Raw genomic sequence first — 116,733 nt, 5'->3', positions numbered from 1 at the left:
GGGTTTGGTTTGAGGGCTGGCTGATTGTGGTTGGTCTGATACCACTGTGCGATGGTATTCTATGTGGGTCGGTGGCGGTGTTGGTTACAACTGTTGGCCACCAGTTGTGACCAAGACCGCCACCGACCCACAGGAGAATACCATCGCACAGTGGTATCAGACCAACCACAATCAGCCAGCCCTCAAACCAAACCCTTCGACCTAGAAGAACTTGAAACTGCAATGGGAAAGTTGAAACCCGGAAAAGCAGCAGGGATTGATGACCTACTGGCAGAAATGTTACAGCACCTGGGACCCAACGCAAAGACCTGGCTTGTGGGGATGCTGAACACATGCATAGCACAGAAAACCATCCCTTCTGTCTGGGAAAAGGCCAACGTTGTTGCAATCCCTAAACCTGGCATAGACCCATTATCCACAAAGAGCTACCGACCCATTTCCCTCTGCATCACCTACAAGGCTATATGAGAAGCTGCTACTCCAACGCCTTGTTGCCACTCATAGATACCAAGCTGACTAAAGACCAAGCTGGTTTCCGTCCCAGCCGCTCCTGTGCTGGACAGAGCTCAACCTCACCCAACACATTGAGGATGGGTTTGAGGGGAAACAAATGACTGGAGCAGCATTCAGAGATCTCTCTGCTGCCTACGACACTGTCCAACACCGCACAATGGTCAGGAAAAGCCTCCTCAACAACAGGCGCTTCTATGTTCAGTTAAATGACCAGAGGAGTAAATGGAAAGCCGAAAAGAACGGCCTCCCACAAGGTAGCGCGCTCGCCCCCCTCCTTTTCAATATCTAAACAAACGACCAGCCACTTGAAACCCAACCCATCAAAAACCCAACTATGCAGCTTCCACCTGAGGAACCGAGACGCAAAAAAAGAACTGAGCATCACAAACTCTCAAACCATACCCACCCCATGTAACTTGGAGTTACACTGGACAGTTTAACGTCATGCCCAGGACGAAAAGTTATAGAGAACACCAACATGACAAACCCTACACTTAAACCCTCTATATTTAATAAAAAACAATTCTGGACAGGAATCCTGTATTGCAGGGGTGCCCAAAGGGTACATCGTGATCTACCAGTAATCACAAAGGCTGTGCAGGTAGACCATATGGCATGCCCCTGTACATAATCTATCACTTGAATTAAGGTGACTTGACACCAGCTCAAATGTTGCACACAAACATCAGTAGCAAAAGTACAAAGTTATTGTGACAGTAATAATTGCTATAGTGTGTGTTCAGTAACAGGAATATTCCTGTCTCTCCAGCTCTTTAATAAATAGAAAAGGGTTTAATCAGGAGTTGTAGTAGCCACAGGATAATCAAAGCGGTGGATATTGCTCTTGTCTTCATGTATGTAAATTGTCTTGTTGTTTGTGTTATGTCAAATGCGTGTATACGTGTTCTGCATATACTTGGCTGCTGTGTTGCAAGATAATGGGAGTTACTGATACTATGGGACTGAATGGGAGTGAAAGGGAGGTACTGTTACTATGGGACTGATACTATGGGAGTGCATGGGAGTGGATGGGAGTGAATGGGAGGTATTGTTACTATGGGACTGATACTATGGGAGTGAATGGGACTGAATGGGATGTACTGTTACTATGTGACTGAATGGGAGTGAATAAAAGTGAATGGGAGTGAATGGGACTGAGTGGGAGTGAATGGGAGGTACTGTGACTATGGGACTGTGTTTAACAAAAAGCTGGAGAGACCGGGAGACCTCTGTTACTGAACAAACACTATAGCAATGATTACTGTCACAATATAGAGCTATTTAACACTGTTACTGAACACACACTATAGCAATGATTACTGTCACAATATCTATTTAACACTGTTACTGAACACACACTATAGCAATGATTTCTGTCACACTATAGAGCTATTTAACACTGTTACTGAACACACACTCTATAGCAATGATTACTGTCACAATACAGAGCAATTTAATTTAGGTAACCAAATTGACCCTAGCCTCGATACCCAGGCTTTCATTTCGTCTGCGCGAAAGATGAAAGCCTGGAAAAAGCCGTGGGCTGAACCAGTCTAAAAGTGGGAGTCAACCCTTCCGCGTAGGCGTCGCTCTAAATGATGTGACGTAGCGCTGCACTAGGGGGGAGAGGAGGGGCCGGGGGTGACGGACAGATCGATGAGATCCAATCAGGGTGCGCGCTTTTCTGAGACGCGACCCTCCCATCTAGGCCAGAAATGTCTCTGCTTAGGTCAGGCTAAATTGACCCCAATAGTAGATCTTTACACTCTCAATAGTTCAATTGTTGTTAAGCATCTGCTTAATTTCCAAAAAACTACACAATTAGAGAATGTAGAAGATTGCTACTTTTGATCCTTTAATTATATAATGCTGATTGTAGCATAGTGGTTAGTGACTGAGCTTTGTTAACATGAGTGCCCGGGATCGTTTCCCACCAATTTCAAAGAATGTTTGTTGCTTCGCGCCAATTTTCACAGAATGTGTGTCCTTTACCTACCAAACAATACTCTTCTCACCTCTAGTCGATTATTTATTCAGCGTTTGAACCACGGACCAACATTTGACGCCATCTAGTCTCTCAGACCCATTTGAGCCACTGACCACCATTGTGAGAGTCTATTAATGTGAAATGGTGGTCCGTGGCTCAAACATGTTATCACTTTTTAAGTTACTTGTTGTGTTTAGAATCTGTGACCAGTGCCAGCAGAATATGCCTCAACTCGATTTTTACAGATTACAGTAAATTATTAAAGTACAGAATGTAAGCTTTCATATGATGTATCATTCAATGAAATTGGACAATAATTGAAGGAGATATGACCATCTAAAACTTGTTGAAACAGAAACCCCAAAGCAGAGAATAAGCCATGCAAAGAATCCTGAAATTTTAGCACCACTTGAATGGGTGTGACAATAGATACTTGTCCACAACCCTAATTTCTTGCATAATCACTCCCCCACCCACTAACCACTCCCCCACTAGGTTAAAGTAAAAGTAAGTTAAAGTAAAGAAATATAGGACTGAAGTTGTTTAGTGTATATTTTGTAATAATACAATCTAAAAAGTAACTAGTAGGCTAACAGAGTTTTCAATGGATATAGGCTATGTCGTTTTAGACCAATGCTTTAACATGTGTGCAATGAAACAAAGGGCAGAAGAATGAGATCTAACACCTTAGGTGCCCCAATAAACCCTTTTGAAAGTACAACAATTCAATTTAACTTATACACTACCTGGTTGTAAATAGCTGCAGTACAGAATTTTATGCAGGTCTACTTTAAGCAATCAAAGTCAGACAATTGACCCAGTATTTTGCTATTTAAAAAAAACAGATACAGCAAACAGCAAGTCATAATGATCATTAGTCAATTGATACCGTTTCGTAGAGACGGCCTACACAAACGTTCTATATACCAAATGAAAGCCTGCATTTCATAGTTTACATAGTATATAACCTTTTTTTAAATGAGCAAGAAATGAGCGACACAGACGGCTAGCTAACTAGGCTAGCTAGCTTCTAGCCTGTTGTTTGTTGGTGAAAGACTCCAAGCTGGGAAGTGTATTTCAGCGAGTAGCAGCGAGGGTTATACTTTACAGAAAATAAACAAAACCACGTATAGCTACTCGCTGAAATACACTTCCCAGCTTGGAGTCTTTCACCAACAAACAACAGGCTAGAAGCTAGCTAGCCTAGTTAGCTAGCCGTCTGTGTCGTGTGTTAAAGAGCAAAGAGCCAAGATCATACGTCTTATAGGCCTACGTTCTTTTAATCATAACTCGCTCATTTCTAATGTGAGTCTATAAATGTAACATGGTGGTCCGTGGCTCAAATACTTAATGAATAATGGACCTCGACTAGATGGAAAAACAATTGTGTTTGTTTTGGTAAGAAGGAAAAACACTCGGTCATCGACGGGCCGTTGTTTATAAACCTTCAACACTAACCATTCGGCTACTGAAACACTGTTTTACGGTTTCGTACAAACATCATATATAAACATCATAACAAGTAACTTCAAGTGATAGACGTTTGAACACAAAAACAACAACAGCGTTAAGTATTAAATAACATTTAATCACTTACTTGCTCCGAAGACGGACCCGGAAGATGGTGACGTGGCACTTCCAAACAAACACTGACCAAGCCGACCTCCACGCGTCTCTTCCGTATTTGAGGACGGCGGCACTTCCTTCCGGTGTGAGGCCACGCCCGCGAGATTTAACAGTGAATTTATTGTAGTAATATTGTAGTTCTTCTACGTTACATCCGGGTCCCTTGGTCCCACCCGCTTCTCATAAAAATGTAAATGCAAAATAGCTACATATGAACGCGTGAATCTTTTACAATAACGTTATTTGTCAGAAAGGAAGCCATTGGGGGTTAAAATGGGTCTTAATGCTTCCAACTCATATAACTGTCAGTCTGTCACCAACAACACTTTTAATGATATTACATGAAGCAGACAGCCCTGTGATGAAACCTTTAGCATTACACTGTGGTTAATACGTTTTTATTCACAATGGAATGTTATTGTACTCTTAATATATCATGGTGTAGCACAGCACAGTAGATTCATATTTCAATCGATCTGGGATGTTAAAATTGTGCAAAACTCTGTTAAATGAATGGCCTCTTCTGCTACATTAAAAATTACTAAACATTAAACGTTACTTATACCTGTTATTGAGACTCCTATAGAGCATGTTGACATGGATAGCTTGGTTAGTAGTATCTCTGTTAGTTAATGCAGTTTGATTGATTAAATTAATAGCCTATTTTATTAGACAAAAATGTAGAACAGTAGTGTCATAGAGTGGAAAATGCCATTTGGTTTAATGTCACAGAATGCAGTGCCACGTAGAGCAGCATGATAAATGGTTAACTTTATAGTGTGTTCAAAAATGGCAGATCTTCTATTGTCCAGCATAGGACCGTTGCACAGTGAAGTATAAACAAGGCTTTAGGATTTATAAGTCGTTTTTAGAATATAATAGAATATTCACTCCAGTGAATAGCATTTATCCATTTAGATAACTTTTTGATGTTATTTAATTACTTATTTTTACACAGAAACATAATGTGTGTCTTTACAATAACTGTAATGTAATAATAATACTAATAATGTAATGTAATAATTATTAATTAAATAACCTTATTTTATTCTGAAGGCAACCGGATGTCTTAAATTAGCTAGCTCTCAGACAGGAAGTTCTAAATTAGCTCAAAAGACGGAGCCGCAGCCTGGACATTTTGGAATTCACTTCCTCTACTGGAAAAGGGACATTAGGTGCAGATGCACTGTTACACCAGCAGGTGGCTTAGGAGTATACAGTAGTTAAATATAAGCATATTAATGTTGTGTAGAGAAAGTAAATGTTACTCTGTTACACCCAGTAGCTGGACACTACAGTCAGTCTCTCACTCACTCACTCACTCACTCACTCACTCACACACACACACACACACACACACACACACACACACACACACACACACACACACACACACACACACACACACACACACCTGGAGGTGTATCATGTTATAACTAGTGGTGACTGGTGATACTTCTTGTGCATGTCAAATTCAATACGTGGGCCTGTACAGATGGATGTCATCCGTTACAATATAGCAGTCCAGTTCAAGACAGTTGACTTTAGCCCAGTGTTGCATTTCCATGCTTTCAGTCCTACTCTACCCAGCTACTGTGAAATAGCAACACTGAAACACTGAAAACTAGTTAAAGTCTGGTATTCAACATGATGTACTTGAGTAAAAGTAGGCCTACAATAGTATTGGCATCAAAATATACTCAAAGACAAAGTACCAAACGTAAAAGTACTCAAATCCACATGTGATCAATCCCACATCGAAACTGGCCTCTGTAAAATCTGAATCCCCCCCCACCCCACTTTCCCTCACTGTATATTGTATCTTTTCCCTTTTTTGCTTCCCATATGATGAATTTAGCTACATAGAAATGTCTATTTGTATGTCTCTAAATGTTTGTATGTCTTTAAATGTTTTGATGAATTGAACAATGTGGACCCTGTTGTAAACAAGTGTAATGCTTAATTGGGTCGTCCACTCACAGTTGACAGTCTTTGTATTGAGTTTGTGCTTAAAATGTACTGTAAATTCTACAAACTGTTAATAAATATTTCAATCAATCAATCAAACACTGATGAGATTTCGGGGTCAGGCCCTTTTCACAAAGACCGGAAGTATTCAGTTGAATCTAACATTTATTCATATTTTGACAACGCTGATAATTTGGTTGGGTTGGATTTGTCAAGAAACAATGCCAATGTCCTGATTAGAGTAGCGTTAGCGTCAGGACCAGTTGACCGAAGTGACTCAATTCTATGTTGATCTTTTGGCTTTTGAGGATGTGTAATGCTAGGATTCCCACTCATTCATGTAGGCTACTCTTTATGTAATTTCATGAAGTCTTATGGGGTTATGTACTTATCAAGCAAATACAGTACTGATCTTAGTGATGGATTGAGATGTGTGCATTTAATCAAATAACCAACACATTTAGATAAAAAAAGCACATTTATTAAAAATAGCATTTATCATTTGCAGATATATGCTACGAGTTACGACTGAGAACGTTTGGGGATCTCAAATACATTTACCAGTTCACCTGCTTCTGCCTGTTATTGAGCATACATTCTCTCACATACAGTATATCCATATTGTGTAACTGTGTTGGAATAATGGTTATGTTGTTTGGACAGTTGGAGAAGCTGGTAATTTAGTTTTAGCTTCACTCACCTTACATGTTCAGTTGCTTTGAAAACAGCTTTATACAAGGAGAAATCACATCAACCAACCATCATTCCAAATCCATCTCAAAAAGTTTTTGTGGCAATTAAAAATATTCTGAATATGATTTGGCAACAATGAGAAGTAGTTATGGTTTATGGGTGCAAAACAGGGGGTGGGCCATAATTTAACAAAACATGACAAACAAAATGCTTCTCCTTGTTTATTCACTGCTTTCCAAGGCAAGGAAGGAAAAGAGGAACCGTTAGTTCATGAAATTAAATCCAAGATTTGAGATGGAATGATAGCAATTCTTTGGTTCTCAGTGATACAAAAGCCAGGAATCTTCAAGAGCACAACTTTCATTGAACTTCTATTTAAAAAAGTAAATAGTCGGCAAACATAGTTTCAAACTTGTGCTGGACTTAAATCTGTGGGGGTTTTTATTAACCAACTTTGCTCCTAGAAAGGTTGGTTTGCTTCAGCCTAGTTAACACAGGAAGCCAAATGTTGCATGACAACTGCAGACAAATTCATAAAACAAATTAATCTGAACTATGGGCCACGGGCTGCTAAGAGTGGAATGACAATGTAGCTAAGAATTTGTAATTTAAAGAATCATAAAATGACCATTGAATGTAAAGCGCAACAAAAAACAGGGAACTCAAATCAAATCATGGTGAAGAACAATGTATTCAAAAATAATCAAGGCAACAAAGACTCAGACAAATACAAAAAAATGACAAGATTAACATAAATGAGGCAGTGCAAAACTTCACACCAATAAAATATCACGTTAAAAAGCAAACAAAAATAGATCCTGAGGAAAATAATTCAAAGATACAAATGCACTATAAAATATCTCCAGATTAGCCCCACTCTCGGATTTAAATTATACATAACAAAATTGAAGATCCCACATTTCTGACAGTTAATTTATTTGACGTCCTGACAGTCAGTATGTCTGGCTGCCCATTAGATAATTTATCTTATAGATCTGTGTACCAACCATCCAAATCCCAGCCGAAAGGCCACAATGTCTTCAAACAAGAAAACAAATTAAAAGCCCTACTATTAAACAAAACTGATGAAAACCGCTGTCACACACAGAGTGTAACCTTGTACCTTATATACACACGCAACTGTGTAGTATTTAGACAGAATTGTGGTGACTGTGGTGCTGAATTTAAACGTCTTATTTAATAAACCATTGAACTTTTATGTTTTTGCATCTTTCTATAGAACAAAGGTGCATACATCTATTTTTAAATATGCGTATTTTCTTTACAAATTAGCAAACCCCAAAACAGTCATTGATTGACAAGCAAATCTCATCTTCTACCAATTATTTCTTGCCCATCAGCAATAAACATGGAAAGGGAGAATCCAGCGAGTGAGGAGGGATATGCAACAACTGAATGACAACAGTAAGACAAGCAGAGCGGGCTGGGTGATATTTAAGACAAGTCAGTAAATTAGGCATTTGAAAATTGTCCATGGTAGCTTAGCAGTAAAAGGGAGGTAATTTGAGACAATGGAATAATTCGCAAGACACCCCTACTGAATCAAGGAACAAAGTTGCTTTTCAGTAAATAAATACCTGAAGCAACAGGATATAAACGTTGAGGGGCAGAGGATATGTGGCCATGGGAAAGAAAGAAGGCATTAATGTAGCAGGGAAAAGGTGCACAGGATAAGCTTCTTTCTCAAGTTCACACAGCCCGTTTCAAGACCTCCACTACAAGCACTGCCTAGCAAAAAGCAGGGTGGGGAATTGACACTAGCAATCTGCCAGAATCTGTACAGTTTGACTGTGGCTGCCAAGTCCTTTCACCCCCTGTGCCAGCTTGACAGGTATACCAGCCCTGCATTGAGGTTTGAATACATAATATATTAAAAAAGAATCACATTTGGCTGGCTACATAGTTAAAGTCTAGTGCTGGCTAGACAAGGGAAATGTTCCTACCCTGCCAAGGACCTTGGAACTCTTGGCTTTAACCCATCTCTGAAATCAATGGAGCACAAGCATATCCCATTAAACTTCACATTGACAAAATGTAAAAATATATAAATCGGGAAATTCAATCAAATACACTGATGAAAGCCTGTGGCTCTGCATTTTGTTTTCTCGTCATTCTCTACATGTGCAATCCATGTCCTCCTAAGGTGGAAATTCAACATCGTTTTCTTCAAATTACACTTTTGTAGCTCGACATCATTCCACAGATTAAAATCCAACGGTATAGGGACACTGGTCTGAATGTCAAATCAGGCAAATAATATAAATTATGGTGTTACTTATCCTTTACACAAATACGTAGATGTTTGCCCCATTTCATTGCTGACCAATTGAGACATCTGTGTTTGAGGTCAATAGATCAGGCTGCTAAGAGATCTTCTATAAAATACAGTCTTTGGTGAAATGAAACAAAGGCAGGCATGCGTAATTATAAAATGAGTGGGAAAACAGAGAACACATGGCTTAGGACCGTTCTGTAAGGACCCAAACTCATTTGAGTGTTGGCAACATACTCCAAACTTAGCTCTGGTCCATACAGTATGGAACTGTTCCCTACCTACACTCGCATAAATGCAGACCAGCCTCTCGTCTATAGCGTAAATATAAAAATCATTTTACCTACTCACCAATACAAAGGCGGTTTGTGTAATTAGAAAACCTACTTTCCTTGGTGGACGCACTCTGAGCCTCCCACCACATGTATAAAATGCACTTTTTGGGCAGAAAGGTTTTGTTTTTCTTCGTAAGGAAAATCTTGTCTATGAGATTTTTCTCTTGGCAATATTGGTAGAGGGTGCAGTGGAGTAACTAAAAGTATTTATTTTCCGGTGGAAAAACAATCCCTTTCTGGCCAAAAAGTGCATTTTATACATGTGGTGGGAGGCTAAGACGAGAGGCTATTCTGCATTTCACGCGAGGGCTAGAAGCAAAGAGCGGCAGAGCCACTGCAGCAAAGGGCATTAGGGCTATGGACCAGAGCTACTTCAGACTCTACAGTGTTAAGTAAAGAGGCCATGGTTAAAAATGGGCACCGTTCCCTAAAACAAAACATGGGTAAGCTCTAAAAAATGTCAACACTTTTGCTAAGCAATTCCCAATAACTTAATGTCTGTCCTATGCAACAAGTGCTGTCAAATTGTGATTGAATTTAGGAACACAGCTGAATACACTGGTTACTCCAGGGGTGTCAGACTCATTTAGTTACTCCCATTGAAATATTTGTTGCATTTACAAACTGTGCATACACAACATATTTGTGAAACCCAACTTGCATTTGTATGAATGCAAATATTAATCTGAAACTAGACAGCGGAAAACAAGTAAGCCTTGCCAGTATAAGGCCATTGCAAAAAAGATTTAAAAAAATATATAATTGCAAATCAATCATGACATGTGCTTCTTGCACATAAAACCAGATTATACGTAGTTGTGGGCCAGTGTCACTCACCAAAAGTAGCCGATCTAGAGGAGACCAGGTGAAATTCAGTTTTTAGCAGGAACTCCTTTTGAGAACTTTGGGGGAGGGGCGGCAGTTAGGGGTTAAATTACCTTCCGTTTCCCATCCACTCAGCTACGGCCACATACAAGTTCACTATGTGTCACCCTGCAATGCGTTGCAAGCTTGTAGATTGGCTATTTTTGGCATGCGACGCTGCAAGCTAGGGCTGCACAATATATCCAAAATAAAGAGATCAACATGCACAATATACAAATTTAAAGTACAGCTTGAACTGCGATAAATGGTATATTTATGTGTCATGTATTCACAGTTCACACGCATATCAATTCATTTTGCCAATCATTCCGAGCCCTATAAAGCCTTATGTCTGTGTGTATGCAAGTGGGAGTGGATGAATTAAAGCGCATGGGGGGACGGAAGTGTAGCGCATGTCAATGGGAGCATCATGATGACTGAATGGAGAGATAGGAGATATGAGCACGGAATAAATGTGGACATTTGTGGCTAAAAACAGCAGCTAGTCTGTTATTTTGGAATACGTTTAGATACAAAGGAGATAGAACAGAGTCAAGTCAAGTAGATTACAGATCTGTGGTCTAGCTGAGGGACAGAATAGAAATCTTGAAAGAACAAGAAAGTGGCCACACGTACACACACACACACAACAGGAAACCACCGTTTTGGCCGTTAAGAAGGCTTAACGGCCAAAACGTTGGTTTCCTGTAGTCTGCGTCCTAAATAAGTATTGGCACATGAATATCAGTGTGCGGCCACTTTCTTGTTCCTTCAAGATTTCTATTCAGTTTACTCTGCCGTGGACCGGCAGCACTACAAGGGCTTTGGTGTGCGCAAGCATCCCCGGGCACACTAGCTGAGGGACAGCCCATGATGCATTTCCCAATTTGTACTTGTTGTACCGCTTGCAATTTGGTAATAAAGTATTCAATGAAGACTTCTAAATGAAAACCTGCTTTGTAGAGACTGCATATTTCCCAGAATCACACACCAATGAAAATATAGCTCTTCGATTATGTGAGGTGTTGGCCAGCTGGGACTTGCATGAACAGCAGCAAATGTGTATCACCTAAGACAGCCACCTACTCTACAAGTAGCCATCAGTGTTTTGGCCACAAGCTGCATCTTTCTATCAGGAAGTGTTTAAATGACTGGGGGAATAAAGTGATCTGTGATCCGAGTGTCACTGAAACATTAGTTGCTACTATTGTAGTTTTGTAACTTGAATAGGCTTAATTCATAGTATGCCCATTTTGTCACCTAATCTTAGTTCATTAAACTGTGATGTGTATATCATGTTGCTTTATAACCTATTTTAAGGACACGTTAGACTACTATATAGTGGGTAGGTAATGCTGTAATTATTGTAGTTAGAAAACAAATTGTCTTTTGCTGTTATTGTATTTCTACATAGGTTTTAACCCATTTAGGACTGAGGCCAATTTTTGCTATATACTGTAGATAGCAACAAGAACACTTTGTCTCATCTTTTCCCCAAGATGGACATATTGCTTGAGTTGCTGGCCTTTACAAAATGAAGATGGCACAGAGGGTAGCAGTGAGATACTGTATTGACACCAAGTTGGTGGTATATATTCATTGTCAATTAGGGCTGTAGCAATGTGCAAATTGTATTGCATGTTGTTGGAATGGAAAAAAATCATTTATTTTTCTCTCTCTTCTTTTCAGTGTGCATAGGCTATTAATTGTATGGGGTCTATGTTAGCAGCGAACCTAAAACAGAAAGACATTAAAACTATAATCCAATATTTGTTTACTTATCGCAAGTAAAATCATCATTGCAATATTCAACAACGATATTGCATTATTTGCATATCGCACCTTTACCCAATATCGTGCAGCCCTACCGCACAACAAAGTATATCAAGCCCTTAACTTGCAGACTACGCTGGGGTGGAGAAATGCAAAGTTGATGAGTTAAATTTCCATCACGTAGTTTGTCTCATGCTTTCTATTCAATCTTTTTTAACTTAATTTCTAATTCCACCTCTAAAATGGCGCATTCCCATGGAAATACATCCAATTTCAAGGGAACTGTTTTTTTTGTGCACAAACAATACCAAAGGTGTTAAAAACAGAGTACGATTTCTAGCTGAGGCCAGTTCAAAAGCGTTTTGAAATTGTAAAAACGGGCCCCAACACATTTCACTACTGAGCTACTGCGATGTGGTTACAAACATGTAAGAGTGGTGTCTGCACTGAATATCTTGTCTCAAATCTCTGTGACAGGAAATGAATGACGTGTCATTCAATTGGGACAGCCAAGATGGATTGTGAAACACATTCACACAGAGGCACATGGCACACACTCCCGTTTTCATACCATAACCTTTCAAAAATCAACAACATGAAGACTCCTATCTTGCAGTTGGTTCTGATTTCCCGAAGAAAATAGTCTCTTTTGTCTGCTTATCACATTGATCCCGTCCATGCCTCAAGCTCTGTCCTGCCTGTATGCTTTTAACTGTGCTGCTGCTGCTTTCACACGATCCCCACCCCCCTCCCCCCTTCACCCTCACCCCATCGCTCCGTCTCTTACGCTTGATCTCCCGTCAGTCTCTTGTCCATCTTGTACCCCAGCTGTCTCCTCCCTAATTGGAGTTCTCACAGCCGACAAAGGCAGAAGAGCGTGGGGATGAACACCCCGAATGCCACCAGGATGGGGAACATTAGGCTGCTGTTGTCAGCAGCGTATGGGTTTGGTGTTCGGGGTCCTGACTGGACCCTGTACTTGGGAGCTGTCGAGGCACTCTTCTTCACACCGTCCTCTCCGGCTTCAGTGTCCTCCTCTTCCTCCTCCTCTTCTTCACGCTTCTCCAGGCCAGGGTGAGGCTGGAGTTTTGGTACATCTAGGAAGCACCCCCCCCCCCCAGAAAAAAAAGAAGAAGAAAAACAGAAGGACTGGATTAAAACTAAAACATGGATGTTTGATTATTTATGTGTAATGTGGAGATGTAGAAAGGTAATATCAAAGGCTTATATGACACAAATACGGTACTCATATTACTGCACATATTTTCTTTATAGGCAAGGCGGTTTAACCTGTGGAGGCTTTTTAAAACAATTTGCAGTTTAAAGGAGAATTCCATGCTAGAATGCTTTCTTACCTTTCTTTGTAGTCGTTACGTCCCCACCAAAGAGGTCCAGGTGTTTTTTTGTGCAAAAGCTCCTTATTGGCTATTTCCCCTACCATAAGTGCTCAATGAATTGCATTGAATGGGGCTATGGGGTGTTGTGCTAATTTGCTTATTTCCATCAAAATAAGTAGTAAACTGTGCCGCTATTATTATGAAGAGAGGATATATACAAAAAATATATAATTTTGAGCAATGGAAATAAGTGAATTAGCACAACACCCCATAGCCCCATTCAATGCAATTCATTTAAGGCTTATGGTAGGGGAAATAGCCAATAAGGAGCTTTTGCACAAAATAACACCTGGACCTCTTTGGTGGGGACGTAACAACTACAAATAAAGGGAAGAAATCCTTTTAGAATGGAATTCTCCTTTAACCACATGAACCCTCACCCCTATTCCATAAGGCCAACATTCAGAAAACATTCATCAAAAATAGAATATCTACAGTACATGCAATGCAAGCTTGTCGATCTGCTATTTTCGCTATTCGACATACAACAAAAATAATAGGGTGAATAAAGTCTCATGATGCTCACCCTCTAATGTCCCCTTCATTACATAGAGGGCGCAGACCTTGGGGTTGTCGTAATAACCCTGAAAACAATCGCAATAATGTTATCATTACACAGCAGAGGATGCGTCATAAGTTCCACCACTGAAACTAACTCATTTTCTTCAAGTTATTATAGACAATAAACAACTCTAAACGCTAAAGGAGAGAATATACTGTAATCAGTGATGCTTCACTGACAGGGAATTCAAATAAAGCTCTACTCTACTCTACTCTACCCACAGATCGAACTATCCAAAGATATATCAAAATGTGAATTTCGTGGGCACTCGGGGGTGGCTCAGTGGTAACGTGTGTCCGATTTGCGTAATGTTTGGACAAAAGTTGTAGGAGTGGGCAAATGCAGGGCAAAGGTTTTTCCTTGGCAAAGTTTTACACAGATCGGTACAGTTAATACAGGGCTGCCAAGTCTCACCATTTGTGAGTGAGAGTCACGCAATTTAACCTTTTACCAAGAACCACACCACACTTGGCATTTCACATGCTTATTTTCCACTCTCACGAGTACTACATTGTAATATATTTTAGGCACACGGTGAGCCTGCCCTATTCTGCCTCTGATTTACTGGCAAGTTAACCAACCCAACGAAAGGAACAAGCCGCACCACGTATACAAACCAATCAGAAGTAACTTAGGGTGGGCTATAGCGTCTCAACGCATCACAGAGGAGCACTGCAGTACGAGCAGAGCAGACACGCGAACCGTGAATTACTTTCTCATGCACCATTGAACAATCCACTTCAAGTTCAGTATTTGAGCGACAAAGGGAATTAAATAATTGTATCTGAATAGCCCCCCACCCGTTAAGTTAGTGAAGCAGAAATGCACGTTCGGTTCATCAATGATCATTATTGATCATTAGGCTGCTGCTATATCACAGTCATGTCACCGACAGGACAGGAGTATCAACAGCAGATCATAAGATTAAATAATGTTCTGTACATCCAAAATGATAGCTTCCGTGTGTACCCTGGACTTTTCTCTGTCCAATCAAATTTTTATGACCTTAATTTGACCAATGTCGAATTATTTAGGGACCAACAGTCACCAAATCCTCCACCTGCGAGGTAAGCTCTCCGTCGGCCCACAGCGTGCAGTTAAAAGGGGGAGGGGCCGCTAGATAGTGAATGTGTGTGTGCGTGCGTGCGTATTTGCATGAGAGAGACAGACAGTGTAGTGTGTGGGTATGGGGAAATCATATAATGGTTTTAAATAAGAAAGAAAATGTAAAAAATAAGGCTTTTCCCCAATTCCAGTCTTAAATAAATGTAGCATATTCCATAAATAATAATTTAACATATTCCCCATTTCCACTGAGATTATAAGGTGAATGAATGTGTGGCAACAGACCCATCTTGTTTTTCTGTCAGTGACATTGTCCTGCATCAGATCATTTGTCCCTATCCAAATCATGTTCTCCAGTAGCCTCTTCAGTTTGTTTTTTTGACAGACAGAGAATGTTCCACTGAGGTGGGTGATTAATTTGTGATGTAGTCTGTCTTATCACATCAGACTAAGTTTTTTAAAGTCTGACTTTTATGTAAAGCAATATGGATATTGAATAGGAGACATAGGCATACATATTATGGAGAAGGTGCACCATATGACCAATAAAGGTTTCAATCAATCAATCCATATGAACAATAGGAGACTGACCATGTCTTATTCACCTGATGAAACTCTTTCACTCATTTTGTTAAATGCCATTATTCAAAAGGTGGGTTAGCATTCAGCATCATATAGCTATCATTTTCTTTTGCAGTTTAAGCACTATATATATATATATATACTGTGTGTATATATATATATATATATATATATATATATATATATATATATATATATATATATATGATTTGTTCAACGGAGCACTCCTGCAAACTTGGAAACCAATCTTAGCCAATCAGCATGGAATATGAAAAGTCTGAAAGTCCCGTTTTGTTTAATGTTAATATAGAGATACTATGTATCAATTTACATGACGTTTGGACAAAATTTGTATGAGTAGCCTACTGTTTAAAAAAAAAGGTTTTTGGCCCAGGCCGGCCTAGTGGTCCAGGCACATGCTGTGCTGGTACCGGCTGGTAATCCGTGTCGCGGGTTCGAGTCCCAATCCAAACGACCTTTGCTGCGTGTCTTATCAGCCAGACATCAGGAATTATGACATAAAAATAAATTATCGGCCCGATAACATTAACAGATTAACACTTATTTTGCCGGGGACTTTTTAATAATAAAGGCGCCAGCAGATGAGGCAGATTTTACTCTGAAAAGCCCCGCCGCCTTCCATTACCCTGCAAAACCGGGAGGCATAATCTTCCGTTCTTACCTCACGCTTCCACATTTAGGCAAGGCAAGGCAATTTTATTTATATAGCACCTTTCATACTCAAGGCAATTCAAAGTGTTTACAGAATAAAAACAAACACAGAGTGCAACAGTGCACTTTAAAATGAATACAGATTATAATAGATACAATTACATTACATTACAACAGATACTCCCACCTTTAATAGAAACAGTTAATTGGGATATGCAATGTTAAATAAATACGTTTTTTAATTTGACTTAAAAACGGCTATGGTTGGGGATTTTTGCGAACGCACTCAGCACTAACTATGAGACCCTGCAGATCATGTCTGTGTGCGTGTGTGTGTCTGTGTGTGTGTGTGTGTCTGTCTGTCCCGCTGTGACACCACCCGCCCACCACCAGAGGGCGCAGCTGTAGCACACACACACACACACACCAGAGGGCACAGCTGTAGCACACACACACACACACCAGAGGGCACAGCTGTAACACACACACACACCAGAGGGCACAGCTGTAACACACACACACACACCAGAGGGCACAGCTGTAACACACACACACACACACACACACACACACACACACACACACACACACACACACACACACACACACACACACACACACACACAGCGTTCGCTTCCCGTGTTTGCGCGTCTTACTTGTCTAATGTAACCTGGAATGCTATTCCAGGTTTGTGGTGCATAATGGTGGAATGCCGCTTCACCATGCTTTGTTCCAGCTATCGGGTGAACTATCAGTAGGCCAGCCTCAGATGACCTAAGGGTTCTGGAGGGCTCATATGGCTTCAGCATGTCTGAGATGTAGCTGGGCCCAAAGCCACAAACAGATTTATAGACAAGTAATAACATTTTAAAATCAATTCTCTGGGACACTGGTAGCCAATGTAAGGATTTTAGGATTGGTGTAATATGGTCATATTTTCTAGTTTTTGTCAGGACTCTAGCAGCAGCATTCTGAAATAGTTGGAGTTGACAAAGAGCTTTGTTTGAAAGTCCTGTGAGCAGACCATTGCAGTAATCCAGTCTACTGGAAACAAAAGCATGTATAAGTGTTTCTAGGTCTTGCTTGGACATAATTTAAAGTCTCTCTAGAAGCATTTGTATTCCAAATGAGATGCTTGCTGAAGTCAGAAATGAAGACAGAACATTGCTGCTTCGCTTGTCTATACGACAAAAAACAAGTGCAGACAAAATCACCCGACCTGACGAGTACGTCAAAGTCCAATGATTGGAATGATAAATGCGGAGAATTGCAGCGATTCCAGCGTACGTATGTATGTAAATCACATTGATAAATGAGGGCCATAGTCTCGGACATGCCTTTTGGAGACTAATATCCAATCAGCTTTATAGTGAAGGAATTCGATAAAACCATGCAGTGTAAAATGAAATGTTGTATAAATAATTTCCTAGCCATTTCAAACAATGTTAAAGAAGTCTCCTTTATCAAGGAGAGAAGCTAATCCGCCCCATTGCCCCAGCAATGTGGCTACAAACAAACAACACCCGTCATGTGTTGTTTGTAATTGTTCCCACTTCCCGGTGTGTACACTAACTGCACTAGCAGCGCTGAGACACTGACAAACGTTTATTTTTATTTTTTATAATAATTAATTATTAAAATGAACGGGGCCTCCCGTAAAAATATATATATTTTTAATAATTATTAAAATGATGACGTCATGAATGGGGCCTCCCGATCCTTAAGGCCGCCCCCGAGTACATCACCACTCTGTTCAGATGGGTCTGATTTCAGTATATGCACAGCTAACCTGATTAGAAGTGGGCACATGTAAACACCTGATCGGATTGAACTTGCCCCATGTAAACACTTGATTCAAAACCTTCAATCAGGTTTATTTTAATCAGATTGGAAGAAAGGTGTAAATGTAAACGCAGCTACTGAGCCTAGGTGCCCAGACCACTACACCAGCTGTCCGGGCAGAATTGGACGATATCAAATCAAACAATACTTTTCCGGCTACAATTTACGATTATTTGTAGCCTCTTCTCCTTTATTTAAGTTTCTTAGATTCATATCATTTTGGGTTGTCACTTTTGTTTGTGAAACATTGCCAGGGAGGTGTTGGGATTGGTTTTCTGTGTTACCCTATCAATGTAGAAGCGAAACCTACACCACCCATGGTTATTCCTACAAGCCTTATGCAAATGAGTCACTATTTGCTAATTTTGAGCAAATAGCTGAAAACGTGTTATTGCTATTCTCTGGTGCCAAGGATTGGTATGTAAAGGCTAACACTGCCCATGTCCATCTAAAACCGTCCATTGTCCATTTAGAAGACTGAAATTGCACATCACTATCTAGTTCCAAATGAGATTTGTAAATAGTATTGTTTTCAACGCACACCTTATTGACTGACAGTTACACAATAGATGGCATCGGATGCCAGGAATGCCATCGTAATGACGATACAACTCTAAAAGACAAACAATAGCCAAAACAACAGGCAGCTCTGATTGTTTCGGTCCACTAGTCCTTGGGTTAACCTCTGGATATTCACATCCCCATTTAAAAATGGCACCCTGAAGAGTAAATACTTGAAACAACTCACCTTGACAAACTCTATGGTGAGCTTTCCATTGAAGGTGGACACCTCTCCCTGCACGCTCAGCTTGCCACGGCGAATGGAGAAGGGGACTATCTCATCATGAGCAGTGCTATGACCCACCCGCTCAAAGATATCCAGGTCTTTCACCACCACATGGCCATTAAGACGCACATCAAACACCTGACAACGTAAGACAGCATTAAGACTCAATCATGTCAGTCGAGTGTTATCCTTAAATACCTTAAATGGGTGTTACAGTGCAATACAATGTCAAGTAGATAAGAAATGAGCATTAAATAAAACAAAGACTGAATATACAAAACAGAATAATATATACACACTTTATGCTCCATTTTGAAAAGCTGGCCAAGTCAGATGGAATATCTTTAACCCATTAGAAGTGGGAAAGCATTTTCAAAGTTATTTTATACTTTGGCTATTCAAAAAATAGCAGATATACAAAATACACATGTGTCACTTTGTGCCACACTATGAGCTTGTAGATCTGCCATTTTGAAAAGAATCTTGAAAATTTGTGCAAATCAGTTTTTGTATATATATATAAATAAAATGTGTTTTACTCAAATCTTTACTTTTGGGGGTCCCTGGAACAAATTATTTTGAGATGGGGGTCCATGGTCAAATAAATACATATAATTTTGACATGAAAATGTTTGAGCACCACTGCAGCAACATTAGGATTTAGAAGACATTTGTTGAATGGAAGAGGTAGAACAAAGTTGGGGCTTGCATCTAACCTTTGAATGCTCAAAATATCAATTAGCGATACGACATTTTCACCTAGAGGTCTTTATCAAGTACGGAAAGGTAACAAACCTTTTGCTGAGACTGAGCAAAGTAGACCTCTGCATACTTCATGACCAGTATATACTCTCCTTCTTCACGAATGGGCACTTCATATCCAAAAGTGTCCTCATTGTAGCGCTCGGTTTGGTAGAGGATCTGGTCCTCTGGACTAGAGCGCAGTATAGGAAGGCGCACACCATAATCAGATGCTAGAACAAGAGGACAGTGTCAAGATCAACGTGCATTACTGCATTACAAACTCATCTATTAAAAGAGGTTACACAAAGACTAGGGCTGGGTATTGCCAACATCCTCACGATCGATACTCATCACGACACAGAGGCCATGACACAATTTGTATCACGTTTATTTCGAATAATGACCAGGTGTCCTACTAAATAGTGTACAAGACCACCGATTGGTGGTGTTTTGACACATACATTGTCCAAAATTGTAGGTGTGCAAAAGCCTTGCTTTTTATAACAAAAAAATAATGTTTTATGGATAAATGCAAAATATTTAATCATAGATATCGAAACTGATGCTGATGTTTGTTTTTAAAGCCGCATGACAGAGTCGACATGACTCATGACATCATGTATTTGCAAATACTTTCTTCTGCTGCACTACAGGCACTGGCAGGGTAAATGGGAGGAGCTCCAACTATACGTGCTCATCCATTATTGGGTAGTGTTTACTCGCGGAAGGAAGTCAAAACCTCGCTCTCGACTCGAGTGTCTAAGCTCTACATGCATACATTTCTATGATTAGGTTTTCGCTTCTTTAACACGACAACATCACCAGTCACATCAGCACCTTGCAAAGTGCAAACAAAACCGCAAAGTGGGGCCGCCGTACCACCCACGTTAACAACAAGTGCCGCTGGCGGCGTGTCATGACACCACTCACCTTTCCCCAGCTTTCCTTCCAGCGGATCTTTTCTGAAATGAATACCGTGCGTGTCCGTGTGAGCTTCCCCTCCAGCATTCACGGCCCAGATAACTCGTTCTGCGAGACTGGAGCCCCCCGCCGCGCCGTCAGCCCCCCAACACTGTCCTGCCAGCAGCAGCGACACCAGCACCGCTGCGACCAGCCAGCCGAGGAGCTGTGCGCCCGTGACCCGCTGCATTGCCATCCACACACAGCCCTGGTCCTCTCCACTGTGTGAAACAGAAAGCATCCGTTCTTAATATCCTAAAGTGTTCATATCAACCCGGATAAGGACCGAATGGGACCAAACGTCCATTTGGTTGTATACACTACACTCTTAGCGTTTTACAACTACACAAAATCACTGAAGATTTAAAAGAATCTACTGTGTGTACACTACTGGCGTTTCGGGTCATCATTTGTTGCACGCATGACTGCAAGTACTGCACAATCTGGAGTGCTAGTTGAACTATTGGGGGGTTAAAAACGAACCCTTACAAGCAGCCCCCTCCCACCACTACATACATCTAAAAAGGTTAGCAAGCTTGTCTAAATGATGACTGGATGCAACATACCAGTAGCTACCTAGCTAACGTTTTAACATGACATGCTGCTGGTGACCCTCCTCAACCACATAACTAGAAGTTGGACCGGTGAACACGTTAACATGCTTGGCATTTGCACATTCAGCACTACCGTTTCTGCACACTTACAGCAAGTTGCAGGTAGAAAGCAGCCTTGTTAAGTTAGCTAGCAAGCTACCTGCTAGCTAAATGATACCTGTCTGACCAGAAATACTTGGTCAATGAATGCACCCGGCTAAAACAAGCACGCACAATTAATGTCACATTCTCTTACCTTATTTTGCGCAATTTGCTTCAACCTATCTTCTTTGCTGTGTGCAACGTTTTCTTCCCTGTTCTATAGCCTAACTAACAGCTACCTACACTCTACAATCTACGCTAACGTTAAACTATACAATCTCCTTGACTCCTGTGTAGTAGCCTCCTCTCTGCTCTGATAGACTGACGTTGACTTTCATTCAATGAGTGGCTCAAGCTAAATGTTGGCTAGCTGCAGCGGCTAGCTCCTACACGTCCCATAGTCCGGAGAGACGGTCGGTTGGGTCGCGCTATGATTGGATAGTTGGTTGCCCGGTAGTTCTCACTCTGCCAGCTCGCCAGGCAAAATATAATAATAATAATAATAATAATAATAATAATAATAATAATAATAATAATAATAGTAATAGTAATAATAATAATTATTATTATTATTATTATTATTATTATTATAACAATAACAATAGTACTACTACTAATAATAATATAATTGAGTAATTTGGCTTTGGTAATGTTTAATTTCAAACCATAGAACTAATTAATTTAGATCTTCAGAATAGGCCTATATTTTCATTCACCTGATTACAGTTGATATTGTATGCAACCTTTGCTGCATGTCTAGCTCTCCCTCTTTCCAGTTTGTAACTATCAATAACGCTCCCGGGATATCCAACAGCATACCTGTCACTGTAGTTGCTGTCAAATTTTGGACTAATAACAAAACTATATGAATCTGGTTGACGACGTATTCATTGGTGACCTGTTCGTATTTCTGGCCGGCTGACAACCAACTAGCCAATCATAGCGTGACCGTCCATCCGGGCTATGGGATCTAGACCGATCTTTAGTTTGCAAGGGAAAGGTACAACCTAACTTGATGTTACCGGCTACCGAGTGACAGAAGGTCTACCCAATCACAGCCCTGTCTGTCACTGCTGTGTTTATTGCATTTGCAAATGCAAAGTGATTGATTGATTGATTGATTGATTGATTGATTGATTGATTGATTGATTGATTGATTGATTGATTGATTGAAAATTGTAATTACAGTATGCAGATTGGGATACGAAAGAGACAACTCAATACAAAAACTGTTACTGTGGACGACACCATGATAAAGCATTACACTTGTTTACAACAGGGTCCACCATTTTCAATTAATCAGAACATTTAGAGACGTAGGCTACAAATATACACTTATATAAAGACAGGAAATCATCATAGTAAAAAAAAGGGAAAGACAAGTACAGTATGGGGAAAAATGGGGTTCGGGGGGGGGGGAAACTCAGACTTGATTTAAGGGGACCAGTTTCGAATTGCAGCCGTCCGTAGCGTAGGTGCCCACATTTTAGGGCGTTCCACATTTTAGTGGCATAGGAGCTAAATTAATTCAATCTCTTGTTTGAGCCGAATCTGGGTTGCACGTGCATGGTTTGTTGAACTCCCCCTGGTGTTGTTTGAGTGGATTTAGTTGACATTCTCTGTCATCAACCCTAAGCCATTCCAGCCTATCAAAATGGGCAGGGGTGAGGTGGGTTCGGGGAGTGAGGCTGCCTGAGTTTGTTTTGGGAAGTCTGGAACCTTGTTTAAAGGTCCTTTGAGGTGCTGTGGTATCAAGAGATGCATGCCTAGTCGAGGAAACCTTGTAACCTTTGCCTCCAGGATGGAACCTAGGTAGGTAATTTCATCTTTTCATGTGATAATATCGTCACCCACTTTAACTGAGAAGCCGTCTGCCTTTCTGAGATTACTAGCCTATTTGATTCAAAGAGAATGGATTCAGTTCAGAGCTGAGGGCCTTTTCAACCTGCAACCTGCCTGTCTAGATCAGTTAAAAACAAACAAATAAAAACAAAATAAAAAGACAACAATGAAATTTTGTTTGTTTTATGCTTTATCATGGTTTGTCCACAAAGTATTAGTTATTGTATTGACTTGTGCTTTCGTTTGAAATGTACCCATTCTACATACTGTGAAATAAAACATCAATCAATCAATCACGCACGCACGCACAGAGACAGACAGACACAGACACAGACAATAATTTTACTTGTAGGCCACTTTGAACAACTTCCACCGTGTTCCACTATAGAGCCATGTATGGTGGTAGTTTTTTTTTCTTCTTTTTTTCAAGATACTGGCAAACAGTTTGTCTCTCCAAAGTGAAAAGGCTCCCTTTAACTTTTACACTCAATCGACTTTTCAGGAATGACTCTTTTCAGCCATTAGATAAGATAAAGCAGGTGGACGTTTGGTCGAGTGCATTATGGAGAACAGAAGACTCTTCTGAGAACTTAAGAGTGAGACAAGCAAGCAATTCATACTATTTTTGTTTTATTAATTCCCACCAAACTCACCCCCTCCTGTAACATTATCATCAAAACATATTACAGTCAGTCCAGTAAATGAATAGGGTGCAATGGCAAGCAAAGAAATATAAACCCCTTTCTCCCCTCACCAGTTTGGTACGTTCTAAATCTAGGTCCAATCACAGGAGTCCAACACAGCGCGCACGCAATGCACTCTGGGTCTGGACAGAATGAATGAATGAAGATTGTTGCCATGGTAACAGAAACATAATACGTAACGTGAGTCCCTGAGGGTGAGGAAGAGAGTTGAATCAGTAGACAGTCTAGTTCCTTTGTTAAGTATTGGGTTTATTATGTCACAATACCCTGTCTGCCTGTCGTCCATAAAAGCTGCATATATAGCCATTTATTGCTGATAAAAGGTTTTACTATTATTTGTCTTTTCTTAAACCCGTAGACTTAGTATTATTACTACTACTACTACTAATACCAGTAAGACGCCCTGAGGGCCAGTACAGAATTCTGTACTGGCCACATATGGAGCATGTCTTGAGTGTACAGGGTTTGATGAGGTCAGATCAACATATGGAATGTCAGAACAGGTCAGCTCCATATATGGAGATATAAGGGTTTGAGGTCAGATGTAGAGTTGCTGGCCGGCTCCATATATGCAGATCTAGGTGATGATCCAGTCTTCTCCATGTATGGTTATCCAGGGTTATATGAGGTCAGTGTGTTTGACCTAAAAGTGCACAAGATCTAAGGCTCACCATGATGTCCACCATATGGGGGCCATATATGGTGATATGGCCATATATTGACATTCCCATATATGGGGAAGGGCCCCTGGTGATGTCGTCTACGACGCATATATTCCCATATATGGAGATCCCTGATGATGTCACATGTCACAAGGCATGACCATATATGGAGACAGGAAATGCACGTTTTCATAGTAAATGCGACCACTACTAGGCTGCTACTAGAACTATCTTATTCTGCATGTATCTGTATGAGTGATGCAAGCAGTACCTATATAAACTGTGTCTGACTCTGTATGCAATCATCATAGTTTAATTTAACTGACGTGTGATTGTGAACATCTGTTGCATGTTTCCCCCAGAACACTAGTTAATAATGAACCAACAGGTGGTTATTATGATCACAGGTGTCTTTTTAAGCTTGAGCCATGGGAGAAAAGAATATTGACATTTCTTGAACTTCTTTTTTATTACTATGCTCACACTGAAAACTAGAGTGACCAAACACTGCTTATGCCTTGCATTACGTTCACATGTAGTCTTATGGTTATAGAAAGTCTAAAGAGTATAGAAAAGGGACAATGGGCTTACAACAATACCAATGAATAGGACAGTAAGTTTGACAAAATATTTAACTAGATTTCTTATGGTATTCTTGCCTTAACCTGTTTACAACTGGGGGCACAAAAGTTCTGGAAAGATGCTGGAATTTACAGTAGACCATTGGTTCCTTGGGAGGGTTCCTGGGCCAGCCAAATTTGTTACATCCAAATCACTTTAACCACTTACACCCTATATACTGTGCATTTTGTGCAATTGCTGATCTACAAACTCACAATGCATCATGTTGTGAGCTTGTAGATTGGCTATTTTAAATTCTACTACCCATACAATGCCATGGAAAGATGCCACGTTTGACTCTTCAGGATAAGGCCTGTGCAGTGTGCAATAGGGCTGGTTTTCCATTACGCAGAGTGGCAGCATTATTTGGTGTCAGCCCTTACCATTTCCAAACCTAGGACGAAGTTTGTGAGACTGGTGAAGTCAAAGACAGAGCGCAAAGTGGTCGTTGCAGGAAGACAACACCCCAAGAAGACTGGTTCCTCACCCTTGCTTCACTGAGAAAACGAGAGCGGTGGGTTAAGCTTCTAGTATTACATATTGTGTGTGTGTGTGTGTCTGTGTGTCTAATGACAGAATAGCTGCAGTTATTTCAAATTCTGTGTTTTGTGTTTGTTTGTTTTTAACTGATCTATCCTGTGGACTTTGCAATACACAGGGCTGTGATTCGGTAGGTATTCTGTCACTCGGTAGCCGGTAACATCAATCATGTTAGGTATGGTTACAAGCAAGCATTGAGGCAAGGCATTGAATACAGCTGTGAGCTGTACATGCAAAGGTTATTATCCAAGGGACCTTAAGCAAAGCTGTGTGTGCAGGTGTATAAACCTTTGTATTTTTATTTTTAGAATAAACACAAAGATTAGTTTTTCTGGTATTTATTGTGCATGTTTTTTGTGTTTTCAACATTTTCAGATGGAAAGAGAAGAAAATGCGTCTCCTGTGTAAACATGTTTTGTTTTTCTACAGTTAACTTGACAAGAAGTTCCTGTTCATTTCATAAAACACATAATATGCAAATGTGCATAATGTATTCTAGAATTATTTGTCTTTGGCATGCATAAAAATACACAGATTTGGGAAACTGTGTGAACACTATGTTGACACATACAGAACAGGTACAACTTCGTACACATCCACTCTAAGACATAATTCACATGACGCAAACATTAGCACTTTGCTAGTTTGACTGTAAACAAATGCTGTCAATCTCACAATCAAGTGTGTGTGTAAAACGCTTTAATTATTGGTAGCTTTGGAAGAGATTCCCATGCTTGTAAACATTGATGGAACTGTCATGTATCCTAGGAAAATCACACCTGTGTGAACTGAGCGGTGCAACTATACGTACTGTACTGTAGTACACATACTACTAAATGGGTGTACTACTACTGTACTAGTGGGCAATGGGTGTGTGTGCCGCCCAACAGTGCCACCCCAGGTCACAGAGCACTACTGCAGCTGTCCGTGCTGAAATGGACATACCGGTACCTGTACACGGGGACAGACACAGACAGACATAGCTGCGTGTTGGAGCGGTTAGGCACCACTCAAAAAGAGGAATAACACATGAGAACAATGTTTTAGAGTGGAGTTTACATCCAGGGAGCTCATTTCATAGCCCAGGCCAGATTGTGTTGCTTTCTTCTGTGGGACAAGACAAGCACAGGGACAATTCATTGAGGTTCACATAGTCACAATATACTGTAGATCAACACTAGGGAGCACCAACATAACACAAAGGACATTCCGATAAAAGGTGACACTTTTGAACATGAACAGTGAACTAGGTTGGCACAAGTTTGCACATACAAAGTGGGAAAAGACTCAATACACTCAACACAGCACTCGTCTTTTACATATTATCTATAAACCTTGGTCTCCAATTCATATACACTTTAAGTGGAGAACATTCTACTAGACACAATAATTCCATGTAGTCGTCAGACAAAAAAATAACATCTGTACATACAGTAACTTATATAATTTATGAGAATTAAAGTGCGAAACCTATGACATCGACAATCACCTGTTAGGCTACAGCAAATCCTTTGCCTCAGTTTGGAGGCGTTTTCAGGAAGAACACTTTTTAAACAGAAAGTGTGAGGTCATCCCTTTCTCCAGAGAGGTCAAGGAATTTCAATTCCAGTATCATTCAGGTTGGGATAGCTCAGAGCTCCCAGCACCCCCTGTAAGGTTCATTATACTCCATCGCAAGAATAATAAAATAACTGTTCTACAAGTAGATCAGCTCTTTTTGGCAAGCAACACCATTGTACTAGAGTATAAATTAGGAGGCATTCAACTGACAAGTATACAGAGCTGCTCACAGGATGACATTCAGTGCTAATAATGTTCGGAACGGTTTCTTTGTCCTAGCGAGACATCATTCGTACGAACTCTGTGAAAAGAAATGATGATGGCAAAAGTTTACTTGTACTTCTTGTCCAACATAGGATATGCATGTATACATGAAAATAACACAGCCCAGCAAGCCAAATTACGTTATGATGACGTTCTCTGGTGACTCTGGTGACGTTCAGGACTAGGCCAGATCACAGCCCATATGGGGATGATCATTACGTCATTTCTAGGACGTCTTCACCATGTGAAATTATATAGCTTATTCTGGGTCAGATCTGACTAGTTATCTGACTCTCTCTGATTCATCCAGGGATGTCGCGTCGGTCTAGTGGGCAGAATTTATGTTGGTTGAAATCAGGTGATATTCTGGGCCAGATCTGACTAGTCTTGGTTTGACTTGATCTGGCCCCAATCGAGACGTCACTAATTCGTCCAGGTCCTAATCGTGCTTGCTGGGAGTGTAACTACACGTTATACCAGCATACAGCATAAACATTACACATATAACTGCAGTATAATGAGGCTATATATGCATAAAAGGTTAACTTGCCTTCAAAATCAACAAGCCCATCTCCATTCAAGTCCACGTCCCTCAGGATATCTTCAATATCCTTATGACCAACCTGTGCGCTCACAAACACACACACACACACACACACACACACACACACACACACACACACACACACACGCAGTTCAATTTCAGTTTACTCATAGTGAAACTCAAAGAGTTTCTGCACACTTTACAAGACGATAAAAACATAGTTGTATGTGCATGCATGTACACATACATACACACCCATGCACATAGACATGCCCACATACAGAATATCAACACATGCACATACCTGTAGACAGTGCACATGCACGCACGGGTCGCATGCACACACACACACACATACACACACAAGGGGTGTCACACTCGCCAAATCCAGGATTAATTTAGACTTTTCATTTTAAGATCACAATTCAATTACATTTTTGATTTCAACTTTTTAAATCACAGTGTTGAATAAAAGAGGACAATTCCAATCCTGGTGTCTTATACCAGGCGAGGAAACTGTTGAGTCTTATTAGCCTGCCCTAATAAGTCTCTAAAGACAGCTGGTCCAGAACGCTGCTGTGCTTGTACTGATTGGAACTAGACATTAACCTCTCAAATAGAAAATATAATTTAAATTTAAATTACATTTTTCTTCTGACTGCAGTGTCAGACACCCCTACATACAGTAAGAGAAATGATCTAATGTGCTCATACCTGTTGCCCTAACAGCTTTCTCATAGCCTCTCTGAGCTCAGATGTGCTTATTGCTCCATCCCCATTAGTGTCAAACTGAGACAAGGCCAGATGTCAAAGAAAAAGGAAACAGAGAACAAAATGAGAAAAGGATGAAAAGGTAAAAATGAATAGTGTTGAATAAATACAATACAATTATAGATTCTCACCTCTCTGAAGGCCTCTTTTAATTCTTTTATACCAATCATGTCTGCAGTTTCTGCCAGGAGTTTTGGGCCCATTAAATCAACAAAATCCTCAAAGTCGACTTGCCCTCCCACTTCGGAAAAAAAGAGAAATGTAATACAATTTGAATATAATTCAGAATATAACAGTATTGCAAACACAGTAAAACCCTGAGTATTAAAGGTGCTGAAGGTTTCGTTAAAATAAGTGTTAAATAGCTTACGCATACACTATTACCCTGAGAATCATTGGTAATGTCTGTTCAAGAATAGCCTGGGATCAATACTATTTTCGGGTTTCTGATCTGGTAGGAGTGTAAATAACATTAAGCCAGTAAGGCTATCCAATGTTGAAGCTGCCACTACTTACTGGCGAAAAGAGGAACTGCAGCACTTTGGACGGACGTTCACGTCATGTATGATGTTTGAGGTCCGGGCTTTGAGGTCCGGTTTAACTTCATTGAGTTATAATTGTACTTCCGGCAGTCTTCCGGGTGCTTCAAAACGCCACTGAGCAACTTCCATCGAAATGAATAGCGGGGGGGGGGGGGGGGCATGGCTAACGCTCCGGTTCGGTCGCTATCCTTTTATTACTCTATGGCCGGAACCCACAACCAGAATAACAGGGGTCTCTCCAGTTCTAACAGAAGGGCTAACAATATCATCAAATCAAGAGAGAGAACTTCCGGAGGATACAGGATAAACAAGTGAAATTGGAAGTGACCAAAAAAAAAGAGCAGAAAAATGTGTAACACAAGCTGACACATGATCTTTGTGGGCTTCTCTCCCCTGATTGGATAACATGTGTAACCCACTAAAGAGCAGGAGAGAAGGGGAGACCTGTGTTACTATACAGTAGTATACACTACTACAGCAGCAATGATTACTACCAATATATTGACCTTTTGTTTTAAACAAAAAAAAACACTTTATTTCAGCAATATTTGGAGTTACATCATGGCAAGGTGATGACACAATCCAATCGCTTTAATTTTAACTCTGAGAGTGCACACTGTAGACCCATGAGGATTCCATTTCAGACATAAATGATGACATTTAGGAGTTTGCAGTGACTCTGTTTGTGTCTCTCTCAATTTCTGAATTTGTAAAACAACTCTACTCTCTACTCTTCATTTGACCACCGCACTCTGACTTTATCAAATAAATAACGGTAATGGGTCGCACACACAAAGACTGCATTTCAATAATTTATTCTTGCATTTTGAACAGGAGACAACGTTTCGGCTATCCAGCCTTCATCAGTGATGAAGGCTGGATACATTACCGTTAATATTTTTAAAAGAACATCTAAAATGTAATAAACAGAACGTTAAAAGAAGAAAGAAAAGAGTTTGCAGTGTAATGTACGTCCAATGTTTATATGTAATATAGTGTAAAAAACAAAACAACTTACAGTTCATGTTGATCTGCTGGCTCATTTCTATGAGCTCCATTTCGGTGGGCATGTATCCCATAGTTCTCATACAGTTTCCTAGGTCTTTACAGCTAATGAAACCATCTTTGTCTTTGTCAAACTCCTTGAATGCATCCCTCAGCTCTGATTGAGAGATTCAAAATATTTGTTTTCAGATACTATTTTGCACATGCACATTAACACCAAAAGCACACATGCAGATCAATGCGCGCACGCACGCACGCACGCACGCACGCACGCACGCACGCACGCACGCACGCACGCACGCACGCACGCACACACACACACACACACACACACACACACACACACACACACACACACACACACACACACACAGAGTAGACTACGTAAAGTGAGCAATATCTAAAACACATAAAAACACAGCTGACCTGATTTGACTGATCTGATTTCAAGATATCTTGAGAGGAAGAGAAAGTCAAAACAACTCACCATCCATTTCCTCTGGCCTCAGCTCTCTGTCCTATAGGGAAACAAGATTTGGCATCAGAACAACATAGATATCCTTTCAATAAAACGTTTTCAATCATCCAAGTAATTACAGTAACACCATCAGAACAAAAACAATATTTTAACGCCATCATAACAAGCCCAGTTAATTGTACTAATAAAGTATCCTGCGAGCTCAAGAAGCCTTCCTTTTAGTTAAATAACCCCCACATTATTAACACCACACTCCTCAGTTTGCAAAGGTAACCTAAATTCAAACATACCGGTGACAAGTCTGTGACCATTTTGACTCCTAAGCCAGAATCAGCAAATTGCTCCATATCAACTCTCTATCTACTTGGTGAATCTCAAGTGAAAATGACACCTAATTGTACAGGATGGCATAACTGAAAAGTGCCACTCTCACACTCTTGATGAAATAAGCGAAACCCCTCAATCCTACGATAATGATCAAGTGTGGCTGGGAAACGCATCCTCACACTGAAGAATGTTGCCGTTTTATTTTTTTCACCTCATGCTCACAATGACTGCAACCTTTAAAGGGCACAGAGAGGGAGAGACATATCCCAGAGCCCTCAGGGGTTAACAGCGGGAGCAGTGAGAAGTGTAAACACAGCACTCAGTCTTGACGTGCAAGCCCAAGAACTGCCTGATCACTGAACCACTGACATAGAAAACACAGGAGGCACATGGACTGATGGACGAGACACACGTCACAACATCTTTAGCAGCTCTATCAATCCTTCAGCCTGTGGTGGCTAAAACATTTGCACCTGTCAAGACAAAATACAATGTTCTGACGTGCAGTATTTTTATAGATAGTCTGACAACTCAATTACATGCACAGTTTGCACACTGTTGTAACAGGTAACATTGTACAAAAACAAACATTCTAATGCAACAGCAAACATATTGACAGATTACATCTTTCTATTCATCCTTTGCATTGTGCAGCACTTTAAAAAAATGCAACACATTGTTAATTGTTAGTTATCCTTTGAAGCATCGTGAACTTTGCATTGCAGTATTGTACATTGTTTTCACGGTGTGGCTTTGCAGAGGCTAGCTGTCTGTAGTTGTGGTAATCAAGTCTGGCAGTGTGCCGTGGGTTCGACTCCCGATCCCGACGGCCGTTACTGCATGTCACCCCCCATCTCTCTCCCCATTTCCTGTCAGCCTGTCAGTCTGTCCCTCCAAAAATATAAAATGAAGGTGAAAGCCACAAAAAAAACATAAAAAAGAAAAGAAATCACACCTGTGTGAAGTGAGGGGCGCTCTTATCATCGTACATCATCTCATTCCGGCCAATCACAATTTGTGTCATGTCATCATGACGTAAAATAGACAATATGACGTAAAATTGGTTTGAATCTGCGGCCTGACAGCGTGTCGCAGGTTTGAGTCCTGATCCCGACGGCCTTTGCTCATTCCCAATCTCTCCACTATATCCTTTCAATAAAGAAAAGAAAAGCCCAAAAGAATATTTAAAAAAATAGACTATTAGTGACAAACTTTTTATATATTTTTAAAATATTTTAACACAAATACGGTACGGGGGTGTCATATTAACTTGGGGGGTCCTTGACATGAATACATTTTTTTTGAGAACAACTGGTTTAAACAACATAGAAAAAAAGAAAAGGCTCACAACTACCAATATTCTCAAGCGACTTTACAGAAAAACAAGCCCAAAGTTGCTTATAATAAGCAGATCCTGACCCTGACCAACCTTTAGGAATCTTTAGTCAAGACATCACCCTACGAACAAAATTGATATTTTTGTATGGCAGAGATGTTAATACAATATAACAACTTCATCTGCAGTGGTTGGAGGTGGTCTCTGCAGTCTTCCATTGAGAAATGTAGACCCTAGCGATTGCTAGCTCATAAGCAGGTAGCTTAGGTCAGAATCCCACACAAGTCTCTTTAAATATTTATTATTTTATATTATAAAATATAAAATTTGCATTTGTGCGTGTCCACACTTACGTACAGGCTGCCTGCCCTTGGCCAAGGCTTTACTCAGGTAGATGCAGGTTGACCCCAGTATGTTGCTCATGAATGTGTAGCTTTGTGTCATGGACACTAGAGAGTCCCTCTGGCCCCTCTCCTCACAGGAAAGCACCCCTCTGTACCTTTGCTCAACATCCTGGAGCATCTTTCCAGAGAGGTGCCGGTAAGGGGGCAGAGACAGTGTTAGAGACCCATAGTAGCTTCGGGATAGAAAGGACATAAACAAAGCTGGTGAGGGAATGTGTGAAGGAGTCGATCCTTGTCAGTGAATGCATTCTTCATTCTTCAGTGCTCCCTGTAAGAGTGCTCCGGATTCTATGAAAAATAATTATGTGAGTGAGAGACAGACGGTGTGAAACAGAAATACAAGGTGAGAAAGACGATCCGTCCACATGTGGCCAACTTTCCACTCATTCATCATAAACAGTTTACTTGCCACACTGTGTAGACTGGCACCCAACGCCTATACACTGTCACAGGGACAGTAAACACACATACTGTAGAGGCAAACGGGACGAACAACTACTGTAATGCACAAAAGAGCAGGATATACACACTGGGCTGAACACAAGAAAGAAAACCTTCTGCCCCTGCAGAAAACATTATGAGATATTTCCTTCTGTATCACGTTGAACACCAACCACATCTCTGCCAAAATCTGATAGTTGCTGTGAAGGTTTGACAGTTATTTACTTAGAATGACGCAGTGCAATGCTGGCTTACAGAATTTATATTCGGAAATATCTTCATATCAACAAGTATGAGTGACCGATGTTACAGAAAGCGAGTTACCTTAATAAATCCTACCACCAAAAATTAAAACTAAAAACTGACTTTTGTCTTAACTGCTTTCTGTGAGGCCATGTCTCACAAGTCATGCCATGTTTGGACATAATACAAATCAAACACAAAAAAGTTGAAGATCTCTCTCTCTCTATACTAGATCTCTCAGTAGGGAAATGTAATGGTCCACATGCAACTAATATATAACACTACTACACAACACTGCAAATAAACATGCTTTAAAGAGGTGCAAAATGAAACATTTCCATGCACGCAATGCTGGCATAATGCCATTTAAGTCCATCATGTTCAACAAAGTAGGCTAATTAGTTCAACTCAGAACACCACACAAACTCAATCCATTTAGTACACACAGCAGTGTTAGCAAAGGAAGACATGGTGACATTGTCAATATACAGACAACACCCTTACCTTTCTAACGGGATATGCTAAGCAGTTTCCCATAGCAAAGGAAAATACTGTCTCTACAAAGACCATGAGGATCTTTCTCCTGTAAAGGCTATGGTTTGATAGATAAAAGAGCAGACTCTAGTTTCACAGAGACCCATGTGGGGAAAAAGCTGCTCATCCGTTCATATGGCTGGTTTAAGAAGAAGTGCACTGCATGGTAAAACAATCTGGTATGAATGAAACTAACAATGGGAAGAGTAATACAAACTGAAAGAGAGAGAGAGAGGTTAGGGAGGAGAGTGAAGGGAAGGAGGGGGAAGATAGAGAGTGATAGAAAAATACTTGGGGTATAAATGAGTGGATGGAGGGAGGGAAGTAGTCACGCACGCACGCACGTGCACACACACACACACACACACACACACACACACACACACACACACACACACACACACACACACACACACACACACACACACACACACACACACACACACACACACACACACACACACACACACACACTTCTCGTACATGCTTCGATTGTTTAGTTAATGTACTTGAGAATTCTGGGAAATAGCTATGTTTATTACTGGATAACAGATATTATATGATATCATAGATGGAATGATATCACTTTGAGAACACACAGGCAGAGACAGTGAATAAAAGCAAGAACTTATTTAGAAATGGTCAGAAAATGTTCATATATATATATACAGTATATAGGCATTATTACATTATTAGTTGCTACATAGCCCTTTATTGATCCGGAAATTCAGTCGCAACGGCAATTACAGCTGTCATAAAAACACAAGCACTGACAATAAAGAACACAGTAGATAAGAAAATGGGGGGGGGGAGCTACAGAGATTTAAAAAAAAAGAGGGCCAAAAATAGAAAGTCATATCATGAGCAAGATTCACATTGGTCATTCATTAGTTTTTGGACCGAGCAGAACAGCTGGTAGTGGAGTGACCGTTGGCATCATTGTACAGCTTCATATGAAGGACTGACTGAGTCCATTGGTCCTCTGTGGTGTGGGGGTGAATCATTTTGCGTACGCCACAGAACTGGCACTTCCATCCTCCACCACCTCCACATCAACTCCAGTCCTCCACTCTCACCCCCCATTTAGATGGTACGCAAACTGCATGATGGTCATGGTAGTCCCTCACCCGCGGTTTCAGGACCAGTCGCTCCAAGGTCTTCAGGGCATGCGATGTCTGAGCAACCGTCCTGTACTTATTAAGGAACTTCTGAACTGGGACAGTGCACGAGGTTTTACAGGTTACAGAGACCATCCGTAGCCATGGGGAGGCTGAGGTTGAAAAGGTCCCGGAGCGGGATGCTAACTGGTCAGTTCACACCTTTAGAACCAGTGGGAGTTGATGTTCTCCGGAGCTACAGACTCACACCTCACTTGGTTGGTCTTGAGGATCAGGGGTGGAGGGCCTGCCGCTGCAACAAATGGACGGTTGCCCTCATCGTCGCTGTAAGGGTCAGCCAAAGTTGCTGCTACTGTTGTGCCAGGTGCCCTCTCCCTGAGCGGCCGCTGCCTGGAGCCACCATCCAGAGCTGCCTACAGCAACTCATATGTTTGACTACTTCAAAACACTCAAGGCCTCACATCTTTTAAATACTAGGTGTTATTTAAATACCAGGTTTTGATCTGTTATAGTTTCGACCCGTTATAGTTACAGCACATACCTTTTTCTGACATTACTCAACCTTACTTACTCTAACCTTGCACTTTGTGAGTCGTTCTGGTCTTCTGGATAAGAATGTCTGCTAAAAAGGTGGTATAACAACACAGATTGTGTTGTTATACCACCTTTATAGAGACCAAAATCCAGGTATAGGAGAAAAGTAGTTTAAAAGATAAGCAAGAAAGGGGACACTTTGAAGCATCAGCATATGCATATTGTAAGCTATACTATACTATAAATCTGTGTCTGACTATATTACATTTGCTTCACAGGTGCATCACAGCAGGTGCATTATACTGTTCTAAGTACTAATGCTTGTGAAAATATCAGACAAGCCCTATAAAAAACAAAAAATGAAATTAACTTATTGTCTCCACCAGGCCGAAGGCATGGGGGGAGAGTATGTTTTGCACTCCGTCCGTCCGTCCGTCCGTCCGTCCGTCCGTCCGTGTGTGTGTCCGTCCGTCCGTGTGTCCGTGAGCAACTAATCTCGGCCACCATTAACCCGGTCCATGCCAAATTTTGCACACACACTCCCTGGATGCCAACGATGAACCTCTGCCCCAAACTTTCAGAACGGCCTGTTATAGCGCCACCAGGAGGCCGCTTTGTGCAAAACAAGTTTTTGCACAGTACACCTACAGATTTTGTCCAAACATCACGCAAATTGGTACACAGTCTCTCTAGAGCCATTCAACGAAACGGGTCTTTCAGATTTCTCAGACTCCATCCTGATTGGTTAAGATTGGCTTCCAAAGTTCACAGGAGTGCTCCGTTTCAAACAAAATGCTGCAAATCATGAACACATCGCGTGATTTCCGTGAAATTCTGCACCCACATTCCCACTAGGCCGAGGACGAAATGCCACATGAACAATTTCAATTCAGCCTCAAGGTGGCGCTATAACTGGCCGAAAAGTGATTTTACCTCTAACTGCACGGATCTGTGGATAACTTTGTATGCCAACTCCCTAGAGGCCAAGGAAAAACATTTGCCTGGAATCTGGAATCTGCTCTTTATAGCGCCACCAGGAGGCCGACATATGTAAAACACATTTTCTATTATTACTCCTTCAGATTTTATCCAAATTTCACGCAAATCGGTACACATGATCTCCATAGTCATGTGATCAAGACAGGTTTGTTTGATTTATCATATTCCATCCTGATTGGCCACGATTGGCTCCTACAGTTTTCAGGAGTAGCCCGCTTTGTACAAATCGCCACAACTCATCAACGCAGCGTCCGATTGCGATGAAACTGTGCACGCATATTCCCACTAGGCTGAGGAAGAAATCCTGGTGGAGACCTGTGCCCAGAAGGGCACTTTTTCTAGTTTAACCTGTAAGGTTCATTCTTATTTACAGCAAGCTCCAGCCCAGTGTATTCCTCACCTGCACTTTCCCTCGCAAGGGAATTCAGCAGGACTGTGACACAGAAAGGAAAAGAAGCATTCCTTATGCAAGACAGACTTCAGAAATCTAATACAGAAATCGAATTTTGCTTTCTGTTATCTTTAAGTAGTTAGTTTATTTAGTTTTAGTTAATTAGTTAGTTTATTTATCTCAGTCATTTACAGTACAGTACATTTCAGAATGAGGGTTTCAGAATTACAGTTTGACTGAAAAGGTTTGGGCTGAAGCCGAAGCTTATTATGCCCACCTTTTTAATGATTCAAATAATAGAAGGGAAAAAAAGGAACAGAAAAAAACAAAAACAGGAACAATAGCAATGGGAAGAACTGATTCTCTGTAGTGTTGTGCTTCTTGTATACCAATGATGAACAGAAATGTATTATTTAGCTTATATGCCTTATACTAGTTACGTTACGCCCACATAGATTTAACTTTTTTAAAGCGTACTTTTATATTTGAAGTGGTTGTTTCAAATATAGTGTATATTTTTATTCTTGTTTACTTTTACTGCATATGTGTTTGTATATTTATGTTTGAAGTGGTTACTTCAAATAATTTATTTTATTTATATATTATTTTTATTTATATCATTTTGTAATATCTACTGCCTATGCATATTGTATATATTAAAGTGATTTTATATATTTGTCAATTATCATAGCTTTATATGATCTTTTAAATGTTCTTATGGAGTTGCTCTCTTTTAGTTCTGTATTGAGTTCGTTCCACAGATTCACCCCAATGGCAGATAGACATCTCTCTTTTGTGTCCTTGAGATTTTGATGATTTTTTTGAATATTCCAGTTCTTCTGAGTTCGTATCTACTCTCCCTGGGTTTGAACAGATCCTGCATGCAGGTTGGAAGTAGCTTATTGTAGATTTTATACATTATTGTAGCTGTGTTGAGGTTGACTAGGTCTTCAAGTTTCAGTTTGTTGTTATTTATAAATAGTGTATTTGTTGGTGCACAATATTCAGCCAGATTAATTATTCTTATTGCTTTTTTTTGTAGGAGAAAAATGGGATATATTATTTTTTTGTATGTGTTTCCCTAGATTTCAGCACAGTAGGTTAAATAAGGCAGTATTAAGGAGTTATAAAGTGTCTGGAGTGATTTTGTATTAATAATGAATTTCATTTTATACAGAATTGCAATGGTTTTTGATATTTTGGTTTTTAAGTTGTCTATATGGTATTTCCAAGTGAGTTTGTTGTCAATAATAATTCCTAGAAATTTTATGTGGGTTGCTTGTTCAATTTCCTTGTTGTTTATAGTTAATTTGACTGATGTATGTATTTGTTTATTACCAAAGACAATGAATGTTGTTTTGCTGATGTTTAGGGACAATTTATTGATGTCAAACCATATTTTTAGGATTTTTAGGTCATCCTCTACTACCTGCATGAGGTGCGCAAGGTCTGGCCCGGAGTAATACAGACTGGTGTCATCAGCAAAAAGTACACAGTGGAGGTCCTGCAGGGCCTCACAAATGTCATTTATGTATAGGATAAATAGCTTTGGGCCAAGGACGGAGCCTTGGGGAACTCCAAAGGTTACTGGGAGGGTGTTAGAGTCTACTCCATTTATATGTACAAATTGCTTTCTTCCCACAAGGTAGCTTTGGAGCCAGGTTAGGGCGATTCCTCTGATTCCATATCTATATAATGTTTTAAGCAGTATCTCATGGTTGATTGTATCAAAGGCTTTCTGTAGGTCTATGAAGACACCCACCGTGTATTTCTTGCTGTCTATTGCTTCTAAGATGTTTTCAACTAGCTCCGTTATTGCCATTGAGGTGGATCGGTTAGCCCTGAACCCGTACTGATGCTCATTTAACAGGTGATGTTTATCTATGAAATTGTCAAGCCTTTCCACAAAAACCTTTTCTATTATTTTGGAAAATTGGGATAGCAGAGAGATCGGTCGGTAGTTGGTAAGTTGGTGTTTGTCGCCACTTTTAAAGATAGGAATTACTTTTGCGGTTTTCATTTTGTCTGGAAAAATGCCTGTTTGAAATGATAGGTTACAGATGTGCGTAAATGGTGTTGCTATTGTCTCCATTATATCTTTTACTATTAGCATGTCAATATTGGTATTATCTGTAGACTTTTTGGTTTTAAAATGATGCACAATTTTTAATATTTCTTGCTAATTTACGCTGCCAATGAAGATGGAGTGGGGGTTCATCTGAATCAGTCTGTCATCCAGACCGTCCTGATGTCTCTGCTCCTCAATTTCGCCTGCAAGATTTGGTCCAACATTTCCGTCTCATTTTCCATTATTTTGTTGTTTGTTTTTGAAGAGGTTTGGGTGTTTGGCTTTGTCATTTTTAATTACGCTATTCAATATTTTCCACGTTCCTTGTATATTATTTTTATGTTGATCCAGTAGTTTATGGTAATAATCTTTTTGACTAGTTCTTATTTGTTAATTTGTTTTTATACGTTTTATATCTAGTTTCCGTTTCTTTGGTTCTATCCTTTAGAAATGTCTTATAGTTGATTCATTGTTTTGCATGTATTGTGGATACCATTTGTTATCCATGGCTTCTCGTGTTTTCATTTTCATAGATTATTGATGTACATAGTATCAATGAAATCAATTTACAATTTACAATTTACAATTTAGGCATTTAGCAGACGCTCTTAATCCAGAGCGACTTACATTTAAGCAAGAACAAAGCATGGGAATACATCACATAAAAAGCATTTATCATGAAACATGCGTAAGCTAAGAAAGTAACAGTGGAATATTTATGTAGTGAAACTATACATACACTATACATGTAAACTATACATCTTTACTACTATGCTATATATGTGTACTATGGCGTGCTATGACTACATACAATACAATTACAGTGCTGTCTACATAACATGCTATAAGTCTGTATCAAATGCTATATAATCCAACAGAAATGCTATCTAAGGGTTTAGGGTAAGTGCTAAGGGCCATGATGGAGTCTGAAAAGGTGGGTTTTCAGGCTACGGCGGAAGATTGGGAGTGATGCTGCAGTTCTGACTGCAATGGGAAGTTCATTCCACAGTTTTGGAGCCAGAAGGGAGAAGAGTTTGGGACGTGTGGAGCGTTGTCCCGGCGTTTTTAGTGAGGGTACTTCCAGCTTCCCTGCGTTGGCTGATCTGAGTGCGCGGGAGGGTTTGTAGGGTTCAATCATACTTGTAAGATATGGGGGAGCCATACCTTTGGTTGCTTTGAATGCCAGCATCAGAGTTTTGTATTCTGTGCGGGCAGCGACTGTTTTACTGTGTCCATGGGAATTAAGAAGGTCAACATTGTAGTCACCACAGGTTATGTGTACCTTGGTGGACCTAATGCTGCCAAACATACTGTCGAGTGAGGCATTGAATGTGTTAAGACATGTCCCGGGGGATCTGTAAACACATGTAGTTAGTATATTTTTTTAATTTTCAGCAGAAATTTCGACCGTAATGCACTCAAGAATATTATCTATGTTGGTTGTCATTTCTTTCACCAGACTACATGTTAATGTTGAGTCAACATAAATTGCAACTCCTCCTCCCACTTTATTCGTTCTATTCGATGTAAATAGTTCATATCCTTCCATTTGTACACTTTGGATTTTGTCATTATCGAGCCAAGTCTCGGAATTTTTTAAACTGGCATAGGTAGTCTTTTATGTCTTTAAAATGTTTGTTTAGGCTTCTGCTGTTAAAATGTATGATTGAAAAATCTTCGTCCATTTTTAGTCCTTTAAACTGTGCATCTGTGTAGTATTCACAGCTGGTACTTATATTATTGTAGAAATTGTTTTCAGGGTCTATTTCATTTCCATGCTCGTATGGTTTGTACTCGGCGGGGTCAAAGTTTGTAAAGCTGAAATGTTCATATTTATTACAGAGACAATTTACAATTTACAATTTAGGCATTTAACAGACGCTCTTAATCCAGAGCGACTTACTTACAGAGGTTCTCTAGCTGTTCTCCACTGACTCTGCGGTTACTAGTTTCATCAAAAACATCTTCCTCCATATTTCCAAATGTAAGAAATGGGTTTTCTTCAATGTCTGCCATTATGATATGGATAAAGGGTTATAGCATGTTGCACAGCATAGAGTACACACATGCAGCAGTACCTCAATGCAGCAGTTCCCCCAAACACAGGGTTATAGCTTGTTGCAATTTTCACAGCATAGAGGACACACACGCAGCAATACCCCCAAACATAACACACGCACCCGCAAGGAAAGGGAGAGAGAGGGGGGCAGACAGGAGAGCGCAAGAGAGTGGGAGAGGGAGAGAGAGAGAGAAAGAGAGGGGCAAAGAGAGAGAGAGAGGGAGGGGCAGAGAGAGGGACAGAGCGAGAGAGAGGGAGAGAGAGGGGGAAGGCGAGAGAGAGAGAGAGAGCGAGGCACATATCCGTCCATGTAGTGTAAACTGATCCAATAGAAAAGAGAAAAAAAGAGAAAAAATGAAATAGCTTGAGTAGGCCTAGTATCCTTGCATGCAAACCAAAAAACAGCAGTAGGATTGCAAGCCGAAAAAGTAACGTATGACGCAAAAAAATGCGCAAAAATAAAGTACGTCCAGCATAGTCTGAAACAATATCCAACGAAAAAGTTAGGGAGGCATCCATGCACTGTTTTCTTATATCCTAGTTCAACAGAAAATGTCATGCAGTAACTCAAACAGTTAGTGTATCCATGCATTGGAAAAACATTTAGCATCCGTGCAGTCTCCATGGAAGAGTTAAGAGAAATATCCAGAAGGAAAGTCATTAGAACAAAATAAGCGGTCAGAAGGATCTATGCAAAGTATGTAGCGAATGATGGTTGTTATGCACAAAAATAGATGTGGAAAAATAAATCTGTGATTCACGGAGGCCTCTGTGCCATCAGATTCAAGTTTCATTGTATTATGTTTGCACATTAGGTGTCATATTGGTCGAGCTCGCTGAGATCTCTTACCCTGACCACCTTCTCCTCTTCTGGCGTGAGTCCGTTCAGTTTTATGTAGACATTGCAGTTTCTTTTCCATGTTGCCTGTTTCTTTCGGAGTCGCGCTTCTCTTGCAATTTCTGCATTCCTTTGGTTCAGGTGCTCATTCAAGAAGACAGTTGTGCCTTCTAATTTCTTTCGCTGCATTAATAGCTCCGTTTTGTGCTTTCGGTTTGCAAAGCGAATGATGATTGCGGGTTGGTTTTTTTTGTCCCTTCTGGGAAGAGTGTGGCAGGCGGATAGGTGGTTCGGGTCCAGGTGAATATCTTTGCTTTCCAGGAAAGTTACAACCTGCATTTCGAGGCTCTGGTGCTCCTCGACCTGGTCATCTTCACCAACAACCCCGCCCTGGGCCACTGCTCTTGAATAGGATCGCGGCTTTATCTCCATTCCGTTGATAATCACATCATCTTTTCTTGAGTACTGTTCCAAATCGCTTACTCTGTGCTCCAGGACCGTTATTTCCTTGTCCTTTTCTTTTACGAGGATTTTGAGTTGTTTCACCTCGTCCATGAGATCTGTTAGCTCCGTTTGTTGCTTCCCAACTTTAGCTAGCTCCTCCGTCATTATTTTCAATGATTTTCGGATCTCCTCTATGTCTTCCTCCAGCTTAGTTGTTTTACTCGGGGCCATTGTAGATTCCTTTTTTGTTGATTCTGCACCAATTCTTTCCTTAATTCAGTTTTCAAAATGTTTGAGCAGCGGTCCTCACGACGCCACCAACTCGCTCACGTCATGTCACATGACGTCATGTCAGGAGGTATGGGGACAGTGAGAGGAGGGGTACACAAACCACACAAGCACTCACGCATGCACAGTTGCACACACGCACACACACTGTCGTTCCCTGCCCCCCGCCCGCCATCTCCCATTAACCACTACCTTCAGCAGCAGCAGACAAACACAAGCCAAGGTCACTGTGACCTAGTGGACACACAATGGAAAAAAGCTATGTAAAAAGTAAAAACATCTGAAATTAATATAATAAATGGAAAGGGGGACATTGTGTACATTTATTCACATCTATTACATCTATTAAAGCAATCCTTTTAAAATCTTGCTTCTAATAAAGGAAGCATTGATGATATGTCAAAACCTTATGTTGTTCCATCTTTTGCAAAATCAATGATTTTCTACTATACCAGCACACCTACTATACCAGCACACCCAGCAGAGACATTTATAAATAGCCCATAAGCAGTGCAATAGTATCTGTTTTCTTTGTATTATTCAAACTGCACAGTGTGTGGATGTCTCAAATCACATTTTCTCATCTCTTTCCCACATAATTGTTTCCCCTAAGACGTCATTCAATATGAGCCAATGTTTTTTCACAACACGACTCACAGATTGACTCACAGGATACCTGATCAATATGCTTTCAAGAAGAAAGACGGATCCCTTGCTTTAACACCATTGGCTGATCTGACTTGTTCCACACTGAGCCTGTTCAATGCCCAATAGGGCTGGAAAAACTGGGTTGTGAGTCATCCACCCTATCCAATCTCAAATTATGAACATTCTATACGAAAGCAAGTAGCCTTCAAATGTCAGCTCCAAAGATGCTGCAAAGGAGACTGGCAAGGTGCCACAATAAACATAATGTTTAAACAGGATCTATTTTAAAGCATCAAGATGAACCTTTGTGAGGATTCTTGCTGTGGTCTGTGTGCAAAGAACTGTCTTTGATGTAATTCAAGTTAAGTTGGTTTGGTGGTCTTGGTTGTAATGAAATTTGATTTAAGGCTATTCATGGATGATTGACTCATGATTTTCTTTTCCAGTAGGACTTGTCACCTGCCCACAGTGCCGAAAGTTTCCGAAACCAATTGGTGTTACTGAGTCTGACCATGGTATTACTGTGCTTAACTGACCAGCCAACTGTCCTGACCGGAAACCCCACAGAGAATCTAGGTTGTAGAATATATGAATGTTTCACTTTGAATTATTATATAATGAATTATATCTGTTTTTTTTATTGGTTAATTATGTATCACTCATAGTGTTGTGGCCGTGGCCCTGCTTGTTTGTATATGGGCGTATACTACTATGGTCAGGTTGACCTGGCTGTCTTCATGAACATTTGACTGTATATTATTGCGACCAAAGGTCGCAGATTACTATGAAAACCTGCAAAACCTGCCAGTCGGTTCGTCGGCCACGCCTCCATATATGGTCACGGCTTGTGACATCACGCCTCCATATATGGTTACGCCTCCCGCCCTTCCTCTTCGATGTCTCCCTTTTGACTGATACCTGTCCATTCAAACTCTAGATGGGCCTGCCCCAAAGTTAGCAGTGCAGCCGCGCACGGCAGCCAGAAAAACTAGAGTTCTCAACAGGCCCGAAAATTAAGGCCCGGACCTACCTGGGCCTTCATCAAACCCTGTACACCCAAGACACGCTCTGGCCAGACCTTATCAAACCCTGTACACTCAAGACACTGCCCCCGCTGCCACCCTTAGATCTCTATATATGTTGCTGACCCTGTTCTGGCCAGCACAGACTTCATTCACCCTGCTGGGCGAGTGCTGGCGCTTGCCCAGCAGGGCGAGGTCGCTTCTCGCCCTCAGGGTGTGAATGGTCCACCTGTAGGCCTATAGACTTGATAATGCATGTAAATAATAATTTTGGCTTTCCACCAGCAGAGCAGCTGGTTAGGAAATATAGGAACGTATATTTTATTCATACAAATTATTCCAATAATTAGCCGACAACTTTTGTATTGACTCTACAGGGCCTTACCTGTCCAAACAGCGAATTCAGGATGGTGCGCAAATTGAGATCGGATGCGGTCGACGCCGCACTGGACCTCCGCGACCGACGGGAAGATCTGCTACTGGACAAGGGGACCAGTGAACACGACGAGGACTGGGATGCGATCATACTGACACGGTCGCTGCCACTGTTTGACAAACTGCATCTCTTGTGGTCCTTCCGTTCGAAGAAAGGCGCCGTGTCGTCGTTGCTGTCCGTCAAAGAGGGGATGCTGCTGGGGACTGTGCGAGTGTGCGTGTGGCTGCGATGGTCGTCTGGTGGTGGTGCAGGTGCTGGTGGAGGGTCCTCTCGGTTGTGTTTTCTGCGGTGGTGGTGTCGATGATGATGAGTGGTTCTGGATGACTTGGAGCGCTCCCTCACACTACCTCGCTCCGCTTCACCGTTTTCCTCAGGTGGGTGGTGGTCTCCTCCTGAAACTTGGTCCTGCTGCTGCGGGTCACGCCGAGTGGAGCAGTTCTTACCCCGTGCTGTCGCGGCGTTGTTCCGGCTGAGAAGAAGCGATGGGTGACACAGGGGTCTCCGTGCACTGACATCGCAATCAGCCGACCAGAACGACTCCTCCTGTGGGGCGATACTCTTTGGAACCGCGGTGGTCGGGCGGTGGTGATGGTGGTGGTGCTGGTGACTCCGACGGCTCTCCGTCGTGCGTTCAGGGAGGTGTGTCGCCGGTCTCGCCGATGATTTCAGTGAGGAGGTCGTCGTGGATTCGGATTTAGGGAACGAGGAGCTCATGTCTGTTGTTGTTGTTGTTGTGTCTGCGCGCTTAATTAATAAAATGTCCGTTTTATCCGTTGTCGATTCATAATTTCTTGAGCACGACTGCCTCGTGCAGAGCCTCCCCGTTTAAAGTTGAATTTCACCACCTGATTGGTGATTGCTGGCGAGGAAGCGCGGCTACAGTCAGTGCGCACAGAGTAGACGCGCGCGCGCACAGTGCGTCACCATTGCATGATTGATGACATGCAAACGTAGACAACTTAAAGATATGTGTGGTGTGGTACAGTGGAGGGTGCATGACATGTGGGAGACTAGAGTGAGTAAATAAACTAAATCTAGTGTAATTATGTTCTACTCCTCTTAATTGCCTCAAATAGCCTACAATGGACCTTCAATATTAAAACCCAGCCCTAAAATAAAGTAACTTCATTGAAATGTAAACCCCCAAAGCTGTTCTTTCAGTCTTTGCATTATGAAGAGGGAAATCCCAGCTATATCTTAAATATGAGTGTATTATCCCTATTCACAATGCAGAAAAGATTTAGCTGATCATGAGGTGTATAATTTTTTATACAGTACAAACCCCGACCACATGACCACATCTTGTGGTCGAAAGGCAAGTGCTCTACCGACTGTGTTACCTGGACTGTGCTGCCTGCCCACACCCGGCATAGATAGACTATATTTCTTGTGAAACAACACAAAGTATTTGTTTTACAGTCCTTTGGGAGGTAGAATTGGCATCTCCTTCACTTACCAGTTGTAGTCTCAGGTGTATCAGGAGGATAACATTGTTTCCCCTTTGTTTTGCAGATGGGTTCCCAGATTGCTGTGAGTGTGAGGCTGGTCAGAGGCAAAAGAGAGTTTTAGTTTTGTCTTTTGAGTGCAGCACACATCTCAAAATGTATGTGTGACAAGCGAACATTGAGGCTCTTTGGATGCAAAAATGACCATCAACACTAAATGCATGTTGCTATAAGTAGGCCTATTAGAGGTAACCAATGGTAATTAAGCCGATCGAAGGCACAGAGTGCCATCATTCAGCCCATTACTGTTGAGGCCTAAGGGCCTGCAAGAAAATTAACACTATACATGTTGGTATAGTGATATATTAGAGCACAGCTTTGAGCTTTGTGCGCGGTTCAGTTGGCCATAGACTGTGTATGCGCAGTATGCGGAAGTGTCGTTTACGCCTGCTTTGTGGCCGTGATACGTCACTGCCTTTACCTCTGCACTTTGTGTGCGCACCGCACAGTAATGTGCGCGGTTTGGTTGGCCAAGTCTTAGATCGTGACATATGCGGACTGTGGAGTATGCGGAAGTGCCGTGCTAATTAGTAAGGCAGTTAGGGCCAAGGGGCCAGCTAGGCACTCCAACGTTGAAGCGCTGGGCCCTAGTGGTAAGAGGAAGGACTGCAGGCGGACCCGTGGATTCATGACGAGGAAACCCTGTGCAGCTGGGCTTTAACATTGAGCGCTCGGTTGCACTTACGCATTTGACCTCCAAATTTTGGTGGTCAAATGCGGAAATGCGCCCAAAAAGGCGGTAATAGACGGTCTCTCCGGCGGCTTCAAAACGCCACTGAGCAACTTCCACTGACATGAATAGCGGAGGGGGCGGAGCTTCGCGCCAGTTCAGTCTCTATCCTTTTAATACTCTATGGTTAGGGCCCAGGATGGGCCGGGCCTTAATTTTCGGGCCTGTTGAGGATTTGGGGCGGGCGGGCCCGTCTAGAGTTTGAATGGACATTGGACAGGTATCAGTCAAAAGGGAGACATCGAAGAGGAAGGACGTGTGGGGAAGGATCAACATATGGAATGTTAGGACAGGTCAGCTCCATATATGGAGATCTAAGGGTTTGAGGTTTGAGGTCAGATGTGGAGTTGCTGGCCGACTCCATATATGCAGATCTAGGTGATCATCCAGTCTTCTCCATGTATGACTATCCAGGGTTTGATGAGGTCAGTGTCGTGATCTTCATTATGGAGACAGCCATATATGGAGTGTGTCACAAGGAATGACGGACTGACGGCCATATATGGTGGCGTGACGGATGGACGGACCTGTTTTGCAGGCTTTCATAGTAATCAACAAGTTATACAACCCATACAGTACACAAATATGGAATCAATCACATTACTCTTAAAGAAGAGATACTCTTATTTAGGCCTACACGTCTGCTATACAACTTTAGAACTTACAAGAACAATACGTAACATTACAACAATACAACTTCAGAAGTATAGAAAGGTTGATTGTTTACAGGACCTAAAGAAAAAAGGAGATCATTTTAAGCCATGCAATGAGCTTATCATAAAATGTATGTTACCTTTCTAACAGTGTGTTGAACTTTTCATAATATGATGACCTGGATTTGCCTTACCTAAAGAATGTGCAGGACAGTACATGCAGATAGTACAGGATGTTACGACGTAGCTCTTTTAAAAATCTGTTCCCAACGTACTGCACTCATGAAAATGCTTCCCCCCCCCCACTCAGTCAGCAATCAAGTGCTTTTGGCTTCACACATTGCACATTCCCAGTGTAGTAGTTCTGGCTGAAAATAACCTGTTAATGAAGTCAGCTCTGAATGTGTCATTGCACCCCTACGCCCCCCTGTGCCACTAATATAAAACTACATCTACAGTATATAAGAAGGTAAGCTGAATTTCGGTAGGAAGATGCCTATAGTGTACTGTATATAAACCCACAACATTTCCAACCTCATTGATCCCCTTTTCCTCTACAGGCAACCACTGCAACACAACTGCTGAAACCTATATTATTTTTTGTAGGATTATTCCCCTGCTTTCCTACAAAAATTATCTGTATCTCAGAAACAAAGACCTATAATAACACTAATACTACTAATAATAATAAAGACAAATAGTCTCTCAAGCCCCTTTGTGGTTCTTTAGAGATTATACGGCTTCTTTAGGTTCAAATTTATTTAGGGATAGAACACAAATTACAAAACAATCTATATAAACAATACATCTATATTAAAATACAATGTATTTCCTGCCATGAATTCCCAGGAACTTTCTGTGGAATTCCCATGAACTTTTCTAAGAATGCTCAAAGCTGGAATATCTGCCAAAGGAGCTTCTATGAAGTACTAAATAAAGGGTCTGAATACTTGTGTAAATTACATATTTAAGTTTTTTATTCTTAATAAATTTGCAAAACGTTCTAAAAAATAAATGTCACTGTCATTATGGGGTGTTGTATATAGATTGATGGCATATTTATTTATCAATTTAAAATAAAATATAACACAACCCTGGTGAAAGTAAGGAAAAGTTGAAGCGGTCTGAACACTTCCTGAATCGACTGGCACATATACAGTATGTTCATTATGATTCATTCAGTGAAACAAACAGACAACATGCTGTGTACAACTTCCCTTGAAACTTTGAAAAGTTGAGTTAAATTAAAGGCAGAGTGATTCAGTGCAAGGCAAAGCTTACATTGTAAAATCATACCACTTGATATACGTGATCCATGTGTGATAATAACATTAAACCAAAGCTCCTCTAAGCCCAATGTTCCAATTTCTATCCTATTCAGAGCCAGTGATGTTTCTGACAACTGCTGGTTGAATGAAAATACTTCACCATTTATTAAATTCACATAAATATTGTTCAAAGTTTTTACAAGAACAACTTAAAGACCCAATCCTTAATACAAATGTAAACAAAATGGTAGACCCACCATACGTATAAAGCTAACTTAGTCTCTCTTTTTTTTACTCTAAGGTTGATTGACAGTGCTCTTTCATGTTTTAAGTCATGATTTTTAGTTTGTGCCATATTATTTGTAAACATTAGGAATAAAAATATCTGTATGTTGAATTGTGATGTGATGGAAAGTTGCAAACAGCTATTTTCTAATTGAGTACTTTACACTGATCCATGATTTGTTCTTTGGGAATTAAGGATTGTGACTTTAAGAATGGGTCATTTCACCATATGGTTCTTCAAAATTACAGATGGATGAATAAAACAAAAACAACAACTCACCGAACAATATAAATATCACTTGATAAACAATGAAAGAATATACAATTCAGAATATCAGATCTATGAATGATTTCATAATAGTTTGGGGTTTCTTTTTGTAATAGAAGATGGAATGCAACTGTAAATCAAGACAACACAAATACTACATGGTTGAAGACAATCATTTCAAAACATCTCCAATTGAAAATTTCTCTTCTCCAACTTTATGTACAGCAATACAAACCTGATATCAAATACAACCAAATTACAACAATATTGTCAATTTACCAAAAGACTTCTTTGTTTTACAGCACAGGCTGACTCAGAATATTTTTTTCATTATCTAAAAATGTGCTTATCTAACCATTTCTTGTGAAAGGGGAGCACAATTAACATTCACACCACCAGCATAGGGATAATGAGCAGATATGGGGAATGATTCTGTAAACATTCGCTTTTAATGTTTGACACTGGGCCTCAGTTATCAAGTTATCATATGATCAACTTGTTGATAACTATGTTACTATAATTATATTAAATATTCTGTTATTCATCAGTTTGAGATTACTTCAAAATAAGAACAGAAATAGTTTTCTGAGCAATAATGATCTACTGATGACGGGTAGGGTTAATCATTTTGAAGTCATGGTCATTGTTCAAAATGACTTCAATTCGGTCACAACTTGAAATCCATTAAAGTTAAGAAATGTTTACCATGTTGCCAAGTGAAAGACCATGTCACATGGTCTGTCATTTGAAAACATAATCGTTGACATTGAGAACTCTGAAATTACTAAATCAGGATCACGATTTATTTTACAAAGTGGATCAATTGTCTGTTTAAATAGTGGCATGTTTTTTGTGAGTAGAGTTGGGCTAAGATCTTTGATGCAAAAATACTTGTTTGATTGTTGGATGTGATCAAATGTTACATTTTGAAATACATATTTTTAACTAATCACACATTTCATGTATGTGTACATACATGCATGTATAGTTAAACAAGCAGCATACAATCAGATTGATAAAAGAGGCCCATTGTTTGGTCAGTCCATAGCTGCTAGGAAGAGTCACAATGAGACAGAGAATATGTACTCAGTGAATGTGAGCATTGGTCTGGAGGCTGAAAAAGAGTTGCTCCCCAATCCTACAAACACTGTTCCTCACTTGTCTGTCTAGTGCTTATAGATATGGTTTCCGTTTCACACACACTCTCTCTCCCTCTCTCTGTCTCCTTCTCTTCTCAGCGACCAGGGGTAAAAATGTAGTCTAAAGCCTGTCTCTCAGCAGCAGCCACATTTGGGTGCCAGAGATCCACCATGAAGACCACTCTAGGGCCGTCCTCTGCAATGCCTGCACAGTGGTAAAAAGATAGAAACAACATTAATCCTAATATTATTTGTTACTGTAGAAGCCCAGCCAGGAGAATGCCACAGAGAGAAGCTGTTTGTTCTGTAATGCACTTTAATGGCGAAGTAAATATGCAAACAAAAAAACTTTTGTCTTGAAAGCTGACACAGCCATTACAGTTACTTTTGTTCATCATCTGCTAGGTGGAGATCTTGCATTCACCATGTCTGTGTACGTGTGTGCGCGCATTGCCTGTGTGTTTGTGTCTGCCCGCAGCTAATCTCACAAAGTACTAAACTGATCTGCATCATGTCTTGTGCATGCTGGCAGCAGCCTCAATTCCCGAATATTTGTCAACTATTCATATCAGAGCCGAAGAGTTTGATCAATCCTCAAGGCCCCCCCCCCCCCCCCCCGCCTCCCCACACCCCCCGTCCCCCGCCGCAGCGCGGAAAAAAATAAGTTGTTGTTTTCGCTGGTACTTTTAAAGCAGCTTCTATAGGCCAATGTCCAAGCCAAGGTGAGGACTTTCAGGACTATATTATTATTATATGAGAGAGAGAGAGAGAGAGAGAGAGAGAGAGAGAGAGAGAGAGAGAGAGAGACGGAGGGAGAGAGAGAGATCATAGGCGGCGGGTGCGTTTTACCTTTGGGTAGGCTACAGAATTGTGTTGGGGGGGACTGTCGCGGCCGAGCGAAGCGAGTCCGCCGCCGCGGATTTCTTTCTTTATTTATTTCCCAAATGGTCTAAAAATGAGTTATTTTAGCATACTTTTACCAATGAATAAGCCTATACACAGACAACGACTGATCAGCCTATTTTGGACGATATGGGTCTTTTCTCGAGTCAGTGTGAAGTCTTGTAGGTCTGCTATTTTTGAAAAAAATCGAAGAACGACTGACATTTTTAGAATCTGATCTCACGTCAGAATGGGTTCATCAGACCAGTGTGTGTCCGGCGGAAACCTCGTATGAATCTGATCTCAGGTCAGAATGGGTTAAGGCTGTAGATCAGAACGAGCCAGCCCAAAGCCTGTCCCTCCAGCTTATGTGGTCTGTATACTACCAACTAGCCAATAATAGAGACACTGCTGTCCCTCCGTCTTAAGGGATGTACCAGTACTAGCCAATCGCAGACATGGAAAGAATTCCATTCCAATACCACTTGTGCTCTTCCTGGTTTGTCATTTCCCTACATAACATTGAATGACAGAATTCTGTTGAGCTTCGTGCAGATGTTGTGCATGCATATTGCAATGTAGTTGGCTATAACAATGTAACGTCATGTTTGTCATAGTGATGACAACATGCCACACTACTTTTCAATGTATTCACTGTCCAGATTTGTCCACTATAAAAGCATGCAAAAAGGCAAGCATGAAAAGGGTGAAGGATGTGCAATCAGGCTGTGGGTCCTCTCTGGGTATTACTAAATTAGTGGATATTGTGTATATTTATATAATGTCCTGCTGATGGATATAATAGCCTTGGATTATAGCAATAAGAAATAAAGATACAGTGTATAATGATTGGAGACCATCCACCTCACCTCAACTTTAAAAGGTTCTTTACTTTTCCCTGTTTGTAAAGCAGGACCATGGACAGCGATCATACAGCAGTTGCAGCTTTGTAAAGTGGCGACTGCCTCCAGGGATCACTTTCATTTTTGGGTTGGCTCTCACTTGTCACCCCCATCCCAAAACATTTTCAATGGACCAGCACGAGTCAGGCAGATCATATATTTCTGATTCAACAAAGCAAGTATAGCTGAAAGGCTACAAGTTGGCATGCCTGCTATGGCCTGTCTAGTCTGGTTGCACCATAATGATGTCATGACAGTCCTGTGCATTTTCATACATTTGCACAAGCCCAAAACAATGTCATCCCATAGACAAGACATAAAGATGGAGGGAGGGAGGGAATGCCTTTTGGCATAGATTTGTGCAAATTTATAAGCACACCTTACTAGGTTAATTTGATTTGGTTTAATTTAGTTAAACAGAGGCACGCTCAGGTGGAGCAGTGGTAAAGTTCCTGCCCACCACCATGGAGATTGTGGGTTTGAATCCACCATGGTGCATCTGGCTTTATCAGGCGCCTATGCAAACACAATTGGCTCATGTTCCGGGGAGGGAAACCGGCAGGGAGGCAGTGCACGCTTAATGGAAGTGCAGGCTTTAGGTGTTGCAGCACAGGGCACCAACCTTGGGGGGGCACCAAACGGCAGGGAGAAAGTGAAAGGAAATTCAACAATCACAGCAAAAGTGTCGAAATTGAGAAGCAAAGGCAGCTGAAAGAGCATTAAAACGGCTAAACATGCCACTGAAGCGACTATCCTTGCTCTAAAGGGGAAGGTTGTGTGCATGCATGCGCATGGGTGACGGCAGACTGCTGGGCGAGCGCTGGCGCTTTGGCATGGGGGGTGTCACAAGGCATGACGGACTGACAGCCATATATGGTGGCGTGACTGACGGAACGACAGACAGGTTTTGCAGGTTTTCATAGTAATCTGTGACCTATGGTATATATGGTAATGTGTTTTTGGATAATTGAACATTTTAATTAAAGATTCATGGCCACCATCTTTTCAGTTAGATCTGGATGATCTCTGTGTCGAATATACATTTTCCTTGATGCAGAATTTGAATTAGGAACTTTAGAATTTCTGAGAAGCTTCCTTCTATCTCACAAGCCTCATATTACCTCCTGTTGTATGTCCTTTGGGCTGAAGACAGTTTCAACAGGGCATGTGTAATCTCAGGAAACACAGCCCATACAACCCACACAGTCTTGACACAGTGTCACAACCCAGAGTCAGCAGCACCATAGGGGCAGCAGTGGCTCAGGAGGTAGAGTGGACGGAAGGTTCCGAGTTCAATCCTGGGCTTCCCCAAAAGTGTCAAAGTCTCCTTGAGCAAGACACTGAACCCCTAATGAGGTTCAGTGCAGAACCATGCAGGTTCTTGCATGGTTTCCCCCGCCATCGGTGAATGAATGCGTGTGTATGTGTATGTGTGTGTGTGTGTGTGTGTGTGTGTGTGTGTGTGTGTGTGTGTGTGTGTGTGTGTGTGTGTGTGTGTGTGTGTGTGGTGTGTGTGTGAATGTAGCACAATCTCTGTGAAGCGCTTTGGATAAAGGCGCTATATAAATGCATGCACCATTTACCATAGTCAGTACAGTACCAGTCAGTACCATAGACATAGAGTCAGCACCATAGTCAGCACCATAGTCAGCACCATAGCGTCAGCACCATAGACAATTTCCGATACTTAGCAGCCCATGAAATTGCAGCAGGACTAGGGCCTGAGAAAGCATGCAAACTACCAGTGTTCCATGCATTGACGGGTTGTGACACTGTGTCAAGCTTGATGGCCATGGGAAAAAGACTGTATGGGCTGTGTTTCCTGAGCTTACACATGCCCTGTTGAAACACATGCCTTGTCTTCAGCCCCAAATGACATACCACAGGAAGATATTTCACAGCACACAGCAGTGTGCCCTGGTTGTGCTTTAACATCCACTCTATTACGTTTCCATTCATCAAAGTTCAGTTGTTTTCATTTTGCAGATATAGGGATTTTTGAGTTTATTGGATAAACATTTTAATTCCAATAAAATGGATAATAGCTCTATTTTCTTGCAATTATCATTTTGATTTTGGCCATAGGCTGTCATCTTGAAAAATTCAGTATTCAGTTATGAGGTAGAAGGAAGCTTCTGGCCAATTCCAAAGTTCAACAATTGAATAAAAAAATACTGATTTGACACCTAGATCACATATAACAGACAAATCGAGACAATCATACAAGTGACCGTTTCTATCTTGGAAAATGGTGGCCACCTTGAATATTCAATGACAATTTTCAATTATCCAAAAGACATTTTAGCAATGTATGGTAAATGAGTCTGAAGAAATCCATCACTCATAAGAAAACAGTTGTTGCTGGTGGCCATTTAAAGAAATGGCTGCCATGGCGCATGTTGAAAATTCATGATGGCTCTCCACAACCAATTCTTTTTGGAATGCCTTTGGCTATAAGTGTACCAAATTTTATCACAAACTGAACGATTGTGTTGGTTATATAGCGGAATATTCGCTTCAGCGATTCACTATGGGAGTGCTCCCTCTGAGCGCGAGACACAGAATAATTACATAAATTCACATTCTACTAGTCGAATGGGCCTTTGCGACATGCCGTATTCCGTCACTTCCCCCGGGTATACCCGGCGAATACGCGCATGCGCACAAATTCAATTTTCTTCTGCTCGTGAGACACACGCTTTCATATCACTGAGAATGCACTAATTGCACTTTCAATCATTTAACAATATATACAGACAATGAAATAATAATAAAAGATAAATAACCGTCTGCAATTACTTTTTAAATTATTCTCACCCTCATGGAAAGCCCTGTGGAGGAAGGAGTCATCAAAGAGGAGACAACTGCCTACAGACCAGCACTGTGGTTCTCCTCCAACCACCAGCTCACAGGCATTGGGCACTTTAAGACCTAGGCGGAGGAAGAAAATGAGGAGAAAAAAGGTCTTCAACGTTTCAATAGAAATAAATAAGCCATTATTTGCAGGCAACTGTTCAAATTTTATTTATTTATGGCATGAAGGCAACATCATGGGTTATTATGAGAGTAATACGTTATAATTATATTTCTGAGGATAGTGATCAGTGTTTTTGAAATGTTGCCTGATAAATTCTTACTTTTTTCCACAACATACTTTTATGATAAAACTCCTCTTGACATATAACATTGTAGTATATGCTAATCAAAATATCCCTGTGGGGGAAAATGCCTTATGCAATATTCAATATCACTATTTTAATGGCATCCTGGCTCAGGTGCATGTATGAAAGCACTGATCAACAAAAAAAGACAGATGAAACCTTCAAGACAGTTCAATCCTTTACCGAGGTGGCAGCGCAGCCTGACGTTGGTTGGCCCATAGTGCTCAGTGATCAAAGCCCCGGGTGTCAGCACAGAGAAGCATGCATTTCCAAACACGTTGTTGGCAATGAACGTGCGCAGCTGGCCCAGCACTCTCCATGTCCGGGGACACCGTCTAGCATTGAGTGCCAGCGGAGTGCCTTGGTTGACTAGATAGTAGGTCCACCACTGCCCGTGAGGAGTGTTGTTGGCTTTCCATCCGGGAGGGAGAGACGAGGCCCCCCGCCCAGGAAGGTGGTGGTAAATGTTCTCAAACTCGGCCAGGAGAGCGGGAAAACTTCGCTCCAGCAACTCTACGTCGTGTTTCTGCGCATCCCGTGAGAAGAAAGGGGCTGAGGGCAGGTCAGGCAGGAAGAACACCTCTGGCCGCTGGATGGTTGGGCGGCTGGTGAGATATCGACTTTGGTCACGGACCCCTTTATGCACCCTTCCCATACCCGACCAGGTGTATCGTTTGGCGTAATCCTGCAGGCTGTGGTACAGCCTCTGGTTCAGACCCTCCCCAGTGCTGGTGCAACGGAAGCACTCTGAGGATTGGCAGTAGGCAAACCCATTCTGCTCCTCTGCCGTTGATGCCTGCCTCCCTTTAGCCCTCCCACCTACCTCTGATGTGATTAACTCACTACCTCCCACACGACTGGACTCTGTGCTGTAGCGCCCATGCAAGGGACTGGATCTGTGCTCACGGCCCACCCTGTAACAATACCACACAAAGAGGAGCAGCAGACACATAGCGGTGCCAAAGGCACTGGACTCACACTCCCTCATAGACTGCATCCCCCCGGCCACCATCTCCCTCACCCTCTCCAGTGACCACTCCATTTTGTCTCTACTCTAGACCGTCGAGTCGGATGGAGGGATTAAAAAAAAAAAGACAAAAAAGTGCCGATGAAGGATCAGTTAAAAGGCCAGTCTGGATTCTGAGTGAGAGGCCTTAAACACATGCACGATGTTCAGTTGAACCTGATCTCCGGCAGCGCTTATCGGTCCCCCCTGCAGTAAACAGCTTGACGTGACGTGATGTGACACTGTGACAGTCTCCAGTATTAACATTTCAGCACTCAGGGATGAGGGAAGGTTCTCCCCGCTGGTATGGTGTCTGGCTGTGCTGCTCCCTCTCATGTACTGTACATATATGAAGACAGACACCACATCTCAGGGTATCTGTGGTCTGAAGGAGAGAGAGGGAGAGAGAGGTTGAGAGATAGAGAGAGAGAGAGAGTAAGAAGAGAATGGGGGTGGGGGGGTGATGGGCACAATTGCAATTAACAACATACAATGTGTGTAGGCTGCAGAATTGTCGTGTTAGCTTGTGTTTGTGTTAGCAGCAGCATGCCGAATGAGATAAGCTGATTGCACAATACATTACATCATTTCTGAATTCTGTGAAACAACTCAACAATATCCCCTCCCTATAGTTAACTCTAAAAACACCTGCTGGAATGGAACTCAAACCCACACTGCACTTTTCCTGCACACACATTTTGAAAGATATTCAGCTTTCCTCGTACACCTGGCCTGCGCTGAGCTGTACAAAACCATGAGTCACCCACGGTGACGGGCTGCTGCATTTAACATACAGGCTAAATGTAGGTCTACCGTCCGTCTACACACGCGTGCACCCACGCGCGTGCATACACGCACGCCGAATTATGTAAACGTAAACAGTGAGTTGATATCCACCCACATATGTGCTTTCACAGGAGCCCGCTCAGCGGAGAGCGGATTGCATAAACGGGTCCTCGGGGGCTCTGGCGCGGCGAACTGCATGGCTATGTGTAGCTAATCAATCTACCAAATATATGTAAATGAACATATATGTATTATAATGACAAAGCATGAGGAGATATGCAATGCGTCAACATTGTGTGCAAAATAACTCCACACTGCTCAGTGCTCTGGTCTCTGATCTCACCAAAAATGGTCAACCCTGCTGCTCGAACATCTGACAAATCCGGGTTGGACAAATCACGGCCTGCTCGGACAGCTAATATTACACAAACTCTTTCATTTTGACATGAAAAGCCTATAACCGCTTGTAAAAAAATAAAATAATACTAACAGTTCTTTTTGGCAAGCGACAACCTCGCCTCGCGCAATGGAGGTCTATAAATTATGTGAGACGCCCCTCCTCTACAGAACAGTTCGGTGACGTTGGATATTACCATTACGAGGCACAAACAAACCCATCTGAACACCCATCTCATCTCTTGACTATTCTAATTATGCCTCTGTATAGGTGTCCCCTTGCGCCTCATTTGTACGACGGTGTCGCTTTCCAACCATATAGTTAATGTTTAATGATCCAACAAGCACTGGCAGTGATGTATACTATATGGAAAGTCAAATGGGTCACACAATAGTCTCATTTTCCTCGGCCTATGGATTATTATCAACGGAACGCCTGGGTGGTCACCAACGTGGCGCCGTTATAATTGTTTTGAGTAAAGAAAAAAAACGAAAAGACAAAAAACGAAGCTCTGAAGAACCCAACTGTTTACCATGATGCAATGGGGTGATGCGCTGCAGTCACCAGGCCAACATGTCACATCATCAATTCAACATTATCCCACATATGATTCTATTCAATTCTAAAACAACTGACAACTAGCTATGTCATGATCAAAACGGTGTCTCAATCAAAGTAGCTAAACATCTCGCATTGGAAGGGCCTGTCATTGTTTCGTCTTTGTCTCTAAACTAAATGCTTCATTGTCGTTCTAGTCTACTATAGTTGCGCGCCGATGTCGTGCGCCGAAAATCGACGATCTCCAAGCTGTTTTCGGCGCGCGACACTGCATGGCATGCAATGCAACCGCAAGTAGCCTAAGTATAACACACAGGCTTTAAAAGATAAATAACATTGTTGTTGCATACCTACTCGGCATTGGTTACTGTATCCAGTGGAGGAGAATGGAGATGCGTAGCCTACTATAGGCGCACATACAGGTGTTTCTCCTGGGCAGCGCTGCGCACCACTGCAGTGCAAGAGGTTGACGGACATCAGTCGCGAATAGCACATTCTATGAAATATTTCCAAAACACACAATAGAAGCCTAGGCTTAATGTAGGCTATCCTAAATTAGATTGACGCGCATGTCTTATTCTATACAAACAATAACGTAAAATGTTTAACCAACGGCTTAAAACATCTTATAAGTATAGAAAAGAAGCTTCCAGTCGGTAGCTTAAAGAATGTTGTTGTAAATATAGCCGCACCAAGCGAAGCAGCCTGCTTCCGTATGGCTGCCAATGGCGAGCTATTGGTGACTCGCCCATCGACTGTTGTTTGGCTTTACTAAATACTACATTTCCCAACATGCAACGCGACGACGCACATATAAGCAGCAGCGGCCACTCGCAGTTTTTTCTGTGTAGTGAGGTCGTGGTAATATTATAGTAGTAGTAACTAAAGTAACCGAAAATAAAATTATTACCAAAAAAAAACATTGACAGGCTGGAGAAAATAACAATAAATCTGAATCTGTTTTACGCACAGCTTTTTGAACATAGGCCTACACAGGCAGGCACGTGTGTGTAATATCTTTACGATACAGATCAGTATTCAAAATATAATCGAATCATGTGGTAGGAGATGGAGATGAGGAGATATTCGCACGTAACAGCTTCCTGCTAGGGGAAGTGTGCATCTAGATACGCTATTTATTTGGAAAAACATGTGGCGTGTTCTGATCCAATCAAGACAGGCAAAACCAAACATACATACCGGTAGGCAAATTAGGCAACAAAAGAGATGAGATAATGCTGTTACTAGACAATGCTTCTCTCTCTGGCCCAGGCCAGGATCGAGCAGCACGTGCGTTCTTCGAAGTGACACAAAATACACTCGTGCCAGTGCCATGGTGTGGGCGGGGCACTTATAAATTAGATTAACACATACCCGGATCATAATTACCAGATATTAGGCTACGCGTACCTGACATGGCACATTTCATTCTCACAAGATAAGCCAGTTGGGATATCTGAGGTGGACATGATGACCATTATCAACTGTGCCTGCCGTCGTTTATTCGTTGATGGCTTTTGAAAATCTTCCTCTTGTAAACTTCAGAGAAGCCTGGCAAGGGGTGGAGTTAGCCCGTCTCAATATATTGAGAACGGGGCCACCAGCATTTCAGACAGTTTAGTCAGACAGACAGACTTATAGGCGCTGGGTAACCTGGGTTGGCAACTTGGCAGACTGCAGTAAGTTACTTAATTAGCCATGGCGAGATCACAGGCAAAAGTATGTGGAATGTTCCTTTTTATTTTACTCGGCATAGCTGCAATAATTGCGTGTATTTCTGTACTTGTAAATGTACCGTGTTCGGAGAACACGTTCCAAGGAGCAGCAGTGGCAGCAGACTCTGCAACATGTTCAAAAATTGGACGGTAAGTTGGCATGTTTGTAGGCTACCTCTTCTTGGCTATGCTACATTATTTCATGTATTGTTTGCTCATGTTTGGCGGTCGGTTTTTACTTTTTTGTCTTTACTTGTCAATATCCATTTTGACTACATATTTATGCTGAAATAATTGTTTTGAACCTGACTTATACTTGAGCTAATGCGCACTGTGCGCAAAGGAATGTCCATATATTTTATATAGTCTAGCTAGCCTACTTTAACAAGACTTTAACTAGTGTAGATCACAATGATCTGTCGTGTCCGACTCTTGACTCCGATCATACTCATGCTCATGCTCTGTGATGCCATTTTCATTACAAATACAGCACGCAAATTGCGCAATTAATATTGTATACAAATTGGTTTGTATATGTTTGTCCGCTCAAATAGGCTACGCCTATAATAATGTGACGCAGACACCGAGGCTTTAGGCACAGACATGTAAAAAAAAAAAAAGTTCCTGTTCCCGCCTGCTTAAAAGCATTGTCGTGCATATTCCAGAAAAATATTACTACACTTTGTCTTATGATTTGTTGATTTGTTGATAGCTTGAATTGGAAAACTACTTGGAATCTTCCATATAGGCCTAAATATATGTTCTTATCTAACCAATAAAGTGAGGGGGTTTCATTTAAAATGTATTCAATTATTAAGTTCGAGAAGATATCTGCATACTGTTCATTGTGTGAAATGTAGCCTACCCAGAGACAACGGCTGTAGAACAATATATGTTGAAGAAGCCAAATCAAAGTCAACATAATGTTGACTCTGATTTGGCTTAAATATGTACCGTATAGCCTATACACAATTAATTTGATAATTATTCTAGCTGAATTTTAGATGCATAATACAAGATTTAGTCATTCTAAAGTCACAGGACTTAATAACTCGAAAAGAGAAAATACCATTATTGCATTAAAAGTAGGGTAATCAATAAACAAAAAAAACTGGTCAAACATTGGCCATTTTGTCAAACAATATAAGAAAGGCTACAACTGCATATATGTGAGCTTGTAGATCTGATCATATTTTCACAATATTTATTTGTGGAACCGAGTTAAACAAAATGTATAGGCCTAATGCTTCAACTCCTCCAAGTGCTTGTTGGTTACCCCCCAAATATGATTATTTTGGGGGGTATTAATGGTTGAGAACCATTGTGTTAGTGTTAGGACCGTTAGGACCCCACCTGGCTCTGATAAATATTTGTATTTTGACCTGTTTGTGTTATGGCTCGACTGTTTTTCGAATGAAGAAATGTTTTGTTTTCAACAAAGCTGTTTTTTATTGTATTATTTATTTTCTTTATGTATTAAGTTAATTTCCCCTGTGGTCTTATTTAGGGATATCCTTCAAAAAGGTGGATCAGCAGTAGATGGCGCCATTGCTGCATTGCTGTGCACTTCGATTATCAACCCACAGAGTATGGGTCTTGGAGGCGGATCCATATTCACCGTGATGGATCGCTATGGTAATGCATAGATTAGAATATCATTCAATTCATATTGTGCCAGTACTAGTATAATGTATATTTGTTAACCTTTTTAGCCATTAAACAGTTACTAGACATCATGTGCCTTTACATGTTTACCTTAAAGGTGACGTGAGGATCATCAACTCAAGAGAGACCGTCCCTAAGAGATTCAAAGCCAACCTGTTGAATGGGTGTTCAGACTCCTTAGTAGGTACTGGTCTCTTACCAATATAATATTACACACGGGGGGGGGGGGCAACCTAGACAACTGGGTACTTGGTGCGTCTTGGAAAGTCTGGTGACGCGAGGTTGGTGCGTCTTCTCTTGAATCTAGGGGGACGCGTTCTAGCAGGCACGCACCGTCCCGTTCCGTCCCTGGGCAAAAGATTACTGCCACCACGGCGTGGTACTGCGTTCTACGAGCATGACACCACTGCACACACACACACACACACACACACACACACACACACACACACACACATCCAACCTTTCTTGGTCTTCTTTGTTGGATTGATTTGTTTCTGTCCTTTAGCTGCCCTTGTTCATGTCTGGTTGTATACATTGAGTCTGGGGCCACCCAGTAGGGCCATGTACTGTAAATGTTCTGAGCTAAGACCACACACAGTGGAATGCTACGCCTCAGATGGCTATCAATCTTGTGACGTATACTTTTACACCTTGTCTGTCTGTCTGTCTGTCTGTCTGTCTGTCAGTCTGCATTCCTTGCCCCATCCATCCACCCATGATCTGCCTGCAACTAATTTATTCATTTACTCACTCAGCCACCCATTCATTCATTCATTAGATTCACCCATTAATTCATTTGAGCATTCATTCAATGAGTCAATCATTAATTCATTCATTAATTCATTCATGCATTCATGCTCAGGTAGCCAATGGATTGGGGTCCCAGGGGAGCTCCGAGGATATGAGCGGGCACATGTGCTTTATGGAAGACTACCGTGGGCTAGCCTCTTTCAGCCTACCATTAAATTAGCTAGAGATGGTTTCCCTATACCTGAATTCCAAGGACGTTTTCTCAAATTTCTTGATGACAAGACTCTGCCTCTACGGTAAGCATTACAATGACAGAGTATTTATTGTAGTGATCGTTAACACCGGGGACCACATACTGCTGATAATTTCTAGCTTCATAATTAGTAATTAGTATTTCTGTAACTTCCATTTTTACTGTACATGGGGATAGTAGTGCAAGTCTGTAAGATGTCAATACGTGTTTGAACCAAATGCCAAAAGGAAAAATCCTAGCAATCTGGCAATTGAACTGATGTTGATTCTGATCACATTGCATATTATTGTCTTCTAGGAAGTTGTTTTCAGATGAGAATGGAAAGATGCTAAAGGCTGGTGACACTGTGAAATTTCCAAAGCTGGCTGATACACTGGAAGTCATTGCTAACCAAGGGGCAAATGCATTTTTCACTGGAAAAATAGCAGAGGATTTAGTCCGTGACATACAGGAAGCAGGTAATTCCTGACGGCTTTCATATTGTTCACTACTCCAAACCATATAGTATCTTGACCAACCTGACGGATGATCTACAATTGAATAAATCAATAATTCAGCCTATAAAGCAAAACGGTAATCAATCTGAGCCTCTGTGACGCACAGCCCGGGTGCATTGGCCGCACTGATTATCTGGAGCTGAGATGCATTGACCTGCATAACCTTTTGTCTCGTACTTCTTGCCCTCCCAGGAGGCAGCCTCAGCATGGGGGACCTGGCATCATATAATGTTACAGTGACTGATCCATTGACCATCCCCCTGGGAGACTATCAGATGTATGTCCCCCCACCGCCTGCAGGTGGCGTCATCCTAAGTGTCATCCTCAACATCATGAAAGGTTAAAATACAATGCCTATCCACTGGTTGTTTTCAGTTTTGTATACAATCAGTATCTGTGTATAAAACATACAATAACTGATAAATTATTATTTAAATTGATTAAAGTCTGACCCACATTTACCAGCTGCAACAATAAGGTGATAAACACATGAATTGTGTTGTGTTCAATAATTATTTGCAGGATACAGTCCCAATTCAATGTCAATGGAGGGTGAGCAAAGGACTTTGACCTACCATCGCTATGTTGAAGCTTTAAAATATGCAAACAGCCTAAGGAAGTACATCCGTGATCCACAATTCAGCACTGGCGCAGTAAGTTCCACAACACAGACACAAACATTATGTAAGTTTAGTGTTATCTGAGGATATTTTATTCCCCAGTCAAACAGGATAACACACTAGAATTAGGAGATTTTAAAGTAAAGTGTCACTAATGTTGTTTTAACCGCCCCCCTTCTCATTTCAGCTTTTCTCAAAGGCGAAGAGTTTCACCGAGCAGAGCTTTGCTGATCGCATCAGGTCACTGATCAGCAGTGACGAGAGCCATGATCCCCAGTATTATAACATCACACCACATGGAGACAGCATGGGGACCACGCATGTGTCTGTGCTGGCTGAGGATGGATCTGCTGTCTCTGCCACAAGCAGCATCAATTACATGTGAATATTGGCCCATTAAATAATGTATACGAATACGACGTGTGTGTGTGTGTGTGTGTGTGTGTGTGTGTGTGTGTGTGTGTCATTGCGGAATACTTTGGTGGCTGGTGGATTGTAGGAAGATTCCAAGTGTGCTGGGCTTATATTGTCTACTTTGATACGCTGTTATGTCTGCTATGCAATAGAATCAAGTGTGTCAAATGTATTTTCACTCACAGATTTGGCTCAATGGTATTCTCTCCGCGCACCGGTGTCATCCTCAACAATCAGCTGTCAGATTTCTGTGGAAAAGCAGATCACATTGTTGCCGGTAATCTGATGAACATGTCATATTTTGCCATCATTCTGAATGATTGTGACATTTTATGTGTCTGTGATTCATGCTGTAACTGCTTATTTCTATCTAATCTGTCAAGTATTTACATCAACAGCCTAGGAGGAGTACAGTAGTTGTAAGGGTGAAAGAAGCATACAGGTCTTGGTTTACAATGCTATCTAAGTTACATAAATTGAGCCTTTGCGTACACCTGTAAGGTCGCCGGGGCAATGTTAAGTGCTACGGCAAGTGCTACGGGCTAAGATGGAGTCTGCAACTCTGCATTGGGTTTATGAACATTAAGCCTTGGGATGCACTGTACAACTAGCCTATTGACTGATGAGCAGCTGCAATTAAAAGATGGGGATGATCAAATGCCTTACTCAAGAACACCTTGATGGCAGCTGTGTCATTCACGTCCCTATCTGGTTGAGTGATTCAAACCAAGAACCTTAAAATCAACAATTAATTACTTTTTTAGTGCGATTCCTTCTGTCCTCATACAAAGAATCTTTGCATAGCTCTCTGCTTTTCACATTCAGTGATTGTGTTGATACTGTTATTGTACTGGTCAGTCGTGGATTTTCTGTGATCTTACTTTAGGAGAGCGGCCTCCCTCCTCCATGTCTCCTGCGCTGTTGCAATCTGAATCTACTACGTTGGTGATAGGGGCTTCAGGTGGCAGCATGATCACGACTGGCATGGCCTCGGTAGGTGTCCATGACAATCACACTGAATTCTTTTAACAAAACATAATTCAAATATAAATACAACTCACCATTGCAATGCAATAGCCAACGCAATCCTCACAATTCTCTTCTCTATATGTGTTACACACATCTGTTAACGTTCATCATTTCAACTTTGTAATATGTTCCTGGTAACATTTCTTCACTTCAGGTTAATCTCTCTGCCTCTCTTCCTCTAGACGCTAATGAATCACATCTGGTTTGGAAAGACTCTTGAGGAGTCTATTGCTGTCCCTATTGTTTTCGTAGACTCTGGAAATAAACTGAAGTTTGAGCCCAATTTTGACAAGGTACAACACTGCACTCATTCATTCAATAAGGCCCTGACACTGAAAGCATCACTGACGCATTACATGAGTCCACCTGTTCACATCGTCTATTTAATTTTAAAACATACGCTGCAATACAAGTTTGACATAAAGAGGTTACCTTTCTGTGTTGCTCCAACTCATTTTGGATGGTCTGTGCCAAAGTTAGACGCTCCAAAACAGAACCGTCTTCTGAAAGATGCATCAAACGCATCTGCTTGCCGCCTCCACTATGGCTACAAACGTGTTTACGGTGTTTTGGTACTGTGTCAGGGCCTATAAGTTAACACATTGCATCTATACAGTTCAAACAATGTGAGTTTAAAATAAAACAATTAACATGTAACTGGCATCTTTCTCTGTCCCAAAGTCTGTGATAAAGGCACTGAACGCCTTAGGACACACACAGACAAATGCAACGTACTTCTACAATGTAGTTAATGCTGTGGAGAAAGAAGATGGTTGCATCCATGCTGTGTCAGATGCCAGGAAACTAGGACAAGCAGCTGGTTACTGAGAGGAAGAGCCTCTGACAGTAGACGTTTAAGAGAGACTGATATGTACAGGTACAGTAACTGGAAGGTCACAGGTACAATACCTTCAAGATGTGTCAAAGCTTAGTCTGTCAGATGTGTTTCCAATGGAGAATCCGGATTTGTAAGTTGCTTTTGAAAAAGGTGTCAGATAAAAGTCTTAAAAAAGTCCATATATGGAGCTGGCCTGACATAACAACTCTCCATATTTGGGCATGCCTGGCACAGAACTCCTACTGTATATAGGAATAAAGGGACGGATACAGAAATCTCCTTATATGGCCATAAAAGGGACACATACGGAACGGGTACTCTGACACGGGTACAACGGGTATTGCATAGCCGGGTGGGGCATGAATCTCCAACTTCCATCGTTACCGATTCGGTGCTCTACAGCCGGGCACCAGTCTAGTTCTTTATAAATGGCAGAATGTTATTTTTGTGTGCTTTATTGGACTTTGGACAAGATGAGTCCTGTACCAGGAGGGAACAAAGTGCATATTATGTACAGTATGCACTTCAATGCATCAGATATTTTTGTAATATATATTTGACATTATAAATTGTGTTATTTTTAGTATTCTACAATTAAATATACAATCTTTCAACTTGCATAATTGTAAATGACTGCTATTTCTGAACTGCATGGAATGAAAACACTCACATAGACATGTGATGAATCTCTGCATGCAATATTATGCGAACATATTCCTTAAAGTCATAAATCACCTTGTAATGTGTCATATCTTTTTTATTTATTTTTATAATTCACTCAAACTTGTAGTCATTACATTTCTAACTCCAAAAACACTGTTGGAGAGCAATGTCACCAGATAATCTTTTTACAGCTATAGTCAGTCTATTAAAACCACAGCCATTCTAACCGGTTATGTCTGAATGGATGAATTTTTGGTATGTACAATCTGTTCTGCATAATTTATTAATGTACTATACAGTATGTGATTTTTCAAAGTAACTGTTTTTAGTCCCACTGGCACAGCTAAAAAATGCAATAAATCAGATAGGCTTATTCAAATCCTAAACCATCTCTTCAGGCCAGTTATTGTCTTTACAATCACCACTGTAAATCTGCACCTGCATTTTTCTATTTCAGATCTTTGTTCTAGGGCTTTTTTTTTTAAATTATTGTTCTTGCTCGAGCTTGCAGCAGCTGGAGCAAGATAATCAGATCAGAGAATGACTCACACAAAACTCACACACTGTTTGCTTGAGTAAAAGTTTGAGGTTTGTGTACTGTGTAGTATGTACGGTTTACCCACAGCCCTATCTGTCTCATCTTATTCCACTTGATTACTTCATGACTTTTAGGGCTCGTCTCTTATTACATTACAAATAGTTAAGATAAATCAATCAATAGCGGTACTAAAAGACTCAACACAGGCAAGTACAAAACCTTTTTTTTTTAATGCCAGCCAAGTAAAACAAAAATTGAAATGTAAAACCTAAGGCAGAGGTTTAGACAGTCTGGGTGAGCAGGCGAGGAAAGGTCCAGGGAACCATCAGACAGCCAGAAACAAGCCTGGAATCAGGTTCGAAATGCACAGCACATTACTAGCATCTGACCATAGGATCTGACTAGGAAACACAAGCAGGGCAAAGTTTATATAGAGGCTACTTGATTGCTTAAATAAGTGCAGCCTCTAAACTAGTTTCCACATACCTGTCTCTAGTCACCCAATCACACAGAGTAAGAAGATGCCATGGGAGTCGATGTAACGAAAGGTCAGATAATATCCACATGATTACTTCTATGGCCCTGCAGCCATTCTAATTGGACCTTAGGTGTGGGGTGGGGGAATCAAACTGAGCTATGACCTTATTGGGGCCACATGTTACAAATGCCACATTACCATCTCTGGCACCAGGGACAAAAAGTTGCCTGGGGAGGAATACCAAGGGTTTAGGCCTCATTTTGATTATTATATGCTCCGTCGTGCGACGGTGTCATTATCATTATGTGAAGTGGTGTGAGCTTCTAAATAGTCTATTTTCAGCACAGGACACCGTCATATGACAAAGCATGAATCTGGCTTTTGTTGGCCACATGCAGTTGCTACTCTGTTTTCCACTGTTTCGGATGGGATGTGAGATGATCTACTCCTCTTGGCACTACAGTCAGATTTATTTTTACAGTAGAATAGATAGAAAATTACAGTATAACTAAGTCCCTGTCTAATCTACTGAGCAGCAGTAGAATTTATAATAAATTAATGTATAAATATAATAAAGTTCCTGTCTAATCTAATAAGCAGCTGCAGGTTCTACTCAGTGACCCAGATGTGTGCATCAAATTGCACTTTGTTGAACTCTCACTTGAGTGTGTTGAGACAAACAGACAAAAAAAGCAAAAATAAATAACCGATAACCAAGTTTAGTGTTATTGATTTTATTTAATTGTTTTGGCAGTTAATTCTCTGTATGGCATGAGACAAATACAGAAGCAACAACAACAGAGTATAATTAGCATGATAACACACAAAACATGAAGCATGAATTAAGTATACAGTGTTCTCCCTCACTCGTGAAATTCTTTCGTAAGCTCGCCTGCACACAGTGGCTATTTTGTTCTTACTTTATACTCACCTCATACAATCTTTCTTCCTAGGATGGCAGGGGAAGAATTATAATTGTCCTTGTGGATTAGAGGTCATCCAATCACGTTCCAAACAACGTAGGATCACCGACAGAAGCACTATTGATCCCTGTGGTGTGTCACAAGTCCCCACACCAATTGGCCACGCTGTTGACTCCATGCCAATATGCCATACAAAACTGCATACCAATAGGTTGGAAATTTCAGCTATAATCTATTTCGAAATTGCACATAGTCATAGTACAAGAGAAAAAGTTCCGAAATGTCGACATTCAATATACTGTATTATCCATGGTTTGCAGAAACAAAAAGGTCAATTTTTTTTGTCTGTCATTAAAATCGAAAAGAAAAGTTACATGAAGGGTTGACTCAAGGGCAAAATCAAAAGTAAAACACGAGGATACTTGGCTCATTCATTATTTATAAGTCTATCCCCCTGCCATCCTATAATATTGCATACCCTGAGTATAAAGTGAGCAAAATGGCCACCATGTGAACATGGTCAACTGCAACAGCTAAGTATTCTTAGTGCAGTTGGTGAACAATTTCTGGTGGTGGTATAAATATGAAACGCATCCCATTGGAATAACCCAGATCGTTTCCAGGTCATTGCGCCGCTCAGTATCCTATGGATTAGAGTAAGTATTATTATTATCTGAACGAACGAAGAGACAGAACACCAAAATGATGATACAAATAATTACAACAGAGAGAGGACGTTTCACAGCTACAAAGACACATAACACAGACATTACACATTTATAATATATAAATTTTATACAATGATGATTTTCCATTATTCCTCTAACAACCATTAGCTTTTGGCGATACATTTTCCTAGCACTTTCTCCTTATCCTTGAGGGAGTTCATATTGAAAATCTGTTGAGAACAGTGTATATTTTTACTGAGATGTTGTAAATTTAATGAGGTGATGATAATACAAAGAAATAGCTGCTAAAGTGCACTGCAGTGTGTTGGTCAGCCTAACTTAATAATTATATGCTACTGCAAAGGACATGACCATCCAGCATTTCACATCAGTCCGTCTGTTGGTCTGATTACAATACATAACAGTCAAGGCTGTGCCTTAAAATGTACATGGACAAAAAAAGGCTTAAAGGAGTATAAATAAATGCATTTGTAGATATTTGGCAGTATAGGGAAGATCCGTCTCTGATTTCAATCAGTGGTACCCTTGCTACTCAGACTCAGAGGGTTGGTCATAGTCTCAAATATGCATTTTATTGATATAATACTGACATAATACTGATTAAAGCAGTCCAACATATACACGAAGAGGCGAGTTTCAGAATCTAGACAAGTACAAAAAATAAAAATTGACAGCTCCCCATTGTTGACTCCTACCTGTTGTCTTCTAAGATTGCTTTGCTCACCAATAGTCCACAGAAATAGCCTGTGGAATACAACAGAGCCATGTTTTGTGTCATCATTTACATCTACAACAAGTGATGTGTGGGTATTCACAAGTGGACATTTCGAAAGGGGGGGAAAACGCAAAAAGTCTTGACCTAGCAGTTTTGCTTGCATCACGTGACGGGTCGTCGGCTGTATAGTCTGTTGAACTTGTGTCATAGCTATTGTTGAGAGATTAACAGAGAACACACAATGTAGAGCTAGGCCCTGCCTGCCAGAGATAGTCTCAGTCCTGGTAGAGAAACCAGAGGGATCTACTGTTTCCAAACTTCACGTCCACTTCATCGTCCGTTGGTATGTCGCTCCTCCGCCAAACCAACTGATCTTAGCTCCTTGGGACTTGACTCCTCAGTTGCCACAGTAAGACAGAGAGAGTGAGAGAGAGGGGGGTGGGAGAAAGACACAGAGAGAGAGAGAGAGAGAGAGAGAGAGAGGGAGAGAGCGCACCTGTTCATAAATTCTTCCAGTCCCCCTCCAATGAAACCGCACCTTGTACCCAGGAGCACCATCTGCCAACACAGTAAGTCACACCATCGCGATTGTCAACTTTGCTATCATATTCTGTGGGCTAACTCATAGATGGTGAATAATAGCTGTTGTTTGCTCAGTATGTGGGTGCTGAACTCGGCTTGTACCTCAGAGGGTGGTGTTGGACGCATGGTGTGAGGGCAAGAGGGCTAAAGGAAGTAACAGAGAGCTGTGGGATGTCTCAAACCACAGCTGGGCCAAGCTAAGACAAAATATCACCCCATCACCTCTCACAATAGTGGATGGTAAAGTCCTTGGAGAGACGCTTCCCACCTAAGCCCCACGGCTCTAGCTCGAGTTTATTTCCCATTTCGTCTTCCTCATCTTCCGCATCCTCCTCTTCCTCTTCGTCTTCCTCGTAGTGGCTGGGCTCTTCGATAGAGGTCTCCATGTGGTAGCAGTAGGGCTGGCCCTCAGTGTATTCGTAGATAGTGGGCAGGCTACTCTTTAGGCTACAACGTCGACGCAGAGCGACCAACAGCGGCTGAGGCATGGTGAAAATGTCCACATTGTTCCCAAGGTCGATCCATGCTAGATTGGAGAATTTCTTGGGGTCTTTCAGCATCTCAGTCAGGTCCTTGACGATGCCTAGGGTGAGGCGGTTGCCGTTAAGAGCCAGAGTGCCGAGTTTAGGCAGTGAGCCGAGCAAAGGCAGCAGTAGCCTCAGGTTGTCGTCGTGGAGTTCAGTGAAGCTGATGTCCACAGACACTACTGTGTCGCCGTTGTTCTGGAGGTAAAATGCCACTTGGTGGACATCTCGGCCAGACAGCGGGATACCGGACAGATCGACCGAGTCGCTGGACAACTTCTTCTGCAGAGTTGTCTTGAGACTGTGGGTCGGGAAAGAGAGGAGGGACAGAAAAGGTGATAACTTCAATTATAGCCTGCCACATACATTTTCCACATGAAATTTCACTTTTACAAACATGTACTGTATATGTATAATTACACATGCTATTATTAATTTGATGATGACTGCTCCTAAAAGCATTTCGGATGTAAAGACATTTACCGTACATTTACTAAGTATATGATACCTTGCCAGGATTACTTACTTGTCACTTTAAACAGGACACAATGTGAAAACTGCTAGAGATTTAGATGCAAATCTCTGAGGTCTCAGTTCTACTTTTCTAGTGTAACCTCTGTCTGTGATCTGGGAACATGGCCCTGGTGTCATATTGTTTCCTGTGCTTTATAAAGGAGGAGGCCTTGGCAAGGCTTGGGAAGGCTGACATAGGGACATAGGGACATTGGGATTTGCTAGTGTAAACAGAAGAGCCAAAACATCCAAGCAAGCACACAGCTTGAGCATGAAAGCTCTGAGCTCCTTATTGGTGAGGCAAATACAATATTTGATTAAAAGTAAAACATTTATACCGGTATTTATTGTTATATTTTATACATTCATAAAATATAAGATAAACCTTTCACCATCCAATATGTCAAACATTTTTGTCTTTATAGACCATTCTGACACGAGCAGCTGGGTCTGTACAATATGACGGCACTTTATTCGACATTTAGATACATTCACAGATTCGCTTTCCCCTCCTAAATCAAATCTTTATTTTTCTTTGCTCAATTTTTTGTCTTTTAACTATTTTCTCTTCTAATAAAGTTGTTAATATTTTAATTGTTTTGTAAAGCAACTTTGGGTACTAAGAGAAGCGCTATACAAGTAATTATTATTATTAATAATCCATCTGTCTCATCTCACAGCCTCACAGTGTGACACTTTCAGATGACAGTGCCCTTTGTTTGAAGGGTAACATTTCTGTCATCTGACGAAGGATCTCTCTGGGAATTGTAGCCATTATGCTGTCATTCATGAGCTGTACCTAATGGATAAAGTACATTTTATAGTTAAGACGCACGATTGCGTCATTCGCTGAAAATAACAGATTTTCAACTGAAAATATCAATTTTCAACTGAAAAGCGTGTCGCTTTATGTTTGTGCGAAGTGTAAATTAGGCTTAGAGTCCAAGGCATAGGCTTAACACACTGATTCAGAAGTACAGTGCAGCTTTATATAAAGGCAAATGTTTAAAGACTGTGTGTACAATGTGAACAAACATTGGATGATACTAACAGAACTGGCTCGAATGATGGTACTTTACAATTAACTTATAGCTTGATTTATATTCTTCGTTGTGTGTCAGTGCAACGAGCAAACGACACCATTTACAAATTAAGCACAAGTCCTTGTTGATTAATCTGTTCAGAAATGGCTAACTAGACTGTCAAAGCATGGAATCGAGAATTTCACACAATTTAGCCCAATCTTTTAGCCGCCAAAAGGTTTCTGGTGTGATTTCCGAAGGAATGGTTATAGGTGTGTTGACTGCAGTGTCCTGTAGTCCACAATATCTAATTGTATAAATAAATGTTGTGAAAGAACTAGGGATGTCCCGATACACTTTTTTCGTTTCCGATACCACAATTTCTGTGTTAGCCAATACAGATACCAGTGTTGTGAATAGCTATCTAGCTATATATCTCGTGTTGCACAGGTGTTTATAGCAGACTCCTCACTAAAATGTGCACTTGCAGTTTGGGCAACTCCAAAGCAAGCTCCACATGCCGCAACATTTTATTTACTTGCCATAGTGTCAACCCTTACCCCTGTGTCCGATCGGTGGTTAGACTGGCATATTCACAGATACCACAGATATGACAAAAAGTCCTTGCTTCTAAATGTTTGCTACGAATGTGTGTTCGATTATTGCAGTGAGATATTACAACATCCATATGTACACAACACAAAGTAAGAACAGCAAAACAACAAGATGACTCACTTCCATTGCACAACCAAGATTGGCAGAAAATAGACTGAAAAAAGTTCCAAATCCATCAGGCTAAAAGCACTAGGCAGAGTCATGACAACACTGTGTTGAAAAAGTATATCTAATAGATGTCTTGTGAAGCCACCTCGTCTCCTTCTCGGTCTCCTTATTGTGTTCTCCTTTATATCTGTCGCAGTTTGACCAAAACCTCATCTTCTCCAGACATCACAAAAGTTGTAATGTCACAGACATCCCAGGCTCCCCTGCAGGGGTGAATGGGGTTTTGATCAGACAGGTCTGTCCTTTTAGAGTTTTAGAGTTATAGACCCATAAGGGTCCATTTGGACCCCTGGTGGTCCCCGGACACAGCATTGCTGTGTATTAAGACCTGTGGTCTTAATACCCAGACGTTTCTAACGATACTGGGAAGTGTGAACGGCAGCTAGTATGTACGTACAGTATGTGAGAAGTAGGCTACTGATTGAAGTATTGATTTAAAGGCAATGTAGAGGTGTGGTACAGATACAGATTTACGGAATAAACGTTAAATGTATAACACAATATATTAACACTGGGTATTGGATAGAAGGAAAGAGAATAAGGTTGCAGTGAAAATTAATAGAAGAAAAATAGAAGAACAGGAATAACAATTGAATGACCAAGTCAATATGAATACATATCAATATTCGTATCTCAACAGAACCGCAACAAATAGCTTGTCTGTGTAAGAGAGGCATACAAAAAGCTTGCATTAATTAAGACATTTTAATTTCATGAAAGTTCCCACAAGGAGTCCATTTTCTCCTCGGCTAGGTTATTGCACAGTACCTCATTTTGTTTTCGCACAGTAATTAAGGCTTAAGCTTTGATCTATTATTCATATCAGCCCTCTCAAGAGTGAAGCAAAACTGCTTTAGAGTAACAGGTGGTGAATATCAAATCTAACCAGGCTGGTCGGTGAAGTTCCCCACCTGGTTGTATTATTCTTAAGCCATAGCATAACATAAATAGATAGAAAGACAGATAATAGACCTAATTACTGTAGATAAAAGTGACATGTAAATAAAGGAAACACTGCTGCAAAAGAGGGATACAATACATTGTGCTCTCTTTCTAGCGGCCTCGTTCAACAATAAGAACAACTGTAGGAGAAACATTTCTGTCTAGATCGGAACGGTCTTGGCAAGACCTCCATTGTTTTAGCTGTGTTAGTATGTGCTTTGGTCACCAGGATATATTCAACACTTAATATGTTGTCCGAGGTCGTTTCCAACTCCTGTATGTTCCTTTAGATTAGAAGAAGTATATATTGACAAATATGCTTTGTGTAACTTTGGATCTGGAAATATGTAATTCCACTAAATAAACTAAAACTTACAAAATGACTGAGGCAGAGATCAGAGTGGCAGGTTTGAGTTATTGTTTGTATCTGGTATTGGAACGGAACAAAACACCGTCTCAAGAAAAACAGTGATTGTGGGAACTCTTTTTCTCAGGAGTTTACTACCCTTCTGCTACCATTCTGTTCTTCTTTAGCACAAACATGTCTTATTGTGCTATGACAAGAGCTATCACGGGCTCAGTCTTACATTAACAGTCATATTCTGTAGTATGTTGGTATGTCCAATGTTTCTTACAGTATATGATATTGGAAGGCAAGGCATGTTTATTTGTAAAGCACATTTCATACACACAAGGCAATTATAATGTGCTGATTGACAGATGATACCATAGGTGAAATTAAGTAGCGATAAGAAAAGATTAGTGCACTAACATTTATTTTCTAATCAATTGTTATTACTCTAATTATTACTCTCTAATTTATATTACTATTAACTGGTGTCTAACAACTTGAGAGAAGGCTACTATTACTAAATGGTAGTTTGGTTAATTCTGCAGAATACAATTTATCAAACAACTGTGTTAACCTATGAAGACCTGTGTCATGACTCATTTTAAATTTCTTTGGTTATTCAAAAATAGCAGATATACAAGCTTATAGCACGTCTCTTTGTGCTGCACTATGAGCTTTTAGATCTGCTATTTTAGAGAATGTTTGCAAATCTTTGAATATATGTATTTTTAAAGCAAACATTTTTAACAAAAATCTTTACTTCTGGGGGGTCCCTGGAAGTATTTTGAGATGGGGGTCCACGGCCAAATGAAAATATATATAATTTGTTGGGGTCCTTGACATGAAATAGTTTAAGCACTGATATACAGTGGCACCATGCATTTTTTTCTGAAACATTTTTAGAATCGGCCTCAGGTCAACAGACAGTTGACAAAGGAAACATTATTTTGATCAAAGATTGAATAGGGCAACGATAACAAGGGAGCCATGATATCTGGCTGCAAGCTCCACCATGACATTCTAACAGAGAAAAAAAACCCCAGAAAAAACATTAGTTAGATTATTCCAACCTAGACATTAATAATAGAGAGAGGAATTTGGGCACAAAATGTGTGTACAGAATTTAGAGCAGTCCGTGCATGACACAGTTAGTACTAATGCGGGATAATGAAGGCATTAGACAGATATCTTTGTCCCTGGAAAACATTAGATAGAAAGACTGACATATTTATAGTCTATAATCAGCTGAACATTACAAGGATGGAGGCTAAAAGCAAAATTCCACCCCAAAAAAACCTGGAATTCATCATTTGATATTGCTTTAATCTTGTTGACTAAATCTGCAGGACCAAGTAGGATTGGATGGGGATGCACAAACGTAGCATTAGCTGCAAATACAGCTGCTCTATAGTGCTACAATATCCTCTTCTTTCCTTGATTTCTAAATCCAAGTAACCCCATTACTGGACTAAAACATTTTGCTTAGAGAAAAAACACGTTCTCTCATGTACCCCAAGCAACACCACTTGAGGAATACGGTTTTATACTAACACTCTCATATTCTTAGTCACATTAACCCTGGCATCCCTATTGTGACATTATGTCATTATAAGCTACATTTCCCAAACCTTTCAAAATGCTCAGAAAATAACCAAACTAAAATAATCTACCAGAATTGTTTTGTGACCTTCCAGAATTAAATGTAGGCAGTCTATTTGTGCTGTCAGTGCGTGTTTGGTCTGAGGAAGGCTCTGCCAAAACACGTCCTCATTATATACTGCCTGTAGCAATCTTAATAAAGAGTACATAAAGGACATTTTGTGAGTGCTGGTGAGCTTTGTGCTTTGCGTTCTTGATCCGGGCACTGAAATACAGAATGCTGTCTCTATGCTCAGAGATACTACAGCCGTGCAGGACGTCATGTGAATTCAGTTTCAGGGTGGATTTTTCCTTTTTTTTGCTTTAGTGATTAATGCAGCTCCTTCTGTTACAGAATGTGTCAGACAGTCTTGACTCTGCAGGCTTTTACCGAGCCAACATCGTGACTAAGTAAAAAGAAAACGGCTTCAGCTAGGATTTTGTAAAAGGCAGATGTCTGCACATTTTCAGGGATTGTCAGTGACTTATCTCTCCTCCTTTGGGCTGATTTAAAAACATCATACATGGGCATGTGTGAAGCCAAATTTACACTTTGGAATATAGCCGTGTTGCTCCATGAAGAAAAACAATGTTTCAGTAGGCTTAAGCCTTGCTTGAGTGTGGCTGAAAAGTGTCTGGACTGTATCAACCTTTTCTATTTGTATTAATGAGAGTGAGAGTCACAACAACGAGTCAGTCTTGTCTCACTGTGCTCACATTGTCCTAGATACGTCATTCAGTTATCATTACAATACATACATTATTTTACAGAGCCATTGAAAAGACAGATTTTACATTAACAACCACAATAATTAATTATTCACCGTTTCTTTTCATGAATAACTAGTAAATCAACATCCAGGCACACTAATGCCTGTTAGTTGTCTTTGCATGCTATTGATGTATTCCTCACCTACAGCAAAGACATGATGATTACTACACTAAAACTGTGCTTTCATAAAACCCCACAGAATTAAACACAAAATTAAACTATTGCCTCTGTCGCTCACAACCAACAACCCAACAGACAATTTTATCAGCTTGTTTTGACACTTTGAAAGTGACAATAACCATGTGCAACTAGCAGTGTGCATCCATTGCACCAGACCTGAGCACCAGACACACAGATAATTGACAGCTTTGGTTACCATGGCATTCCCCTGCCGGTGGCCTGTGGCCCGCTCTGTCCCAGTTCAATCTCAGCTCACAAAATTAAGTCTACCCATCTGTGTGTGTGTGTGTGTGTGTGTGTGTGTGTGTGTGTGTGTGTGTGTGTGTGTGTGTGTGTGTGTGTGTGTGTGTGTGGACACACTGTTTCAAAGTTCTTGACGGTGACGCATAATCTGGCTAAATGATCAGGACGCATCCCGTTTTAATTTTTTAAGCAGTTGTGCCAATTTCATGAGAGCCGTTGAGAGACATGACAAGGGACACAAGTCATGAACTGGATTTGAAGCCTGAACATCATGATTAATTCAGTACTGCTTTTATGTGCTTTGTATACAAAGACAAAGCCTCACAGTTTAGGTATTTAGCAGACAACAAGCGACTTACAAGTATCCATGTGTAATTCTGAGAGTAACCAAATTATTTTGTAAAACAAAAAGAACAATTAGCGATCAGTGTATAGAGATCTGTGTCCCTTTTATGGGCATAAAAGGGTACAACAGGTAATACAGAACCGGGTAGGGCATGCATTCACTTTCACAACTTGTATTGTTCCCGACTTACATCGTTAGTTAGTTAATTAAAGAGCTAGAGAGTGAGGGCCCTGCTGTTACTGAACAAAAACTCTATCAATCAAAGATTATTTTTGGAATATAGATCTATTTATTAACACTTACACCACCAACACTTACACCACCTTTATGACTTTAGAGCAGTGGTTCCCAAACCTTTCAGGTCGAGAATCAAAATAGAAATTAGACATTTGCCCAGCCGGGACCCACACTAGCAAAAATAGCAGATCTACAAGCTCACAACACGTCGCTTCGCACCGTGTTCTGAGCTTGTAGATGTTTTCTAATTCATGGAAGTTCTTAGATTTATTTATTTGATTTCTTCATGAAATTACTGACAAAATCATTTAATTTTGTTTTTAAGAATGTGTGTCCCCCGACCCACGAATGGGTCCCGACTCAGTGCTTGGGAACCAGTGCTTTAGACTTAGAGGGTACTTACCAAACGTGAGACTTGCGTCTGGACATGCTCTGTCTCAGCCACCTGGAGTGAGGAGTCAGATGATAGATCAGCTGCCGGCAAATCTTGTCAGAGGACTTTATGGTGTCTGTGTCCTGTGGAAAATATCCAGAGAGTAGGCCTGCTGTCACAATTATCAAATAATCGCCTAATCGCAATTATTTGAGATAATAGCAATTCTTTTTGCATAATCGTCAATCTTTTCCATGTTGAAAAATTTTCATACATTTTCAAATAAATACAAATTGTAACGTTCCTTCAACTTCAATTTGTAATGGTGACAGCCCTACCAGAAATAATGTTTACTGAAACAAAATAACCAAAACAACAGATTCACTAGTAATAATTACTTTCCCAAAATAGGGACCCCAGATTGAATGTGGTTAACAAAACTCAATTTAGGACCCTTGATAGAGGAACAAAATCCAATCATCCATCCATCCATCTTCAACCGCTTATCCATAGTCGGGTCGCCTGGGCAACAGCTCTACCAGGGAGCTCCAGACTTCCCTTTTCAGAGCAACATTAGTAACTTCCTCCTGGGGGATCCTTAGGCGTCCCAGGGCCAGTTTAGATATATAATCCCTCCATCTGATCCTTGGTCTGCCCAAGGTCTCCTTCAAGTGGGACGTGCATCGAGGACCTCCCCAGGGAGACGCTCGAGAGGCATCCTAACCAGATGCCCGAACCACCTAAACTGGCTCCTTTCCAATCTAAGAAGCAGAGACTCTCTCTCGCGTGACTGAACTTCTCGCCCTATCTCTAAGGGAGATGCCAGCTACCAGTTGGAGAAAACCCATTTTGGCCGCTTGTATCCACGACCTTATTATTTTGGTCATGACCCACACTTCATGATCATAGGTGAGAGTAGAAACAAAGATTGCTCCGTAGACAGAGAGCTTTGACTTCTGGCTCAACTCTCTTTTCGTCACAACAGTGCGTACAGCAACTGCAATACCGCCGCTGCCGCGCCGATTCTCAGGGCTGATCTCCTCCTCCGTCCTCCCCTCACTCGTGAACAAGACCCCGAGATACTCCTTCACCTGGGGTAATGTGTCATTCACTACTTGGACTGCACAATCCATCGGTTTCTTGCTGAGAACCATGGCCTCAGATTTGGAGATGCTGATCCTCATCCCAAACTAAAACTAAACTGGGAGCAGTGGTCCAGTGAGAGCTGAAGGTCTTGGACCGATGGTGCCATCAGGACCACATCATCTGCAAAAAGCAGTGAAGCAACCCATAGCTCACAGAGCTCTCGCCGCGACTTCGCTTCGAGATCCTGTCCATGAAGATCACAAGATGACAATGCGCAGCACTGGCAGAGGCCAACCCCCACCGGAAAAACAAACCCGACTTACTCCCGAGCACACGGACACAGCTCTCGCTTTGGGTGTACAGAGATTGGATGGCCCTCAACAAGGTCCCCCTCACCCCATACTGCCACCGCACTCCCACAGACCCTCCCGGGGGACCTGGTCATATGCCTTCTCCAAATCCACAAAACACATGGAACACCAGGAACCCTGCAAGAGTATAGATCTGGTCAGTTGTTCCACAGCCAGGATGGAATCCACATTGCTTCTCTTGAATCTGAGGTTCGACTATCGGCCAGACCCTCCTTTCCAGTACCTTGGCGTAAACTTTCCCAGGTAGGCTGAGTAATGTTCTCTGGCATCCATGGAATGTGTGTGCGCAGTTTAGCTGCCCTCATGCCAACAGTGCCGGAGATTAGCTGTCCACAGACGTAAGGACACGGATGGACGGACAGACAGGGTGAAACACATATGCCTTTGGCCTGGCGGCCTGTACGTCTTTACTAGAGAGCTCACCTTCTTCGGACACTGCATCTCCCGAGCCAGGCTGAGCAGTAGTTCGTGGGAAATGGGATCCACCAAGTTAAGGAAGGCTGCATTCTTATACAGGATGTCATTGAGAGAGGCACCTTCCAAACCCAGGTCCTGCAAACCAGAGAAGATGTGATTAGTCATAGTAGGAAGAAACATCCAAAACAACCTCTAGCATATAATATATATGGAGCTACCTAATGATGGCCTCTAAAAGGGGGAAACAATACAGATCACAAAATCCATCCCCGCAGTGTCTAGAAAAGTGAGATTCATAATGAAGGGGCTAAAAAAAGAAAATAAACATTTTGTTTGAAATATTCATTCAAAGGGGCTTTTATCTAGGAAAGTGATGTCTACAGGGACACTAAATGTAAGCTGACTGCTCCAGGCTGCTTCATCTTTTGGCATATATAATGACAGCTATTTGGAGCTGTGGAGCATTACCCAGCATGCCAGCAACGTTACTGCTGACTGATTGTATTCCAATTTGTAAAATAATATTTCTGTAACTGTAATTGGATCTTTTGATTGCTGTAGAGAACAACACACACCCACACACGCAAGTTCGCACATACCGGTAGACACACAAACCCAAAGGAAAGGTGACATTTAAAAAGGTTACATTTACCATAAATGGGATTAAGACCATCTTTACTCCAAATCAAGATGTCTATAAATGGGTCATTATAGACAGCTAACATGACAGTTTGTCACAAGGAGATGAAGGAATAGGTTGAAATGTGCTCTGCTATGTACCTCAAACAAAACAGAAAAAAGAGAAGATTTCAAATGACCATAAGAATGTAATGGCTAATGAGAAAATAAATGGTTTAAGCCTTAAACCATTTACAAACACACCTTAAACTTTAAGGTGTGTTGTGTGTGTGTGTGTGTGTGTGTGTGTGTGTGTGTGTGTGTGTGTGTGTGTGTGTGTGTGTGTGTGTGTGTGTGTGTGTAGTACTACTGTGTAGTGTGTAGTACTACTGTAGTACTTGTGAGGGCCAAATGTCCCCAATTTGAGAAATAATTTGAGGACAATTGTCAGAGAGAATTGGTTGTTTTATGTTTCTAAAATATTTGGGAAGTTAGGCATACAATTAGGAAAATATTCAGGTTGGGGTTAGCATTAGATTAGACATTTAGCGGTTGGGCGGTATGGTTAAAGTTATGCTTGATTCTAACTTAGTTGCATGCCAGTGTCATGCACCGAAAATAACCAACCTACAAGGTTGTAGATCGGCTATTTTCGGCTTTAATGTCAGGGTAGAATAAAAGATCATACCCGTGTGAAGTAAGGGGCGCTCTTATCATCAGGACATAAAATATACACTATGCCTATTTGCTCAGACACTATAACGTAAAATTATCCATTCATTGTCAAATTCAATGGGAATTGAATTTGTTTAAGACGAGGTTTGTGGACAGTAACCAAAAGCTGGATGTAGGAAAAAAATCACACCAGTGTGAACCGAGTGGTGCAACTCCCGTCTATTGGTTCTCTGTATCATTCCAATTTGTATCATCCAATTTCTTCTCTGTATCGTTCCAATTTCTTCTCTGTATCTCTGGTGCCCCCTACTGGTATAAATATGTAACATACTCGTGCTCACTTATACATACATACAGGTACACACACACACACACACACACACACACACACACACACACACACACACACACACACACACACACAGGTACACGGATGTCCAATTTCTTCTCTGTATCTCTGGTGCCCCCTACTGGTATAAATATGTAACATACTCGTGCTCACTTATACATACATACATACATACATACAGGTACACATACAGGTGCACACACACACAGGTACACGGACGTTGCTGGATGTAGGAGTGGTTGCACCACTCAAAAATGAAATGGCTTTCATAAATGGACCATCCTAAAATGTTAATGTCACAACTATAGTAATACAAGCGTGTGTGTGTGTGTGTGTGTGTGTGTGTGTGTGTGTGTGTGTGTGTGTGCACTCGTGCGTGTGTGTAAATCAATTATAGTCCCTTTCCCTGTCTCACATGGCTGGATCTTTAGTCTCTACACAAGGTCTTAACCCATTCAGGTAGGGAACCCCTTTTGGAGTTATTGTTGCTATCTATGTACACTGTACAGTATAAAGCAAATAGCAATATAACATTTTAGATTTTTTATAATAAATATTATATTTATTTTTCTCCAGAAAACTTAGGTCAGTATTTAGAAGGCGTTTTTAGAATCAGCCGTAGTCCTAAATGGGTTGAGGCCAACTATGCAATGGTAATTTGAATAATTGTCCATAAATATCTTTGAGAAAAATACAGTATAATTATACTGTGGTCCTGGTAATGTGGTCCTGTCCTGCTTATGTGCATACATATTATGTATGCACATAGGACAGGACCACACACATGCATATACACACAAAATACACACTCACGCAAATGACCCAGACAGAAACATGCACAAGCATGCATGCATCACACACACACGCGCCACACACACACACACACACACACACACACATGCGCACGCACACGCACACACACAATCAGCAATGATTGTAATAGACAAGTTGGAGTGGGAGGAGGTTGGCACTTGGCAGCTACACATTACAGGCTACCCCTTTAACAAGGGCAAGTGTAAACACAGACTAGACACAAGCCGAGGGGAAAGGCATGCTCTTTCCATCCTTCTGAGAAGCGAGAAATACAAATAACTCTGCATGTACATTACAACCATGACATGAACTGACAACTCCCTTTTGTATCTGTGCCAGCAAAGCTTGGTCCTTTTCATATCTCAGGTGCTTTGACAACACTGTTATACCAATTAACTAAACTATTTTCAATTGAGACAGATACCTGAATAGAGTTTGTCAGACATCTGCCTACTTGCAGTTCCCAGAGTGATGCTAAAATTAGGCTTATTTAATATAAGCAGGCTTGTTTAAAAGAAACGAGCCTTGGGTCCCCAGTGATGTGGCTGTCATGCGGCCCAGTCTCGCCACTTTATCTGCTTGGTTTGATTAAGGAGGTTCCGCCACCTCCTTTGTCAGGACTTCAGAGTAATTAACATTGCATTTGCCGACAGCTGAAGGAGAGAGAGGGAATGGGCTTGAGAACCAGTAAACTAACAGGGCTATCACAGCTGCTGTTTAATACCTGTATAATCTAATAATTGATGTAAAAGAGGGGATTTCAAAAGAAAAATAGAGCTCATTGTATGTTATCCAACTACCCTATTGTAACAATATTCAATAACTATATTATGTTATGTTGAAATATACATTCTTATTTTACTATAGTGTAGAATTTTACAAATCTCAGTATATTTTGCAAAAGGCTTAGAAATTAAAATCCTCTTGGGCTGATGCCGCTGAAATCCAAAGTGGATGAATAAGCAAAACATAATCGAGACAATATGTAGGCCAGAGATGGGCAACCATTTCAGGCACATGAATACCAGTACTTACAAAGCCTGGCTTGATTACCCAGTGCCAGACCATTGTTTTTACATCGGATTATAGGCTGCTAACATTTAATAATTTTAGAATAAAGGTAGAAAACCTTACAAAGACAATGTGCTTAATTATAGTTGTTTTTGATCAACTGAATTGATCACCTCAAGGAATCGGATCACTTTGTAGATATAGGGTGCGTTCGGAAATGCGCCCTGAATGCACTGGTGTGCTCTCTTGTAGTTCGTTTATACAGTGCACTCGGTGCATTGTCGTTCGAAAATCCAGTGTGCTGCGCACCGGGTGTGCTGAGTGCCCGCACTGAGCGACCCTACCCTGAAGCTGGGGTTGTTCAGTGTGAATGCGTCACAGCTGTGGTCGTTCGTAAATAAGGCACACTGAACGCACTGTGACATCACCGCCCACCACACTCAACAAACTGACCACATTCCCGGTGAGCATTTCCGAACGCACCCTTGGTTACCCACCTGATGTAGGCTAATTGGGGCCCAAACATGTTGTCACATCTAGGAGAAAATCTAGCTGTATATCTACAATTCTACACTGTAAATTAAAGTACTCAAACCAGTTCTGTTACAATAAAACAGGCAGCACAGATTTTCAGTTTTGTAGATATCACAGCAGAATTCTAGCCCAACGTTTAGATTTAGATGTAGCATACTGCCCGAGAAGTGATGCTTGCTGAAATCCTGAAAGTGACTGCAACTGGATATGTTTTATGTGGGTTTTGGGTCTCACACACTGATGCTGCTGGAACACAGGCAGCTCATGGTGGAAACAAACCATAGGGGGGATAATTAACAGAAGAGAGGGTGGTGGACAGGTTGCTCTAATGCCTGATTGGTTGCATCTTGTGTCTGCACCAGAAATAGCAGATCTACAAGATCAACTACAGTAGGTATAAATCACCCTTAATTAATGACTTAACCATTTTCAACATATCTTCATATTGGTGCTCCAAATGCTCTTGAACATAGGTTGAAAATGGGTGAAGATGTGTCGTCCTTTAGCATTACACATATTAAAGGGACCATGAAATGCTGCCCTGACCATAGCAGAGGATTAAAGGACATGAGGAGAGGAGGCTGCTATTTTTGTAGTATGCACTGTGGCCCCTCTGGAGTGAGTGTGGAAATATATTGGCCCTCTCCATCGTCAAAGTTTCCCACCCCTGATGTAGAGTGAACAAACTGGAGACAAAATCTGTATGTGGAGGACAGAGAACATTTGAATTTAAATGTCAACATTAAAAATAGATTGTATAAGAAGAGGTAGTGGGCTCAGCTTTGTCATAGGCTGCTGTTGGATCAATATGGCATAAATGGCCTACTTTCTGTGAAGTTTACATTTGGTGAGATTTAAGTTTTTTTTTTAGCTGCAATTAGGGGACACAGCGTAAGGGGTAAATGGTCTAATGGGCAGGACAGCTTTTAGGTGAGAATAGGGGCCTAACTTTAGGTCAGTGACACCTGTAGCTGGGATTCGGGAGCGGGTAGTAACTACTAAGTACTGACCTAGAGACAACACAAGCACAAAAAGTAGACCATGGAAGTAAACAGGCCCTACATAGACTACAATTGTGCCTCGTCCACCTGTACATTGACTGTAATTTCTGTACATTGCATTTTATTTCTTGCTGCTTTTTAAAATAGTTGCTATGTGATGTTGATTGGCCTAGATGGTAAACTATAACAATATAATGTTACAAAACCAGGATGTTAAAATAACATTTTCTAGATTGTACTGCCGCTAGTGGCTAAACAGAACTCACTTCATCCAGGCCTACAACAACCAATTTATTAAATGCTTGCCTTCCTTAATAATTTGAGCACGTCGGTCGCCTGCTCCATTCTGCGATCACGAAGTAGCTTTTGCATCTCTTTGATCCAAGCAACTCGTCTCACATATGGGCTGTTGTGGTTGCTCCTCCGTAGCATCCCGGGCAGTTTGTCTGATTTCAGCATCAGTGCAAACAGAAAGTCCCCGCCGACCCGATTATTTCCCCTGTCGCTCTCTCCGGCGGTATCGAGATGCTTGCGACGCTTTTTTGAAAAATTCTCATTGTCCAGGCTACTCTGTCTGCTGAGTCTAGATCCCATATTTTTCAAGAAAGGCAGACTGATTTAAGTGATGTTCTGCTACAGCTTTACACCGTATTAATAGCACAAGCCCATGGTGAACTATGATTCTCCTGGCAGACGGCAAATGCGACTCTGTTGATTTCCGAAAACAATGCTGTGGTGTCTCAGTGTCTGACCCCCTTTTCTGCACCGCTGTCCTTATCGAGCATCCAGTACACCATGCAGTCACACAATATAATCCCCCGACAGCCAATGGAGATTATAGCGTTCTGTAGTGCGCGTGTACTTCGGTGTTCTTGATTCTCCAGCATTAGCTATACAGTACGTGCGCGAGTGAGTTTGTCGTCTGGCCGGTGAAGACTCAAGAGGATGCTCTTGTTGTCATCCTTTGATCGTCCCTTTCTTTACGCTGATGTTTAAGTTTGTGCAACGTTGCACGGCGACGGCGAGCAGCAGGCGGGTCGTGGAGCGCTGCGTACGGCCAATCATAGAACTCTGAACCGTTGCGTCCGCCGTCTCCCCATTGGTTCAAATCAATATTCTCTTCTGCGTACAATACAACAACAGTAAATAAATGTGCTATTAAAATGTGCACCATTAGCCGAGAGCTAGCCATTTCTCCTTTCTTATACAATATGTAGAAACTGGCAACGATGCTGCAATTCGAAACTGGCCTCTGTAAAATCTAAATCCCCCCCCCCCATTTTCCCTCACTGTATATTGTATCTTTTCCCTTTTTTGCTTCCCATATGATGAATTCCTGTTCTGTTCTTTAGCTACATAGAAATGTCTATTTCTGTTCTTTAGCTACATAGAAATGTCTATTTGTATGTCTCTAAATGTTTGTATGTCTTTAAATGTTTTGATGAATTGAACAATGTGGACCCTGTTGTAAACAAGTGTAATGCTTAATTGGGTCGTCCACTCACAGTTGACAGTCTTTGTATTGAGTTTGTGCTTAAAATGTACTGTAAATTCTACAAACTGTTAATAAATATTTCAATCAATCAATCAATGCCGCAAAATACAAACGTTGCAAAATCAGATGATTTAAATGTAGTCTAAGACAGCTGGGTCAGTGGGTGCCCAGACTTTGACTTGAGAGCCACTTTCAAAATGACCAGCTCAACAATATCTATATACTCACCAAAAAAATATTATTCCATTGCTGAAAATAGTAGCCTAAAAAAATAAAAACAAATTATTCCAGTGTGGGACAACTGGACATTTTTTATGTCAATCAAATCAAGTCACCTTAATTCAAGTGTCAAAACTCAAAACACATAATAGGCTAGTCTAAATTTGTGTAGTCTAGAATCTCAAGGGAAACTGTACCGGATTGCCTGGTTGAGCCACCATTATTAGGAAATGTGTTCATAATCAATAGCACGTGTCTGTCTGCTCGATATTTTATGTTGTGGGTATTAACCTGGTGGAACAGTTTTATTATGTAGCAGTTTTATACTGTTGCTATGATTTTCTAATGTGTTTGTGCATTTTGGAGAGGAGCTTCCTTGATGTAAACGAAGTCCACACCCACAACACCAGAGGGAGTGCAACAAACCATGTACAACCCAGATTCGGCACAAACAAGGGACTAAATTATTTTCGCTCCTATGCCACCAAAATGTGGAACGCCCTACCAACAGTCATTAAGACATGTGAATCCCTTGACTCCTTCAAAACCGCTCTCAAAGGGCACCTACGGACGGCTGCAATTCGAAACAGTCTCCTGTAAAATCTGAATCCCCCCCACCGCCCCCCCCCCCCCCTTTCCCCTCACTGTATATGTTTATTTTCCCTTTTTGCTTCCTTTATGATGAATTCCTGTTCTGTTCTTTAACTATATAGAAGTGTCTATTTGTAAATCTCGAATTGTTTTGATGAATTGAACAAAGTGGACCCTGTTGTAAACAAGTGTAATGCTTAATTGGGTCGTCCACTCAGTTAACAGTCTTTGTATTGAGTTTGTGCTTGAAATGTACTGTAATTCTGCAAACTGTTAATAAATATTTCAATCAATAAAAAAAAAAAGCTCTGAACTGTTGCATCACCCACAGACACTCGTCCCTGCTCAGGAGAGTGAAGGGGCCATTCCGTCTTAGGCCACAATGTATCCAAGCATCTTTACAGAGCTGCAACGGGGGGCTAATTGTTTTTCATTCTTTATTGCCAGGGTGTAAGGTGTGAAAGGTTGTGGGGGCCCACATTACTAACTTGCTAGTATATTGATTCATTTGAGGTTGATATCAAAAGTTAATTGAACAAGTGTTTTCGTTTGTTTAAGTAATCCACCGGGTTAATTGCGACTGTAGGTCACAGATTACTATATGAAAACCTGCAAAAGTCAGTCAGTCAGTGACTCCGTCACGCCACCATACAGTATATGGCCGTCAGTCTGTCATGCCTTTTTACACCAGACCCAGACCAGCAGTCCTGCACTATAGGGCTCCGGCGGGGACATGGCACGCTCTGCTTGCGCACAAGTAGGCCATACATGGCTCAAATTTTTTAATGCTCAAAATGTTCTGCAGCTTAACCCCAGTAAAACAGAGATCCTCATCATCGGCCCCGAAAGTATCGCTAATGCCATTCGGCTATCCCTGGGCCCTTTGGCTTCTAATATTAAAGACTCTGCTAGAAACTTAGGTGTCTTCTTTGATAGCCACATGAATTTCAAGTTTCATGTAAAGAAGGTCACCCAGTCCTGATTTTTCCACTTACGTAACATCTCTAAAATAAAACCACTCCTCTCCACTCAAGACTTAGAAAAATTAATTCATGCTTTCATCTCTTCCCGACTCGACTACTGTAATGGACTATATACCTCCCTCTCCGCGTCATCTATTCATCAACTACAATTAATTCAGAACACAGCCGCCAGGATTCTTACAAACACCAATCGCAGATCACATATCACACCGGTGCTCGCTTCACTTCACTGGTTACCCATTAAATCCAGAATCAACTTCAAAATAATTCTTACCACTTATAACGCGTTACATGGGCTGGCCCCACCCTACATCTCAGACCTTCTGCTCCCAAAACAAAACACAAGATCACTCCGGTCCTCAGACAAGGGCCTACTGAAAATTCCGGCGACGAAACGGGTAACCAAGGGCGACCGGGCATTTGCCGTAGCTGCTCCCACATTGTGGAATGCCCTCCCCCTTTTTATAAAGAATGCAGAGTCTGTTGACATTTTTAAGAAGTCACTGAAAACTTATTTATTTCGTTTGTATTTTGAGCTGTGATTTGTTGCTTTTAATTGATTGTTTTTTACCTTGTTGTACAGCACTTTGTAACTGTTGTTTTGATAAGTGCTTTATAAATAAAATTTACTTACTTACTTACTTACTTACTCGTGTGCAAAGCGCCAGTTGGCAGCTCAACATGTCGACAGAGTGCATTTCTAGTTAGTGCCCGGCAGCCGGCGAAAACTAAGGTTCTCAGCAGGCCCGAATATTAAGGCCCGGTCCTACCTAGGCCCTCATCAAACCGTGTACACTCAAAACACTGCTCCCGCTGCCACCCTTGAATCTCCATATATGGAGCTGACCTATTCTGACATTCCATATGTTGATCTGACCTGATCAAACCCTGTACACTCAAGACACGCATTCCATATGTTGATCTGACCTCCCAGGTCAAAGCACCATGCCCTCACCCAGGTGGATGCGTGCATGCTTCTTGGCCTCAGGGCGTCTTACTGATATATTTCATATATTAATCTAAAACGTGTTATTCAGTATAATCTAAGTAGGGTTACATTAAAATAGGATTTAAATTACATCTAAAATGATTATTTCATATGCTAAAATAGGGTTAATTACTACGATACATACGCATCAAACAGGCCATACGCAAAGTAACCACAATATACCGCTAATCAACTTACAAATTACATAGACATTACATATACATAGAGGCATAGAGGCACCCCTGTGGCAGATACCACAGGGGTATTTTCTGGTTGGTTATAATTGCTTTTGACCACAAAGGTTGACAACTAAGGTTGAATTTTATTTGTTTGCACTTTTTGGGGGGAAAAGCCAGTTTTATTGTATGGTTGTCGAAGTAAATATTATTTTATTATACGTGGCTGATTGGACATTGGTTTCTGGGTATTGAAATAATAGTGTTTACTTATACTCACCTCGTAACAAGATAATTGTAAGTATAATTGCCTTTCAGTTATTTACCTGCTAACCTGAAGTTAAACCTGAGTTAAAATACTTGATTGAAGTTACCTTAACTCGCCTGTTAATCTGGGAATTAAGATACTTGCGTTCTAATTACCTGGAGGAAGAAAAGAGTGTTGATTGCGACCGAAGGTTGCCGTTAACTATGGAATCGTGCATTTCCCATCAGTGTGTTGGTTGGTCGGGGTGAGAGAGCATGTGACATCACGCAACATCAGGGATGGAGTTATTAAGCCCTACTGTATATGGAGAATATTGGCCAGTAACTCTACATCTGACCTCAACCCTCAAACCCTTAGATCTCCATATGGAGCTGACCTATTCCGACATTCCATATGTTGATTCTTTCCCATCCATCCTTCCTCTTCGATGTCTCACTTTTGACTGATACCTGTCCATTTAAACTCTAGACGGGCCTGCCCCAAAGTTATTAATGCAGCCGCGCCCGGCAGCCGGCAAAAACTAGAGTTCTCAACAGGCCCGAAAATTAAGATCTTACCCCCCCAGTGCCAGCGCTCGCCCAGCAGTCTGCTGTCACCCAGGCAGATACCGGTATGTTGATCAACCCCCCATTCCAAAGTGCCAGCGCTCGCCCAGCAGTCTGCAGTCACCCAGGCTGATGCGTGCACAACCCCGCTTCTCGCCCTCAGGTGTCTTACTGGTTATTTGCAGCAGAAAGGGGACTGTGAATTAACTTAATTTCTAATACTTACCGGCGTACACCTGAAACACGAGGAGTAAATCAATCTAAACTAACTAACAGAACTCAGGGCCCTGCCTTCATCGATAAGTGAAGGGTCAGGAGAGCTACATAAATGTGGACTCAAAGAAATAAATTGAAGTGTGTGTGTGTGTGTGTGTGTGTGTGTGTGTGTGTGTGTGTGTGTGTGTGTGTCACAAGTGGCCCAAAAACACATACAATTCAGTTGTTTCCATATGGACATCATTATTCTTCTTCCTGCTCCTTTTCGTCATGGGTGTATCAGATATAATGTATGCAAAAACAAATTAATTATGAAAGACAAATTAATTGTTATCTATTATGATTTGTACTGTATTGTGATACACTATGTGCGAAATTAAATGAAATTAAATGAAAGACAAATATCCATCTATTTCTATAAAGTCTGTGGGAGGCAGGCAGATTATGGACATGCAGACTTCACAGCACTGGCGGATTATCAGCCTGACATGGCCAGAATAAAACACAAACCAACGTGTGCTATGTGCCATGACTTTGTTCTGTCAGATTAATCTGGTTTCCAGGCTCATAGAGTGGATTATGCCCAAATAGGATACGCCAGACGCTAGCACTGAAGTCATGCAAATCAGCACTGTTATGCAACGGTTTATGTTGTGAGATCAGACCACAGCTTGATCACAATGAGAGACAGAGAGACGGACAGGGTGAGGTGGCGGAACAGAGAGGGGAGGACGAAGGGGTGATGAATTTATCATGATGTCTGTCTATGTCATTTTGAAGTTGTTGTACTGACTGCACCCTATATGCAATCCTGGGCCTGCACCCTATACAGACCTGTGGCTTGGGAGCTGGAGAATGGGGTTCAGGCAAGGGCCAAGGCGCTGGGAGAGTTAGCCAGCAAGGTATCAGGCAGGGTATCAGTGGGGGAAGGCCAACAGGGCTTCAGGCGGGGGGGTATTAGTAGGAATGTCCAAAGAGGGCTCAGTGATGGAATTGCATGGAACAATGGACCTTTGTTATTGATCCCGCAAGGGGAATTTAGTTGCCAGAGGCAGCACAGCAGTTAAGTTACAGATACAGAATGAGAAAGGTACTGAGGATGAGGGTATGCGTGTGACATCATCATCATACCCGGAATTTATGCGGGAACGCATACGGAGTGGCAAAACTACTTTCTGGCCTTCACAGCCACAAAGAAAAGTCCTATCTGATTGTATTAAATTCATTAAATTATTAAATTAAGTTAAACTCACTTTGCCACTCGATTTGCCATTCACTTTATGCATGCGCATACCATCTATATGGTACAGCAAGGGTAACAATACAAAGGGGTCAGAGGAAGAATACCTACACAAAAAGCACCATCAATAATGAACAACAGTCAACAATATGCACCTATGCAATACCAGTCACAGTGTGTGTCACACAGTGTCCTGCCCTAAGCACAATCAAATACATAAGCAAACAGTAAACGGTCGTGGCAAACGGTATAGCCACGATACCACAATACAGTATACTGTATGCACTCCAGGACAAAACAAACCATTAACCATACAGTGTCCTGCCCCAAGGCAAAAACGTGAGCAAAACAATATGTAATCAGACACAGCCACATTATAACATCACAGAATATACTAACATCGCTACAGTGAATAACCAGACCATAACTACCATTTTACTGAGAGAAACACTGGTGATATTATGATGCAGCCTCTTCTGCGCTAGAATGTCAGAAGTAGTGGCCCAGCAGAGAGAATAATGTGAATCTATCATTTCTTTCTATCTTCATGTGCCAAACTGGGTTTCAGGTGGTGCGTCAGAGCTAATGGGGTTTTTCATATGGTGCATCGGTAAGGATGTCCAACAGGTTTTCAGACGGGCTTCAGCTGGAACACCCAATGGCGTGTAAGCAGGGTGCTGGGCAGTGACCCAATAAACACAGGTGTATAAGAATGTGGGAGGGGCTGGGCCCAATAAGCTTTGGGGAAAGAGGCGAGATGACGGACAAACAGGAGTGGCCAGAGGAGAGAGAGAGAGTGACGTGAGGTGTCAGGAAAGAGGGACCATAATAGATGAAACAGGAAAGGACAGAGACAGGAGAGAGGCCAAGCCAGAGGGGAGAGACAGAGACACTATATCATGATATATTCCTCTTGAGGTAATTAGCTGGCCTTTAATTCATATATTTATGTTGAGTCATCTGTAGTGATATCATGGCTTACCAAAGCGTGTTTGATTCTCAGTTGTGCTGATCAAATAACTCACGTTAACTTGTTTGATGAAACTTGTTTAACTTAACTTGTTTTAATTTGACTCTTTGCTTTTCTTTGTTTCCATAAAGCTTTTGAAATCTACATGAAAGGGAAGAGGTTAATTACGCAAAGAACACATCAATGTTTCTTGGAAATGACGCAAGTGCATACTAAGCAAAGGTGGGAGACTCAGTACAAGATGGCACTGATTAGATTTAGACCACTATCACAACCGCAGCAGCAGTACACAGGTTCATTTGTCAGAGCTCTATCAGTACACCCTAGCAACAGGAGTGCATGGCAAATTAGCTAAGGTCCTTGGCGTTGTGTCCGTCAGGTGGGAACTATGTCGCTATGTGATGGCTCATGCATCACAATCGGTCCGAGGATACCAGCAAAGAGAGCCACTGTGACGCGCATGCCGCTGCCGTTGGCCTAAGCCTAGCCAATCACAATGTCCTGTGTCATGGCTGGCAACACTGCCTGCATTGATAAACAGATCACACACCCCTTCACTATGCATATCATAGTGGAAAGTTTTGGTTTGATTCACATTACGTGACCAGAAGATATGAGTTGTAACAGATATAGAAAGAAATAATGAGCATAATGTTCTACAATGTAGATTAGTTGTCCTTCAACAAGTGCATCTTGTATCATTTGGCATACTGTAGCATCTGATACAGCTATATCATGTAGATGAGAGTGAATCAGTACAAATAAAGGTTAAGCACATCAAGCATTCAAGTCCAGATATCCACATATGATGTTATGAGATCATTACACCAATGATAGTCAGATCAATTACACAATTCCTATTTTTTCTCATGTCACATGATGTATATAACAACAACACATCACAGATCATCTGAAGTATACTGTATGTGGAGACGAAGCCCACAGATGACGCGTGTTCACAGGTGCACCGCAACCCATAATGACAGCACTGGCCACGAGCCCTACTGTGTTATTATTGTTAGAATGACATGCTTAGCGCACACATTGATTCATGTGATGATGACAATGTACTGTACGTAACAACGATGATGTCAATGATGGTAATGATAACGGCAGCAGACAATTCATTCTGCTGTTGGTGGTGGAGGTGGTGAGCACTGTAATAAGATTTCTGACTGACTGTGAGGTGATTTTGAATTTTCCTGGGCAGGAAAATGGTCAGGAAGTCCCTAGTTGCTGGGCTAGTGGTCCTGCTGGCGGCTACAGTGGGCCTGTTTCTGGGAGTGTTTATGGGCATGGGACGGAAGAACACCACCGTTCCTTCAGACCACTTCTTCTCCAAGGCTGCTGTGGCAGCAGATGCAGGAACGTGCTCGGAAGTAGGGAGGTAAGTGTGTGTGTGGTTGTGCGTTTCCAAAAATCTTGCAAGCATTATTGGAATTTGTGGGCCTTTAGGGTTTAGGCCCCAGTTCTGGCATGTGGAAGTACAGTATGTGTGTGTAATGGGGAGGTATGTGTGTGTATATGGATGTGTCTGCAGTTACGTGTTTGTGTGTCTGTGCATGTGTGTTTGTACTGTATGTGTGTGTGTTTGTAATATGTCAGTGTGTCTATACTGTAGCGTCAACAGGTGTGTGTGTGTGTGTGTGTGTGTGTGTGTCAATGGCATGTGTCAGGTCTACAGGTGTGTGTTTCTGTGCGTTTGTATGCCTGTTAGGGATGCATGATTAATCATCGATGGTCATCATATCGGTATTGGCAATATCAACCTTAACTAGAAAAATCACACCCGTGTGAAGTGAATGGTGCCACTCCGTGTGGGGTCCCCCGGGGGGAACCGTCCCCGTTCCGGCAAGCCGCCCGCGTCCGAAACGGTAGAGAAATGACAGTTAGTGTGTGGGGGTCGCCGGAACATCCAGACCCCCAGGAACACGCCCAGGGGGCCGGGCCGGTTCCGGCGAGTCTCCACCAGGGCTATAATAGGCCAATGTGAAAAGGGTGACATTTCTTCTCACGCCTTGGATGGCAATTGGACCCAAAAAGGGTGGAATATATTCCTCAGCCTAGTAAGAAAGTCTGTGAAATATTTCACGTAAATTGCACGCTCCGTTCATGATTTGAGACTTTTTGTTCAAAACGGGCCAATCCCACAAACTTTGAAAGCCAATGTTAGCCAATTACGATGTAATCTGAAATATCGGACAGGTCCGTCTTGAACAAATGACTATAGAGATAGTGTGTACCGATTTTCGGGATTTTTGGACAGATTCTGGAGGAGTAATATAAAACTTTTTTTTTCAAAAGTCGACCTCCTGGTGGTGCTATAACAGGCTGTTCTGGAAAGTTTGGGGCAGAGGTTCATCGTTGCCATCCAGGGAGTGTGTGTGCAAAATTTGGCATCAACCGGGTTAACGGTGCCAGAGATTAGCTGTTAACAGACAGACAGGCGTGGACACACACAGACTCACACACACATGGACGGAGTGCAAAACATACTCACTCCCCATGCCTTCGGCCTGGGGGAGACAAAAATACAATATCGGTATCGAAAAACTGCAGATTCTGGTGTGTCTTTGTATGTCTGTGAACGTGTGTTCAGGCGTGTTTGCATGCCGTATCTGAATGTGCGTGTGTTTAGGTGTGTGTGCTCTGTGAGGCCATTGGTTTCTAAGTGTGTATTTCTGCTCTCAGAGACATTCTAAAGAAGAATGGTTCAGCGGTGGATGCATCGATCGCCGCTTTGCTCTGTGTTGGTCTTTTGAACGCTCACAGCATGGGCATCGGCGGAGGGCTCTTCTTCATCATCTACAACGCTTCCACGGGTGAGCTTCTGTCTTTGTCTGAGCTTATAGATACAGGGGACTCCACTCCATAATTAAAAGATAATTAAATAATTCAGCCCTCATCAATCTGTCCTCGCTTCGTGCTCAACAGGGAAGGTTGAAACGATTGACGCCAGAGAGACGGCGCCAATGAATGCCACTGAAGACATGTTTGGCAATAACACCCAACTTTCTCGCAAAGGTATCAACTGGGTCCGTTTTCTGCTGGGTCTGGATTGGTCACTGGAGAGACTGATTCTGCACAGATCTCACATAACGGAACATTAATTTAGAAGCAGATAGACTACTATGTTTTCATAGAGTTGCTGTGTCATGGATATATTTCAATATGGAAATTATGTATCGACCAATTCTGGGAATAATGCTAATAAGTAATACAATTCTTGATGACATTGTAGACATTTTCTTAAGTCTGCAAAACCTTACCAAACCTAAATATACATATACCCATTACATGATACTATCACGTAAAAACAAAATTGGTCATTGGTATGAAAAGGGTCACATTCACATAATTGCATGGTGATGATGACAGCCTTACTATATACCGGTAATCACTCTTGACAATGCAATCTGAAAAGGCACGGAGAGAGCTTGTGATATTTGGCTATAACACAGCTGCTGTTGTTCTGTGACAGGTGGGTTGTCTATTGCCATTCCTGGTGAGATCCGTGGCTATGAGATGGCTCACAAGAGGCATGGAAGGCTGCCATGGAAGGAGCTGTTTAAGCCCAGCATTGCCTTGGCACGTGACGGCTTCCCTATAGGCAAAGCCTTGGCTCATGCCCTCTTCAAGAGCAAAGAGTCTATTCAAGGAGATGCTAATATGTGGTGAGGAGAGAATGTTAAAGGAGTTACATTCTCAAAACTGCTTTTTTGAATTTCCTTCCTTTTCACACCCACTGAATTCCTGTTCAATAGCTCTCTGGTTTTATCTAGCTAATTATCATTCAGTACCACAGTGAGAAATCACATCCAGTAAAACAATGTTAGTGTATTAATATTTAACAGCCATAATTACAGTACTTATACTATCATTTCAATATACTACATCAGTATGTATATCTAAGAGAGCATAACGGGTTAATACAATAACAATGGGAACCTAAACGGTTATAGACTAGTTATATCGTCCTCAATCTGCGTCCTCACTTTTGACCACTACTAAAATTATTAGTTAAGATAATTATATAAAGTCAGCAGCAAGAAGACATTGCACTAAATTGATGCTAATTAAAAAGAAATGTGCAGGCTTGTTCATTGTTGGAATCTCTTTCTTTCTTGTGTTTCAGTGAAGTGTTTTGTGATTCACAAAAAAATATCCTGAAGGAAAACGATATCGTCAAGTTTCCCAGACTGGCTGACACCTATCAGAGGATAGCAGAGGAAGGACCTAATGTGTTCTACAATGGCTCGATGGCCCAGAGCATCGTAGAAGATATACAGGCAGCAGGTCTGTCTTTCCTCATCCGTTACTCGTGAACACAATTACACACGGTAGATCCAGTAGGAAACTGAGAAAAGTAAAACTGTAACTGTAAAACACAGTAAAATAATTACTAACTAACTCTCTAATACAAATGGAACCAAATTAACCCGTATATGGTTCCACTTGTACACTCTTCTGCCTTAACTTAAGACTGGGATTTGAAGACTGGGATTTTACTGTGTCCGCAGTGATAGTCAATCAAGATGTAATTGTCCAGCCACATGCCACATACCGTATATGCTTTGGCCTGACAGCGCGTCACGTGTTCGAGTCCTGTTCATGACGACCTTTGCTGCGTGTCTCTACCTGTCTCTCTCTCCCTCTTTCCTGTCCATCTTCACTTGATATTATCAATAAAGGCAGAAAAGCCTGAAAAAAAGATGAAATTGTGCTATATCATCTTTATCCCTACACGTACAGTAACTGTGTTTTATGCAGGTGGAATTATAACCTTGGATGACTTACTGGAGTACCAGCCGGTGCTGAACGAGAATCCCCTGAAGCTGAATGTGGGGGAATACACCATGCATGTTCCAGACGCCCCCTCCAGTGGCCCAGTACTGGCACTCATCCTCAACATTGTAGATGGTGAGAAGCCAGGCAAACAGCTTGTGCGGCCATGTGGAACAAAGGCTTCCCTCTGCCTAGAATGGGAAACACAGATCATACACAGTCAAATCCTCTGTGTTCATTTAACTCAGATAATGTACAAATGGAGTAATAAAAAATTAGTACTCTCTCCTGATTGGCTGAAAGCTTGTCACCTACCTGAAAATATATTTTCTGTTTATTAAAAAGCTGGAGCCGGGAGAGATGGGGAGACCCCTAGAATAGTGCTTTAACCTTAAAAAAAGGAAGGAAAAAAATAATCACTTACCCTATCTAAAACATTATAGATGAAAAGTGAAAGTACAGGTAAAATGGCAGGTATGATAAAACTCTTATAACAGTTATTATTTTTTCGGTTTTATCGAGCACACATCGAAGCATGACCCAAATCCGGATACAGTGCATACTGTTCTCAGTAATCAGAAGGCATGATCTATTCAACTCTGTAATTCTCTCATAAGTCTAGATCTCTGATTGATGTTTTGCAGGCTACAACTTCACAGGGACAAGTGTATCTACAGCCGAGAAAAAGACCCTGACATACCATCGTATTGTTGAGGCATTCCGTTTCGCTTACGCCAAAAGAAGCAGACTTGGGGATCCACGTTATCTCAATATTACAGATGTAAGTCATTGTTAACATTTTCTGCAGGCTGTGTAATAGAGAAGGTTTGCTGAACATGCACTCTCTTTTTTGCCACTGGTTCACTTTCACAGAGTTTACGCTCATTCTGCACAGTACAATCACCATTTTCTCGTGTAGGCCAGGGGTTCTCAACCCGTGGGTCGGCCAGGGGTGCTCAACCCGTGAGTCGCGACCCCTCGGGGGGTCGCCAAATTATTTTGGGGGTCCCCAAATTTAAAAAAAAGGGGGGTTGCCAGAGGTCCCTGGCCAAAAACGTTGAGAACCCCTGCTGTAGGCCAACTGTATCAAAAATCACTGATTTAGAATTCAGGCAATAATGACTACTAAAGAGAGCTGCCTATGACATCCATTTTCATGATGAATACAGTAAAATATCATCATCCTGAGTCTCATTCTGTATAAATATCAGCATAAGAGTGTAGTGGCTTGCCAACAAAAAACATTGTTTGGTTTCTGCTATTTATAATCTCCAAGACAAACCGGCCTCTGACTGATTGCTTTGTTTTCCCCAGCTCATCCACAATATGACCTCAGACTACTTTGCTGACGGAATCAGAAGTAAAATCACGGACGACACCACTCACCCGGACAGCTACTACGAGCCAGAATACTTTGTTCCCGACAACCACGGGACGGCACACCTGTCTGTCATTGCTGAAGATGGAAGTGCTGTCGCAGCCACCAGCACAATCAATCTATAGTAAGAGCACTGAGCACAGTGCAACAATATTGGGGACAACCTTGAGGGAATGTCTGGGGACACCCAATTACCCTTAGGACTCACTGACTGCATCAAATTAAAAATGAAAAAGGGGTTCAGACAATAATAGTAAATATTTCCATCATCAGTAATTCAGTTGGCAAAGGGTGTTTCCTCTTAAATACACTACCTACATACCCTGAAGTAGTAGGGAGGGGACCCCTCTTGCACAAGGTATTGCCAGCCCTGCAAGGAGCCGGTTAAGTGCAACATATTTAGGGATATTTCTAAGACAAAAACATTGTAACATGATATATATTCTATTATCTACAAAAACATAGGAAAGAACATTATGACTTGACGTTTCAGACAAGTCAGCCTTTAACAGATGAACATCTGATGGCCAACATCCATCCATCCATCCATCCATCCATCCATCTTCAGCCGCTTATCCGTAGTCGGGTTGCGGGGGCAACAACTCCACCAGAGAGCTCCAGACTTCCCTCTCCAGAGCAATATTAATGACTTTCTCCGGGGGGATCCCGAGACGTTCAGAGGCCAGTGAGTCGATGTAATCCCTCCGTCTCCGCCTTGGTCTGCCCCGGGGTCTCTTCCCAGTGGGACGTGCATCGAGGACCTCCCTAGGGAGGCATCCTAACCAGATGCCCGAACCACCTGAGCTGGCTCCTTTCTAGGCGAAGGAGCAGCGGCTCTACTCTGAGTCTCTCCCGTGTGACTGAACCTAAGGGAGATGCCAGCCACCCGTAGGAGAAAACTCATTTCGGCCGCTTGTATTCGCAACCTTATTCTTTCGGTCATGACCCACACTTCATGACCATAGGTGAGAGTAGGAACATAGGTGAGAGTAGGAACAGATTGCTCTGTATACAGAGAGCTTTCTGGTTCAACTCTCTTTTCGTCACAACAGTGCGGTACAGCGACTGCAATACCGCCCCTGCCGCTCTGATTCTCCGGCTGATCTCCTTCTCCGTCCCGAGATTTAAAAAACTCCTTCACCTGGGGTAATGCCTCAATCCCTACATGGCCAACATGCATGGCTAAAATGTCATGTTTTTGTAGATAAAGAAATTATAATGGCGTGAGGGTTGCACTGTTTTGTATAGCCTACTGTATGTGATGGCATCTCGACTAGCTGTTCAAGCTCAAACCTTGGTAAACTCAGTAATATGTCAATTAACTCATATATTAAACTAGCAGAAATGTACTGTATATGTTCTAAAAGCCATGCCTGGTTGGAAATATGAATTGGGTTTTGTATGTTTAAATTAAATTGTGTCAATCACAGAACCTGTAGTGATGCATTCATACTATATATTTACACAACGAACGCAGTTTGCCTGCAAGCTGAGTGTATTAATGGTAATATGAACTATCAATAACACCTGTTCCATGTCACCAGCTTTGGTTCCAAAGTCATGTCCCGATCAACTGGCATCATTTTCAATGATGAAATGGATGACTTCAGCTCCCCACATATGACCAACGGTTTTGGAATCCCTCCATCACCCAACAACTTTATTCAGCCAGGTAGGACTGGATTGCATTGACATATCAAAATGGTAAATCATAAGCTAGACAGTACAGGTCATCTGTGAATCTGTCCCTGTTTAGCTAAAAGTATGTGTGTAAAAAAGTACAAGTGAAGTAGTTCTCACTAACTGTAAACCACATTGTTTCAGAGGACCCTCTATTAGACAGACACTAATAGAGGGTATGTGCGTGACATCATCATCAAACCAGGAAGTTATGCAGGAATGCCTACTGAGTGGCAAAAAACTACTTTCTGGTCTTGACAGCCCATGCATCCAAATAGAAAAGTCATATCTAATTGCATTAAACGACATTAAACAATGTTAAACTCAATTTGCCTATCACTTTGCCAATCGATTTGCCATTCACTTTATGCATGCTCTACCCTCTATAACATATAATAGCAAAAATGCATACATATAAATTCCACTAAGGTGCAAATATACAGTGACGAGGATTGGGGACCAAAAATAATTAATTAAGTCATATTGCTGCTATCTAGACTTTACCAATCAAGTGTAGCCTAAATATTTCCAACAGCTCAAACAACTAATACTTCTATTATACCTAACCAGAGAGGGTAAAGATCTTTAGATTAACTGTTTTTAAATGTAAACTTCCCAACCGCCCTGAGGTTCCTACATCCGGGCTGGGAAGAGTCGGACGTTGGCCGTGGAGAGAATTACACAGGAGGGGGGGGGGGGGGGGGGGGCAGGGAATGAGCCCCGAGCTCCTGGGCTCGGGGGGGACTTCCAGGGAAGGAAGTCTACTCTATAGTTTATGCTAATTTATTGCTTTTGTTATTTGCCTTCTGATGTTGCAACCGCTGTACTGTACTGCCAATAAAACAATTGAACCATGATGTACAGTACATGTTTTCACTTTACCCAGATAAAAGACATGGCAAAGAGAAAAATGTCTGTGCATGAAATAGTCAACCATGTTGTTCCTCGTTTGCTACTCTGTTGTAGGCAAAAGGCCCCTCTCTTCCATGTGCCCTACCATCATCTTTGACAAAGACAACAGAGTTAAAATGGTTGTTGGAGCCTCTGGGGGAACAAAGATCACCACAGCCACTGCCTTAGTAAGTCTGACTCATCATTCATTCTCCACACGAGCGTGTCAGACTCAGACATAGTCTCATGTGCGTGTACCCTTGCACACCACGCTGCATACAAAAGGTCTTGAGTTTGTTTCCTTTATGCACACACAGGTAATTCTGAATTCATTGTTCTTTGACTACGACCTAAAGAAAGCTGTGACAGAACCTCGGTTTCATAATCAACTCAACCCGAACATGACAGTGGTGGAGCAGGGTTTTGAAAAGGTAAGCCAAACATGCCATTTGACAGTTACTGTAAGCCTAATTATCTCTGCCAGGCAGACTGAAGGCAAGGATAGGGAGATTGTGTTTTCACCCCTCTGTCTGCCTGCCTGTCAGGAACTAATCTCACAAACCACTGGACCAATCAAAGTTTACTACAAACTATTTACACAAGAGATTACACAAAATTCTGTTAGCTTGCAAAAATGTGTTAGTGTGCATTTGAGGGATTTGGTGTGAATTTTATGATAACAATGACAATAATAACATTATTGTCATTATTGTTTATGCTGATGATACAGACAAGATAATAGTGAAGATGCCAATGATGATAATGGCAACGATGTTAATCAAATGATAATGGTCAATAATGTCCGACTGCGTGGCAGACTATCCTAGATGGCCTGGCTCAGAAGAACCACATAACAGAGCTGCTGAGGATTCCTGATTCAGTGGTCCAGGCAGTGGTTAGACAAGGGGAGCGTCTCTGCGCTGAATCTGACCCAAGGAAAGGAGGCTATCCAGCTGGGTATTGAATCTGACTTCAATCAACCTCACCCTCTGGATTGTCCCCCTCAAAGACACAGGGACATAACTAAAATATGTGTCTGCAGTGAATGCCTCTGAGGGACAAACCAGTGCTAATTTAAGCTATGAAGAGACAGCCATTCTTTCCTTTTTGAGTTTAATTTATTTGACTTAATCGTGGAAAAAGACTCTCTCTGTTGCAATACCTCTTTCACTCCGTAGAATCCTGATCTGTTAATTCAACTCTGAGAGTATACGAATGGATAAATGAACACGGAGGATTTTACTGTGCATTCAAACCAAATATTCAGCCTTTCTGCTTTCCTTGACATTATTTATATTTATTACTATTTGTGTTTTGAGAAAAAGTGAGATTGTGCCAGAGATTGTGGCATTTTGAATAATGTAAGAATAGATCAACACAACTAATTATTGATTGTAAGACATTTTGAAAAAGAAACAGCACATCAATCTTGGCTTTTTGGATACAACAAACAATGGCCCTGAAATGTAATAGCAATAATACATCCTCTGCTATACTTTGATATGAGATTGATTTAGAAATAGTAGGCAAAGAAGTTATTAGAAATTAAGACTATGTGGATATTGCAATAGACTATCCCTAAAATTTGGCAAATTATACTATGAATGAACTACTTGTTCTTACATTGCATCAGTACGTTGTAGGGAAGAACTTTGGCGGTAGGAGGTTGTCAGTGTAGTTTGTGTGTAAGTGGAAAAGATGTAAATGATCTTGTGTCAAACAAGGTTTTGTTTTCATACAAGGACAATATAAAGCGACTTTACTGGTCACAGAAGACCAGTCGTCCAAATTCTGGGCATGTGATTATATGAAAAAATATGCAGAAATGCATCGTGATGCGATGCGTTGTAAGCTTGTAGATCAGTTTTTTTTCTTTTCTTTTTTTTCGAAAATACATTTGAAAATGTTTGTGGTTAAGTGGTTAAGAAGCTGATCATGTGCAAGACTGTTAGTATGGGCGCAGTGACTCGGGTCCATTTGCTACCATGGATCTAATTAAATTATTACTTCTATTTTTTGTGATGCAGAGTGTTTGAAATGCTCATTGAAGTTGTAAATGTTTAATACCGAGTAGAGGTTAAGTGAATGTAAAGGGTATTCAGAAAATACATTTGCAGATATATTTTTCTAAACATGCATTGTTCTTATGCTATGCTTGTTGCCATGCTTGTTATTAAACATTTTGATCAAAGATGTTATTTTTTACATGTGGAACCTCTGCCAGTTTCTGTACTGTACTGTCACTTCTGAAATCGCAGGCTTAAAGGGGGCACAGAAAAACAAACCTGAGTTATCATGTACCTCATTTCTCACCCATTTAAAAAAGATATAAAAGAATTCTTGTGCAATTTCCATTTTGGTTTGGGAGTTATTTAGTAATGAGTCTGAAACTTGTCCTTTGGCAGACACCCAGACTTTGATGAATGGACATGGATTTTAGGGGGATCAGTTGTTTTATTAATACAAATTAAAATAATAATGCATTTTATATATAAAGCACGTTACATTCTTTTGAATCTCAGACTGACAAAACAAAAAACAGCCTATGCATTGCCGTAGATGCAATGATGTGTGAAGGGAAATCTTTTCAGTCCTGAAGGAGATGGAGAGCCAGTGAAGAAAACGGAGGATGGGTTTTATGAACTTAAAACAAGGGGTGGTCAGAGGAGTTTAGATGTAGTAAACAGAAAGAAATACCACTCTAACTACTAAATGGAGTATAAAACAAAATGTCCATCAGCCTGTCACAATAAATAGCAGAATGTGGGATCCCTGAAGCAAGCAACCTGCTTCCACAATTTACATTTAGTAAAGCCAATTCCCCAGCCTCTCTACGAGTACTCTATCTCTGCTAACCCCCACAATCAGTTATTGGGAAGGTGAAGAAAGCCATGGGTCTCCTCTGATACCTGGGCCGTCAAGCCACCATACACCTGACAGTGACAGGTCTCACTAGGAGGCATAACGCATGTGGAGGTACACGCTATCCCCCCCACCTCCTGCTTCCACTTTCTAAACTGATGTACAGATTAGAATACTAAGAAGTTGGTACTCTGCCTAAATACCTCCACTCCATCAAAGTGTACTTTTCCAAGAAGTTCCACATACCTCAGTGCCACTGCCAGCAGCAGTGCCAATGTTTCTAGGCTGGATTGAGTCGAATTACAATGCTTCTTCACTGCCCCAGGTTGGCAGAGGGAGTGTAGCGCAGATGATTACATTAGACAATTGACTCTTGGTGGAAAAAATGGGATACAAAAATAGTGGGATTAACATAATAACTAGAAAAAGTCTCCACCAGGATGTAGAAAAATGTCAAGAGGCATTTCTTCCTCAGCCTAGTGGGAATATGCATGCAGTTTCACCACAACACAACACGGACACTGTGTTAATGTTTTGCAGAATTTTGTACAAAATGGGCCATTCCTGAAATGTTTGGAAGCCAATGTTAGCCAATCAGGATGGAATATGAGAAATCAAACAGACCCGTCATGATCAGTGTACTGATTTGCGTGAGATTTGGATAGAATCTGACGCACAGGTCCTGGGCCTGGTGAGAGCAGGAGTGGACCTGGTGAGACGTAGGAGGGGCCCGGACAGACAGGAGACAACCCACAGAGCCTAGTCCGTCCATGCACCAGAAGTGTACCTCCCAGCCCTGGCAGAGTAGTTCTGGAGTAGTTCCAACGGATTGTGTGGTCCTGGTTTTGCCCTAGTGGGACTGATTGAGGGTAGCTACTGGGACGTAAAACGGGACTTGATCACCCCGGCTGGGGTATGATGTTGGAAGACCCGAAACCCCGTTGACCTCAGGATACATCACTGAAGATACGTCCCAGGTGCATCCATGCGATTCTTTTTTTAGTGAAGGAGAAATATCAAAAAAATTGTTTTACATAAATTGGCCTCTTGGTGGCGCTATAAAGAGCATGTGAAAAATGCAGGGCATAGGATTTTCATTGGCCTATAGAGCGTCACAGTCCCGCCCCCTTTCATGACAACGCCAGGCCCAGGAAATTAATCCCAATGCAGTTTTCCCATAGACATTTCAAAACGCATTTATTTAAAGACCTTTTAAGCGTCGTACGAAGCCAACTCTTGTCGTGACAAATCACGACAGCACACACAATATTTTGGACCAAACAAATAATTACAAAGAAGAAAAACAACAAAAAAAGTAACCTGCGGTTTTTTTCTACTTTCTAATTATTTGTTTGGCCCGAAAGATTTTGTTTGTTGTCATGATTTGTCACGACAAGAGTTGGCTTTGTCCACGGCGTAAACGTCTTTAAATAAATCACTCATTCTTGAGATGAGGGACAAAAGTGGAAAAAACATGTCCCACACATAAGAGCCTTATTTATGTTAAAATTAATTAATTCATAAAAATAAAAGCACTTGCGACGTTAAATGTAATACAGTTGTGTATTATTATGCCATTAATTTCATTATAATTGTTTTCATATGCCATCTGAATTAGTTAAAAGCAGGCACTGTACCCAAAAACGCCTGTATTTAGCCTGTCCCCAGCAAGTGGTCACAATTTCAAACTGCTAAAAAAGTGTCTAATACTGTCACAATCACATAAATATACATACTAAATTAAATTAGATTGTCAACAACATAACAAACAATATACACAGTTAATTTTAATGATCTTTGTTAAGAATTCCAAAATAATGTATATTATTTTAGTTTAGGGTTAGGTTTAGCTAACAAATGAAGCAAAAACAAAATGGCTACATTGTACTACAGAGGGTTAAGATGAAAACAAATGGCATTTTGTCAACTCCGTCAGACGTCAACTCCGTCAGGTTTTGTGTCTGACGGAGTTGACATGTATCTGACGGAGTTGACAAAAGTGTTCCTAAAACAATAAAATTATAGTTTTTTAATAATGGGACGTATTCTAATTTGGCACACAGTTAGAGCATGCCTTAAGGAACATTTTTGGCTATAGGGCCATCACAGATTTGTCTCGTGGTGACCATGGCAGCCATTTTCCAAAATTGCCGCCACCTGATGTTATTTTACAATAACTCACGTTCTACACCACCTAGGATCTTGATTCTGGTGACTAAGACTACATTTTCAAGGATGAGGGATACAGTGGTACAATTTAGATTTTTCCTGTGACCATGGCAGCCATTTTTCAAAATGGCCACCGCCTGCTGTTATTTTACAATAAGTCAAGTTCTACACCATCTAGGATCTTGATTTTGGTGACTAATCATACATTTTCAAGGATGTGGGATACATTGGTACTATTTAGATTTGTCCTGTGACCATGGCAGCCATTGTTTTTCAAAATGGCCGCCACCTGCTGTTATTTTACAATAACTCAAGTTTTAGACCACCTAGGATCTTGATTCTGGTGACTAAGACTACATTTTCAAGGATGAGGGATACAGTGGTACAATTTAGATTTTTCCTGTGACCATGGCAGCCATTTTTCAAAATGGCCACCGCCTGCTGTTATTTTACAATAAGTCAAGTTCTACACTGCCCCAGGTTGGCAGAGGGAGTGTAGCGCAGATGATTACATTAGACAATTGACTCTTGGTGGAAAAAATGGGATACAAAAATAGTGGGATTAACATAATAACTAGAAAAAGTCTCCACCAGGATGTAGAAAAATGTCAAGAGGCATTTCTTCCTCAGCCTAGTGGGAATATGCATGCAGTTTCACCACAACACAACACGGACACTGTGTTAATGTTTTGCAGAATTTTGTACAAAATGGGCCATTCCTGAAATGTTTGGAAGCCAATGTTAGCCAATCAGGATGGAATATGAGAAATCAAACAGACCCGTCATGATCAGTGTACTGATTTGCGTGAGATTTGGATAGAATCTGACGCACAGGTCCTGGGCCTGGTGAGAGCAGGAGTGGACCTGGTGAGACGTAGGAGGGGCCCGGACAGACAGGAGACAACCCACAGAGCCTAGTCCGTCCATGCACCAGAAGTGTACCTCCCAGCCCTGGCAGAGTAGTTCTGGAGTAGTTCCAACGGATTGTGTGGTCCTGGTTTTGCCCTAGTGGGACTGATTGAGGGTAGCTACTGGGACGTAAAACGGGACTTGATCACCCCGGCTGGGGTATGATGTTGGAAGACCCGAAACCCCGTTGACCTCAGGATACATCACTGAAGATACGTCCCAGGTGCATCCATGCGATTCTTTTTTTAGTGAAGGAGAAATATCAAAAAAATTGTTTTACATAAATTGGCCTCTTGGTGGCGCTATAAAGAGCATGTGAAAAATGCAGGGCATAGGATTTTCATTGGCCTATAGAGCGTCACAGTCCCGCCCCCTTTCATGACAACGCCAGGCCCAGGAAATTAATCCCAATGCAGTTTTCCCATAGACATTTCAAAACGCATTTATTTAAAGACCTTTTAAGCGTCGTACGAAGCCAACTCTTGTCGTGACAAATCACGACAGCACACACAATATTTTGGACCAAACAAATAATTACAAAGAAGAAAAACAACAAAAAAAGTAACCTGCGGTTTTTTTCTACTTTCTAATTATTTGTTTGGCCCGAAAGATTTTGTTTGTTGTCATGATTTGTCACGACAAGAGTTGGCTTTGTCCACGGCGTAAACGTCTTTAAATAAATCACTCATTCTTGAGATGAGGGACAAAAGTGGAAAAAACATGTCCCACACATAAGAGCCTTATTTATGTTAAAATTAATTAATTCATAAAAATAAAAGCACTTGCGACGTTAAATGTAATACAGTTGTGTATTATTATGCCATTAATTTCATTATAATTGTTTTCATATGCCATCTGAATTAGTTAAAAGCAGGCACTGTACCCAAAAACGCCTGTATTTAGCCTGTCCCCAGCAAGTGGTCACAATTTCAAACTGCTAAAAAAGTGTCTAATACTGTCACAATCACATAAATATACATACTAAATTAAATTAGATTGTCAACAACATAACAAACAATATACACAGTTAATTTTAATGATCTTTGTTAAGAATTCCAAAATAATGTATATTATTTTAGTTTAGGGTTAGGTTTAGCTAACAAATGAAGCAAAAACAAAATGGCTACATTGTACTACAGAGGGTTAAGATGAAAACAAATGGCATTTTGTCAACTCCGTCAGACGTCAACTCCGTCAGGTTTTGTGTCTGACGGAGTTGACATGTATCTGACGGAGTTGACAAAAGTGTTCCTAAAACAATAAAATTATAGTTTTTTAATAATGGGACGTATTCTAATTTGGCACGCAGTTAGAGCATGCCTTAAGGAACATTTTTGGCTATAGGGCCATCACAGATTTGTCTCGTGGTGACCATGGCAGCCATTTTCCAAAATTGCCGCCACCTGATGTTATTTTACAATAACTCACGTTCTACACCACCTAGGATCTTGATTCTGGTGACTAAGACTACATTTTCAAGGATGAGGGATACAGTGGTACAATTTAGATTTTTCCTGTGACCATGGCAGCCATTTTTCAAAATGGCCACCGCCTGCTGTTATTTTACAATAAGTCAAGTTCTACACCATCTAGGATCTTGATTTTGGTGACTAATCATACATTTTCAAGGATGTGGGATACATTGGTACTATTTAGATTTGTCCTGTGACCATGGCAGCCATTGTTTTTCAAAATGGCCGCCACCTGCTGTTATTTTACAATAACTCAAGTTTTAGACCACCTAGGATCTTGATTCTGGTGACTAAGACTACATTTTCAAGGATGAGGGATACAGTGGTACAATTTAGATTTTTCCTGTGACCATGGCAGCCATTTTTCAAAATGGCCACCGCCTGCTGTTATTTTACAATAAGTCAAGTTCTACACCATTTAGGATCTTGATTTTGGTGACTAATCATACATTTTCAAGGATGTGGGATACATTGGTACTATTTAGATTTGTCCTGTGACCATGGCAGCCATTGTTTTTCAAAATGGCCGCCACCTGCTGTTATTTTACAATAACTCAAGTTCTACACCACCTAGGATCTTGATTCTGGTGACTAAGACTACATTTTCAAGGATGAGGGATACAGTGGTACAATTTAGATTTTTCCTGTGACCATGGCAGCCATTTTTCAAAATGGCCACCGCCTGCTGTTATTTTACAATAAGTCAAGTTCTACACCATCTAGGATCTTGATTTTGGTGACTAATCATACATTTTCAAGGATGTGGGATACATTGGTACTATTTAGATTTGTCCTGTGACCATGGCAGCCATTGTTTTTCAAAATGGCCGCCACCTGCTGTTATTTTACAATAACTCAAGTTTTAGACCACCTAGGATCTTGATTCTGGCGACTAATAATACATTTTAAAAGATGAGGAATACAGTGGTACTATTTAGATTTGGCCTGTGACCATGGCAGCCATTGTTTTTCAAAATGACCACCAACCTGCTGTTATTTTACCAATAACTCAAGTTTTAGACCACCAAGGATCTTGATTCTGGTGACTAATCATTACATTTTCAAAGATGAACTTTCTTTGGGAGGGGTCAGGGCTTATTTCAGGTGCAGGTTGAGTTGCTACTGACAGGACATTAAAAGGAGGTGGGCTTTCTGGCCTTTGACTTGTCCCTTTCAGGTACAGACGCACAGTTTGACTTCACTGGCCTCTGCAGTGTGGCGTTGTATCTTGGTGGCCTCCTGCCAGTGTTTCTCCATCCTTCTCATGAGCTCTGTGTTCTGGGGCTCTGTTATAGTCAACTTACATTGTCTTGGCTGGAGATTGCTTTCCTGCAGGGTCCAGCCCAGTCTTGTGCAGATGGCTGCTGGCCCACCTGGAGGCCCCAACCTCACTTGTTCGGTTGGTGTGATTAGGTGGGGTGGTCTTCCCCAATCAGGATGAAGGGTTTGACCCTTTCAAACGGCAGTCTGGCCAAGTGTCTGTATTTAGTTGTGAGGCTAGATAGGCTACAGGATACGAGTGCTCACCCAGCCCCAGGTAGCCTGAGCTAACGCTAGACATTTCTGGCCTAGATGGGAGGGTTTTGGCTGACATGCTGGGGACACAGAACGACACTGATACCTTCAGTGTCTGCACATCCTGCCTGATAGTCCTGAAGGCAGATCCTGAAGGCAGATCAAGTCTTCAATCTTTCGCTCACTGTTCACTGCTCACTGTTCACCTCAAGCAGGTCTTCAAGGTGTTTGCCTTTGCACAGGCTATATGGCTAGGACTCGTGCTTCAACCACTCAGAGAACTCCAACATGGTGTTGGTTGCTCCTGGGCCGCAGAGCATTGTGCGGCAGAATTCAGCTCTCATCCCTGGTGGCAGCTTGTTGAGGAGTCGTGCAACATGTGAGCCGCATCTAAGTTCTGTGTCTCCCTCTGGGCCTAGGGTAGACACTTGCTATTTTCCGTAACACTAATTGGTGGGGCTGTCCAAACTTGTTGTTTAGGTGTCAATCGGGTCTCTGTTGGTGAAGTCGGGTCTAGGTGGTCTAGAAGATGAGTTAGTCAGGGGATATTAATACAATCTGGTAATAAATTCCTTATCAAGAATTTTCTTCACCAATGTGTTTGGAAGGGTGTCTACTAACATATCCCACATTGCTTTATATTCAACCACCCTAGGGGAACTTTTGACAGCTGCTGAAAGTTGGGGTACCATCAACAACCTATATAAGGCAAAATGTTCATTATGCTTTAAGTAGCATGTGACATGTCAAACTAGGGAGTTTTCATGATTCTGAATGCATTCCAAGCATTAGCTATGCACGAAGAACACTCCTTGGGCTGAAAACGGCCATAGCCGTCATCACAAAATGAGGTCAGCACATTTGGGCAAGTGGATATATGGCCGAATTTAGCCCAAGGGGTTTGACCCCTAGTTTGGCCATAGACTCCCTAGTTTGGCCATAGCCACTTGGTATGGTACCCAACTTTCAGCAGCTGTCAAAAATGCCCCTAGGGTGGTTCAATAGAAACCAATGTGGGATATGTTAGTAGACACCTTTACAAACACATTGGTGAAAAGATTCTTGGTAAGAAATGTATTCACAGATTTGACATTATTCTGATAATATTCCCTAAATTGGTAAAATAATAGCAGGTCCACCATTTTTGAAAATGGCTGCCATTGTCACAAGATAAATCTAAATAGTACAACTGTATTCCTCATCCTTGAAAATGTGGGATTAGTCACCAGAATCAAGATCCTAGGTGGTCTAGAACCTAAATCAGTTAAACTTGTCAACTCCGTCAGACGTTCGTCCCGTGATGTTTTTGTTAATTTCCAAAGAAATAGAAAATTCGATGTTAAATCTTTTGTGCTTATGTATTGAAACACCAACTGAAATGATACGTAATGATGATTTTTTTTTTTTTTTACATGGTTTTCATGTTATAATATTGAAAATAAAGGTTGAAATGACGGATTTGAGAAATTGGATATTTCATAATAGTGTGATATTGGAACAAAATATTAAAAGAATTGTATTACTTAACTTGATTACTGCAGCCATTATAAGATAACTGAGGACTTTATATTATTGTTGAAATTATCAAATTCAATTAAAAGGGATTTTAGTGTGTCTGACGGAGTTGACATGAATCAGGTATTAAGTGCATAAATGTCCCATTTTAGAAAGAAATGTTATGCGAAAAACCTGTTCCTTCTCAAGATTGGTAGTTGAGACCTGTGTCTTAAAAAAAAAAAAATCTAGTTTGAAAAAAGTTTTGTCCCTTATCTCAAGAATGGGTGAAATACTTTCTGATAGGTCTATGAGGAAAATGAACGGGGATTTATTTTCCGGGTCTCTCGAGGGGGCGGGACTGCGACGCTCTATAGGGAGTGTGCATACAACACAGATCGGTGCAGTAAAAACACGAATGGGCCAGTTATAGCGCCACCATGAGGCTGATGTGAAATTTTCAAGTGGCATTTCTTACTCCGGTATGGGAATGAGTATGCAAAATCTCCCTCAAATTGCACTCTGCATTCATGATTTGAGGCATTTTGTTAAAAAACGGACCAATCCTGGCCAATGGGGATGGAATATGGGGGAAGCGGACAGTTCCGTGTTGATCACATGACTATAGAGATAATGTATACCGAGTTGCGTGAAGTATGGATAAAATGTGTACGAGTAATATAAAGAAAAGTTTTTTGCAAAAATAGTGGTGCTATAACAGGCCATTGTGGAACAATTGGGGCAGAGGTTCGTCGTTGGCATCCAGGGAGTGTGTGTGTATAGTTTGGCATCGACCAGGCCAACGGTGCCGGAGATTAGCTGGTAACAGACACACGGACGGAGTACAAAACATACTCTCCCCATGCCTTCGGCTGGTGGAGCCAAAAATACAATTCTTCTAGTGCATTTTCATCAACTTGGTGTTATGTATTCCATTGTATCATGTATATATGAATGTGCACATGCTCCATCTGGTGTCTAGTACTTAATTTTGACTGTTGAACGTACTTGCTTTAACATTACACTTTGCTTATATCGTATTCATGCAACGTGCTCCCATACGCCCCAACCTTCCAATCCTAAAAACACTCTCGACTAGTGTAAAAAGTGTAAAAACTGAGCCAGATCTGAGATTCATGCTCTTATTTACATAGGAAGCTTCTATCATGTTCCACAGACCCTTATGCGATCTATTCGTTTATACAGGGCAGTGACAGGAAGCCAAACAGTGTTTAAGTGGTGCTTACACTCAGCCAATAGGACTTTGAGCATGGTGGAAAATATGGTAAATGGCTGAGGTAGCTGAAGCCATGACTAATCCTCATGGTTATCATCAGATAAACGTATCAATTACTTTGGGGGGGAACACATATATATATATATATTATATATATATATATATATATATATATATATATATACACATTATATATATATATATACATACTGTATACACACACACACACACACACACATACAAGATTGTATTGCAAAACATAAGTGTGATTTGACCAAAGAATGGAGTATGTTTACTTACTTAAGTTAGGCCTTTATATTCCTTTCAGAACATAGGCCAACGATGAATAGTTTCCACCCTCATTTGTCTTGGGCCACGCTGTCCAGCTGTTGCCACATCAGTCCCTTCTGTTTAACATCTAGCTGTGTCACTGCTCCTTCTCCAGGTGTTTTGGGGTCTCCCTCTGTTCCGTTTGCCTTGTGGGTTAGTGCCTGTTTGGTTATTGCCCGTGTTAAACTAGAACTAAGTTTATTAAAAAAGTAACCAAAATGAAAAAAATACTCTTAGGGATAATAGCAATAAAATGTAATCTGTGGACGCAATAGATATAGCAGAAGTTGCAATAGAATAAATGCAATAAAATAACTGCAGTTAAGGTATGTCTGACGGCATCACAAAGCAAGCAAAAGCCACACAAATAACTATTAGTTTATTAACAATTAAAATATAAGCCTAAACTTTACTGCAAAAACATTCACTACCAGCAGTAAAATCAATGCTTGAGATTTCCCTATGATCCTGTACTGAATTGATAGACACACAAACAGACCGCCAGGCCATTAAGGGGCCGTTCCACTAATCCTATCCAATGGACCGGTGACAACGCCCTGGTAACGTCTGTCCCAACAGCCAGGAATCTCGGTGTTGTCCTGGACAGTCAGCTCTCGTTCAAAGCTCACATCACAGCTGTCACTCGATCCTGTAGGTTCACACTCTATAACATACGACGAATTAGACCGTTCCTCACCCAGGAATCAGCCCAGCTCCTAATCCAGACAACAGTCTTGTCAAAACTCGACTATTGTAACTCCCTCCTTACTGGCCTACCAGCATGTGCACTTAAGCCTCTCCAGCTGATCCAAAATGCCGCAGCTCGCTTGGTCTTCAACCAGCCAAAATTCTCACATGTCTCCCCCCTGCTCCGCTCCCTCCACTGGCTCCCGGTCGCTGCCCGCACAGAATACAAAACTCTGATGCTGGCATTCAAAGCAACCAAAGGTATGGCTCCCCCATATCTTGCAAGTATGATTGAACCCTACAAACCCTCCCGCGCACTCAGATCAGCCAACGCAGGGAAGCTGGAAGTACCCTCACTAAAAACGCCGGGACAACGCTCCACACGTCCCAAACTCTTCTCCCTTCTGGCTCCAAAACTGTGGAATGCACTTCCCATTGCAGTCAGAACTGCAGCATCACTCCCAATCTTCCGCCGTAGTCTGAAAACCCACCTTTTCAGACTCCATCATGGCCCATTGCACTTATCCTACCCCCTTAGATAGCATTTCGGTAGACTTAGATAGCATTTGATAGACTTATAGCATGTTATGTAGACAGCACTATAATTGCATTGTATATAGTCATAGCACGCCATAGTACATATGTATAGCATAGTAGTATAGATATATAGTTTATATGTATAGTCTCATAATATAGATATTCCACTGTTACTTTCTTAGCTTACGCATGTTTCATGATAAATGCTTTTTTGTGATGTATTCCCATGTTTTTTGTTCCTGCTTAATGTAAGTCGCTCTGGATTAAGAGCGTCTGCTAAATGCCTAAATTGTAAATTGTTTATTCTCCCATACAGCTGCTGGCCTGAGCCCTGAGTGTTTTATGGAGGTTTTTTCCCAGAGATGGAACAGTGTAGGATTCTTAGGGGAGAAACATATCCTATAGGGAGACACAGAGGCTCACAGATGGGGTAGGTAGCTCAAAACAAGACAATAGCAACATAACAGCAGAATAAGTGGCATAGATATTTTTACGCCTATAGAACCCACATACACAGCTGCACTGCTCATCTCACAAAGGCATGTTCCTGGCCCGGTCGGCTGGCGTAGCCGTCTGAGCTAGTAATCCAGCCTGACAGTGTGTCGTGGGTTCATGTCTCGATCCTGACGACCTTTGCCCCCCACCTCCCAACTCTCTCCCCGTTTCCTCTCAGTCTAATGTATACCCATCAATTAAAGGTATAAAGAATCCCAAATACTACACTAGTACAATCTTATAGCTTAAATTAGGTTTATTAGTGTTGACGTGAGCTTGCAACCTAACCGTGCAACCTAATGTATTATTACCCGTTAAGTGAGTGTTAGGACCGTTGAATTTGGCCCAGTCATTTGTATAAAGCTCATTCATAATTTGTTGAAAGACATACGGTAATGCCTGAAGAACCTTGTCCAAAATGTCATATTTCAATAAGATTTCAGCAGCATTGCAGCATGAAAGTGCAGCATTACAATTTCTTAGGTCACATCAGTCTCTAAAATAATCTAATATCATTGCTCAGATTTGTTCAAATAAATTGCATTTAGCTCACTAAGATATCTCATCTCCTTTAAAAAATGTGATCATGATCCAGAGGAAATGTGTCTCCTCGGCAGCCACAGCAACCAAAATGGACCCCATCCTCATCAGTATTCTTTGAGTGGAAACAGAATCATCTAACTCACTCAGACATTCATCTTGTGGCTAACTGTGATATTACCACCATTCATCAAAAAGGTTGACGCAGCTCCCACCATGACAGCAGCCCGATAAACTTTCAGTGTGACACTCTGCAGCAGCATCTGCGAACATTCATGTTTGACAAGCTGACACAGACAGACGGAACACATTGCTATTGTTAAAGTAT

The 116,733-nt window shown here is 41.3% G+C and overlaps 6 protein-coding genes across 10 annotated transcripts; 2 read left to right on the top strand and 4 right to left on the bottom strand.

Moving 5' to 3' along the window:
* Positions 1 to 12,825: 12,825 nt before the first annotated feature.
* On the bottom strand, positions 12,826 to 21,679 carry mlec (malectin). The gene is made up of 6 exons (XM_083784646.1): positions 21,513 to 21,679; positions 20,634 to 20,884; positions 19,755 to 19,933; positions 18,921 to 19,097; positions 13,976 to 14,033; positions 12,826 to 13,149 (listed from the first exon to the last, which is right to left on the bottom strand). The coding sequence occupies exons 2-6, from the start codon at positions 20,857 to 20,859 to the stop codon at positions 12,905 to 12,907; spliced, it is 885 nt and encodes a 294-aa protein (XP_083640772.1). The 5' UTR covers positions 20,860 to 20,884; positions 21,513 to 21,679; the 3' UTR covers positions 12,826 to 12,904.
* Positions 21,680 to 26,629: 4,950 nt separating this feature from the next.
* On the bottom strand, positions 26,630 to 45,735 carry cabp1a (calcium binding protein 1a; the record flags this gene model as incomplete). The annotated part of the gene is made up of 7 exons (XM_083783518.1): positions 26,630 to 26,678; positions 28,098 to 28,174; positions 28,810 to 28,884; positions 28,998 to 29,107; positions 30,427 to 30,570; positions 30,901 to 30,931; positions 44,971 to 45,735. The coding sequence occupies 7 exons, from the start codon at positions 45,733 to 45,735 to the stop codon at positions 26,630 to 26,632; spliced, it is 1,251 nt and encodes a 416-aa protein (XP_083639644.1).
* Positions 45,736 to 50,935: 5,200 nt separating this feature from the next.
* Positions 50,936 to 59,272, bottom strand: asphd2 (aspartate beta-hydroxylase domain containing 2). 3 transcript variants are annotated; one of them, XM_083784643.1, is made up of 4 exons: positions 58,912 to 59,272; positions 55,998 to 57,205; positions 55,453 to 55,584; positions 50,936 to 51,074 (listed from the first exon to the last, which is right to left on the bottom strand). In XM_083784643.1, the coding sequence occupies exons 2-4, from the start codon at positions 56,854 to 56,856 to the stop codon at positions 50,965 to 50,967; spliced, it is 1,101 nt and encodes a 366-aa protein (XP_083640769.1). In that variant the 5' UTR covers positions 56,857 to 57,205; positions 58,912 to 59,272; the 3' UTR covers positions 50,936 to 50,964. The 3 variants fall into 3 exon arrangements, with proteins under 3 accessions (XP_083640769.1, XP_083640770.1, XP_083640771.1); XM_083784644.1 differs by having other exon boundaries at positions 58,916 to 59,272; XM_083784645.1 differs by having other exon boundaries at positions 50,937 to 51,074; positions 55,471 to 55,584.
* A 734-nt stretch (positions 59,273 to 60,006) lies between these two features.
* ggt5a (gamma-glutamyltransferase 5a) lies at positions 60,007 to 67,285 on the top strand. Of its 2 annotated transcripts, XM_083784630.1 has the most exons (12): positions 60,007 to 60,426; positions 61,784 to 61,911; positions 62,039 to 62,125; positions 62,807 to 62,990; positions 63,245 to 63,405; positions 63,637 to 63,783; positions 63,967 to 64,097; positions 64,252 to 64,445; positions 64,664 to 64,755; positions 65,365 to 65,471; positions 65,690 to 65,800; positions 66,189 to 67,285. In XM_083784630.1, the coding sequence occupies exons 1-12, from the start codon at positions 60,260 to 60,262 to the stop codon at positions 66,333 to 66,335; spliced, it is 1,656 nt and encodes a 551-aa protein (XP_083640756.1). In that variant the 5' UTR covers positions 60,007 to 60,259; the 3' UTR covers positions 66,336 to 67,285. The 2 variants fall into 2 exon arrangements, with proteins under 2 accessions (XP_083640756.1, XP_083640757.1); XM_083784631.1 differs by lacking the exon at positions 62,039 to 62,125.
* Positions 67,286 to 68,766: 1,481 nt separating this feature from the next.
* On the bottom strand, positions 68,767 to 86,534 carry lrrc75ba (leucine rich repeat containing 75Ba). 2 transcript variants are annotated; one of them, XR_014570410.1, is made up of 6 exons: positions 86,040 to 86,534; positions 80,739 to 80,867; positions 78,889 to 79,001; positions 70,496 to 71,758; positions 70,332 to 70,380; positions 69,570 to 69,591 (listed from the first exon to the last, which is right to left on the bottom strand). XR_014570410.1 is itself a non-coding variant. In XM_083784642.1 (4 exons), the coding sequence occupies exons 1-4, from the start codon at positions 86,325 to 86,327 to the stop codon at positions 71,152 to 71,154; spliced, it is 1,137 nt and encodes a 378-aa protein (XP_083640768.1). In that variant the 5' UTR covers positions 86,328 to 86,534; the 3' UTR covers positions 68,767 to 71,151. The 2 variants fall into 2 exon arrangements, 1 of the variants encoding a protein (XP_083640768.1); XM_083784642.1 differs by having other exon boundaries at positions 68,767 to 71,758.
* A 7,046-nt stretch (positions 86,535 to 93,580) lies between these two features.
* Positions 93,581 to 103,123, top strand: ggt1a (gamma-glutamyltransferase 1a). Its single transcript, XM_083784629.1, has 13 exons — positions 93,581 to 93,646; positions 94,635 to 94,811; positions 96,116 to 96,246; positions 96,359 to 96,448; positions 96,906 to 97,098; positions 97,560 to 97,720; positions 98,195 to 98,344; positions 98,854 to 98,990; positions 99,524 to 99,711; positions 101,132 to 101,259; positions 102,234 to 102,346; positions 102,476 to 102,589; positions 102,976 to 103,123. The coding sequence occupies exons 1-13, from the start codon at positions 93,621 to 93,623 to the stop codon at positions 103,120 to 103,122; spliced, it is 1,755 nt and encodes a 584-aa protein (XP_083640755.1). The 5' UTR covers positions 93,581 to 93,620; the 3' UTR covers position 103,123.
* The last annotated feature ends 13,610 nt before the right edge of the window (positions 103,124 to 116,733 follow it).

The sequence above is a fragment of the Protomyctophum parallelum genome, assembly GCF_964188405.1.
Source record: "Protomyctophum parallelum genome assembly, chromosome: 15".
NCBI classification, from domain to species: Eukaryota; Metazoa; Chordata; class Actinopteri; order Myctophiformes; family Myctophidae; genus Protomyctophum; species Protomyctophum parallelum.
The sequence above is the reverse complement of the archived record's forward strand: the minus strand, read 5'-3'. Positions and strand labels throughout refer to the sequence as shown.

Bases quoted from the DNA above. Each gene is read 5' to 3' on its own strand.
- ggt5a (XM_083784630.1), top strand. From the start codon at position 60,260: ATGGCGAGATCACAGGCAAAAGTATGTGGAATGTTCCTTTTTATTTTA. The intron at 62,126-62,806 runs GTACTGGTCTCT...ATTCATGCTCAG, and splicing joins GTGTTCAGACTCCTTAGTAG to GTAGCCAATGGATTGGGGTC. The intron at 64,756-65,364 runs GTAATCTGATGA...ATCTTACTTTAG, and splicing joins AGCAGATCACATTGTTGCCG to GAGAGCGGCCTCCCTCCTCC.
- mlec (XM_083784646.1), bottom strand. From the start codon at position 20,859: ATGGCAATGCAGCGGGTCACGGGCGCACAGCTCCTCGGCTGGCTGGTC. The intron at 19,934-20,633 runs GTGAGTGGTGTC...CTCTTGTTCTAG, and splicing joins GGAAGGAAAGCTGGGGAAAG to CATCTGATTATGGTGTGCGC. The intron at 19,098-19,754 runs GTTTGTTACCTT...TTACGTTGTCAG, and splicing joins TTGCTCAGTCTCAGCAAAAG to GTGTTTGATGTGCGTCTTAA.
- lrrc75ba (XM_083784642.1), bottom strand. From the start codon at position 86,327: ATGGGATCTAGACTCAGCAGACAGAGTAGCCTGGACAATGAGAATTTT. The intron at 79,002-80,738 runs GTGAGCTCTCTA...TATTTTCCACAG, and splicing joins AGATGCAGTGTCCGAAGAAG to GACACAGACACCATAAAGTC. The intron at 71,759-78,888 runs GTAAGTACCCTC...CCCGACCCACAG, and splicing joins AGACGCAAGTCTCACGTTTG to TCTCAAGACAACTCTGCAGA.
- ggt1a (XM_083784629.1), top strand. From the start codon at position 93,621: ATGACGCAAGTGCATACTAAGCAAAG. The intron at 94,812-96,115 runs GTAAGTGTGTGT...TTCTGCTCTCAG, and splicing joins ACGTGCTCGGAAGTAGGGAG to AGACATTCTAAAGAAGAATG. The intron at 97,721-98,194 runs GTCTGTCTTTCC...TGTTTTATGCAG, and splicing joins AGAAGATATACAGGCAGCAG to GTGGAATTATAACCTTGGAT.
- asphd2 (XM_083784643.1), bottom strand. From the start codon at position 56,856: ATGGAGTGGTCACTGGAGAGGGTGAGGGAGATGGTGGCCGGGGGGATG. The intron at 55,585-55,997 runs GTAAAGGATTGA...TCCTCCGCCTAG, and splicing joins CAGGCTGCGCTGCCACCTCG to GTCTTAAAGTGCCCAATGCC. The intron at 51,075-55,452 runs GTAATTGCAGAC...ACCACTGTGCAG, and splicing joins GGGTGAGAATAATTTAAAAA to GCATTGCAGAGGACGGCCCT.